Source organism: Pseudoliparis swirei, chromosome 20 (assembly GCF_029220125.1).
Source record: "Pseudoliparis swirei isolate HS2019 ecotype Mariana Trench chromosome 20, NWPU_hadal_v1, whole genome shotgun sequence".
Classification (NCBI taxonomy): domain Eukaryota; kingdom Metazoa; phylum Chordata; class Actinopteri; order Perciformes; family Liparidae; genus Pseudoliparis; species Pseudoliparis swirei.
Window position 1 is genome coordinate 8097084 of NC_079407.1, and position 144179 is coordinate 8241262.

The 144179-nt window shown below is 42.4% G+C and overlaps 4 protein-coding genes across 20 annotated transcripts; 3 read left to right on the forward strand and 1 right to left on the reverse strand.

Moving 5' to 3' along the window:
* Nucleotides 1-224: 224 nt before the first annotated feature.
* serpini1 (serpin peptidase inhibitor, clade I (neuroserpin), member 1) lies at nucleotides 225-21419 on the reverse strand. Of its 3 annotated transcripts, none has more exons than XM_056441398.1 (10): nucleotides 20395-20479; nucleotides 19603-19712; nucleotides 8378-8666; nucleotides 7105-7335; nucleotides 6566-6760; nucleotides 4561-4765; nucleotides 3350-3447; nucleotides 2020-2106; nucleotides 1627-1716; nucleotides 225-1513 (listed from the first exon to the last, which is right to left on the reverse strand). In XM_056441398.1, exons 3-10 carry the CDS (start codon nucleotides 8643-8645, stop codon nucleotides 1437-1439), a joined length of 1251 nt encoding a protein of 416 aa, XP_056297373.1. In that variant the 5' UTR covers nucleotides 8646-8666; nucleotides 19603-19712; nucleotides 20395-20479; the 3' UTR covers nucleotides 225-1436. The 3 variants fall into 3 exon arrangements, with proteins under 3 accessions (XP_056297373.1, XP_056297374.1, XP_056297375.1); XM_056441399.1 differs by having other exon boundaries at nucleotides 8378-8779; XM_056441400.1 differs by lacking the exons at nucleotides 19603-19712; nucleotides 20395-20479 and adding an exon at nucleotides 20955-21419.
* pdcd10a (programmed cell death 10a) lies at nucleotides 20442-30967 on the forward strand. 2 transcript variants are annotated; one of them, XM_056441402.1, is made up of 8 exons: nucleotides 20442-20742; nucleotides 23357-23551; nucleotides 26886-26939; nucleotides 27128-27245; nucleotides 27797-27923; nucleotides 29046-29124; nucleotides 29217-29299; nucleotides 29426-30967. In XM_056441402.1, the coding sequence occupies exons 2-8, from the start codon at nucleotides 23462-23464 to the stop codon at nucleotides 29457-29459; spliced, it is 585 nt and encodes a 194-aa protein (XP_056297377.1). In that variant the 5' UTR covers nucleotides 20442-20742; nucleotides 23357-23461; the 3' UTR covers nucleotides 29460-30967. The 2 variants fall into 2 exon arrangements, with proteins under 2 accessions (XP_056297377.1, XP_056297376.1); XM_056441401.1 differs by having other exon boundaries at nucleotides 20446-20742; nucleotides 29634-30967.
* An 888-nt stretch (nucleotides 30968-31855) lies between these two features.
* On the forward strand, nucleotides 31856-56256 carry LOC130210887 (WD repeat-containing protein 49-like). Of its 7 annotated transcripts, none has more exons than XM_056441390.1 (19): nucleotides 31856-32027; nucleotides 33404-33499; nucleotides 33735-34043; nucleotides 36316-36489; nucleotides 37009-37092; nucleotides 37165-37257; nucleotides 37378-37549; nucleotides 39873-40040; nucleotides 40806-40954; nucleotides 41530-41763; nucleotides 42463-42627; nucleotides 44766-44881; nucleotides 46623-46753; nucleotides 51785-51871; nucleotides 52027-52140; nucleotides 52580-52773; nucleotides 54452-54649; nucleotides 55588-55750; nucleotides 55874-56256. In XM_056441390.1, the coding sequence occupies exons 2-19, from the start codon at nucleotides 33419-33421 to the stop codon at nucleotides 55990-55992; spliced, it is 2751 nt and encodes a 916-aa protein (XP_056297365.1). In that variant the 5' UTR covers nucleotides 31856-32027; nucleotides 33404-33418; the 3' UTR covers nucleotides 55993-56256. The 7 variants fall into 7 exon arrangements, with proteins under 7 accessions (XP_056297365.1, XP_056297366.1, XP_056297367.1 ...); XM_056441391.1 differs by having other exon boundaries at nucleotides 52583-52773; XM_056441392.1 differs by lacking the exons at nucleotides 55588-55750; nucleotides 55874-56256 and having other exon boundaries at nucleotides 52580-52892; nucleotides 54452-54570.
* An 18799-nt stretch (nucleotides 56257-75055) lies between these two features.
* On the forward strand, nucleotides 75056-125504 carry zbbx (zinc finger, B-box domain containing). Of its 8 annotated transcripts, none has more exons than XM_056441381.1 (21): nucleotides 75057-75188; nucleotides 76247-76382; nucleotides 76834-76947; nucleotides 85310-85412; nucleotides 86263-86314; nucleotides 86963-87054; nucleotides 90513-90608; nucleotides 95546-95683; nucleotides 97870-98071; nucleotides 99449-99602; nucleotides 103223-103323; nucleotides 107443-107564; nucleotides 107827-107882; nucleotides 108285-108487; nucleotides 108865-109713; nucleotides 113486-113706; nucleotides 115921-116089; nucleotides 119541-119699; nucleotides 122591-122734; nucleotides 122897-122963; nucleotides 125199-125504. In XM_056441381.1, exons 2-21 carry the CDS (start codon nucleotides 76318-76320, stop codon nucleotides 125275-125277), a joined length of 3186 nt encoding a protein of 1061 aa, XP_056297356.1. In that variant the 5' UTR covers nucleotides 75057-75188; nucleotides 76247-76317; the 3' UTR covers nucleotides 125278-125504. The 8 variants fall into 8 exon arrangements, with proteins under 8 accessions (XP_056297362.1, XP_056297356.1, XP_056297360.1 ...); XM_056441385.1 differs by having other exon boundaries at nucleotides 99452-99602; XM_056441383.1 differs by having other exon boundaries at nucleotides 75058-75188; nucleotides 122594-122734.
* The last annotated feature ends 18675 nt before the right edge of the window (nucleotides 125505-144179 follow it).

Below are 144179 nucleotides of genomic sequence, written 5' to 3' on the forward strand. Positions count from 1 at the left end.
GTCTCATTGGTCACTGTTCATCCTTGCTTGGGCTCGCGATATCATCCGTTTCCTTGTGTGTGTGTGTGCGTGTGTGTGTACCTGAAAATCTGTATCAGCTGTAAACATTCAGATTAAAAGCATCCTAAATGCTGTGAAATGCTTGAGCTGCACTGCCCTTTAACATGCAGCTCGCCTTCAGAAATACTTTGACCACATAAAAAAAACATAAACCTCCATGCAAAGAGAGAAGGACACCGTCTTTGTTTAATGGGAACACATTCATGTTTTTATTGAGAAAAAGACTGAAGACAGCTGGTGTTACGGTTTCTCCCTGTATGCACATCCAAAACAGTGCCGCAGATCTTTTTCAATGCGCCTTCATGCTCCAGGCCGTCTCTATAGCAACCCCGCTTAGTCACGCAGTCTCCTCTGCTCACCTGTGAGATGCCCGGCTGCACCTTAATCAACCACTCGGATAGGATAGGGCACATTAATTCATCAGCAGTTAAGCCATCTGGTGTCAACAAAATTACTAGAATACTGTCTGGAACAGATACATTACTAAGATTCATTTAGTATTGGGACAACATGTTTGCACATGTTTATTCTGCAATAAATACGGAGTATATATAAGTATATTTTATAGAACACAATGTGAAGTGTACAGGGATATAATTAAAGTGTGAAAACAACAGTGTGCACATACTGTATCTGGAGTATGAAAGAGTAAATATTGTAGAAGTAGAGTGCAGCGCGTGGTTGTGTGTCTGCGTAAGTGAGCGCGAAGCGGCTGAACTTAACCCTTGTGTTGCCTTAGGGTCAATTTGACCCGAATCAATATTACACCCTCGTGTCGCCTTAGGATTCATTTGACCCCATTCAATGTTTAATGTCGGTGTTCTTTCGGTAGTCAACAAACAAACATAAAGTGCCTCACACTTAAACTTGGAAAACAATATTAATTCTAATAATTTTCTGGAGGTTTTAATTGCTGGCGTCAAATTGAACCCAAAGGGTAAAATATGTTAGTAAATATAAAGGTAACAGGAGGGTGAAACATTGAATCGGGTCAAAATGACCCTAAGGCGACAGGAGGGTGTAATATTGATTCGGGTCAAAATGACCCTAAGGCGACAGGAGGGTTAAAGGGGTCGTGCGTGAATTACATATCATGTGTTCTTCTTCTTCACGTCTCTTCTCATATACAAACCATACACCAGAGAATATTGACAGCCTCCTTGTCCTGCACGTCTGTATCCAGGAGTTTAAAGCTTCCAGTATCAAAACACATCATATGTTGTATGTCTTATTTCAATATATAATATATCGTATAATATTCAGCTTGTATATCTTTTTTCTTCTTTTCAAGAGTATAAAACACAGCTGAAGATGGCGATAGAGAGGAAAGGTAGCGTTTATGACGTCGGGATCTCGAGGGGATCTCATGGCGGTGGTTACATGGAGTCAAAGTCATGGTCGTTGGGCTCGATGACCTCAGGGGTCATGACCCTGCCCATGAAGAGGATTGACCCTGAGGAAGAGGAGGGAGCGGATAGAAAGTCAGGCCAAGGCACACACACACACACACACACACACACACACACACAGTGTATCGGAGGCACATTTACATGCACGGAGACATACCTGTCCTCCGGTTTCTGATGACAAAGAAGAATGGGTGATCAGCCATGACCTGAGGATACAGCACCAGAGTCCTGGTCAGAGCGATCATACCTGAGAGAGAGAGAGAGAGAGAGAGAGAGAGAGAGAGAGAAACAACACAGTTATTTTCTGACAGATGGGGGCAGTGTTTAGTGATCCTGAAGTTAGATATATAGATATAGATAGATAGATAGATATATACTTTATTAATCCCCAAGGGGAAATTTGTCGAGCCAGTAGCAGCAACACACAAGAATAAAAATAAAAATAAAAAAACACAAATATAAGATAGCGAGATACTTTATTCATCCCCATGGTTACAATATATGATGAAGGATCATGATGAAGAATAAGAAGATAGAAGATGAAATCTACCTGACCCGACGGATCCTTCTGCCCCCTCCTCTGTCACATCCAGGTAAGCCTTCTGCAAAGCCTTCCCAATGTACATGTCTTTACCATCTGTTACATACACACAAAGCATCACTTTAGATTAAGACCAGTCAGTGTGAGATGCTATAATGGTGTAATGATGATTCAAATTTGGGAATTACACTCTCTTAGTATTACACCTTTAAAGCTCAGGGTGCAGAATAGCACACACCCACATATTAGTAAACACAACAATATATATATTTTTATATATATATATGTTCGCTCGAACAGAAAATCCTTCCGAGTTGGTAAAGAACATTTTAAAATATGCTCTCTTATCTATGGAGGACTCAAAATGACTTAAGTATAAATAAATAAATGATTGAATAAATACAAGAATAAATATATAAATGCTTAAATAAATGTATAAATATTATCTACCGACCTTCCAGATATATAAACCATGTCCTCTGGGTACATGTTGAACTTGTACAAGATGTTCTGGAGTCCAGGATAGCTTGGAGATTGTGTTTCACAATATAATTATACCTCCACCTGACCCGTTTGCTTATGAAGAGGTATATTGCTTTCGTCCAGTTGTTTTCTAGACGGCTAGAGTTGAAGCTACTCACATCCTCCTCACTGACCTTCATCATTACTTTAGTTAATGTTTTAACTCCAGATAATAGATGTATGTCTCTCTGCCTCTACCGCATGTATTCGTCTGTTTCTCTCTTTTGATCTATTTTTAACAGGATGATGTGACAGCTCTGACCTGCCCACTCGGTGCCAGTTACCTTGGTTACCTGAGAAAGCACCTGAGGCAACTTCACTGCAGCCGAGAAGCAGAAATTGAATCAACTTCTCATGCTCAACCCTTCGAGGAGTTTATTTCTCCTTCTATTTGTATCTCTATGTGTTTTATATAATAATCTATGGGTATGTGTCACATATTTCGTTGCGGTGGTACTGATTCTCCAGATTTAGCCTGAGAACCAGTTCCCAACCATATAATACAGAAATAATTACTGGGAGAAGGAAATCTCTTGTGTTTTCAAATAAATGCCTCATCTAAAAGAAGGAACTGTGTAAAAAGGTTTAAATGTAACTAAACAAAAAAAAAATCCTGGAGGCATTATCGTTGCACAAACTCTAGCGACGATCCGTCCTGATGAGAGTAACCCAGAGGGAATGTGTTTTTAAAATGCTCAAAATCACCCTAAATCTGAAAATTTTAAAGGTCAGAATGCGTCGAGAATATAGGGAAATAACAAGTACAAGTAGCAAAGAAAGAAGGACTGCAGTGTGGTTTTCCACACAGGAGCGTTACCTGTCATGGCCGAGAGATCAGCATCACTGGTGAAGATGTTCTTTATTCCTAGCTCCTGCAGAGTGCTCCTCAGGTCGATCTTCTGCTCCACTTTGAACCTGAACACAGGTTTAAAGAATCAGAATCGGATTATTTTAAGAGTCAGGTATAGATTAATAAGTAGGCAGACAACAAGCCATATTGTGCATTTTCTTATATATTGCCACGGTGGCATTAGCAAGTTGTCATCACATTGCATGCATGAATACAGTGTGTCACTGCTTTTTAAAAAGGAAAAAGTGGTTGTGGAAGATTTCAGGGTCCATAAATGTGTGTTGGTTATTAAATATAATTTCTACATGCATACTGGAACTAGCCAAATTTTAAATACATGATGTCTTCCTCACATATTTGCAGTGCAGGTGCATGTGAGTTTAATAGCCTGAAACAGTAACTTCATTTTAAATGTTTGTAGCATAATCTTGGACAAAAAAAATCTTTTTTAAAAACTGCCATTTTACATCAACATCAATAAAGCAATCTTAGAGTCCAGATGATGGAGGATGCAATATAATAGGAAAAGATAATATTGCGAGTGTTATTGTGGCTCCTTCCTTTGACAAAATTGAAAACAGCAATTACATTCTTTAGGAGCTGTGTATTCTGGGAAATGTAATACATCAACAACAAGATGTTGTCGGTAATTGATGCAAACGTAAACAAGGCATGCTGAGGGAAATTGAGTTTTAAAAAACAACGACACACGTATCGAGCCCAGTGTTTTCACAAACAGCAGATACCAACTACGCCACTGCCCTGTTGAGACTCCGCCCACTCCTCCTCTCTACCTCCATCTGCCTGATGGATCGTGGAGGTCTCCATCGTGGAATATGCCGACTACCAACTATTCATACACTGTCATATTCATTGAATGTATTTTAACACTAAATCTGTCCTTCTGTACACATGACATCTATTGCATCTGTCCATCCTGGAGAGGGATCCTCCTCTGTTGCTCTCCTGCAGGTTTCTTCCCTTTTTTCCCCCTGAAGGGTTATTTGAGAGTTTTTCCTGATCCGATGTGAGGTTTTGGGGCAGGGATGTCTATGTGTACAGATTGTAAAGCACTCCGAGACAAATTTGTAATTTGTGAAATTGGGCTATACAAATAAACTGAATTGAATTGAATATTGCACAGCGGCGAGTGAGTGTTTGAATGCGTCATCTCACACCTGGGGAGGTAGACTTCCACCTTCTGCCGTTTGACATTGTTCGCCCACTCCTCCAGCAGCGGTGCTTTGATGATGAGCTCCAGGGAAGCCAGTGGCACCTCCTGCCGAGGCAGAACGATCATCATGGACATGTCCTCGCCCTCATAGGGCATCTCCAACACCTGGTACACGCCGCCGGCTTCCTGTGTGCCGTCGCTGAACTCGCCTGGTGAGGAGGAAACATGAGCAAATGCAAGCGTTTGAAAGACACCACGGACCCATGTGATGGTGCCTGGTGCACTGGGTTTGTGACGCTTGATGAAGAGGAGCATGGAGCACATCGATCCACTGTATTGATCACATCTCTTGTGGTCATTTTCCCTGATGCACTAATTAAAAACCACTGATGCTTAAATTAAAAGGCTTTACTTACACTTGGAGTGAAAATGTATTATCCGCTTACGCTGTGTAGAACGCATGCAGGAAGAGGATCTTGCAGTTTTTTTGTGTGCAATGCCCTTTTTACACAAGAATGCACATAACCGTCTTCAGGCAGGAAATAAAAACCTGGTAAACCAATCTGGGATCTCTGGGGGGACGCATCCTTGCATATGCTGGATATACACACATACAAATACACGTTTACACACAAGAAACAAGTGTGATTATGCACATGAACATCTGTAAGTGCTGATATCGTCATACAGATATGCTACAGAGGCTGAGAAAGTGATATCTTTAGTCTTGAGGCGGATTATTAGGAGACATGTCCCTTGTATCTAATCAAACAAATCATCAAAAAAAGAAATCTCATCAAGATAAACTCATAAACATTTACTTTAATTAAGCGAGCCTAGTCAAGTTGAGATAATCCTTTAACACAAATTCCAAATAGATCTTAACTCTAAATATGAGATTATCTCACTAATTTAGATATTTACAGTGCAAGATGGAGATTATAGAGCAATTAAAACTGCCAGGTTTTATGATCACTTTTGGCACATTATTTCTCCTTTGGTAGTGCTTTAAAAAAGGGGAAATTACAACAAAAAGAATTGTCATCTTTCATCATCCATGTGAAGCGGCTGCTGATGCAGAGCGAGGCATTGTTGCAGCAGAGAGCAGGGTGTGGCTGCCCAAAACATTTGACTTCACCAACGTGATTGTGCTTCAAAAGGAGAATGCAAAATCAGACTTCTCCCCGAGGACCTGTCTTTGTTCTGCAGCGCACACACACGCACACACACACACACGCACACACACGCAGATGTATGCAATCTCACTACACACATACAGACTGCACCAACTTAACTCAAATACACCAACTTCAGTAGCAGTGCAGTAAAAAGCTGATGTAATCATCTTTGGCAGCACGTCAAACAAACAAATTGACTCGATGCAGAAAAGACGGACTGGAATCGTTCAGATGTAACAGCATTATTTATAGCCAACCTGCAGGACTCCAGTACGAACAGTCTTACACCTCACAGCAAATACACCGACGTCTGCCAAGTACAAAAGTGCATGCTCCCAACTCAAAGCAGCTAGATTAGAACTTTTTTTCAGAAAGATTTGGAAATTTACAGTCTAAATTACTCCAAACGATTAAAAATCAGCACAACGTCGGTCAAAAAAGATGTCCTGTAATTGGAAGCAGATATCACGAAACATAACACAGGTGTGTGTGAAGGGGCAGCGAAACAAAATGAAACAGCGTGGTTTGTTCTACAGATTTAGCAAATGATGAGGCCACAGACTGTCAAATAGCTTTACAAATGTTGGACTAAATCAAACAGATGTACCAGGGGGAGTTTGCGCCAGTGAAGATTTTAGCAGCAGAGCTCACGGAGCAGAAAAGAGGAGTCTTTCCCAGGAATAATGCTCGAAATATGAATATTTCAGATCCAAGATGAATATTTGAAATAACCTCAGGGCATCTGAGCTGAAATTCAAAGGGCTTCAGAAAAAGAGCCCCAAGTGAAGTCCTAAAGACGGACACGCAGAGAAACACCCGGCTCCCCCCTACCGTAGTAGAAGTCTCCCTGTTGGTACATCATGAGCGTCTGGACCTCAGAGCCATCGTCTCTGCTGAAGGAGAAGGTTCTGGTGTTCTCGGGCCTGAACTGGCTCTTCCAGGAGCCTCGGAAGTAGACGGCGTTCACCAGGGCCAGGCGGGTCACGCTGCTGAAGTCCTCGGCTGATAGCAGCTCGCGGATCTTACCTGGGAGGAGGGATGATTTGCACAGATTTGTACATTTGTTCAGGGTCTATATTAGTGATTATTTGCCTAAAAACAGGGCCCTGCTGGGATGCAGCTCATGAAGCCACACACCAGGGTCCAACCAGAGATCTGTGCAACTGACGATTGGAAATGTATTCACTTCGTTTGTATTTTGTATTCAATGATGTGATCAAACAGGCAATGGTGTAACTCCATGTCACTTAATAGTAATGCAGGGCTTATAGGTGTTACTACATATCCACATTATCGCCTCCTTTCCTTCTCTCCTTTCATCTGCCTCCCTCCCTTTTCTTCCTCCCTCCCTCCCTCCGCCTCCAACTCACTCTCAGTATGATTTTCCACCCAGTTGTTGATCTGCTCGGCCACGGCTGCCGACTCGCTGAAGTCTACCGTTTCCACATCGGCCCGGAAGTATTTCCGCATCAGATGCATAAACTCGGGGTTAAAGGTGATGCCTTCCTGCCGGTAAAGGCTGTTGGCAAATCGGATGACGTAGTGGGTGTCGTCCTCCGACAGCGCCGCTGTCAGGTTCTGAAGCAAAGGGAACTCCCCGCCTGCAGAACAAAGTGAGGCACACATTCATGATGTAGCTGTGGGAAAGAGCCGGGCAGTATTTGTGTTAACCCCCTAACCATGCCTAAACCCTAACCCTAACCTCTAACCACCCCTAACCAGTCGCTAACTACTCCTAACCCGAATCAATAGAAACAAAAATCTTATCTCATGAATTGGAAACACAAATAAATGAGAACTGAGGCACAGGCTCCATTTTATATCAGAGTGTAATATTGTTCACAATTATTTGATGCACATATCTTGCTACTAAGATCTCAAGAGAATTCATTCGTAGTGGAATCAATTCATAATTTTATTCAGGTTTTGTCTTACTATTTATTCCCAGAGCACCTCTTTCGTGGCATTCACCTCTCTGTTTCTATTTTTAAGGGGGAAGGGAACTCAATCATTAAAAACAACATATACATTTTTTCAATGTTTAAGAAACTTTAGAAAATAGTAATAGAATAGACATAACAACAACAAAAATCCCTAAAGATGGAAATGAGAACTGGCTGTTGACTGACCACTTACATTACTGAGTGCTATTATATCTGCCGCTGGTTTTGTTTTCTTCTAAAAATGAAACTTGCCTGGCATACAACAGTGTCTCTTAATGTAAGTGTGGAGGCATGCACATGTTGAGATATATATATATAATGTTATATAATAATATTATATTGACGGGATACGCTAGTTATTTAGTATTGTACTTCTTAAGAGTGGGTGGGAGATATTATCTTTAGGATGGGTCAAGCCCCAAAAAAACTGGATCCTTCATTTACCATAAAGCAACTAATAGCATCTTTTATTGATGAGACCCCCCCCCCTCCCCAACCCGAGTAACACAAGTGAGTAAACTGAACTCATGTGACTTTAATCAAATATGCAACATCATATATGATTGAGTAAAAAGGCACTTGTATCCAAATTAAGTGAAAAGTCTTTGATGCAAGTTCCTTCACCCACCACATATCCTGATTCTGTTGGACCTAACCCGAACAGAACCCGACCCCTAACCCTATGCATGAGTGGTCTCACCTGGCTGCAGGTGGCTGAATCCTACAGCCTGCCGTATCTCCTCCAGTGAAGCCCCCCTGGCCCCCAGCTCCACCATCCCCAGGGCCACAGCCACGCTCAGCGGGGAGAAAATGATGTTATCCTGATTCCCCGCCGCCTGCAGCCGGTGGTACAGTCTGACCGCGAACTCTGATGTTGTGTCCTCCGGAATGTCCGCCGCCCGGCAACCGCAGCGCGGCAACAGGATGGAGAGGAGGAGGAGCGGCGAGAAAACTTCCAGTGTCAACATCGCAGCGCAGACCTCAGATCGCTGAGTCAGGAGGGATGAATGGAGCAGAAGGAGTTGGAAGGAAAGAAACCGGTGATGAATTGAATGTGACGATGGAGAGAGGGAGCGATAGACACGGGAGAAAAAAAATTAATCTAAATGAGTAATTCGGGAGATGGATGGGCAGCCCAAGAGGTGATAGAAGGATGGGAAACAGATGGAAGACAAGATGAAAGAGAGAAAATGATTTGGGCAGGGACAGAGACAAATGTGGGGAGAGGAGGAGCGTAGAGAGGAGAGAGAGGGGAAGGAGGAAAAAGAGGATTTCAGAAAGGAGGCAGGGGGGGTGGAAGGGGTGTGGGTAGAGCGAGAAAGAGAGACAGGGAGAGAGAGAGAGAGATACACGTAGAGAAGATTATTGTGTGAGGGAGAACAGGAGATGAAGGGCAAGAGGATTTTAGAAGGGAGGGACAGAGATGAAAGTAGAGAGAGCAGGGATGTGGTGGGGACAAAATGAGAGTGAGAGAGAGAGAGAGAACATCTGTCAGTCAAACATTCTGCCAATTTAAATAGGGAGCTCCACAGAGGAAAGCATTCATGAAAACAGGCCTGGAACAGTTTCTACTTGTTGGCACAGGTGTACTCACAAGTACAGAGAGGACTCTATTTGTCATAAAGGCCGTGTCAAATACTGGGACACTGCTATGACAGTGCTAAAGAAATTAAAGAGTGGAGTAAAACGGGAGAGATTAGATAGAAAAAGAAAAACCGTTATGGATTAAAAATGTATTCTAGATGAAAGGGCATTGGGTCAAAGGAAGAGATGGAGAGAAGGACGAAGGAAAGGACAGAGGGGGGCGGGGAGGGGAAAATCAGAAGCAGTTGTGCACAGAAATAACAGAGAGAGAGAGAGAGAGTTTATTAACAACACAAATGAGCGGTAACTACAAGTGTGTCAGCATCGCTGCTCGGACTACATCTGCTAAATGAGGTCATATATATTTTATGGCCATTCTAATCTTCAGGAGTTAAATAAGCTTCTTCCCTTCAAAATCTGCTCTCGCTCTTTGTGTGCGTTTGAGCCTCTGAATGTGAATGGATGAGTTTCCGTCTGCACAGAATGACTGATGAGGCCTTTACCTCCCTCCTTTCCTCCTTCCATTAATTCCTCTCCTCTTTCCATGCCGTCGCACCCCTCGCCTTCTACTTCCCGTCCCTTTCATAACGCATGTTATCTACCATCAGCAACTTCCTCCCACCTCTTGTTGCTCTACTTTCTTACCACACACACACACACATACACACACACGATCGATATACACTTTTGAAATTAGTCTCCAACAAATCCACTATTTAAGCTTGTTTAGTAACGTTTGCTGAAAAACAGCAGCAATTGGTTTGTGAGCCGTTACAATATTACAGCTCCAGTCGGCTGAAATGGGCTCGGCCCTGAGAGCTAGAGACCGAGTCAAAAAGTGCTGAGAGATGGACTGATGCTTTATAGATTAAAGTTCCTTTCATGGGATGTGTTGACAGAAACAAAAACATATAGATTAGCACCTGCCTAATTGTCCAATGTGTCCCTTTATTGTGCAAAAAAAGAGAATTAGAGTCGGTCAACTTGGATGAAGACCGTTGATAGAAACACTGCATGACATTTAATTTGATCGTACAGTGGGTCCGGAAAGTATTCAGACCGCTTTAAATGTTTCACTCTTTGTTTTAATTGCAGCCATTTGCTAAAATCAATACGTATGACCATGTGACATTTCAGTTTTTCCTTTTTAATAAATTTGCAAAAAATTCGACAATTCAGTTTTTTTCTGTCAAGATGGGGTGCCGAGTGAACACTAATAAGAAATAAAATGAACTTTTTTAGATTTTAGCAAATGGCTGCAATGAAACAAAGAGTAAACATTTTAAAGGGGTCTGAGTACTTTCCGTACCCACTGTATATCAAGATATATATATATATAGAGAGAGAGAGAGAGAGCGAGAGAGAGAGAGAGAAGGGGGAGGCTGGCACAGATGTAAATGGAGGTAATGTTCCTGACCTTCCGAGCTGTGGGAGCTGAACTTCTCTGAGACAGACAGCCTGTAAGGAAAGACCCAGCCATGAAGGTAAGCCAGGAAAAGTAGTGTGGAGCGTCATTGTGTGTGCAACTGTGTGTGTGTGTGTGTGCATAATAACTATTACTTGTAACGGTGACACCGTTCTGACCTTCTGAGTTGTGGCACGTCGTCTGCAAGAGGAGCCCACACTGTCAGTTTGGCTATTGATGACTAAGAGTCCTACTTAGGAGTCTGCTCAGGTGGGGTTCCCAGCAGGCCTCCCAGGTAAGCGGGGAAACCCAACGCTCCGTCCTGACTGAAAGAACCGAATATGTCGGAAAATCTTTCATGGTTTTAAATTGCAAGAGATTAATCCGGGACAATTTGATTAATTCCGTGCAATTAAACTCGCTGGCCTTTGAAAAACAGCCTCTAATCTCTCCGTGTAATCCTAATTCTCGGACAGAATAGATCGGCAGTTGACATTTGCACAATTAAAATGCGACGTCAGCCAAATCCACTACATGTATGTTGATCCTTACTGCCATTTAAACCCAACACCTTGAGACGGCGTGCTTCGGAGGCCAGGGGGATTTATTAAACACGGACATCCTCGTTCACGGTTCAAATCCACAGACACACACGCCCGAAGTACACATTTTCACACACACTTCCAAGCCAAGGTTACCAAAGCAACTGCAAGTGATGGACATTTTTTTCGTTTTGCCAAGCTGACAGAGAGAATGTCTACCCCTTAAAAGATATCTTCCTCCTTCCATATAGGCCGATACACTATCTTTCCCTTCTCACACACACTCAGCCATTCCTGTCTAACCCCTCTCTTTGCGAGAACTCTTCACTCCAGTTCTGTCACTCAGTTACACACACATACACAAAATTCTAGCATCCAATTTCATGAAGGCCAACAATCTGCAGAGAAAGACGTCGGTGATTTGTCGGAGGAAAATCCTAAATCATTGTTCTCTTATGTTATAATAGATTGTGCGACTCTTTAGACATACCACTTGTGTACATGTGGCGGAAGAACCGGGACAGGTTAAAAGTTGAGGTGACAAGACACCGATGATGACCAGACATATCCTTGGGTTATCTTTAAGGACTCAAGGTAAGCATAATCAATTCAAGACTGCCTTGTCCCATCACCGCGCTGTGCTTGAGCAGCTCAACCGAGTGGGTCGAACGCAGATATTCTACTTTATTATTATATTCTACTGGGCTCCTGTGAACGTATAAAAGACAGGAACGACAGCAGTAATTTCTGACATTCTTACTTGAAGGCTCGGAGATTCCCGTTCCATTGAGCTGGATGTTTCATGACTTGTTTGACTTTCGCGCACGGTTGATTACATGTGTAACAGTTTAGCTCCACGCCTTCCTTGTTGTGGTAGTTGTTTTGATCCTGTCACTAACTATCATGTCATTCCAGATCCTGCTTCCAATCTCGTCAATCCAACTCCCCTCACCTGCCTCTGATCACTCCCTCGTTAGTCCCTCATTCCCTTCACCTGGTCCTCACGCCCTTCTCACCTGCAGCCCATCCCCTCATTAGTCCCTCACTATTTAGCTCCCTCACTTCCACTTGTCCTCTGCCAGATTGTCTTGTGTTTTCGTGCCAAGTTCTCCAGTGTTATTAGAGTATATTTCTGACCCTGCCTGCCTGCCCTGACCTCTGATTCTCTGCCCTGCCACTTTTTGGACGTGTTTGCTTCTTCAACTGATCTCCCGGTTTTGACCCAGCCTGTTTTCAACCAAAGACAGTCATCTTTGTTACTCCTGTCTGAGTCGTGCTTTTGGGTCCACGCTAATAGCACCGTGACAACATGTGAACTTGTTACTATAATAATGCTTAAACTACTTTTAAGGTAAAGGAACACTAATTTCCACCACATGTTTATCTCTGTCCAGGAAGAAAAACTTGAATTCCTGCGAATGGAAGAATTGGCAAAGTAGTCTGGTACAACCTCACCGTGAAGATGTCTAACTTATAAAAGGGCTTTGTAGTTCGGAGAGAATGGAGTCTGATCATCGTTCACGAGTTTCGAGTTTCCCTTAGAGGCGCCGCAGCGGCCGTGTTCTGCGTATTATTCTGGTTTTTAACAGAGATGAGTGCCAGAAGACTTATGAACACTCGCACTGAAAAGGATTAAACCGACATCAGTAATCTCAGATCACACATGTCGCCAGATGTCTCACTCTTCCCCCAGTTGGATGAGACACCAGTCTCCCACTTATTTGCTCACCCGCTGACGTGAAGACTTCCAATAAGGCGGGGCACAAGATTTGCACAGCAAAGCTGAAATCAAACCCACGACGAGAATAGAAAATAGTGCAACAGTTTTGCTTGTAATAACCTTGTCATGTAGCGGTAATGGATGAGATTATCTATTACAGTACACATGCCCACACTGGTAGAACCTCAAAATCCTAAAGAGTGATCAGGATTTCAATTTCAATGTTCATCTATTTATATGCAAAGTGTCCTTATTAATGGTGTTGATCAAAACAAATGTAATCCACCACTGTGCCATTTTAAAAAGGTACGTTAACAACCACTTACACTGTGCATGTTCATCATCTAAAACAAACCCCTCTCAGGTTCAACTTCTTCAAAAGCAGTTTGCAGCCACTCACCCCAAAACAACAACTACGATCTGCACACTCAGTTTCATGTTTTTGATATACACACCATTCAAATATAAAATGTAATGTGCCAGGGGTATACACTTCATTGAATTTATTTTTTATGAAACCATACATCTTAAAATAAAATGCAACAGCAGTTTAATGACCAAAGAAGCCTAAAGAGCAAAACAACATTAAACGAGAACGGGCACTCGGTAGAGCGCATACCTTCGCATATCACAAGATTGGGCATTGAATTATGAACATGTTGGCATTAGTTGCATGCCAATTGGATAGAAATTGACCGTGCTATGGTAAAAAGAAGATGTTGACCTTTTCATGACCTTGACCTTTGACCCGATCGATCCCAAAATCGAATCAAATGGTCCCCGGATAATAACCAGTCATCCCACCAAATTTCATGCGATTCGGATTAATACTTTTTGAGTTATGCGAGTAACACGCATACAAATAAATAAATAAATGAATACACGGCGATCAAAACATAACCTTCCGCATTTTCAATGCCAAGGTAACTAGACCATCTATGCGTGTGCAGACCCTCGGTGACTGTAATTTAAAAATTGCCGACTATAATCATTTTTTTCATACCGCGAAAGGTGAAGCATCATTTTGCCATGTTGCAATAATAAGGCTCTAATTTAACCAATGATTTGCTTTATTATTTGCACTCAGGCTTTTATTCTACTGTGACACTTCTGTGAAAAGGGACTGAGTCGGGACCAGTTGTCAACAGTGCAACTTTGACAATGGCGGAGGTGGCACATGAAGAACTAGAACGGGCACTCGGTAGAGTGCATACCTTCGCATATCACAAGATTGGGCATTGAATTATGAACATTTTGGCATTAGTTGCATGCCAATTGGATACAAATTGACCGTGCTATGGTAAAAAGAAGATTTTGACCTATCCATGACCTTGACCTTGACCTTGGACCCGATTGATCCCAAAATCTAATCAAATGGTCCCCGGATAATAACCAATCATCCCACCAAATTTCATGCGATTCGGTTTAAAACTTTTTGCTTATACAAATAAATAAATAAATAAATAAACTATAACAGGCACTCGGTAGAGCGCATACCTTCGCATATCACAAGATTGGGCATTGAATTATGAACATTTTGGCATTAGTTGCATGCCAATTGGATACAAATTATGGTAAAAATAAGATTTTGACCTTTCCATGACCTTGACCTTTGACCCGATCAATCCCAAAATCTAAGCCAATGGTCCCCGGATAATAACCAATCATCCCACCAAATTTCATGCGATTCGGTTTAATACTTTTTGACTTATGCGAATAACACGCATACAAATAAATACACGGCGATCAAAACATAACCTTCCGCATTTTCAATGCGAAGGTAATTAAAAGGTGAGGCTACATAAGATGACGGTAGTAATCCCGATACCAGCTACTGTAAATAATTCATATCACAGCTCAAATGAGTTCAGATTTGTTAAATTGTCGTTCCAATACCAGCCGGTTCCAGACAGATTGGAAGAGGGAACACTGCATCATCTTATCAAGTAGACATCGACAACAACTTCATTGACAGCGTTTCATTTGTTCAGATTCCAATTCAAGGATTTCAATTTCCTTATGCATTTAAAATTATTATCGAGTGACAAATGTGTTATAGATTACTATATATTCTGTAATTGAGAAGAAGGCAACAGGAGATGTCTGCCATAATATACAGGGCCAGTGGTGGAAACAGAAACGCTGATTGATTCAATAATTGAATAGCAAAGATTCTACAGTACCTCACACACAGACAGGACCTCACACCATTGACCATAACAATGGCCCAGCACATTGGGTTTCTGCTGCTTGCTCTGGGTGTAGCAATTGTTGTTTTTAGCACCTGTTAAACTTACAGAAACAGCCCATTAAACAAAGAAATGTGACCCTTGCAGCTTAGACCCATCTCAGTGGCAGAGCACATTACCTCGGGCCCCTCAGCTCGGTACCGCTGCTTAATAAGCCTCTCGTTAGAAAATGACATACCGTGCTATGGAACCAGCCCGAAGTCCCAGGATGCTCACTGTACACTCCACAGAGGGCACACAGAGGTTAACCACCCGTTATTAATCCCCGCTAACAAAGACACCCAAAGGGATGGCGAGACACACGGAGATAAAGAGGCATGAAGACAGTTAAATAGACTGAGCGAGAGAGAGAAGGAAAAAAGGACACGCAGAGATAGAAACCAACAAAAACTAGTTCGACATGTGTGGAGGACATTTGAAAAAAAGAGATGAAGACGCAAGAAAAAAGAAAAAGAGACAGATAGACACACACACACACACACACACACAGTGGGAGTGCTGTTAGGAGGTTTGAGCTGTAATTGGATCGGCCTCTATTTGAGGTCAATGGTAAAAGTGAAAAAACTGGACTTTTTCAACTGGACTAAAGACCAGAGAGACACAGGAGCACAGGAAGGTTACTAGTCCTATGGGGGAAATGTGTGTGTGTGTGTGTGTGTGTGTGTGTGTCTGTGTGCGTGTGTGTGTTTGTGGGGCTGACAGAAGTGGAGACAACAGCGATTGACGCTGAATAAGAAGTGCTAGCAGAAAGACGGCGGGGTGATGATGTGGGTGTTTGAGTCGCCCACAAACTGAACTGTGATCCTGTGCCTCACATCAGCAGGTGGAGGGTTTGGACATTGAGAAGAGATTGAGAGAGACAAGAGGGACAATTAGGAGAATAATTCAACGTGATGTGGTATTTGAGCCACAGAGTTTGAGCGAGGGCGATATATGGGTATTACGACATCACTTCAACAGTTTACATGCCCTCCTCGGAGAGATCTGTCTCTAGTCCGTCATCGTCCCTCTTCTACACTCAGCGCACTCCTCGGTGCACCAATCAATCGGCGGGATCGATCATTCCGGGTCCGTGTGTGAACCATGAGTTAATGTAAGCTGGGAACACTGGAAAAGGCTGAAAAGCCATAAAGATTTTCCTTAAATTAGTAATATTTGTAGAGAAATCAAATATCCACCATTTGAAGAAAAAAAGGCACATTCAAAATAAGTGTTTTGATTGTTAAAAAGGTAATATAGTACATTTTCTTTTTTTTAACATATTCTCTTCAAAATTCTAGAGGTCTCTTTTCTGATGATATGCATACGTCCAATCTGTGTTTTTTTAAATTTATGTTGCTCTATTTCAAGATATTAACCACTCGCAGTTTGTTGCATTCATTCAAATGAACGCATCATCCTTCTTTCGATGTCCTCTCTCCATAACTCCCTGATATAACTCCTGCCCTTGTTCTCACTGCTCACGTCCAAACTGGTATGAATGAACTGATCTGTGGGTCTTTGCTGCAGCAGAATGTTTGGGGCACAAACCGGCAGGTGGTGCGACTGTGTGTGTGTTTATTTACAAATGCTGATATATAGTTTACCCACCTTTATGTTTGTGTATCATATATATGGCAAATGTGATGTATATTAATTACATTATTGGATATAGCAGTTTCCATGATCATTGCCCACTTTTTGCTTTCCTGCATTTTCATTAAATATAAAATTCAGCTTGGCCATGAATGTATTTCAGGACAGAATGTATTTCTCACTTCATTTCCACCAGATCCTGATCTCTTCTCTTCAGGATCTGGGGATCTCAGGCACTGCACTCGCACTTTTCTCTTCCTACCTTAACGACCGCACTTACCGGGTAACGTGGAGAGGATCTGTGTCTGATCCTTGTCCTCTCACTACTGGGGTTCCTCAAGGCTCCGTCCTGGGTCCCCTGCTCTTCTCTCTGTACACAAACTCTCTCGGCTCTGTCATTCGTTCGCATGGCTTCTCCTACCATAGCTATGCTGACGACACCCAACTGATCTTCTCGTTTCCATCGTCCGAAACACGGGTGGCGGCACGAATCTCTGCCTGTCTGACCGACATCTCTCAGTGTATGGTGGATGTCTGCTCACCACCTGAAAATCAACCCTGACAAGACCCAGCTACTATTCCTTCCAGGGAAAGGCTCCCCCAGCCATGACCTGACTACCACCTTCAACAGCACTGTGTTGGCCCCTACCCTGACTGCCAGGAACCTCGGGGTAACACTAGACAGTCAACTCTCCCTGACAGCCAACATCGCTGCGACGACGCGTTCCTGTAGGTACATGCTGCACAACATCAGGAGAATACGGCCTCTTCTTACTCAGAAGGCGGCGCAGGTTCTGATCCAGGCTCTGGTCATCTCACGCCTTGACTACTGCAACTCCCTCCTGGCTGGTCTACCTGCTAAGGCCATCCGACCCCTGCAGCTCATCCAGAATGCAGCCGCTCGACTGGTCTTCAGCCTCCCGAAGTTCACCCACACCACTCCGCTCCTCCGCGCTCTCCACTGGTTACCGGTGGCTGCCCGCATCCGCTTCAAAACACTGGTTCTGGCGTACCGTGCTCTGAACGGATCGGGCCCCGTCTACATCCGGGATATGGTCACACCGTACACCCCGGCACGTTCGCTCCGCTCGGCAACAGCCAATCGACTTGTGACTCCTGCACCTCGAGCTAATCACTCTACATCCAGACTGTTTGCTGTCCTGGCTCCTGATTGGTGGAACGAGCTCCCCACTGACATCAGGACAGCAGAAAGTCTCTACATCTTCCGTCGGAGACTGAAAACACACCTTTCCCGACTATATCTGGAGTAAAACACAGATTTGCACTTCAGTGGCACTTAAATAGCTCTTACTTATGGTACTTTTGTAGTTCGACTATGTTGAGGAAATGTTACTTCCTGTATTCTTGTTGTTCTTAGTTTGTACTCTTGGTTGAAATGCACTTATTGTAAGTCGCTTTGGATAAAGGCGTCTGCTAAATGACATGTAATGTAATGTAATACTGCAGCAAATAGCAGGTTTAATTCTCGCCCAAAAGGATGCATCTTTTTGAAACCACAGTATTTATTACAAATTAACTATTATATTTACAGTAGAATATAACTGACAGAAAAACATCAACACTTCTGCGCGCACACAGACGCATAAACAAACACACACACTAAACAAGGTGCATGCTTGGAAGTGTTCAGACACAGCCAGTTGCTTCTCCCTTCCCTCATTTTGTTTCGCTTGGCTGATTTGAAAGACATTTAATTATTGAAATGCAATTAATGCAGCACTCGCTGGGAATAGCCAGGAAACACACACACACACACACACACACACACACACACACACATACACAAGCACTAACGCCATAGCAGGGCATTAGGAGGAAACAGCAGGCTTTATAACAGGCAGAGATTTAGTGATCCAGCTGCATATGGAATTAATACATTGAGAGTATGACTGAAAGGGATGCTGCTTTTCTGAATATGGAGCTGATGGAACGATGGGCCTAAATGAGGATTAAGAAGGTCATTATCTTCGTTGCAGAGATAAAGAGATCGTAGGTGGATTGAGAGAATGGGACACGAGAGGAAGCACCACTGAATTGATTCAGCTAGGATTGATGCCCACCCACCACATGGTATCCCTTTGAAATTAATATATGATTTAATCAGAAGGTGCAATAGCATCAAAATAAGATACATCATAATATTCTAGCTTGGAATTACAAAGGATGCATTTTGTTTATCAGAATACGTATTTTAACTAAAAAGCACGATGAACACAAACATACACAGACCTGTCTGCATGCAGGAATAACAAGTGGGGTGTGTGCGTGTGCGCGCGCCTGTGTGTGTGTGGGGGGGCGGGGCATAAAGGGTAGGACCACTAGGCTACTACAATCTGCCTCGTTAATTCACACACATTCACTCACTGCGCCTTTGTCTGTATTTCAATGACAAGAACAACACTGCAATGCCAGATCTTGTTTTCGGTGAGAAAAACAACAACAACTAAAACAAGCATTGCAATCCTAGACCACCGAGAGAAAATGAATAGCATTGGGTGGTGGACACACGGGCTTTAATCAATAGGCTTGAAGAAAAATGTTTGCCTCCAATGTGCGTTTCAACCCGCCCCCTGATTAAAAGCCTACACATGTTGATTATATCATCATAATCCCTTTATACCATAACAATCCTTATTACACAAACACATTCCAACAGCTTTAAAAATACAGCAACACACAATTAATTCAATGGACTAACTCCTAAATCTTTGTTTTATCTTACAGAAGCTGAGCAGGTATACGGTTTGTTGTCCTATAATATCATTCAGATAAATCAGTGCAGTTGTGGGACTGAACCAGTTGTAGGTTATTGCATAAAACGGCTCTTACCGATAAACGGTGTTAGGTATGATGGATGGATGGCTGTGTGCGGTCTCTCTCTGCTGCTCTCCTCCAGCGCCGCAGCTTGCTGCTTGTTCATTTGCCGCAGACTCCGCCCCCTCCACGCCGATTGGTCCAATAAACGTCGAACAAAGAGTATCGATTTGAAACGAAATGAGCAATTTTTCGGCTTCCGTCTTTGCTTGAGCGATCAGTACATATACTTGACCGTTATAGTATGTTTAAAAATGGTTTCAACCCTACTCACACGGCTTTGTGTTTGAAATATTATGCGTCACATATTCGTAATAATTGTATTTAACTGTGTGCTTGTTGTATTTCATCCGTTTCAATGTATATGCCCTCCAGTTCTTCATTAACACTGACACTGGCCGCATACGAACGCTCGTGCAATTATTGTTATGCACATTGTGCGTTATCGGCTAGTAACGCACATTTAACTCTAATGGCAATTTTAAAACCTTTGCAATTAAATTACATTTTCTTGTGACTGCCGAGTAATGTCATCGACAACAGTTGACATCGACAGATAACTATCTTGTCCTACGTTTCAAAAGTTAATTCCGTGCCGCGTTAACCTACATTATTTTGCTCTGAATCAACTTTAAATACGTTTTATATACACTTGTGTTTTCTATTTACGAATAAGCGCAAAAAAAATGCCCGTGCGTAGCTCTGTCAACGCAAGCGTCACAAAATACACCACCTGTCCTGTATCTCTTTGGGATTTGAAGTCTATTCCGGTGGCCACTGCAGTCGCGAAGCAGGAAGGAGACTTACCGAAAGAACTACAAGCAGCCTCTCCTGCGACACCGCCCACCCCGGCTCTCGTCTGCAGCTTTTGTCGGGCAGAAAACTTCCTGAATAAGACACCAACGCCACAACAAGAAGCGGCTGTAGTAGCAAACACCCGTAACGCCCGTCTGACGTTGTGTAACGATTCGCGGTTCCGCCGTTTAACCACCAGGCACCCGCGACGAGAGTTGATCACCTGCTCGAAACTGCTAACCTCGCGTTAGCGCTACACACTACCTGTGGGTATTGCTCCCTGTATCATAACATCAGCCACCCCCGGGCCATCTGCACGCCGCTCACCCCGCTCTTCATTGGGGAACAAGCTGCCCGCCGGTGAGTGAACCCTCTCCAGCACCCGGCGGTGTGTGTGCTTGTGTGTTTTTGTTCTTCTTTTTTCCAGTTGTGACAAACTTCTTGTGGTAATGTTGCAGTCGTTATGTCGCTGGATAGCATCAACTCCGTTGACTTCTGCCCACACACAGCTGGTGTCATTAACGAAGGTGTAGGGGCGGGGGTCTGTGTCAGTTGCAGCATGAAGAACTTACCCGCGTAGTGATTTACCGAAAACATTTGAGGAAGAATGAACGCTAGCTAGTTCGGTTCAAAACTACTAGCCCCAGTGAAAACGAAGATGGTGCTCCACCTGGAAACGTCACAATGGGTTGTAGATCCATGGTCACGTTGGAGAGCTCAGCCCTGGTGGCTTCAAACACAGGTAGCGATGCAACATTGTGGTTGTAAACTTTGTCTTCTGTGATTTTTACGTTTTTCTTCAATGTCTAATTGTAATGTTTTGCACAAATGACTCCTAAATGTGTCTAACAGACGTCTGTCCTGACTGGCATTCGGCTTGCCATGGCAGGTGAAGGGAAGCACAGGTCCAACTGATGACATTAATTCATATTTCTGTTTCACGAAGGTGAGCCAGAATACCAGAAGACTGTCGAAGGCACATCTAAATATAATATATGATCATTTGTTACACCTGTGGTTGATGAGTTGAAACGTCCCCCTGGGTAAAGTTGTATCAGATGCCTGTGGGCATGCATCTGATACAACTTTTATACAGAGTTGGAGTATGGTATACACTTTCATATAGAGATGCTACCGTTACCCCTCCTTTACAGGCCTCACAGTTTACTCCATCCACGGGAGAAATATTGGGCTAAGACGGACCGTTACACATTAATTTAGGATTCATTGTGTTTTGGGAGTTACCGAACAGTGCACTCATGTCCTTAACACACCCATAACCTGTCATACTTCATTTAACATCTGTCCAAGAAGGACAATGTAGTTTCCCTCTACAAAGGAAATACGCATGGCAAAGGTTATTCCTACTTTTTCCAGTTAACCCTCCTGTTACCTTCAAATGTAATAAACATCTTTTACCAGCAATTAAAACCTCCAGAAAATTATTAGAATTCATATTGTTTCCCAAGTTTAGGTGTTCGGTACTTTATGTTTGTTTGTTGACTGCCCATTAAATAAAAAGCCCCCCCTCCACCCGATACATCCAGAATACTTGTTCACGACTATGGAGAAATATGCAGATCACCATTAAAATCTCACTGATTGACCTCACATTATTATATTATATTACTTCTAAGTACATATTTCTTATATCAAATTGACCCCAAAGAACACCGATGCGTACAAGTTGTGTACAGGACGTTGAAAACATATCATGTGAATTTTATGTTTACCCAGTTGTCCCCAATAAATTAGGACAAGTCATGGAATGTGAAGCAAAAAAATCCTGATGTTAGTAATTTGTTTAGAGATGTTAAACACCCAATGGGGTCAAATTGACCCAAAAGGTCACAGGAGGGTTTAAAAAAATGTGTATTCATTTAGTTCATGTCAAAGTTACACATGTAGTTAGATGTAAACTCCCATTCGCAAGCGTTGTGGGTAGCGGTGCCAAGAGAACCATTCCATTCCTGGAGCCCCCTCAGTCAAGGTCCAAAGCGAGCTGAGCCGATACTAGAAGGGTTAACGCTGCAGACCACTGATTGGTCAGAGCCAACCATCACTAGCACAAAGCTGCTGTTTTTAAATAGCCCAAGCTACCATTATTAGCAACTGCAATTTCTAATAAACTCACTTGGTTAACTGCAATTTTTTTTTAAAAAGGAAAGAAAGTCAGCGTACAAATTACAATTCCATTTTTTGATGAGTGTGTCATAGTGCATAAAGCATCTAATAAACTTAAGAGCCGTCTTAGTTGCGGTGAGAAAGGACTACAAAGTCACCGTCAGCTTCTCACGTGGCGACGCACTGGATTCATGAAGACGAGGACAGACGCACATGAAGACGGAGTCCTGAAGTCAGTGTCCCTGCCCTGCGTGCCAAAAGGATGTCCTGTGAGAAATAGAATGAAGAATGGCGCCACGTTAGACAATGTACCAGTGTCTCGCAAGAAACGAAGGCGGACGCAACACGGGCCAATAACATGTCCCGCTTATTTTCACCGGCGCGGCGGAGCAAAAAAAAAAAAAATCCCTGAACATGTTTGCCAAGGTTCTATATTTATCACAGTGATATTTATATTGCAGCAATACTACTGGAGAGGGTGTTCCTTTTTGAGGGATGACTCATGGCAGGTTTATCACCAGTCAGGACAGTGAAGCGCACACACACCTCTCAGTCATGTGGCGATCACGTCTGTGACTGAAAGACTTTCTGGGAAGTGGCAGATGGCTTATATGGCATCGAATGGGGAAATAATAAAGCTGCTAAATTGCTGGAAATGTTGTAATGTGTTTTAATAGTTTTTTCCATCTTCCGACGAACCAAACTTTCTCTCTTTTCAATGCATTCACATTTAAACACACGTAGTTGAAGTGGTTAAATCGGTTAACATTTTTTTGGACGCCTTTCTTTTCATCCCTTACTCTCGTCCTTTCCATCCATCCATCACCGGCCGTCTCTTCGACTTCTCCAGGTCCGGGTCTGCTCCCATTCTGTCAGGCGCCCGCGAGTGATTGAATGAGTTGAAACTGGCAACGGGGGACAAGCGCGCAGACAAAGAGCCATCGATTGGTCAAGGATGACCATGGAGGACACGAAGAATGAAGCCGACGCTGCCGCAATCGTCTCCATGGCTCTCTACACCGTGATGTATCCCGTCTTCAACCAGGTGAGGAGTGCGGGCTGTCCGTTTACGTGACACGAAACAAAAGAAATGTGGATGTGTGTTAAATATTCAGGTGAAGTCGACGGGGTCTTAAAGTGTGTCTCGTGAAAAGCCTGGTGCACTTCGACTGTTTGATTTAGTTCTGTGTGAGGTTCAAATGTTCATGCTGTGGCCATTTTTTGGTTTTGATGAGTCGTAACAACTATTGGATGAATTGCTGTGAAATGTGGCGCAGGGACTCGTGTTCACCAAAGGATGGAAGGAACAAACGTTGCCCACCGGACTTTTCATCCGGCGCCATAACAAGGTCAAAATGTAGACAAACAAAGATGGTCCACATTCAACCTGCTCAACCTCAGCATCTCAGCGCTGTTAATTTGCATTTAGCTAAAAGGCCCCCCCCCCCTTGTGGGTCGACCCCCACAGAGCCGCCGAGCAAGCTTGTTTTCAATTCTCCGGCTGAGCATTCTGAAAGAGGAACAAATTAGGGCTGCAACAACGAATCGATAAAAATCGATTATTAAAATAGTTGGCAACGAATTTCATTATCGATTCGTTGTGTCGCGCGATTATTACGGTGCTCAATAAGTCACGGAGTATAAAAAAAGTTGAGTTGAGCGCAGAGCGGCGCAGGGGAAACAAGAGCGCAGCGGAGGGTGAGCAGAGAGCATAATGCTGCGTTGTTAGAGCCAATCAGCGCTGAGCTGCTCCTCTGTTGATGAATCTAATTGGCTGCTGCTGCTCACGTGGCGCTAGATGCGGAAGTCATTCACGCAGTCGGAGACATTCACGGAGCTGAGTGCGCCTCCGGGTGACGTCATGAACCCAGACACCAGGGCGCTACATGTCACGACGTGTGTGGCATTTCCACAAGAGTATAACGTAGAAAACATGGTTATTTATTCCGTGGTGGATAGCGGAAAATATTTTTCCATGGAGAAAGGCAACGGAGATAAGCCACGACTCGCTGTGAGCGCTGCGCTGCGCGTGCAGACAACATTTAACGGAGCGGAGCAGCGCGTGCGCTCTGATCGCTCTTTTAATGAAGTATCGAGACAAAAAATATGCTAAATCACATCGTTTTTAACGTACGGGTACTTTGTTAGTATCGCTGCACCGTGCAGCGTGACAGCAGCAGATGTAGCGGACTAACATTCAAGCTAACCTAACTTCCCAAACGCTGTGGACATCTGAACGCTGATTGGCCGAGACGCGACACGTCCATCAAAGATGTTTTATTGCGAAGAGCACCACTTCACATTTTTTCCGCGTCTCACTGAAATCCAGGTGAAAATATCCAGGTGAAAAAAATAATAAATCGGAACGCGTCTCTGATATTGTTCAGGGGGCGGGGCCACATGGGGACCACTGCTCAGGAGAGGAAAGCTGTCAGTCTGTTTGTGACGGTTCATCACCATGGTGACCAGTGAACAGGTTCATCACATGCTGACCAGTGGGTCTCCAGGACCTTTCCATGACTTTAAACCAAATTTCCATGATTAAACATTTTGTGAAAACTCTGTCTACGTGACAAAATGTAGTATTTAAACTAACAATGAGAGTATATATACCGTGTAAATTAAAATTGGAATAAAACACATTTGCATTACTTTTCCAAATATTTTGGGATTTTATTATTTTCAATTACTTTTCTAGGCCTGCTAATAGCCATTTAAAAATTCCATGACTTTTCCAGGTTTTCCATGACCGTACGGACCCTGTTTTGAATAAAGGGTTGAAAATTAAAGTTTTTTTGTTTTTTTATCCGATTAATCGATTAATCGATAGAATAATCAACCGATTAATCGATTATCAAAATAATCGTTAGTTGCAGCCCTAGAACAAATATTAACTATTCACGATACAAATCCAAAATTGAAATTCCATCAAATACCCAGGAGTGTAAAGAGGTGCGTGTGATGCATCAAAGGACGAAGAGAAACATCCGGCCTTCCTAAAAAAATGACTTCCCTGATTTGGCTGAAAACAAATGAAAACCTTCCTAATGTCAACGAACGGCACACATTGAGATGCATAGGGCGACGTCATACTGTACCACGGAGGATAAGAGTGCTGCGTTGGAAAGCTCGGTAATCAGTTCAACTTTTTATTCAAATTGGGAATAAATTGGGGGCATGCCCTCGTTCTCAGAGGGCTTGCGAGAACAATTAAAACTTAACAAATGAACACGAGTGAACGAGAAACAAACATCCAGACGACAATAGCACACGGTGGCCTTCGAGTGCGGAGTAATTTGTTTTTCGTGGTTTTTAATTGGCCTGTGTTTGTGCAATTGTGTTACATTTTTAAATTGTTCCATGTTTGTGCAGCACGACGCACGAAAAAAAACAAAAACTCTAACTTTAGCTTTGAAAAGTAGATTTCCGGGGCCCTGGTGGCCTCTGGGTTTGTGATGCTGACATGCAATCCTCGCACGACATGATTCCATGTTTTTGTTGTTGTTGAAGCTTGATTGAAAATGGATTGATTTTTATTTTAAATACATGCGAGCACGTGATGTGCGACCTGACAGACATGAATTACAGTCTGACGAAGTGAGAGATTCTGTAATACCAAAATATTGAGCTCAGAAGCAATGGAACAAACTTAATGTTTCGAGGGTGACAAACGTGTTTGTCAGTGTCTTTCGGCACACACACACACACACGCATTAGAGAATCGGTGATACCAGGCGTTGTAATTTATATGAAAGGCATTTCATTATAATTTGAATTAAAGACATTTCATTATTTTTGGGCTGTATAATTTCTAATTCTGTGGCTTTGAGGGAGAGCAGGTAGTTTGATGTTCAAAGCAAATCAGTTTGACGGTAACTTTTTTTTATTCGCGCTTTTATGTTGTTCTTTTATCACGTTCTCAAATCGATATTTCTTCGCTTCCTTCATATAACCCCCCCCCCCCCTCTCAGTTCAGCGCTGTGGCTCAAAAAAAGGTTTACGGAAAATGTAATTATTTCCCACGTCCTTAAAAGTTTGGCGATTTGCGCAAGTGCAACAAAGTAGTCCACAGTGTGCACATTGACAGACAGGAGTTATAGTTTGAAGTATTGACGGGCTCTGCGATAACAGAATGTCAGCTCAGAGGGATGGAATCGACAGATAGATGGACTGAGGCAGCTTTTCACAGGACAATAACATGGTGCCCTCCATGGAGACGGCAGGATTCACGGCTTCGATGTGCTTCCTGCAGAATCACATTTCAGGACAGAAGAGGCCATGATAAGAGGGAGTCTGTCTGTGTGTGTGTGTGTGTGTGTGTGTGTCTTTGTGCGCGCGCTGTGGCTTATGTTTGTGTATTTGTGCATTATGACTTGCAGTTGGAGAAAGTGAACTTATCGGCAGCACAGACCTTGAGAGCAGCCATTATAAAGGTAACACACTGAGTTTTATTCGATTTTGTTTTTGTTTTTGTGGATGAACTGCCATCTTTGTTGTAATACCTGGCCTCATAACTATCACAAATCACAGATATGGACTGACGATCTGTGGAGTTGATACATTCAACGCCACGGAGATGATGAGGGTTGACTGATGTGTGTGTGTGTGTGTGTGTTTCAAGGCAGAGAAGGAGAACCCCGGCCTGACCCAGGACATCGTTATGAAAATACTGGAGAAGAAGAACTTAAAAATCAACTACAACGAGTGTCTACTTCGCATGGCTGCAGACGATGTGAAAGGTGAGATGCTCTCTGAACGGCGCATGCAAGGAGGGGGAGGGGGGGGGGGGCATCAGCGTGTTCCACAGCAGGTCAATCATTATCAGGGCGTATTAAACTGGCCAACACTAACTTTCTGGCAGCACGACCAGCGACTTGGCTTCACTTTGGGTTTCTGTCGAGCTCCTGCTCGTCTTCCATTTGACCAGTCCGCCACCAGGGGGAGCTGTTTCTCCACAAATCAACCGCCCTGCCCGTTCTCCAGCGGTCCTTCGTTTCCATCTGTAATTGAATTCCTTGCGCGGTGTACAGTGATTGATGGTAGTAATGAATACACACACTTTAGATGAATTTTAAATGTACCTCCTGCATGGTACCGCGTTTTTTCCCTCAATCCTGCACACATTCACACTTGATCCCGTATTCATCGTATACATTTGCAGTGCAGACCGCCCTTATGAATTGCTTAATTTCGGCGTCCCCCGAAGCTGATTGCGTGTGTGTGTGTGTGTGTGTGTGTGTGTGTTAGTTTTGTGATGCGTACTTTTTCCCTTTCTTCCCGATGTTTTCAGAGTTCACGATTGACAGGCGAGAGCCCGAGTTCCAGGAGCTGAACGAGAGAGCCCGAGCTTTGAAACACATCCTCAGCACCATACCAGATGAGATCCATGACAGAGGAGGCTTCCTCCAGAGTATCAAGTAAGGCAGCTCTGTGCGTGTGAGCGTACACCAGTTTTAATAATGTATGAAAGTTTCACTTTGAACTCCCTTTGTTAATCCTAAACATTGCCAGGAAATGTCTCCAGAGGACATTTTTTTCCCCCCAAACATTCCAATGCGATTGAAATCTTTTTGCTTCATTGTTAATCGTTTGGTGCCAAGACCAAAGATGTGATGCATTGTGTGTGTGTGTGTGTGTGTGTGTGTGTGTCTTTGTGAGGAACTCCCTCATTGCATAAACACCCAAAGGCACATTTTAGACGAGGCACAACTGAATACAAAGTCAAAGAGAAGACACCAGTGGGTGCAAATAGATTCAAATTCACACTCTGCAGCTAAATGGGACGAAGGCGAGTTAAACATCTTTCCGGAGTTCCTTTGGGGAGTTTTGCGATCAGAGTCCACACAAACAAACGATTTCATGCACACTCCGCCCTCTTGGCGTCGGTGCATGCGCTGCATGCTGCGTACGCACATTTAGCCGTTGTTTTGGGGGCGAATAAAATACGCAATGACATCACATGTCCATTTGCGACCTTGGGAACAGCTGCCCTTCAAAATAATGTCAACTCAACGGTGTCATCCTGTGACCCAAATTGTAAAAAAAAAATCTATGAAATATATCTTAATATTCAACATTTCGTCGTATGTTATGGATTAGTGAAGACTAAGCCGTAAGGTCCCCGTATGCCATTTTATTTAGTGGTCCACCACACTATACACGCACACACACACACACACGCACACACACGCACACTGAAGAGGCACGGTGAAAGACTTTTCATTTTCCTGGCCCACTTTGTCATTATTTTCGATCGAATTCAATACTCTTAGCGAGTCACTGCTTAAGTTACTTACTCAGCCGAGGGCTTAGAAATGAAGTCGATTCCAAAGGAATGCTGAAGAATGAAAGTTATGAAACCGCGGATTTCGGGTGCATACCGGGAGAACAAGTTGAAGGTGAAAGCCTGCTCGTGAGAAAAGGAAGAAAGGGAGACACTGCAGGATCAAGGAGCTGTATCACTGCCTCACAACAACAGACAGATTTTGAGATTTTCATGCACTTGTGTGTGTGTGTGTGTGTGTGTGTGTCATCCTCAGAGACATTGCCAGTGCCATCAAGGAGCTGCTCGACACAGTTAATACGGTCTTTAGGAAGTACCAGCATCACAATAGACGGGTAAGTAGACGCATGAAGAAAATGAAATGCATTCCCACAAATGTAGTATCTGTGAAATAAGTGCTGAACGGCTGTCCGTTCCTATTGGCTAGGCGCTGGAACAGCAGAAAAAAGAGTTTGTGAAAAACTCCAAGAGCTTCAGTGTCACTCTCAAAACCTACTTCAGAGACGGAAAGTAAGACAATGTTTCTCGTTTTTTCTCATTCGCTCATTTTCTCTTTAACAGTAATGTGTGTGTATACATATTAAATATCTGTACACACACAAACACACCATATAAATGGTTGTCGTTTGATCACAGCTCCGCTTCTATCAAATCCGCCATTGCTGAATAATTCCCGTGACCCATTTCCTGTGGCTTCATGCTGGCTCGTATCCTCTGAAGCCTCACATTCTCCATTCCGGCCTGATGAAAGTGTTTCTCGGATCAATCCTAATGTTGTTGCCATGGTTTCTTTGCTGTATGATTGACTCGTGTGTCCTTGTGTCTCTGTCACACTCGTTTCCAGAGTGATGAACGTGTTTGTCAGCGCCAACCGCCTCACCCACCAGACCAACATGATACTGCAGGCCTTCAAGACTGTGGTGTAGCAGCCCACGAGGACACGCACACACACACACACGCACACGCACACGCACACACACACGCGCACAGACGTTTTTATTAGAGAGTAGGTGATATGAGGCTTTGTAATTTGTAAAGACATTTTATTATTTTGGGCTGTATAATTTATAATTGTGTGGCTTAGACGGGAGAGCAGGTGGTTTGATGTTCAAAGCAAATCAGTTTGACAGTCAATTGCCAGGGATTTTTTTATTCTCTCTTTTATGTTCTTTTATCAGATTCTAAAGTAGATATTTCTCGGTTCCGTTATAGATTTTCCCGATCAGTTCAGAGCTCTGTGGTTGTGAAAAAGTTCAGTAAAATGTGATTATTTCCCATGGTGATTGCACAAGTCTAAAAAAAGTGGGAAATAAGTGGTATTCAGTTTCCATACATTTTCCCACATGTTTGCACCTTTCCTCGTTTTATTGTCATTTCTCTCGGGGATAATCTTGATCTATACGGTGTGATGTAAATTGAAGTTATGCCCTGCCTCCATCGGCTTACTTCATGATCGAGTTCCATCTGTCGGGAGCACGACCTGGAGAAACTGTTCAATATCTTCTTTCTTCTTCCTGCACGGTTCTGGTGGGCGCTGCTTCGGCCCGGGCGTGATGGACACGGCCGCCCCGGGCGAGCAGCTGTGCTGTCAGAAACATCTGTCACATCTTCACATTTACTGTCCGCTTACAATTTATCGTCCACGATATAAAAGACCGATAGAGGTTGAAAAATGACCCGATCCAAAACTTAGTAGGAAGAACTATACGATGTGTTGGGGAAGTGTTGTACCCAGTCAGTTTTGTCAGCTGTTTCTAACTTTTTTTTTCTTGGGATCCCTTAAAAAAAAATAGTTTTTCTTGTGACACAAGGTGAGCACTTCAATCACATGCATTTTTTTCCCTTCTGTGTTTAATTTAAAGGATTTTGAAAGAACTGAAGTGGTTGATGGTATTTTTTACTCGGGGGAGATAAATAGCTTAATAAATTTTTTGTGGATTCCCTTTTTGTCCTGTATTTATCCAACAATAATAAACATCGACTTGAAACAATCCTAAATTGATGGTTAGGGATGTTTTTTTTAATTTGAAGAATTGAATCTTGACTTTGTTTAAACGCATGTAATCGACAATGAATGTATCATTTCTGTTTCCGTCTGTCTCTGACTCTTGCCACGGCTACGGCAAAAATAACTTGAACCAAATGTAAATAAAATTTCTCAAGAACTTCTAAACAAGTCATTTTTGCTTTTCTGTCATTTGAGGAAAAACTTTAGAAAGTGGGTCTCTCTTTAGATTTGCATTGTTGTGTGAAAGTGCTTCGTTCCCGCTCGGTTGCCCTTCGCTTGCACCCCTTTCCTCCCAATACTAAGAGCTGCACCAATTCTTTTTCTCCCATTCCGACAATTTCATTCTTCTCCCTGTATAATAGTGGATTTTCCACGGTGGATTTGTGGAGGGCTATTTTGGGGCTCTGTACTGGCTCTTACATGCACCACTGTAATCCAATTGTGATAGTGTTAATTTTTAAAGCTTTATTATTGAAATTGCTGAGACCTAATTTTCTCAGCCTGTCACCGTTGACGACCGCTGTAATCAGCTAATTCAAGTTATTCCAGGCCATTAAATCACTGGCGGGCCTTGGTCGTGGTCACTGGCGCGGCAGAGAGAGAGGGAAACGATCCTATCTGTGCTGGATGTGTGGCTTTCGTGTGCACTCATGCTTTCAGTGGCAATCCATTTGTCTAACTTTTAAAAGAATCTTTGGGAGACTTCTCCCCGACCCTCTTTTGGTGTTTGTGTGTGTATCTAGGTTGGAGGGTTGATTGTACTTCACAAAGAGTATCTTCTCTCCAGTGCCTAATCTGTGAATAGAAGCCACACACACACACACACACATGCTGGCGAGAGGGCCTGGACCTACAAATGCAGCTCTTTTTGACGACTTGGTTGCCAGGGAACTTAGTCCGAGTCTTTGAGAGTGAGGGATAATAAAAGAAAAGAATTGTGAGCGTGTGTGTGGCCTCTGCCTGGGCTACTGGACGGGGGGTGGGGGAAGTTGGTTAACTCTCCCTGGGTGTGTGTCTGCTGCAGCCAGGGCTGTTAGCACTGATTGCTTCTCAGCAGTCGCTGGCTGAGACGAACCTCTGGACACAAAGAATCTCCTGCAGACGAGACCCAGCCTAGATCCAGATGAAGCGACCAGAGGCTGAGGATTTGTTTGAAATGTCACAGATTTTGTAAAGACGATTCAGCACCGGTTTTTATGGACCCCCATTAGGATGAAATTAGGCGCCTTGGTAAGTTTGAAGTAGTTAGCTTGCCTATGAACTGAGAAACGGTGCGTTCGGGGCTACTATGTGGACTTCATGTACACACTGGAGAGGTAACGGCTAACTTTGAGAGTGATGTTGCCAGGCCAAGAGCCGGTTATTATGCAGTTATAGCCGGCTGTCGAGATCTTTCTTTGGACCGTTTGACTGCGGTGTGTGATGCTCTGTACAACTTTAATAAACCCAAGATAGTCATCCAGCAGGGACGGACTGTTTCCAAAGAGTTTAGTGTACCTGAAGGGGCCATTTACGAAGAAGAGAGGCCTCTGGTAAGTGGGTTTTGTTTGACAATAGACATGATGGCACAATACTATATATTTTTATTATTTCCCCTTTGAGTTACCTTGTGAAATTCACACAATTGAAAGCGCCTCCGTAAATGACAGCGGGCGGCATTTATATGTTGGATGTGATTTGTCCAGACAGCAGTAAGATGTGGGTTTCTGTTTAGTTCATTTTAGAGACGTGTGTAAGGCTGCTGCCAGCTGCTTGCCACATAACAAGTCTTTGCTTTTGTTACATCTGTTGCAGTCTGATACTTGTCAGTGTGAATAAAGAGGTGAATCAGCTCATCGTTATTTTAAGATGCATGCTCTAGTTATTAATCAGCACTATGTAAACAAAACAAACAAAAAAACAGCGAGCGATTGCGTTGGTTTTTGATTTCATTACACACCCTGTCATCTAAATCTCAGCTCGGGCTCCATTTGATGCCATTTTAAATGAATTTGTCTCATAAACGTTTTTATGTCGGGCTGAAAATAAAGCGCAGAGCGTCGCCTGTCTTCTCCCAGCTGAAGTGTTTCATGAAACTTCTCACATCATCTTACATGTCTCACTATTACCTCCAAAATGCTTTCAATCACCACACAAGCTAATTTAACACATTCTAGCTGCCGCTGCCCACCGACCTGTCTCCAGTATTTTGTTACCTGACATAATAAAGGCTTGACATGCTGGGGCAACCTGCCGCCTCCTCCAACCGTTCCCCAGACGTCACAGGGGGATCTATTCACCCGCCTTTGAAGGCCACTGAGTGGAGGGAACGATTCTGTTGAAAAGACCTTTGCACGCCATTCAAGACAGACTTGTGGATAGAGCCGAGAAAAGAAATCTGCTGTCGCTGTGACCCTGCCGTATGATTCTGGTGACATGACAACCGGCTGTGAAACAGATATAGATGGTTACTAAGGGATTACTCAAGCTGGGAACATTTAGTTTTGTCGTGAAACACCTAGAAATGGGGGGGAATCTATTATTTGACAGCATGTCGTCAGCACAGACTCGCATGCGTGTGCTTCACCTTCCTGACCTTGCTTTGTACGTTGGCGAATGATTGACAGGTCTGAGCTGTAACCATGGGAACGAGGATGGAGGTGTCGCAACTTGAAAGCAGGATGGAGACTGAGGACTACAGAACGCTGCAGGGCCTCTTCCTGGTGAGTGTCACTTTATCAATATTACAACACAGTTAAATCTCACTGGAAACACTTAAAAAAGACTGTTAGAGTGTCTTCTGTATCTTTGTTTACCAGTAGTATCCCATCATACCACACCTCCAGATCTCATAAGAAATATGTTACCGGCCAGAGAAGAGTCTTTAGCACATTGTGTTTTGAATTCTGTTTATATGTGAGCTGACATTGCGCAATGTCTCCTGCATGTGTCCCACAGGACCCCTCGGGTGCACCTCGCTCCTTGTCCAGGGCTGAATTCATCAATCTGGCTTGGTCCTCAGTTGGCCGGGGTTCCGAAGAGGAATACGGGCTCCTGTTTGACAGCGTGGTTGTCACTCAGGAGCACCGCGGCCTGCTTCTGGCCGTCGCCGCCGTGAAGGAGGAGGAACGAGTCGAGTGGGGAGGCCTGTGCTCTTTTTTGCTCCTGGAGCTTTCAGATAAAGTAAAGGACACCAGGAGCAGCAGCGTGCCTCGCTGGAAGCCACCGCGCACTTTGGCCTGTCAACACCGAGACCCGGTCCAAAAGGTAAAAGATCACTGACCTCTTGGAGGCTGAAGAGAAGAAGAGTTTATTGTGCGGGTTTGTGTCGCCCATTTTAAACGTCTGCTCTATTGCAGCATTTAGAGATTGACTGACTGGAGAATCCATAACCGTGCTGACTCGGTGGAATTCCACATTATTAAACATTGCGCGGAGGAAACGTTTTAAAGTATTAGGGTCTTGCTCATCAAAATGGCTCACCTCTTTGGAGATAAATGGCCCTGGACTCTTTTTACATTTAACACCTATCAATTAATATGTAAATGAAGCGGCCGGCATAAAGTGCCTATACTGTCGTGGAGAAAGTGATGGCTCACCACTTTAATCTTTCAAACCTGTCAAAATGTCAGGATGTTGTGGAAGTTGTTTTCAAATTGGCTGGAAGGTGTTGATCCCTTTAGCTTTGATCAGTCTTAAAAAGCCAGGCGGACTAATGGGGCACAGAAGACTAATTGCAGTTTGAAATAATGTCAGTAAAGATTGGCGCTCAACTTAAGCAGAGTAGTAAAAAAAAAATACAAAAAGCTGAACTTGTCAGGTTTTTGTGACGGGGTGAGGCTCAGGCGCAGAGTGACAGGCTGGACGCAATATAAATAACAACAAAAAAGCACTCTTTAATGGGGCAAAACAGTTTACAAAAAAAACAAGGTCCAAAAGGGGCAGGCAGAGAATCCAGGTTCGGGGCAGGCAGGGTCAACAGGCAGAACCAGGAACGCGGACAGGACGACGGGAAAAGAACACGGAACTAGAGATGACAATCCGACAGCAGACAAGGGAAAGACTGACACAATATATAGGGGGGGAAACAGGTGTACGACATCAGACAGTAACGAGACAAGAGGGGCTGAGGGCAGGTGCAGGGAATTAAACAATTAAGACAGAGAAGACACAGAGGAGACATAGGAGACACGGAACACAGGAGAAACAGAACAGGGTGTTACAGAACTCCCCCAACAGACCTCTGAGTGCTTCCTTTCCATCACCAAACAGCAGATAACAGACTCGCCGGAAAGGAAAGACAAGCAGCTTAAAGGGAGCAAATATTGGACTCACGTTCGTTGGGGTACCAGAAGCACCTTCATGTCTGCTAATATTGTTAACAGAACCGTTTGCACACATAATAATGTTACTCTGTACCCATGTCGCCCAAAAAAATAATTAAATGCTGCTTTAACCCTGAAGTAATTAATTCACAATTATGTTCTGAAACTTCAGTTGTGTTTATGTTCTACAAGTATTTGGTACTCCACATATTTGTCCAGTTTCCCTGAATGGTCTGACTGAATAGCTGAAAAATACATAATGTCTAAATATGTAATCTAAATGGGAATCTCCCATTACCAGTAGAATAAAAAAAAAAATTCAAGATAAACCAATTTTTATTTTGTTACCATTTATTAATTACAGCTTCAGCGACAGACACGTAGGAGCAGATTTGTAAATCTCACTAAAACAATCTTTATCATGGGACAGGCAGCTTAAAATGTGGGCATGACTTACATCCAGTCACATACATCCACAAACGTCAGTTTTAGGAAAAATGAAACAAATAAAGATGTAAGCAATATGCAGCAGGTGAAATGCCAGTGCTTCATGCGAAAAGAAGTCGCAAGATACTCATCGTACCAGGGACTTACCAGCTGTTAATAAATAGGTAATTAGAATAATTAGAGATAAATGCATGACACGCCAGTCTGGGAGGTTCTATAAAGACGGCAGTTGGCTGTGAGGAAGTGAGACAGTCTGCAGTAATTACATTGATACTAAATCTAAGCCCTGACCTCTCTTCGATTCGTGTTAATAAACCTTGTCTTTCATTAACGATATTCAATGTGTCTTTCACATCATACGCAGTCAGCTCAAGCCTTTTTTTCTTTTCTGCCGCTCTGTTTTTTTCTTCTTCTTCTCCTTGTAGCCTCGCCAAATCATTCATTAATCCTTTTTGGTTTTATTAATTTCTGCACGGAAGAACGTGCCCAACTCACGTGCTTCCAATAAGAGGAAGATGTAGGGTGTTTGATGAAGCTATTCGAGTGCAGTTTTATGGCTGAAGATCCTCAAGAAAGGAAAGTACATACTTTCAACAGAGATGTTTTAATCTTAAAGGCTGTATCCTCCATTTGACTAATTAATGTCACATTCAAATAAGAGCATTAAAGCTGTCCTGAAGGTCAGATTTATAAAAAGGGGTGCGCTTCGCCCCAAGCCAATTCATCCAGGTTAAATGTTGTTCTGTGACGTCCTCGGCTCTCCCCAGGTGTTGCACCTGCAGAGTTCAGGTCAGTATCTGACCGTGAGCAAAGGAGGAACTGTGGGCCTGCGGGACAGGGAAGACATGTCCCTCCTGCACACACATCGACTGCAGAACAGCACGGTCTCACCCAAAGACCTCTGGGTCACCGACGTGGTGCTGCTGCACAACGTCCACAAGGTGACTTTCCCTTCAAAGTAAAGTCACATCAGGTGACGTGTGTCGGTCAAATCGCTGTGAGGGGTTCGTGTTGCCACATTCTGGATCTAGTTTACACACAACTGACGAAATGTTATCGTACAAATCCTTGACATGAATTATTGACACATCGTCTGAGTTATTACTGCATATATTGTGCTGCACAGAGGTAAACAAGCATTTCAGTTCATCAATTAATTATTGATCAGTGGTTTTGGTTGATGGCATTGCAGACATGAAGCTGTTGCGTAATGTTCAGAAAGTAAATATTTCATTTCTAAGTGCATAAAACCATCAATTATTGATCAGCACACTTTCTTTAAGCAATTCAACCAAGAGATTTGTGGGTGACACGCATGAGAATGCTCCAGTTATGCATCAGTTATCAATCAGGAAAGTTGTTCTGTTGTTATTATATCACACTGATAAAATGAATTGCTTTCCACCTGTATGTGTCTCTGTTTCTAATTATCATAATCATGTCCACTCCCTTTCCCTCAGATAGCTGTGTCTTTCACAAGTAAGGAGGTGGTTTTTTATGACATTCTGTCAAGGCAGGACTTTAAGTGCAAGTATAAACTACAGGTAACCGATTCACACTATAAATATCTATATGTCGTATATTGATATATACTGTCAACATCACTTCTTTTCTAGGGGTTGAAGTTTACTCCCTGGTGTCTAGACTATTGGGTGGATCCCTCTAACCCGGACGTGGCCATCCTCACCATCGGAGACATTGGAGGACAGGTAATCCAAAGAAAGAGGAAGGCAGAACATTGTCAGGAGTCTTACTTTTCTGCATCATCTGTTTGTGTTCATCGGGCAATTGATCCATAACTGTGTGTGTGTGTGTGTGTGTTATCCCAGGTCAGTGCTTTATATTTTACCTCAGCTCAGATCTCTCTGTTTGAGAGTCTCGGTCTGAGGACGGACTCCGATTCAGCAGACATCGTCCTCTGGGACGAGCTGGTCAAAGGAAAGCATCGCTCCTGTTACACTGTGACACACCGAGGGCACACACCTGCATGGGTTAGAAAAGGTAGCAATTCCAAACACTCACATAAATAAAAAAAATGTATGCATGCTTTTATGAGGCAAAAACATCTCTTTGATGAAAGCCCAATCAATTTGTACAAATGCATACAAGTATGACTATTGTAGCGTTGTCATTGTTTCTCTGTCTTCTCCTTGTCCTGGCTCAACCTAAATTGCTTTCTCCTTTTTCATATTGCATGCATATGAAGGGGCCAACAGAAAGAGCCTGCAATCGTAGATAAGATACCATCGCGCTGGTATTTCAGATGAGTTTTTTGTTGGCTTCATGGGACTCCGGATCCTGCTGTTTTTCACTCCTATAGTTAACTGCATTCATCTGGGGCCTTGGGTCAAACGAGTGTTGTTAGTCAGACAGCATGGAAGCAAGGACACAGAAACAGGGGCTCAGATGACAGAGAGAGAGAAAACAAAGAACACACTCCGGGTGTCCGGGATACCTGATGCTCACAAACACACACTTTCACCTTGACGCCCGGGAGGAGAACCACCGTCTGTGCTCGCTTGCTCACTTTTTTAGTAACAGCACAATAACGGCTTAAGCAATACAATGGAAACACACAAACACACACACACACACACACACACAAACACACGTATCGCGATTGCATCATACATAGAGTCCCTCTGAAGTGTCATTGGGCTGTTTGCTAATGACTCATCCGGGGCAGCGCTCTATAGCCCTTAGGAAAGGGGAGATCCTGATAAAGGAGGAAAACAAGAATGGAGGACAAATAAATAAAGCACGACAAATGGGAAAACAAAGGCGAACAAATGAAGAGGGAAACAGGAGTCAGTGTCGCTGCTTAATCTAAATTAAGCATGCGTGTCAACAAGAGAGGGAACATGCGAATGTCTGCTGGGTGTGTTTATGAGTGTGTGGTGTTTTGAGAGTGTGGGAAAGGACCTCTGGGGTGCTGGTTCCTGTCTTTTGAAGTATGAGAGAGCTGTGTACTATTAGACATGGCTTCATCCAGACCTCCAAACCTTCGGGCTCTTGGGCCACCAGAGGGAGGAGGGAGGAGTGTGTGTGTGTGTGTGGGGGGGGGGGGGGGGGAGGAGTGAGAGGAAATTGGGAGGGAAATCGAGAAGGACACAGATCAGGAAGGACAATGAGGAAGGGCTGTAGGAAGTGTGTGTCCGAAAAGGAAAGAAGCATTCAGATACCCACTTAACACTGTGATCAGAGAAATGGGAAAGGACATCAAGGATAAATGTCATTGTGTCACTTGCTTTGATTTAGATATACAGTGACTCCTGCTGTTCCCTTTTCAATCCTAAACTCACAGCAATACAAATGTGACATTGCGTACGACACCGGCTGAAGCCGATGTTCTGTGTGTGCGTCTGCATCACAACTAGCTTGATTTATGGTCCGTCTGTGTCTGTGAGAGAAATGGCCTCATTAATCAATGCTGAGTCACGGAACGCCGTCGGAAAATCCACTGATCTTTTAATGGAGAAAAGACGTGGCGTATGAAAATGTAATCTAACGTAATTATTTGCCCCAGCAATGTGGCCGATCTTTGACCTGCGACTGTCGCATGCCGTCTCACAGCCCCGACATATTTGTGCAGAATTTGAAAGCCGAGAAGCCCCAAATGGAGACGTGCGGCATCCAATTTAGCTGTTCTCAATCAAAAGTGTGAATTCAGACGGATGATGATGCAAGATCCATGACATTTTCTGTAATGCCTATGAGCAAATCTAACCGGCCCGATTCTATGCCGCGATGAGCGCCTGTGGATTGGTTGGTTTACGACACAGAAGGGTTGCAGTCAATGCACGTTTAGCGCAGCCTTTTCAGTGAGTGGATAGCCTTCGGATTTCTGTTAGCGAGAGTGTTTTTGACATCAGAAGGATGAAGTAACTAATGAACAGTGTGTCATCACCTTTTTTGCAATGTTTATATATATATATTTTTTTACGTTGAATTAGCTAGAGAGCTCGATTATTCCCATCAGAGGAAGCTTTGAAGCCTGCAGTCTTTATTTAGTTTGCACAGAGAAAGTTATGATCAAATGTGTTCGGATAATTGTTTTGATGAATTAACCCTTTTGCTCTCTGTCTGACTCTCGGCACGGGCACACACTCCCCCATAGTCAGGGGATGTGGACCCATCTCACAAATACAAGTTAACCAGGTGATCTCCACTTTCAGTGGATAAAGAAGTAAAAATCATGCCGATGCATTATGAACAGTATATTTCTTTCTAACGCTGACGACCAGAATGAACAGCAACCACAGAAAGACAAAGGACACACACTGATTGATTTGTCTTTCATCATTTCCTTCCACCTATCCTGCAGTTCGTTACCTGGACTCGCTGGACGCCTTTGCGTCCTGCAGCACCAGAGCGCAGAGCAGCGTGGTGATTGGCTGGAGGGGAACGGACAGCGGGGCTCTACGAGTCTCTTCTTTCTCCACAAAGAGGGGTGTGTGGGACGTGGACCACCACCGTGGGCTCAATCTGATAGGTGGGAACCAACGTGTAGTCCGAATTATAACACCTCTCAATGTTGTGAGAGTATTGTTCATAATATCAGATCTCATCCTCAACTTGGTTTGATTTACACAGCCGGAAATTTGTTTCAGAGGGTGAAGAAAGCGCATCAAAATCATTTTTCGGCAGAACAAAAGATTCACGTGTGGTTATGAATGAACACATTTGCCTCAGAGGGTCTTTACAACCCCCCCCCCCCCCCAACAGATCAACAGAGGAGGATGCCTCTCCCCGGATGGACAGATAGATCTTGTGTGTACAGAATGAACAACTGTAACAGTTTAGCGCCACGCCTTCCTTTTTGTAATAGTTGTTTTCATCCGGTCACACCGTCTCATCAATCCAACTCCCCTCACCTGCCTCTGATCACTCCCTCGTTAGTCCCTCATTCCCTTCACCTGGTCCTCACGCCCTTCTCACCTGCAGCCCATCCCCTCATTAGTCCCTCACTTCCACTTGTCCTCTGCCAGATTGTCTTGTGTTTTCGTGCCAAGTTCTCCAGCGTTATTAGAGTATATTCCTGACCTGCCTGTTCTGACCTCTGATTCTCTGCCCTGCCCCTTTTTGGACTTGTTTGCTGCTTCGACTGATCTCCCGGTTTTGACCCAGCCTGTTTCCAACCAAAGACAGTCATCTTTGTGACTCCTGTCTGAGTAGTGCTTTTGGGTCCACTCTAATAGCGTTGTGACAACAACATAACAGAGTTTCCTTTAATTTGAGACATTCTGCTTGGCTGCAGCCACAGCAGGTGTGGATCATCAGGTCTTGTTGTGGAACCCGTTTGTGACCTCGAAGCCGGTGTGTCGGCTCATCGGGCACGCAGGCCCCGTCACCGCAGTTCACTTCATGCAGACCCGGCAACAGCTGCTCAGCTTCTCCAAAGATAAGGTGTGCATGCGCGTCTCTGTGTGCAGCGCTCTGCCAGAAGAGATAATGTAAAGATAAAGAGCCCTATTATTGTTATAATAATTGTGTAACCTTGCAGAGGAAGGAGGCTGTGGTGCAGATGATTCACAGCGTTGCCATTATGAAGACCACATCTCCTTTCAGCCTCTAATTTCCTTTTTTTCAAAGGCAATTAGGATGTCGGGGCTTTTACTGCATTTCCTCTCCGCTGAGCATGTTTTCCTACTCTTTTTCTGGAGATGATGAATATTTTAGGAACTGATTTATGTTCCATCTGCCTTTTTTCCGGTCAAACACCATCTGCCATTGCAAGAAGCTTTAGCTCGGATTCCTCTGGAAGAGTTCCACGGAATGGCGACAGTCCTCTTGTCCTCATGTGTGCTGTCAAAGCAATACGTGTAACATAGATAGAAAACAGGCAGTAGTCATATTTATTTTGCAATTATTATATTTGCTCTGTATTCATGATCCTGTTTTAGTTATTGTAGGAGTCCTGAAGTTGATTTTGTTCCAGTGTGTGTGGTGATTGATATAACTTCACCTGCTCCTCTTTCCAGGTCCTGTGTCTATGGGATGTATCTCGTCAGCTGTGTGTTCACCGTCTGGCCGGTGTCTTCCCAGAGACGCAGGAGGACACGCAGACGCTCCTGTTTGTCCACGAGGAGCGTCAGTTCCTCGTGCTTTCCTTCAACAGCCTGCTCTTCCTGCTGGAGACCACAGAGGAAGAGGAGAGGACCAGCAGCCACGAGCACCCCGTGACCTGTGTGCTGTATAACAGTCTGTTCCGACAGGTGTGCAGTAGATGAAATGGACCCCCGAGACTTTGTTTCTTTGGTTTTGGTCTCTTTCACTGTTTCTGGTGATCTTTATCCAAGAGACATACGGCAAACAGACGGCAGGCTGTATCGATGTTCTGAAGAGGATGTTTGAAAGTTCTTTTTTGACCTCAAAAACAGCAGTTTTAAAATCTGAACTCATTTTCCAATTAGCCGATGTTCTGAGGCTTTCAATCATATCACAAGCTCTTAATTTAAAAACATTTGGTTAGAGGGTGAGCAGAGGTTTCCCAGAGGAATAATGCTTGTCATTCTCATGATATATTGTCTGTTTGTTTCCCCGTCACCCCTCTCCATGACGTCCACAGCTGACATTAGTTTCCCCACACAGAAATAACTAATGTAACCAATAAGAACGTCTCTCATCTTAAAGAGTGCAGTCGCTCTTGCTTTTATTCCCACTTGACAGCAACATTAGTCACATGTTTTCCTCAGTTGTGGCTTAGCTCTAAAATAAAGGGTAACGAAGCGCGGAAAATTGTTTGGCTTTGTGAGAGCCATCAAAGAATCCATCATCGGAACCGACCTTTTTCACACCATGAAAAGGATCAAACTCTTTCTGATGATTGATATCCTCTCTCTCTCTCTCTCTCTCTCTCTCTCTCTCTCTCTCTCTCTCTCTCTCTCTCTCTCTCTCTCTATCTATCTCTGCAGGTAATCAGTAGCGACTCTGCCTCCTCTGTGATCTGCTGGCTGGCTCGCACCGGCCAAAAGGTCAAGCAATTCCACCGTTGTCACGGAAACAATGAGATCTCCACCATGGCCCTGGATGGTACGCAGACCAGGCTGTTTACTGCAGGCCTTGATGGAGAGATCAAGGTAGGTGGACAAACAAACACACAAACACACACACACACGCACACACACACTCAGTCTTGAAGAATGCAAACTCTGAAAGGTAAAAATGGCAAAGATTTAATTTTGATGACACAATGTGAAGAGCAAGGTGAAGTAGCTGTTAGAAGACACAATAATTTCAAATTTGTAACTAAATAAATCTATTTATAAAAACTTACCGCAGCCCTTCTAGAATTAAAAAGTATGTTATAAAACTCAATTTGTAAGGAGAGGGGGAGGGGGGGGAGCTTTCCAGAGTAACAGTGATTGTTTTCATCAACACTGTTTAAAAAAATAAATAGTGTCTGGCCCTTTTCCCCATTTTATCTACCACAGGGCATACGCCACTGGACATTATATTACCACGATCGTTGATGTAGCATCACTGTGGTGATTTGTTTGACAAAATCCCCCAGGAATAAATATGTTAGGATAATGTTATGTTTCTTGTTAGCTTATGTACAATGTTTTTCTAACGCTGATTGTAGAATATATCCTTCATGATGTAGCTAATACTGTGTCGAGCCTTAGCTAACATGCTTTAAGCTAGCCAGAGGAGTCGCCCCCTGCTGGCCATTAAAAAAATGTACACGTATAAGGCACTTGCTGAAATACAGAGACTCCCTCTTGATTCGTACATACCACTGGTGAACAGTATATGTCTCTTTTTTTTTACCGGCATGCAACGACTATTTTTTATCGTCATCATGGCCTTTTTTACATTGTTGGCAACCTTCATATCGTCTGTGATGACAATGTTCGTATGTTTGCATTGATCACACCAGATGTAGTTCTCCAATAAATTCCAACGTTGGCATGTCTGAGTGAGGGCAGGCTGCTACATCTGCCAGGAGGGGGCACTGTTAGACCTTTGGAAACTTATTTTTGCAATTTGCCACTTGCCACCCTTCTAATTTTTCATTTCTATTTTTCAACCATAAGAAAAAACAAACACAACATTTACTGTAGCACGTATAGTAAAATGAGAATATTTGCACCACTTCTGCATATGTATCAGAGGGCTGCACTGGTGTTTTATTTCGGTAACTGTAAAGCCACAAGAGCGGCATACCACCCCCTTCTATTAGGAAATGGTATGAGTCAGTGGAACATGAGGGGTGTACTGCTTGTGAGAACAGTGGCATTCCAATAAAGTATCATTATGTGCCTCTCAAAGAGTAGCAAGATACTTTGTGTTTAGTTATGCATGTTGACACCTTGCATCATGAATATTTGTTCACATTTTTGCGATTTAGAAAAAAGTTACGGCCCTCTGAGTCTGTGCCTTCTCTAATTATGTGTCTGCACATGCAAGCATGTGTCTATTAATATGCATTTCAAATGAGTGGCGCTCTGTGGTTGTATTTGCACTCCACATTTAAGCACTGCATAATGACTCCACGCTCAGTGCGGTTGTTCTCGACAGATTAGGAAAATAATTATGCACATTATAATCAACCACATCAGCTCTCTGACCCCATGAGCCGTGGTGAGGATGCAGCTATGTGCATCCCGTGCATGTGCAAGCAGCATACACTCACAGTGCCGTGTGAAACAACGACACAAGTCGTCCTCGGCAGAAGAGGCAGGCACCCCTTGGGCCAATTAACAACGAGCTGCATCATCGCTCCAATTTTCATCAACGCCGAAACCCGTGGCGTAGCAGTTAGGGCCATTCAGAAATTTTAATTTTGACCTTTTAATTAAAACGTTTCCCATCGGGCCAATCAGTGTCTCTTTGTTAAATGCCACAACACAGATCCAAACTGCGTCATCATGCAAAATTGTGTGAAACAGTGTGAAATGTTACCTGAGCTGTCATGTTTGATGAAAGTACAAACAATAGGTGGGTGCCCTGCTAGTTTGCATCCCCACGTGGGGCATTTAACAACATCTTGACTTAATTACAATTTGACAAAAGTGAATAGAACTACTATTTCTGCTCTTTTCTTTCTTTTCCAGACACGAACATATTGAGAATGTCAGGTTCTACAAAAGGGTGTAAAATGTATAGTTGTGTCTTCGTATATTTCTGTTTAAAGAAGGTGACATATTGACTAGGGGTACCTGTTTGCATTTCGGTGTGTCATAGGGCTTTGAGTGTTGTTTTTGTGCTGCAGGTGTGGGACTTCGACGGCCGCTGCCTCCACAGAATGAACGCCGGCCTGGGTCGGGCTGTGGAGATCTCACAGGTTCTGGTGCTGAAGAGGAGTATACTGGTGATGGGCTGGGAAAGGTGCGTGTATTCAAGTGGGATTATTATGGAAAACTAAATCTGTGTGCAAATTTAAGCCCCGGAGGTGAGTCTCATGAATTTTGAGGCAGTAATTTAATCGACTGTGTATGTTTGCACCTTGAAAGAGACTGCAAATGAGTGTGTGTGTGTGTGTGTGTTTCTGTCTCTCCTGCAACCTCTGTCTGCCAAAGACTCAGAGCCAACCAGACATCTGGACTCTTAATGAGTATCGCTGGCCCATCTCATAGTTGTGTGTGACAGCGTTTGTGTGTTTCTCTTTTTATACCCACATCTGCTCTTCATCTTCATCATCATCATTTCACACCCAGAGAGCTGAACTTGTCAGAAGAGCTAACATCTCTGTCTTTCTCTTTCTTTTCTGCACGTGCACACGTACACACACACACATATGCACACACACGTACACACGCTGTCTTGCTCTCTGGGGTGTCACAGCGGTAACGAGAACATAGACGACAGATAGGCAGCAGTAAAAGAAACTACTGCCATTAACTTCCTGTTTCTTCTCAGCCGCCTAGACCACTGTTTAACCCTCCTGTCGCCTTCGGGTCAATTTGACCCGATTCAATGTTTAATGTCGGTGTTCTTTCGGGAGTCAACAAACAAACATAAAGTACCTCACACTTAAACTTGGAAAACAATATTAATTCGAATAATTTTCTGGAGATTTTAATAGCTGGGGTCATATTGACCTCAAGGGTAAAATATGTTAGTAAATATAAAGGTAACAGGAGGGTGAAACATTGAATCGGGTCAAATTGACCCGAAGGCAACACAAGGGTTAAGGCACACAGTCTTGTGTTGTCTGGCATCTAATTCAAAGTACGCCGCTCATACCAGCTTATGCAGGTTGAAATATGCAAATCCCACAGGTACACAGATTCCTCAGTTTGAAACGACTGTATCATTTTTTTTTCTTCAAAAGTCAATAAAAGTGCACTAAAAGTCATGACTTTTAACAACATGTTAAAGAAGTTAAACTCATCGCAGGTGTGCTAATATATCCACCAGTTGCTTCAGCACAGTGTCCGCTGTAGCAATGTTGGTGTACAGAAGCATCTTCCGTTTTCATAACAAGCACTGGCCTTATGCATAGCATATGCTCATTGAAGGTTATATGTTAAGCAAAGATGGAATGAGTTATAGGGAAAATAGGATACATTTAGCATTATCCTTACAAATGATCCGAAGCATGACTAAATAAAACGTATTAGTGAAACGTCTGAATATTTAAACTAATTTAGCTATTTGTCTGTGTCTAAAAGACTCATGGGAGAAAGCAATTTTTGAAATTGGTCCAGTGTTGAGGGATGTTTCTGGAAGCAGCAGCCGCGAAACGAGCTGCGAGGGCAAGTGAGCGTTACGTTTGCTGGAAGTGCTGTTTTTCCCGCCGCGGACAGCATCAGATTGATATTATAAGTGTCCGACTGCATTGTGGAAAGGATCCGACCTGTGCTTTGTTACTGTGTTCGAGGAGAAGTCTCTTTCTGGAGTCTGACTATAAGTTAGACTGAGGGCGGCCATTTCCTTCAAAGACCTCATCCATATTGTTAAAGTCATCTATATACAACCATCTCATTGAAAATCCTTTCGATAACACTGTGTTGATGAACTGGGTCAGCATGTCCTGTTGTAAAAGTCTGTGATGTTTGTGTAGCGCAGCTTTACACCGTTACCCTTCCTCACTTCTTCCCATCGCCTCCTCCCTGTCTCTCTGTAGGATGTTAACAGTTTTCCGTCTGCAGTCCTTCTCGCAGTCTTTTGTTGAACCGTCGGAGTGGAAAGGAGGTGTTCGGCATCGCAGTGATGTGCTGTGTGCCGCATTCCAGCCTCCACAGACTCTGGTCACAGGTGCGTGTGTGTGTGTGTGTGTGTGTGTGTGTACACACAGGATGTTTGATAATTCCCTGTGTTGTCTTTCCAAAAAAAAAACTTACAAAAAACACATGTTATCGCCCATAAAAGGAGCAGTAGAAAGTGAGGTGAGAGTAGAGGCGCCGTCGTGCGGTCTGCTGTGATGAAATAAAGAATGTTACCAGACCTCGGTCGTTGCTGATCCTTGGTTCTTTTGGGGGAAACCCACGGGTGACGGCCCGGAAGCTCTCACAATGACTTTTGGGGACAACTGGGTAAACATGAAATGAACATGATGATATGTTTTCCCTGTCCTGTACGCAACTTGCATCGGTGTTCTTCCGGGTCAATTTGACCCCAGGCTGTTTTTCACTCTGTAAAACATATAAGAAATATCAATATTTTACACACATTGGTTTGGGTTGTTTTGGATGATATTGAGGTCACTATTACTAACAATTGTATAATCTTTAGAACGTTTTAGGGCCCTAACCTCACATACACCTTGTGTGGTGTTCGGGTCTGTTGGACCCGTTTTCATTTATCAAAACAAAAATGATACGATTCATTATTTTTTCGAACTCGGACTCATTAGCCTTGGCTCGTTGTCTGTGAAGAACATACATCAGAAGATATTTTCAATAACCACACACTGTACCCCCCCCCCCCCCACACACACACACACACACATTTATGCTGCAAATGGTGGGGGCGGGACCTTATATTTCCCGTGAAGATGTTGATAGTTCACACATCAAGGGGGGCGGCTGTAGCTCAGTGGGGTAAGGGGGTCGTCCTGCAACCCCAAGGTCGTCGGTTCGATCCCCGCTCTTCCCATTAGTTGCAAGTTGAAGTGTCCATGAGCAAGGCACTGAACCCCCGGGCGCATCACTGCAGCCCACTGCTCCTTAATAACTAAGGATGGGTTAAATGCAGAGAATACATTTCATTGCCTGTGTACCAGTGCAATGACAATAGATCGCGAACAGGTATTCTGGATGTATCAGCGAGGGGGTAAAACACTTTTTTACATTTAAAAGGCTATTCAGGGAGTCAACAAACAAACATACAGTACCTGACACTTTAATTTGGGAAACAATATCAATTCTAATAATTTTCTGGAGGTTTAAATTGGGGTCAAATTGACCTCAAGGGTAAAAGATGTTAGTAAATTTGAAGGTAATAGGAGGGTTAAAAAAAAATCATATTTTAGATTAGTTTTTATTATGAGTGGATTGAAAATGTTCTCGAGACTTCCTGTCTGTTTTTTTTTACAGATCTGCCTGAACCTTTGAAGTCAGAGTTTTTCTCTGATGTCCTTTGTTAGCCACGCTGCTGAAAGATACAGTATTTCATTTCAAAGATCAATATTTATTCCTCAGGGGAGCAACAGCTTCCTTTTTCTCTATCCTGAGCTGACATTTGCCTTCACCACAGGCCAACACCTTTACATGTCAGAGCCCATTAATTGGCAAGTTCCGTCCTAATTATATTTTTAACGAGAGCTGTATTATAGGCAGAAGTGTAAAGATCAAGCAGTATATATGATTTAAAAAGAAAATCCTCACCGTTTTATAAGAGAGATTAAGATATATTTCCAATAAAAAGTTATACACTTCTCATTTCACTTATTGATTGGTTTCTAATCTGTTTCTCTCTCTGCGGGAGAGATATCTTGTCATTCTTAGTAGATTTGATCAGCAGGCGGTTGTTTTTGTGTCTATTTAATACCTCACTGAAGATATTCCTTGTTGGGATCATACAAAATCAACCATGGCAGAACATTATGCCAAATTACCATCAAATTGATTAGGCAACTGTTCAGTTGAACCAAATGCAAATGACTCGCATGTGAAATCGGGAGGAGTCTTAACATCACACCAGTGCTTATTGAAATGCGAAAAACACTCGGCCCCTCTGGCTAATCCCTGTTTCCAATCACTCAATATACAGTATATATAACTACACTTCTGTGAGATCACACAAACTTTTGGAATGATTGTTTTTGTACGTTTTGTGGATCGTGGAATTCAACCCTGTGGCATTACATTCCGTTTGCCAAGGTGTTTCATTGAGCAACTCGAGACCTTCATTAACCGAAGAAAACAAAAAAACCTGACATGAAAACACACAAAAGACCCGGTCGAAAAATAAAAAAAACAGCAAGGCGCCTCAGCACGCAACACTTTCTCAGATGTTTCTGTCTGAAGGATTGCACTGGCAATCCTCCATTTACTGGTCCACTTCTATAATCATCAATCTGAAAAGACTCTGCTCCCAATGTGCTATGCTCTTCAGTCTGTGAAGTTGTATCACTTTGACTGTTCAGCTTCAGTCTGCTAGTCTGCATGAGTCGAGTGCAGAACGCCTCCGTCCCTCTGGGACGCGTCGACCCCGGAGATATAGCGATAAAGTCAGGGATGGAGGTAGATAAGAGTGGAGGGAGAAACGCTTTGGAAGGCAATCAATAGGAGCCGTAACAAAACCGCAATTAAGGAGCTGCTTTGTGAACTTGGGAACTTCGTCCAAGTTCACTCCCCAATTTCTTTGTTGGTGTGTTCTTCACCTCTCTCTGCCTGCTCACTCTTTTCATCCCAGTCTCCAACTGACACTCCCTGTTGCCCTCTGTTTATTTATCATTTGTTTACCTCATCTTCCTAGTTTGCCTGATGCATTTCAGCCTCCTCTACAAACACACACACGGCCCCTCGCTCTACATTCCACATCCAATATAATCCATTTAAATTATGTTTATTAAAGCTCTCTCAGTGGGAGTGTGGAGAAATGAGATGCAGTACTTTGTGTGTGTGTGTGTGGTAAAGCTCCAGGGGTGGGGAGAGAGAGTCTAAAATATTGTATGAAGTTGTGTTTTTTTTTTCATATGTCTCTGAAATGTGACAGTGTGGTTGTATTTTAAGCCGAATCACTGAATCTTTTTGTTGATAGTTGACACAAGAAATTGACAAAACAGAAGCTGTGATTTAATATTTTGAACACATATCTGAGATTCATTTCTGTATATATGTATGACATTAATATATGATGATTAATGCCATTAATATGACATTCATATATGTATTATGATATATATAGAGAGAGAGATTATATATGTTTTACAAGTAGCAGTCACTTTGGCTGACAGTTGATTGTTGCCTAACGTAAGACAAAAGATTGACCTGTATATGCTGCGTGAGTTTTTGTCATTAAGCAGTTCATCCAGATCAACTAATCTCTTATCCCAAAACAATACAATTATGTAACATTAGTCACATTCACATCCCGATTTCATTGTTGTTTCCATATTCATGTACTAGCACACTAAAGTGAAAGGTAGATGTGAACTATCATCGTGTTATTTTCTGCTTTAACTATCTCCGGTAATTCTTTCTTTCCCAAATCCATCGAGCACAAAGACGGCGTCTAAAAGCGATGACGCATGAGTTTCACTTGCCAGTGCTTTTCTTCAGGGTTACAGTGACAAATTATATGTTAGTTATGTGCTAGGTGAAAGCAATGGTGGCATCAAGACCGCCAATGGCAAAAGTACATTTAAAGTTTTGTTGGACACACATGCTTTGGATTATCAGGTTCAAGTGTGTGTATGTGTGTTTGTACATGTACAGGAATCTGTTTGCTTGTGTCTTAAGTTGAATCAAGTTACAGCATGAGCATTTGGCTGATGTTGGACAAAAAGTGCATTTTTCAAAAGTCTCCATAATGTGCATCTTTAAAAAAGTGAATTTTTCAAAAGTCCCCATAAAATGCATTTTTCAAAGTGCATTGTTCAAAAGTTCCCATAAAATAATTTTTCAAAAGTCCCCATAAAATACATTTTTCCAAAAGTGCATTTTTCAAGTGCCCATGAAAAGCATTTTTCAAAAGTTGCATTTTTCAAAAGTCTCCATAATAAAATAATTTAAAGTGCATTTTTCAAAAGTGCATTTAAAAAAAATCATTATTCAAAAGTCTCCATAATGTGCATCTTTAAAAAAGTGCATTTTTCAAAAGTCCCCATAAAGTGAATTTTTCAAAAAGTGAATTTTTCAAGTCACCATAAAATGCATTTTTCAAAAGGTGCATTTTTCAAAAGTCCCCATAAAGTGAAATTTTTCAAAAAGTGAAATTTTCAAAAGTCCCCATAAAATGCATTTTTCAAAAAGTGAATTTTTCAAGTCCCCATGAAAAGCATTTTTCAAAAGGTGCATTTTTCAAAAGTCTCCATAAAAGAAAACATTTTAAAGTGCATTTTTCAAAAAGTGCATTTTTTAAAATGTGCATTTTTCAAGTCTCCAGAAAAGTGCATTTTTGAAAGTGCATTTTTCATGCACATACACACAAAAACACACATAAGCAAGTATGCGAAATATCATTCTTTTCAAAATATAAAAAATAGCATTTTAAAAAGATTTAATTTGTGTTCCCCACGGTGACAAGAGTGTGTGCACTCAGGTGGAAGTCCCCATCGGGATAGAAGTACAAGAACACATACACACATAAAAGTCCCTTGAAATACAGCCTTTGGCTGCGTGAATAATGCAGGCGACCCACGCTCTCATAAAGTTTATTCCCCCCATATCCCGCACACTCTTCACACATCTCATTAACTCCCGCTGTTCAACTGTCGAACCACCTGATGAGATTCCTGCCTCATTTTATAAACCCACGCATCCTTTTCTAATACAAATGTACTGTCGATTATTTGAAAAGCACTTTCTCTTTAGGTGAATGTTGAGTGGTGAAACAGATGGTACCTAGGGACAGATGTTGAGCTTCATCATCTTTAAAGTGTTTTCTAGTGGCTGGCTTGCAATGATTCAGCAGCATGGGGAAAGTAAGGGGGGGGAGGGTTACAGAGAGTTTGTGCTAATTGTTCATATTGTTTTGAGAATGTGCAATTTTCTTTGTGTCAATTAACTTGAACATGAAAGCCTTGCAGTTTAAGCAGCGTTTTGGGAATACAAAAAAGCAATGTGGGAGTTTATCATCAGCCCTTTGCTATTTGTTTCGTCTCGTTTCTCATGTGTGCAGGAAGCTATGATGGAGAGATTATAGTGTGGAACAACAGCACAGAAAACGCTTTGAGGATACTGCGACCACTTGCTGAACTCGGAGAAGGCGAGAAGTCTCACTTTCACACACAGATGCAACTAAATTCAACAAACATTTCGTTTTACAATTGTAAAGTTAACGTTTCTTGCTTTTCTGCCTGTGATATGTCTTTCTTAGTTATTCTATATTTTTCATTACTTTGCTCAACTCTGATATTCTAGATCATGTTTCCGATTCCCATCTCGGTGTGAATGGCGAAGAAGACATCGATAACTCCACTGCAATAACTAGATTGTTATACATACCAGGACGCACATCTGGAGATATAGCAACATGTAAAGTATTGAACGCTAACTGGCAACTGTCTTATCTTTATTGTCCTTAGAATCTGAATATTTTGTTAAAATAGGTTATATAAGATGTGGGACATGGCATAATGTTTGAGTAACAATGTTAGGACATTGCCCGACAAAAGAAAGCAGGGAAGACCTTTCTACCCTTTGCTATTACATTATATGACATTTAGCAGACGCTTTTATTCAAAGCGACTTACAATAAGTGCATTCAACCACGAGCACAAACTCAGAACAACAAGAATCACGAAAGTAACGTTTCTTCAAGAAAGCCAAACTACAAAAATACTATAAGTAATTGCCATTCAACTGCCACTGAAGTGCTAACCTGTTTTTATTCAAGGTATAGTCGGAAAATATGTGTTCTTAGTTTCTCTTAATATTTTTTATCCCACAGTATTTTGTATTCCCACTTTTCCAGCAGATGGTGCAGACTTAGTGTCCTGTGGAGGTTCAGGGGTGGTGCGACTCTGGAACACCATCCACAGCCTTCTGGTGGGACAGTTCACAGCTCACAACAAGGACTTGGGGTCAATCGTTATGGCTGTCAGCCCCTGTGGAAAATATTTAGTCACAGCTGATAGGGAGGGAACGCTCAAGACATGGGACATACAGGTCGGTGTATGTCGCACAAATATGCATAATATATATCGTATATCGGCTGCATTAACCACACTGAAAGCACATGCCACCCTGAGGAAGAAGATGGAGGCTGGTGAACACAGAGCCAGACGGTGGGTCAGAGATCAAGAGACAGATTGACGTACACTATGGAGAAAGAGTGATTCTCCAGATTTCTGTTAGATCAGGCATATTGTTCACTCTTCAAAATGACAGACAGTGCTGTCAGAGTCATTTTGAAGCCTCAGTATCTTGCCCGAGTGCAAGCAGACCACTCAATCATTTAGAAAACCTCCACTGATACAGCAGAAGGGGGTAATGTCCCCGTCCTCTTTGATATTCTGTTTTCAACTTGAGAAGCAGTTTGAATGAATGGGAGGAGTGTTGTTTGCAATTTGTTTGCTATATTTATTAGACTTCAAATGTGTGTAAAAATGTGACTGGCAAATCCCCATCCACGAGAAGACATTTCTAAATTCAGCCTAGTTAGCTGATTAGAAATCCACCTCAGCTCACACTTTACATACAAAACCCATGATGGCGTTGAAGAGTTTCTGATGCCTCAGAAATTGCCGTTTGACTCTCGATTACGAAGACTTGGCTCGCACCAACGGTACGAGGCGTAGCTGCATCACTGTCATGCTCATAATCGCAGTAAAAGAATACCCTCTCGGGTATTATTGCCACAATATTCAGAGCTCAAATCTCTGTCACAGTTTATAAGAGGGGATTTATTCAGATGGGTGAGTCTCATTTGGCTTCATGTTTAATTTATGCAGATGTATGCATATATATGTAGCAGAGTTGAAGAAGTTGGACAGGCTCAGTGCTCTGGTAGAAATCCTGTCCTTTGGCAAGTTTGGAGAATGTTGCGCACTCAGCTGGATGACGGACAGACGCAGGACTTCACAGTTTGGTTTCAGCTTCTATCTGAAATCATCCACCTATTTGTTTCAAAGATCATACAGAATGTAGGAACCGGTACGTACCGGGAGAGAAGGGAAAGCTGGCATAGCAACAGCATTTGAGGGGGTTAGCGTTTCATTTCCACCACATTCAGCAGCCGTACAGTTACACTACCGTTCAAAAGTTTGGGGTCATCCAGACAATTTTGTGTCTTCCATGAAAACTCACTTTTATTTATCAAATGAATTGAAAATTGAATAGAAAATAGTCAAGACATTGACAAGGTTAGAAATAATGATTAATATTTGAAGTATTAATTTTGCTCTTCACACTTCAAGCTCAAAGGAAGGCCAGTTGTATAGCTTATATCACCAGCATAACTGTTTTCAGCTGTGCTAACATAATTGCACAAGGGTTTTCTAATCAGACATTAGTCTTCTAAGGCGATTAGCAAACACAATGTACCATTAGAACACTGGAGTGATCGTTGATGGAAATGGGCCTCTATACACCTCTGCAGATATTTCATTAGAAACCAGACGTTTCCACCTAGAATAGTCATTTACCACATTAACAATGTATAGTGTGTGTTTTTGATTAATGTTATCTTTATTGAAAAAACAGTGCTTTTCTTAGAAAAATAAAGACATTTCTAAGTGACCCCAAACATTTGAACGGTAGTGTATATAAATGTAATGCATGTTTTTGTACATCCAGCCAAAGCATAGCTTCAGTAACCCACTTCTGTGTCCCTCTGTCCCTGCAGCGTTATTGTCTTGAGCCACATGACGGAATAACCACAGAACCTCCAAAACTGCTGCGTAGTTTCCGCCCACACCTTGACCGTGTGACTCACCTGGAGATGTGTCTCCATGGCGACAGGCTCCTCGTTCTCTCAGCATCATCCGACTGCAGCGTGGCCCTCGGTTACCTGCCTGGAGAAATCATCGGCCTGTTCGGACAGGTAGACAGACAGAGACACGCGGACACACACAGGTCATTTCAGTGCACTGCAGCGGCTTGAAACGCACAACCCAGCCTGCATGTGAGCAATCCATCGTTTAGGATGGCAGAGATATTGTTCAACTCCACCCTGTCAAAGTAGCCGCCTTTAGATCCTCTCCATTTCAAATGCACGGCGGCGCAGGCTGGCTCTGATAAGGACTTTACCTCCCACTCTGCAGCCTCCTGGTGGGCGGTAGCATCCAGTTGACGAAATGGATGTGAAACCCAGCATCAAGCCATGGTTAGGCATGTGTGTGTGTGTGTGCGCGCGCGTGTGTGCGCCCGGGGCCGTGTCTGCTTGGTGTTGCTTCATTTCAGTTTGCCTCAGCAGACACACACACGCACACACACACACACACTCACACACACAAATACAGCTCAACATAAAGGAGAATATACATAAAAGATGGATAGAAGCATACTGTACATTCATGCGCGTCTGCAGATGTAAACTTTTTTGCAATACAAAGGAATAAGCATGTGATGATAACTGTGGAGCAACACATATTTTAAATATAATTTGTGTTAACTTTGAGTGTTTTATGTCACATTTCCTTCAGATAGTGTCTTTAGATCCATACTATGTCCGTGTAATATTTATCAGATGAATAATTACTCCATCCATATTCAGCATATCGGGTTATCAAAGGACACACTGTCAATTATGAATATGTTTTGGAGCAGAGCGAACATCCAGAGAGTCTCATTGAAAGGCTTCCCACTCCAGTTTGATGAGCGTTCCTCTGGCAGACTGGGCTGCAGTTTAATCCTGAAATCCACATGACCCCAGCTAATCTGCGCATTCAAAGTGTCCCTCTTGCGGTCACAAGGTCATTCCGCCCCGTAACCAAATGTTCTGGCTGTTTTGCTTTCTTCACTGCTGTCCATCATTCGTAGGAGGAGCAGTGGTGCTTGGAGGGACCCGGACATCTGCAGCCACAGCAGGAACCAGAGCGAGACCAGGGAGGGAAGAGGTCACCTCCAGCTCCAAGGGAGACGCTCCCCGACCCGAAACCCGACACCTGTGCAGAGGGTGAAGAGGTCAGAGTAAAAGACGAGGGTGAGGACTTTGGGGCGGCGGCAGGAGTGGACGGAAGAAAAGACTTATCCGAGTCACGGGTTGAGTCTGTCTAGACGAGAGTGCATTGTGTCGAGTTGAACACCGTCAACTTCATTTTTACAGCTCATGTCCATTGTCTGGTAAAGATGCACCGAGCTATTGAAGCGTTGAAGATCCATGCCGAGTGGGATTCCAGAGGAACAACCGGAACATTTTATTCTTTTATGTTTGTCTTGATGTAATTTGCTTCAAGTCGATACAAAATGAGTGATACAAGTTAAACGAAAGAGAACTTAAGCCATTGTCTACCATGTATTCAGTCAGAAAAACGTCACTAAATTTCTGCTTTTTTCCCATTTTATGTCGATGCCTCAGGACAGTGTGGTGGGTAACAGTGAATAGTCACGGCTGCCTTTCACAACCACAAAGGATGAAATAACATTTGTGATGCTACCCATTTTATGTTGTGTATGCTTAGAAAAATAAAGAGCACGCATTCAACATTATTTTTTGTTGGGGAAGTTAGAGAGTGCCTTATTTCTTGAAAGTGGTTGCGTTGGGACCTCCATCCAACTGAAAAAGACAATACTTTTTACTCGGCGCCCCATGCAGTTTTCTCAAGAATAGACTATATTGTTATGATTCAGAATGACAGACATAGGATCCGGAGCATATAGGAACTAGAGATATCTCTGACCACTCACCGATATATTTAATACTATATTATAACACTAAAAGAATTGGAAAAACAACACGCCGAGACTCAGGACACTCAAATGTGGACCAATGTTAAGGCAATTAAAAATCGGATCTTGGACATTTATAAAGAAGAAACAGAGAAAAAATACAAGTTGTTAAAACAATATTATGAAATAGGTCAGAAAACTACAAAATTACAAAAAAAACAGATCTCGCACTCAATAAATAATACACTTAACCCTGAATCTGGACAAAAAAGTACCAACTACTGCATTCCAAACATATTACAAAACACTGTACTCTCAACCCAAACTGGACTCAAAGGAGAACATAGAATCATTGCTGAAGTCTATAGACTTGCCCTTAATTGGAAAACACCAGAATGACAATTTGAATTTAAAGATTCCCAAAGAAGAATTGGAGAATGCAGTGAATAAATTAAAAAACAATAAGACAACAGGAAGTGATGGTTTTCCTCGCTGAATGGAATACGATTTTTAAGGAAGAGCTGACTTTTAACTGGACACTTGAAAAAATGTCAATTCCACCTTCTTGGAGTGAAGCTATAATTTCTGTCATTCCAAAAGAGGGCAAGAATAAAATGTTATGCAGTTCATACGGACCAATTTTAAATCAGGATTACAAACTGTATGCATCCATCATACTAAGAGATTGCAAACATTCATCCCTGATCTAATTGACAGCGATCAAACTGGTTTTGTGCAGGGAGGGAAAACCCACGATAATATTAGATAGAAAATATTGAGAAATCAAAAGTTGTGTTAGTCAGCTTAGATGCTGAAAAAGCTTTTGACTGTGTGAGCTGTGAATATTTGTTTTTAGTTTTGGAGCGATTTGGTTTTGCAGAAAAGATCATTAACAGCCCTATATTCTGCCCCGACAGCAACAATAAAAACAAATGAACTTCTTACAGACCAAATACAACTGGAAAGATCCACCCGTCAGGGGCCCCCTCTTCCAATCTTTTTTGCACTTAACATGGAGCCCCTGGCACAAGTAATATGAAAGGAATTCTGATAAATAATAAGGAACATAAAATAGCATTATATTCCGATGAAGTGCTTTTATATATCTGTGACCATATTCAGCATACAAGCTAAATATGCAAAAAACACATTACCATTTAACTACAATCCACCGCCCTGTATAAAGCAAAGGATACACATTAACTGGTCCCAGAAGGCAATCAAATACCTTTGAATCTGGTTAACTCGCAATACTAGTGACCTGTATAAAAAAAAATGGTGACACTTTAAACATAAACATTAAAGAAGATCTAAGTAACTGGTCGACACCCCTATTTAATTTAAGTGTGAGATATATTGATATTATAAAGATGTCCATTTTACCTAGATTATTGTATTTATTTATGTCGCGAGCAATTAAAGACAATCCCAGCCAGACAATTCCAGGATTGGGACAGACCTCCAGATTTATTCGGAACGGAAGGAAGCCACAGGTTAAATATAGCACGTTAAGCATCAGTAAGGAGAGAGGTGGAAACCTACCTAACCGTAAAGACTATTATTACTCTGCCCTATTAAAAACAATAGTTCTTTGATGTGATGGTGACTATGAGGCTCAGTGGATGGAATATGAATGCAAAGGTATCCCAGCACAAGCAATGATCGCAGATCGAACATTTTTAACAATGTTCTGGAGCTGCCCCAAAGTAAAAATATTGTGGGAGAGCACTTGGATAATTATGCAACACATTCTGGGGCAACAGATTCAATTTACATGCAAATCACTCTATTTGGGTGATCTACCAGAAGGAATAACAGGAAATGAAAGGTAGCTCCTAAAAATACGAACAGTAGCAGCAAAAAAAGCAATAACTTGTGAATGGTTACAAACTGACGACCCCCTCAACAGAAAACTGGACTGAAATAATGCAGTCTAGATGCAGCCTATATATACGTTTAAAACTAAGTTAAAGATACCATGTGAATAGAACTCTTTGAATATATATATTTTTTCTAGAGATCTGTTTGTTGGACTGATTTTATTATTCACTGACAACATTGGCGAAGTGTTGCATAGTTGTTTTAATTGTTTTGTTTCCTTATTTACAATTATCCTCCTTCTTAAACACTTTTATTTTTGTGTTCTTGGCCAGATGCATGGTTAATTTTTTTTTTGCAGGTTGTTTTTCTTGTTAAACTGTTAAAAAAAAATACAAACAAATATTAAGTTTAAAAAAAAAGAAAGACAGTGGTTGTGCTGTTGTCATATAAATGTCATAAAAGTTGTTAGTCCTCGTCAGAGTTTTCAAGGTCAGTCCTCCCATTCATTGCCAATGGAGTGACCTCCAGCTGGTTCATACACTCGACAGTGGGCATTAGAGGTTTTTATGTTCTGGCTTTCTACATTTCAGAGATATATTTTCATGCCCTAAATACTGATGGTGTTAATGTGAAGTTAGAAACGTCTGATTATAATCATTAAACCCCCCACCCCCCCACACATTGCTGTCATTTATTTTCCGGAAGTGAAAGGATCGTTAAGTGTTTTAAAGTGTCTTTGTGCTTCTCAAAAGGAATACAAGTATATAGATTATCTGATGAAATATCTTCGGCGCTTTGAACTTAGAATTGATTTCCCGTATATTGAGAAACTGCACTTTATGTCTTCACATATTGTGCGTTAGGGGCGACGGCTCAGTGCTCGGTTGTGTCCGTCCGGAGGTTTTTTATGAGGCTCCCGCTGTGTCCACGACGGCACGAATACTGATAAAAGCAAACTATTTGTAATAGGAACTAATAGAATAATTACGTTTTTACTACTGATACTTCTTTTACGAATATCATCACTACGTCTTGAAATATTCTAAGCAAGGACTTCTTAGAAAGAGACACTAATATAATATTTTGCCAGTTGAATCCAGTTATTTTCTGGATTTGAACCCATAACACCTTTGTTCCTTTGTAATATATGTATTGCACCAAATATCATTTCCCTACAGGGAGTATATAAAGGTGATCAAGTATGTGCTTGAGTATTTGAGTTTACAGTTAATTAAATTCCCCCCATGCATTGAGAAAATGCATATTTGGTCTGGCATTCTTTAGGTAACACTCGTGGACTTCTTGCTTCTTCACAGGATATTGTGGTTTTTTTGCGGATACTGCAACGAACAACGCTTTGAGCATACACATTTTCACATGTTCACACTTTGCTAATAAGAACAAAGTACAACTGTGGCTAATGGGAATGTCATTAGCTTTGCAGGTAAAAGGTCCTAAAGCAAAGTATTAAGCCAAATTACAATTTTGACCTGATGATTGCGCTGGATAAAAAAAGTAAATCATCAACATTATTACAATTGATCCTGAGGGGGACATAAATGTCTCTCGTTGTAATTCTCCATCTTTGCAATCTCACTTAAAATATCAAATGTGGTGGTGGTGGGAGAAGACATGTCAATAAATCACTGAAATCATGAGTATAAATCCTTGGAAGGCCATGAATATCTGGACTCAAACGTATGCCAATCCCTTGTGGCAGATGTTTGATCCAGTCAGGGAAAGGAATCACCATATTTGACTATATGTGTTGAGATACTTCCGTCTGGACCAAAGTGATGGACAGACAGTCGTATAGAGCCACACCAAGAATCTGTCCAAGACAAAAATAAACGGCAGGTGTAATATTGAACTGTAATGAGGCAAGGAGAAAACAAGTGATCATGATTATAACCTAAGCCACACATATTCATTACATGACGATAAAAACGTCAGCAATCAAAGGAACAGTGTGATTTTAATCTACAGTGGAATAGTTTTCTTCGGAATAATGAAAGTGGTAGATGTGGAGAAAAGAATAACTGTCTAAGTAAGCTTTAGGGGAGGTTAAATAAAAAATGGCCTTAACTTGTCAAATGCCGGAAAAGGAGGGATGGTCCCCACCAGGACTCTACAGGGAGAGAGAGTGAGTGCAGTGGACTGAGCTCATCAGAAAAGTGTGTTTGGTTGATGTGGTGGAAGGACTAGTTGGCAAGTGTACAGTGGGCTGCCAGCCAGCTACTAGGCATGAGGTGAGGAGAGGGAATGGCCTCGCTCCATCACCAGCCGAGTTTGTGAGAGAGTGTGTGTATGTGAGTGCGTGAATAGCCTCCGTCCATCAGTGCAGCCATTTACCGGTGAGTGAGAGCGGCAGGTCTGTTCCGCTCTCTCCATCACTCTGTGTGTGTGTGTGTGTGTGTGTGTGTGTGTGTGTGTGTGTGTGTGTGTGTGTGTGTGTTTGTTTGCTTGTGAGCAATAGAGGAGTCCTGGATATTGATGGGTCTGGGCGCTCAGTCTAATCTCTGCGGCAACACAAACTACTCTGGTATCCACAGGAGAAACAAGACGCACTGCCCTCTGCCACACACACACATACACACACTGACAGAGCAAAGTGCAGGATTTAATCTTTGCATTTTGACACAGCCATAAAGATCACTCGAAATGATAAGAAACAAGAGTAAAAGAGTGAATATTAGGAAGAAGTCTTATAACCAATCAAGATTCTAAACTGTAGAAGTCTTTAAATTAAGCAGCAACTTCACACACACACACTCAATGTGGAGGCGGAGAAGCAATTACGAGCAGGCAGGTTGATTTTGATTTTAATTGGAGCTCATGCTGTGAGCTCCACCTGTTATCGTCAACAGCCAACACACATCAATGTGGAGTCGTCAGTTCTGCAAAACTTGTTTCGCTTTTTTATAGAAATTCTTGCTGCCCAAAAACAAGTTCCTCCTCAAAGTTCTTGTAATTAATTGGCTGAACAGTTTTAGTGCGAGGAGCTGATTGGCAGTAGTTAGTCAAATGTGTTTTATTATGATTATTATTTTTTTTGCTGAAGTTTTCACCAACGCTTTGAAGAAACTTCACATGGAATCAGATTTCCACTCACATCCAGCACTTTCGTTTTGATTTCACCGCACGGTGTCTTGCTTTCCACCATATTCACGTCTACTTCCTTTTCATAGTGACAGTTACAGGCTTATCCTAATTTCTAATCAGAATCGTCTCATATACTTGAGCTTCATGCACGAACAAATGGAAGCATTTTTCAGCACAGTTCTATTTCTAAGATATTCAGATTCACACTTACTTAAAGGTTTAATGAAAATCCTGTAACATGATCCTGAAGACATTTTAATGGTTTCTGGCTGCGAAAGGACCGGTTATGTAAAGATGTATTAATTCTGCCAAGGTGTCATTCATTTGGTAAGGTTATGAAAATGTCATCATAGTAGGGTTATTCGAATTCATTGTTTGGATAGAGGAGCAAATTATCTTTTGGTAACTTTATCGTGTTTCAACTCACTACCGTCAAAGTCGAGCCTGCCTGCATCATATGTGATGTGCAAATGTACATGCATGATAAATTGTGTCATTATTTCTTCTCCCTCCTCCTTGTTATTATCCTCCCTCGAAGCCCAACATATCTCAGACTGATGATAGATTCTAATGGCTGATCTCAAAGTCGTTATCATTTATGTAAGCTCTACAGAACACCCCCACACACACACACCTCAAATAGTCCGAAATTGAAACAACACAAAACAAAGTCGGGCATTTAAATATGATGGGGTACATTACATCCAGCTCCTCTCCTCTCCTCTTCATCTACAATCGTAGGTCCGGCGAGCAATGCGTGCCCACAAATGCCCAATCGATCTAACTCACTGTGTATAAAATATGGAACCAGAGCACAACTATTCTGTGTTGAACGAGGGGAATTAAATTGCTTGGAAGTGGGGTGATAATGCTAGCCTGCATGCCCCTGAGCTTGTGGCAGTGTTAGCATTTCAAATTGAGTTACACGCTAAACAAGCGAAGCGGTGCGCGAGTGCTCACTCATCTGTTTATAGCCGGGTTTGTTCTCTCTAGGAGCGTCTGTGTGTTTACCTGCCTCTGTTTCTTTGTTTTAGTGATATGAAAACAAATTACATTCCTCTGAATGTTTGTGTTTGGATGTACCAGGGAGAGGGCGCGAAGGTGTCTGCGTGTATTCTTATTTCCTCCCTTGCCCAGGAAACGCTCATCATGTAAATCAGTGAGCTATTAGGAGCTGGCTCCTCTTCCTTTGCTTTCTGATGAAGATGAATACGACGAACCGAGCCGCTGATGAAGGAGAGAGGAGAAGAAATGAGATGAACTGAATGTAATTAAAGTGCACTTCTGCTCTTAGTGCAGGTGTGTGTGTGTGTCTCACATAATTTGCATGCTCAGCTCAGTAGTGTCAGTCAGCTTCGTTTTTGAGGCGATGGGATTCAAGTTGTGGGAATCGCATCACACATGCGCACACACTGTACATATCGCAGTCCTGTGTGCATGAATCTTCATGATCATTTGTGTGAGTCGATAAAAAAAACATTCATATAATTTATGATACCATTAAGTTGCAATCCCACAGCTCACGTACATATTGCCGCAAGAGAATTGGGTTCATTTATTGGCGATTATAACTTCTAATTGAGATTGTGGTTCTTGCGACTATCCAGTATATTGTGTGTGCATGCAGCGTGTATATGTTCATGCATGTTCCACATATTAATTGTCCTGAAGCATCCGGGCTTGTAATATTGTCTTATTGAATGGTGCATAAATCTCTCCCCATATGCTGTGTTTTTTTTTAGCATAGCTTCATTTGTATGTATGAGTTTGGTGGCAGGTGAATTAGTCCAAGTCTACGTGCACATTGCAGCTCAGGCTGCCTTATTGCAGCACAATTAGCATAAATCAAATTTACATTTGTCATGTAATTTAGTACTCATCTTGGTATTGCCTGGTTAATTTTAGCACCCACCGCAAATAAGATTTATTGTCATACAGATTAATAATTGGAACACACACATACACACACAGACACACACACATGTACCTCCCACACATGTCTCAAGGGATCTATCATAATGCCACGACAGTGTGTGAACATTTAACACTTTGGATTCCGTATTTTGCCCCTCAGCATTCGCTCCGGCAACCCTGCACTCTTTTACTCGTTGTCTCTTGCGTACATGCCAGCCAATTTACTAACAGCGAGTGTTATGACTCAGATACGTCGATTGTTGGGATGCACTGTGAGAACTCGTCCACAGGATGGATGTTACCACAACACCCCCACATTGACTTCAGGCATCTGTCTCGAATTTATAAAAAATTCGAGTTTTTACACATCTAGAGACTCTAATTACCTCTAAATGCAGCGTGCACTGACTATTTTAGTTTAACCTACACCATGAGGCAGGGGAAATAAGCGTATGTCACAGTAAAACAAGCCATACAGTGTCTTTAAATAACTGCAGCCTTTGTCAAGTGCAAATTAAAGAAAGACTTTCTGGTCATTGTTTGCGCAGATTGTCTGGTGTTTGGTGTGGCTTGTCAGTGGTAGATTACACACACACACACACACACACACACGCACACACACACACACACACACACACACACACACACACACACACACACACACACACACACACACACACACACACACACACACGCACACACACACACACACACACACACACACACACTCATTGGTTGGATCAAAACAGTATTTCTCCAGCCAAAACTTCCATTTACCAAGTATTAGCAAAGGTCATGTCCGCTATGTTTCGGAGCTCTTTCCTTTTATTGTTGTGACTCTTTTCCTCTAATTCCGTCCATATTCATAAAGCTAGTCCATGTTGTGATAATGGAAAACCAAGATACAGTGATACTTATTTAATAAGTTCAATTGTTCCTTATTATCTGGGAAGACGGGGAAACCATTCCAGACTTTTAAAAATATTATTGGAATTAATCGGTATATACTTTACACATGAAGTTAAAAGAAATATTTATTATTTAAATAATAAGAAAATAGAATGATAGCAATATTGTTAGGTAATATGTGAAGCATTTATTTTTCTATGTTTCCTACCTCACAAAATTGACAGCTGAACTGCATTTACCTTATCTGTCTTCAAAATATTACCTGTCCCATAACAGTAGAGATGTTTTGTTGTTTTCACTGATTTAAATTGGCTCCAGAACTTGAGGAAACTATATTCTTTAATCAAAGAAAGTGTATCCAAGAGGTGTTGATAGAAAAAAGAATCCAACAACAGATGCAAACTGTGAACATATACAGTAAAACAAAGCACATCGAATTTAAATACATCTGTTGGGGAAAGATAAATAACACAGAAGAGCTGAATCTCAATCTGCCAATGGATACGTAGACGAGTGCAGGAGTAGTGGCAGCTGACCGCGACATAACCCCAGATATAATGTCATATTTAAATGCAAAAGCATATACTGCTGGCTAATTCAAAGTAGTTTTGGGTGCAGTGTAAGTATATTAACCTTTTATTGCATTTTAATTTAACTCATATTTCATCACATTTCTTAATTATTACATCTATATATTTTGTACTTTCCCACAGTGGCTGCCATTTTGGCAATGCACACTGCCACTGTGCTGGCCCTGAGGTGACGCACACAGCAACATTGAACAAAGAACATCTGCAAAATACAATAAAACAACGTTTGTCAACTGTTTTTGCTCCATTGCTGACACCATGTGATTTCAGTAATAACCTCGGGCTTGGGGGCTGGTATTGTGGGATCTATAATTGATTCAAATCAACTGCATTGTTTTCTTTCTTTGTGGGTTTTCTGTAACTTTCTGTTTGTTTACATCGATCAGTTGCTCTCCTGAAGGTGTCTTCCCTTTTTTCCCGATGAAAGTTTTTCCTGATCCGATTTGAGGTTCTGGGACAGGGATGTCTTATGCATTCAGATAGAAAAGCCATCCGAGGCAGTTTAATAATTTGTTATTTTGGGCGATACAAAATAAACTGAATTGAATTGACTCAGTAAACCTGTGCGTCTGCCTGCTCACTATTCTACTTCCTAACTGTCTTCGTTTTTGTTTGTTTAAAAAAAACGGGATTTCACACAAATGTTGCTTGAATGAGTTTTTAATTGCATTATGGCCACAGCCACACTTGGAAAAATGGAAATGACCAGATATTATATTTGTTATATAGGTAGAGAGAGGGGGACATGGTGGGGAGAGGCTATTCAACCCATTCTAGCATTTCATATACAGGAACTACAGCATTATGAAAGCCGATCACTCAAATCAGGCTTATGTGCTGTGTTATTGTCACACTGGGAAGAAGGAGTGTGCGGTTGAGTGTGTCCATTCATGTACCTTGTCTGAACAGTAAATCAATGCATGACAGCATCTATAAGAAAGGAACCCGAACAAAATTTGCTATGAAACTGTATATCATATCGAGTGTGTGTGTGTGTGCATATACGTTTATATACCCACCTGAGTGTTTTATGTGCGTGTGTGTGTCTGCGTATCTGGATTGAATCAGTGCAGGAGGGTCATTTGACTTACAGCGGGAAGATGCATGCGATCAGAATTCTAAGCAGCAGTTTTTAACCGTTTTAATATTGAAAAGGGTGTAAGGCAATAAATCCACTTTGACACTGTGTGCTGCTTCCCTGGGGTAGAAAGCTACTGATCAGCAGGTGCACACACTCTACGGTTGTAAATACTGATGCCCTCACGAGTCAAAACAGGTTTCTTTTACACTTTATACCCACGTCTGCCAAAGGTAGGGCAGAAGAAGAGGATGTATGCAAAGCGAGGGGAAGCGTGGTGCGGACTGAGAAAAAGGACCCTGGGTAATGGAAAAAAACAAACATAGTAATGGATAGAAACAAGTAAAGGAATAGTCGATGAGAGGAAAAAAGAGGGCGGAGATGAGAGGAGAAGAGAGAAGATGAGAAGAAGAGAGGACAGAATCAGTGGATGGAGAAAGAAGGAGGATGAAAGGTTGACTGGCGGATAGAAGTGGGGGAAATGGAGAGGTAAAGGAGATGCGTGAGTGTCGAGAGGTTAGTCAGAAATGGGCCCAAGAGAAATCGTAGAAAAACAGCAAAAGAGAGGATAGAAGTGAGCTGAGGAAAGGATGGAAAGACATGCAGTGAGATGAGTAGAACACACACTTTTACTCTATGTGTGTGTGTGTGTTTTACCAGCTAATAACCACCACACTAATCTGCACATGACCGTTGTTTCTTTACCCTTCTCCATCATCCATGTGGTATTTTTGTTTTGCTTTTAGACTTTATTGGGTTGTTTAAAAAGATTTTCAAACATTTCATTTGATATTTGAAAGCCTGACAGCTATGAGTTTGATGTAGATGTCTATCTTCACATCTGGTGTGAAGGTAAATTGTCGCCCACACGAAAATAAACTACAGAATATGTATCCATATTCTGTGCACGGTCCCGCTTAGAGCACAAGTAGTCGGGACCTAAACATCCGGCGGTAAATATCCCGTGCCATCTATATGCAGTTCAGAATAGAGAATGGCATTAATATTGATATATTATTGCTATTCTGGTACCATATGTCTCGGTTCTCCTTAAGGCCACAGTGAGCCCTTCAAAGCAAATGGATTTCCGAGTACTTTAACATATATTATAAAGCCCTGCATGAAAAAAAAAAGCCTGTATTGTGCGTAAGCATGTGTGTGTGTGTGTGTGTGTGTGTGTGTGTGTACCTGCATAGTCCACAGTGTCTTTGAATGCTGAAAGCCCTTTGACTAAACTACTTCAGTGTGTAAATCTATGGAATATTGCATCTGAAATGAGAGAAATGGGCGGCTCCGGGCTGGTGGCTTAACTCCTTTCATTTGCTACAGGCTCTCCCAGCCGCTCACTGGCGTGTTGCCTCAGTTTGGCCCCGTGGTCACATTCCCATAACTGATATCCCCAAATAATCTCCATCCTCTTTCCATTCAGTCGCTAACTGGCAGCATGTGTGTGTAATGAAAGTATTATAGGTTGCGGGTGTGTGAGATAAGAAGGGAAAGCATGTTATGTGACAGAACATAAAACAATTCCCAATTACGGGAATTACATATTTTCCGATTTTAGTCGAGTCAAATTTGTTTTTAATGTGACTGAAATATTGTAGCCCTACACCTGCCTGCAGCGTTTATCTTTTTCCAACTTCTCCTCACCCCTTGTTCGAGGTTTTTATAAATTCTGGACAAGCTCTCAGATCTCTCCGTTCACTTTCTTTCTTTCTTCTCTCCTTCCTCCTGTGCCCTTACACCCCTCCACGTCCTGTTTCTCTCCCCCATATCCTGTCTATCATTTCTGCCTTCCTCGGCCCGGGTAATCTCCCTCTATACTGCGTCTCACTCGTTCTCTTTCATCTTCCATCCGTCCTTTTAATCCACTCTCTGGCTGCAGCTTGTCTTATTCTCTCTCTTCGTCCCTCTCCCTTCTCCTCTTCCTGTGTCCGTGCATCTGTAGCTCCCCCTCTCTCTCTCCCTCCCTTGCTCTGTGTGTGTGTGTGTGTGTGTGTGTGTGTGTGTGTTTGTGTGTGAGTGTGTGTGTGTGTGTCTCTCTCTCCAATGGTCCCTCTCTCGCTGTCTGTTCTTCCATGAAATTAAAGCGCTCTAAGCTGCTGTTTAATCAGAGCCTGTTTGGGAAAGTGCTGCGATGACAGAAACTGTCCATCCCGAGTCTATGTATTCATGTATGTCAAACTGTGTGTGTGTGTGTGTGTTTGTCCATGACTTTAATTATAAATGATGAAGAGAAGATAAAGCTTCATGTTGCCACATTTCTCCATGTGTTTTTGCCAGTGCGTATGTGTGGTGATAGATGTGATAAGATGGCCATTAATCCATAGATAATCAGTATCAGCAGGTGGTGTGGCCTGATACAGTGACTGTCAACACAACATCTGAATTGTTTACTGGTGGGGGATGGATAAATGAACACAGGTCAGCACTAATTAAATACCATTTCCCACCACTAAACAGTGTTGGTTTTGGTGGAATTGGGGAAGGGAAGGCAGGATTGGCACCTGAGAGCTGGTGAAAGAGATGACTTAACACACTGTTGTGGACGATTTCTCCATTTCTTTTCCCCAGGACACTAATCTGTTTTTGGGGCCAAAGGGAATAGTTTGACATTTGACACTTTCTTCCAGAGAGTTGGACGAGGAGATTGATACCCCTCTCTTTGTTTGTGCATTCGGTACAGAGCAGGGACCAGGAGGTGATTTGCTTAGCTAACTGTTTTGTTTGTGTTCATATTAAATATGATACAATGTGTTAATGAGTGAACTTTAAAGGCACTGGCGATTGGATTTTGGGACTTTTGACACAACCGGACCAATTCCCCCCGATTCCTATATTTATGATAAGCTAAGCGATATAACCATGGCATTGGTCTGCTCCTCTAACCTAGGCTAGAAGGCAAATAAACTATTTTTCCAACAGAATTTAGACAGATTTGACGGAGGTGACTAATGTTAATGTTAGTGCCCTTTTAAAATGGAAGGTGTTGTGGTTAGCTATGGTGCTCTTAATTAAGGTTTGACTTATAAGCTGCATGCTTTCTCCAAATGAGGGTCATTTTGTTCTAGGTTTTTGTGTATATGTAAATTGCTCTCTCTGTCTCACATTATAAATTGTAGTTTATACAAGATATCATATTTACAAAACCATCACACATTCCAGCTCTTATCATTGGTACAATACATAGGTGCAAACTTCATCCACACCAAACACAAACTGACAGGAACACACCGTCATATCAGATATAATGAAACAAAGGCAGGCATTAGTCAGAAGCTGTTGCTGTGTACATGGAGCACACAGGGAAGGTACACACCGGTGAACACGCAAACACGATCATTGAAGCAGAGGCGTCGACACCAAAGAAGAAACAGACGTGATTGATTTCAACTGGTTACTTGCTCCTCATGCACGCATGTTAAGATCTTTTATAATAACTGCCATGCTCACCACGCGGCTGCCCTTTCGGGATTGTACATTATTAATGTGTTTGCGACCAACACGCGGGAAACAAATGACATGTCACTTGTGACGTATTGTGCGGTTCACATACGTCGGTATCCCAGCACGGAACATGGTGACCACTCCCCTCCCCCGACCTGGAAAGAGAGAATGACAGCTCCCCCAGAGGCAAAAGTCATTCTTCAGGCCAAATAGCTGTCATCAATCCACGACATGTACCACACATAAGCTCTAGATGGCAGTAGAGGTGCAGCCCTCTGACAGACGTCTGTGACCTGTGAGCGTGTGCCTGTGTGTAGGTGTGTGCGTGTACCTGCAACAATCTGTTTCCGTGAGAGAGAGAGAGTGTGAGGGAGGGAGGAAGGCGAGAGTGATCAAGCGATCAAGCGATCAAGCGATCAAGCATAAAAAAAAAAAATTCCAGCACTGAAAAGTATCAGAGTTTTATTTTACCTGTGCTCACATGCACCGTGTTTTACAGACATTTAAGGGGAAATGGTCTATTCTAAATCGTGTTCGTGCCACCATGTGTCTCTATAATCCATGGCAGAACAATAGGCTGATGTGATCAAACAGTATCAGCTTGTTCCCTGGTTATTAAATGTCATGTCTGACCCAGATTCCTTTGCAGCAGTTACTCTCACACTCACTACCTTTCCTCGAGTGGGATATAATAGAATAGGGTGAAATAAAAAAAAAAGCAATGTCACCATTTTGAGTGCAGCTGTCAAACCTTCCACCCGAGTCAAAATTAGCAATTCATCATCGTCGAGTGGAGGCATGTGTAGTTTACTGTATCCTCCTTCCCCTTCCAGTCTTTCTACACACCTCCCTTTCTCTGTTTGTCATCAAATGTTTTGTCACAAGAATCACTAACATGCTATCCTCCCATCCCCCCCCCCCGCACACACATTTCCTCACTCATTTCATTCATCAATCCATCTTTCGCTCCCATACTCAACCTCTCAATGTATCACTTGGCCTTTGTGTCCAGTCCTCTGGCCTCTCCCCTCATCCAGAGCTCTCATTACCTCTCTTTCTCAATGTCTGGCTGACCGTTGGTGCCAGACACTTCGATGTTCTCATCTCTGCGCCGCCATCTCTCTTTTTTCTTTCTTCAACTCATTCTGCGACTCTCTTTATTGCTTACTCCCTCTACCTCCACTTTTGTTCTTCCTCTCTAATTTCCTTCATTCCATACAGTCACCTCCTCACTATCTGTTGGTCAAGATCTGTGTTGCAGGTACTCTTTTTCTCCCCTCTATCCCTGCTGCTGTCTCTATAGTCCGTGGAATGTGCTTTTTGTTGTATTCCTTCATTCATTGGCACTAATATAGTGTCAATGTTAATCAAATTATAATTTTTAAAGGTCTACATTAGTCTGCCGCAAGCGTCATGTATCGGTGTCAATAATTTCCACATGCACACACACACGTACAGTATATCAGCCTCGAGTTTACACAGCAGCTAATCACCCACCCGGTGGGACCTTTTGCTGGAAGTCAGAGGAGAATGAAGACATCATTAGGAGAGACATCATACTGGACTCTTTTCATGATGTCAAGGATATGGAGAAGTATTCCTGTCTATGTTCTCATTCCACTGTGGCCCAAAGATAATGGCACAGAAACTCATTCTCTGCTCTGGTCTCTGTACCCCCTCATCACATTGCTCAGATCCGTCCGCTGAGTACCTCTCTTCCCCGTCGTGGCCTGAGTTTCTTTCTTTTCTCAGTGATGAGGACCTCAGTGAAAAGGAATCTCATTATTTTCAGTGCACACGCTGTTGGATGTTCCACACAGCAGTGGGAGTACATTGTGGTCGTGGCCTTTGAAATAACGATTGCCAGAAGTTAACAAGTATTTGTGTGTTTTTAACAAAAGCTCAGCAACAATATCTGCCATAAGCAGAGTTGTATCATACATTTATTATCAAGGCATGTTGAACATTGGCTTACAATATCAGAATTAAAACTTACATTTGACCATTTGATATTATTTGAAATTACTTAGAAATAATTGATTTACCTAGAAAGCTGTTGTGTTTTCGAATTTGCTGTAAAATGAAACTCCTAAAACGGCTTCTGTTATGGACATGGTTCATCCTTGTATTCGTATTTGTTTACTTTGGTGAAGAAAAAAAAGAAGGGAAGGGACAGTGTTATTTACCAGAATAAATGAACACAACTGTCATTTTTTAGATATCAGTACTGTCCCAAAGACAACTCATCAGCACCATGTTTTTCATTTGATTACAGAATCATTCTCCATATTCCTTTCGACAAAACAGTCGCTGATGTCTTTCGGAGAAAGTAGCTGCAATTTAATTTTTCTCTGATGTAAACATTTTTTAAATGTAATTCTTCAATCCTGTTAGCCCCGCAAATACAATTATATTCACATTCATATTGGCCACTCTCACGGCAGTTATCCTGACTTATAGAATGAAAAGCACTGGTGGAAGAATGCACAATACTTGGAACCTGGTACTGACATATATCATAATGAAATTCATCAATCATTAATGAAGAAATGTGTACTGTGACAAAGGATTACTGAACTGGGGTCCAGGCAGACATCTCTGATTATCTTCTTTTACATTTGGATATCATTGCATCATTGGGAATGTATTATGACTTAAATAGGTGCATTAGTGTTGATTGCTAAATCTATTTAAGCAGTGATCTTTATTTTCTTTGGGCTGTACTGCAACGTGTGAGCTGTGAATGTTGAGAGATTCTTCATATTAGGCTGCCGATGAAGCAGTTGTAGTGGTAGCATGAGACTAGATTGGTTCTATTCTTTGTTTTGATGACATCAAGTCGTCCTTCTCCTCTTAGTTTTTTTCCTGTTGTTTTGGTTGGAGTAATGGTTTGACTTGCCAGTATCATCATGCTGCATCACTTCACTCTCGGTTAGTTCGGTTGACTTCAATTACTACATTGTGCGATAAGTCCAGGTCAGGATCCAAATAGTATAAGGCTAAACGATTTCCTAACCTTTAATTTTCACTGAGGGGCAGCTAATGGGCTCATTGGTTAAAGCTGGTACCCGACATTCAAAGCAAGAAGGTCATAAATCAATGGCCAGCTATTTATCTTTCAAAATCCCCACCCTCACTTCTTCTTGCTTGCTCTGGTTTCCCCCCCAAAGACAGGCAGATCAGATGAGTTAGAAGTTTACAATTGGCTGTATAAATGTGCTTTGGTGTTAATCCTATGATGGACAGGTGACCTGCTTCCCTACCATTTGTGCATGCAGGGATAGTCTTCAGCCCCCTGAGAGTCGGAATAAGAGAGGATGAATGTGTAAAAGCGCCTAATCACCCTTTTTCAAGGTTATTTTACAATTTCGCCATCATTTGGTCAATATACTCCCAGGTTTACCCACAACCCACTTGTACATATCCCAGGAGTCACAGACATGCTGTTGACTGGCAGGTTGACGACTTTCTCCCTCCTTCCTGTCTCTGTCCCTGTTGCGACCACTTCGTCATTCCTAAAAGGTTTTACAACCGTTGCCAAACAGTCAATATATATCCAGCATTAGGCCACGGAGGAAGGTTTAACCCAGCAGATGACATTCAGTATGGCGCCATAATCATTGCCTCCTGATGAATTAAAAAACAAAATGTCATGCATTCTGGATTCATTACAAATCAACTGAAATATTGCAAGCCTTTTATTCTTTTAATATTGCTGATTATGGCTTACAGCTTAAGAAAACTCAAATATCCTATCTCTAAATATTAGAATATCATGAAAAAGTATACTAGTAGGGTATTAAACAAATCACTTGAATTGTCTAATTAACTCGAAACACCTGCAAGGGTTTCCTGAGCCTTGACAAACACTCAGCTGTTATAAATCTTTTTTTTTACTTGGTCTGAGGAAATATTAAAATTTTATGAGATAGGATTTTAGAGTTTTCTTAAGCTGTAAAAAATAATCAGCAATATTAAAAGAATAAAAGGCTTGCAATATTTCAGTTGATTTGTAATGAATCCAGAATGCATGACATTTTTTATTTATTTATTGCATTACAGAAAATAAAGAACTTTATCACAATATTCTAATTTTCTGAGACAGTCCTGTATATCCAGCATCAGGCCACGGAGGAAGGTTTAACCCAGCAGATGACATTCAGTATGGCGCCATAATCATTGCCTCCTGATGAATTAAATAGCCCTGACATTTCACAGCACGCTTGTCCTTTTCCCGCAACTGCTCTGCTTTTGTACCCCTCCTTTCATGCATTCTGTCGCTCTCTTGCTCGTGTTCTTTCCATTGCATTACTTTTTCATGTGCCTTCTGGCCTCTTGCTATGCCCCCCTCACTCTCCATCTCTCCCCTTCCCCACTATTTTTTTCTATACCTCTCACTCCTTTTCTTACTCTCTTCTTCTTACTCCGTCCCTCTCTTCTTCTTACTCGTATACGCTCATCGATATGCGACAGCACGCCCAGCTGTCTACGAGGGCAGAGCTGAGAGAAAACGAGAGAGAGAGAGAGAGAGAGAGAGAGAGAGAGAGAGAGAGAGAGAGAGAGAGAGAGTCGCTGTTTAGCCGCACAGAGAGAATCTAGCTGGAGGGTCATGAGTCATGACCCTAAATGACCATCCACGCTCACACACGCGCAGGCACGCTCAATAAGTCATACACTCACACTTCCCTGATGGCAGGAGCAATAGGTAATATGCCAAAAACGGAGAGAGAGAGAGAGAGAGAGATTTAACGGTGGAGGTGTGTTCGCTGCTTGCTGAGCCTTAATTGTCCTGTGGTGTGGAGGGGATGACAGCAAAGAAGAATAGGTACAGACTGGATGACTGGCTTGCTGCACTGTTTTGGGACAGACAGAGATATATTCATAGAAGCACAAACAGAGCTATCCCTGGGTTATGCAAGGTCATACCTAAGAAATGTGATTGTAAATATTGGAACCATTATTCACGACAACATTTTTTTATTCAATGTAGTCCAAAAAGAGTACTTGAGGAGTTGTACTTTTACGAAATGATGTCGGTATAGATATTTGTATTAACTCAAAGGAATTTATATCCATATGGGAAATTCATATGATTTAATAATAGCACACCCTTTTATATAATCAAAGAGTTGCTATAGCTATGCACTGCAGGTGCGTTGTTGTGAGCTGATGCAGGAATTCTGTTTATACTGGAATATTTTAATATTCTGACAGGGACACTCGATAATGCTGAAGTGGAACATTTTCTATGGTTTGTTTTATGCACATTAGGCTACATATGTGCAACCTATATATATATTCATGTTTACACAAACTAAACTATTGACACGTAGTCAATGTTTTCTCTCTTATATAACCTTCTTACTGTTGCACAAATAAGATTGATCTGCAATTGTGTGTCATCATGAAAGACGACTCTTGAAAAAACAACGAGGAGTTCAGAGCTTTAATCAGAACCATAACATGATGCTGTGAGGATTCTAATCAGAAGGGAATTCCAGCTGCCCGTGATTACTGAGGCAAAAAGGGACTTGATGACTTTGAATTCAATTTTTTTTTAATGTAAGATAAATCAACACAAACATCCACGGAAATTTCACAACAACAAACCAACAGATGTAGGAATAAAAACGAGCTCTGCTAAACTCATAGACTGTAGTTTAAACGCAGTTTATGTATGAGGGAGATGAAAGCAGAATCAGCTGCGGAACTATCGCGAGTGCACCAGTTTGGATGCCAGCCGCCTAAAAACAAAAAGAAGAAGAAGAAAAAGAACTATCGCGAGACCGGAGTCAGTTGCCGTAGTTACGACAGCCCAACACAGACCTTTCCGAGTGGTGGAGACTAGAGCGGACCGCCGGCGAAAACTTTTAAATATTGAAATAGAAACCGTAAGTTAATACAATTCATTTGTAAATTTCATTACAATAAAGCCTGCCAATTAAAAGTTTAAGCTGAATTGCGCTATGACACGCAGGTAAACTGAGGAGAGCGCGAGAGCGTGAGGTAAGTTAGCGTTGTGTTATTTAACGCTAGCTCCTTTAGCAAAGCTACTTTTAGTTTGGAGCAAGACAACAGTGCCACAAGAGAGACCTTGAAACCAGATGACGTATTCTCAGATATTCTTTCGTCGAAGAAAACCCCATCCGTTGTCCACTGTCCGTCGTTGACAAGGGAATTTGAAGCGAGTGTGTCTTTCACCTGGATGTCAACAACATACCGACAATTTCACGTCATGGCAGGAAAAGCACAGGACAGGTGTGATCAATAATATCAATCAAAGCTGCGTCCTTTTGTCCTATTGCGTCCCTGGTGTTGTGTGTATTACTGGTGCAGCTTCAAAAAGGCTCCTACATGTAACTGAGCTCAAAGTAAATGCACCTTTATGTCAAGTAAAAAACGCCCCCTCTGAAAAACGTCTGGAGCTATCTTATGCAAGCTGAGTTCAATACAAGTTCAGATTTTCCACTGGAGGCTACTGCACTTCTTCACAGTCTTGTGAGCGATGCTTTTTTATTATATAGGGTACTAGCAGGTGAGATGTCAGGGTCTCATTTCATGAGGTTACCCACCTTTAGCGAAACTTATAGTAGCTAATCACTTCCACTTACTCTCACTTTGCAATCTGCTCAGTTTATTACATGTTTTGATGGTGTGCCATTATCGTATGACAATATATTATATCTCCCTTTCCTGGCTAATTTCATTTAATTGATTTTTACTATCTAACAGAGTTGACAGCCATTTGTCAAGCATATACGTCTGCCGGATCAATTAAAACACACATGATTGCTTGTTTTAACTGCCTCTTGTACATTTGAGCAAATCTGTCCTTGCTATTTTGCTGATTTCATTGCAGCAATATTCATGTCTGGCAGTGTGTGAATTAGAGTAGGCCCAGTGTCACAGCTGGTTTTCTACCATTACTGTTGTGTTTTTTTTATTGCAGAAGAGACTCTTTGTAAAAAAAGCACAACGCAAAACGGAGGAGGAATACCTGAGGCCCCGGCCAGAAGAGACATGAATTTAAATGACTTTGTCGTGCTTCCTAACAACAAGGCCAAATCCGTCAAGCTTTCTGCCAGGTGAGATGAGATAAGATCAATGATGTGATTTAAGGCATTTGGTCGAAGTCCATTAGGGTTACTTTGCTGCCATACTGTTTCCATCTGTTTGCATTTAAATTCTGCCGACAGAATGAGCATTTCACAAAATGAAGTTTCAGGCAAGATAAACCGTGTGACCGGGATTTTGATCTGATTCATATTCAACGCAGTGTATTTGTTTTCTTCATAATGCCCAATGCAAAATAAAGTTTTCCAACAGGTAATTGATATCTGGCTTTTTTGGGACGCTGATCCTGTGTCTACTCGATCAAAACATCGATCAGTCCTGGCAACACAGATCTACTACTGCAGTAGATGAATTGAACATATCGATGAAAGCCAGGCTGTCCAATCTGATGGAGGTCATTTAGATGATTGATTGTTGTTGATTGATTGCATATTATGTGAGTGTCTATGTGTGTTGCCATAGAAACCTGCAAGAACTGCGGATGGAGACAGTGACTCTGGCCCAGGAGAGCAATGAGATTGAGGAGAAACTGCAACAGCTGAAAGAGAGCATGAGTAAAGAGAAGGAGGAGAGAGGGTGAGTATCACTGTTACAGTTGGTGTATTAGAAAAGGAGAAGAGAGGTGACGAGGAGGAGCAGCCTGAAGTGGGAAGGTGAGAATGGAAGTAAGATGGTAGATCACAGCAGGCAGAAGAAGGCGAGTGAGAGAGAAAGCGAGGGATAGCGAGAGAGGCGCTGACTGTACAGATCATTTTAGTGCTCTTTGTGTTGTGGCACTCCTTCACATGGAATATCTGTATTATTAGTTTGTTGCGGTTCGTCTTGTGGAGGATTTCATGTTGTGAACCGCCCTAGCAACAGGGCTTTAAGGAAGAGGCTGTCCATCTGTCAGTCTGTCTTTCACACACTAGAGTTCTCTCAACAACTACATGCCGGATTCACATCAATCCGAACACAATATTTGATTTTGCATGTACTTATCTTAGAATTATAGCATTATCTTGGTAATGGTGTTATCTGATCCTCCGTCCTCACAAAGCATTCGTTTTACTTAAATTATGTGCAAGAATCTCCATTCAAAACAAACAACGGTGCTTATAACAAGAGTTGTGCAACTAAGTCGAGAATGACTTCAGTTGGTTTCTCTTACGAATTAACATTACCATGTCGGCGCATGCCTAATGTCGGCGGAATCTGCACACTATTTAAAAAAGCATGCTACCTCGACCACATGGCTGACACAAACATATTTAAGTGTATTGCGATTACATTCCTAGCCCTAAATAGCAAAGTAAAATACATTGTGCTTTTACAACTGAATGTGCAAATGCCGTAAAATGTACTTAACATACAGAAGAGCAGTCAGAAGGATATCACTGGCATCATTTATTCTCGGGGACATCGTTATCTCATCAGCCACTAATGGCACAATAAACCTCGATCGCTCCGTTTGAGGGGAATTCTCCTCCTCCCATGCTCCTCCCTCACCACTCGTCGTCGGTTCTCGCCGGATTGTGTCCCGACTGTTGGAAAAAGAGCGCAGCCACTGAGTAATAGAGATAGATGGAGGAGGGGACTAAATGAGAAAGAAGGGGACGTCGATGACTTCTCTCCCTATAAAGGTCAAGAAAAGGTTGCTGTGGAAGTACAAAGGGAGCAGTCAGAGAGTTGAAAAATAGATGGAGTAGACTCATTGCCATAATGTGGACTGTTTCAAAGGTCAGTGGAGCATACATAAATTGGTCCTAACACCTTATATGCAGCGTTGCTCATAAAAGAATGAGTGATGTAAAAATGTGCATCTGTTGATAAAACTAAGCTTTCAAATAAAGGTAATACAATTACTTGTATTGACCCAAATATCCCATTTGTTATTCGTTTTTCTACCCACATTTTTTACAATTATAACCTAAATTGTACTTGTCTGCAATGTATTTGTCTTGATACGTCTTTGCTTGGTCCCTGTAATTGCTTCTATATATTAAATAAAGCTTACATGTGTTTGCATTGCACCATACATTAACCGTTACAACTCTTTTGAGTACATGCAGAGGATTTACAGAACCTCATTAATGCGATGTTGCCCTCCAAGAAATATCAAATTATTTAAATGCCTTAAATATACTTAATTCATTTTGAGAGGCTAATGAATAAAATAAAGGCAAAAGAAAGTGAGAAGTGACTTTCAGTGTCATACAGCTGTGTGTGCTGTTGTTGCACTTCAAAACAGATGGACTGTCTGCTATTCCCATGATACTGACCAGTAAGCAATCCTATCACAAGCAGCTGCCTTTCAGTTATATCTGGAGCTTTTAGTCTGTCATCTGAAAACAGGAAAATAAAACATAACAACACAACAAAAAGTGCTCTTGTGAAATAGAATACAATATTAACTTCAAGAAATGTAACACAAGTTCAACTAGAGAGTCCGAAGCAGTACAATCAATTTGCAAATGTTTGGGACAGCAGCGTTCTTTATAACTGTGCTTTACACGTGTATGTGTATATATATATATATATATATATACAGCCCATAAAAAGATCACACAGAGGCAGCGCTGTTACCTTCCAATAAAAACATGAACCTTTATCTTCAGATGAACTGGTACGGCAGCAACAGATATTATGTTTCATCCCAGGAACTAAAATGTATCAACCAAAAGGGGTTACATCGTATATCAAAATGTCACGGAGACATCAGGGCCAGGGGTAAATTACTAAAGGATGATGACAGACATTGTCCGCCCAGTCAACTCGGGGGTTGGGCTGCTAGCTGCCGAGATGACTGGCTGACCTCGCCGCCTTGCAGGTCCGAGCATCTAAAATATGTCAGAGCAGATTTCCAGAAGGGAAAATATGGATATATTATCCACATATTTAAAATCTCAATGGTTTTTCTTCCATCTGAAAAGTAAACACAATTAATAAAGTGACATAATGGCTGTCCTAGAAAGAAAATTACAATATCTCTTAAACTATCTGATGTGCAATTGATGACGTTTCACATGATGACCACATCACACCTTCTCACAGAAGCACTCAGCGAAAGGCCTTCTGCATTCACTGCACAGACTGATCATACGCATTTCATTCATATTTCCAAGTTCTCAGTGTCATCACGACAAAAGAGATTATGTTTTGTCAGTTATTCTAACAGTTGGCAGAATACAAAAGTGGGGCTGTTAGTGTTTTAGCTGTCAACGCATCATTTCTACTATTTACTGAAGCATTGGGTATATAAAATACACTGAATTGAATTGAAACCTGAATGAATGATTTAGAAAGGCTGTGCACTGAGATGACGTCATCACAATCGGAGGACACAGGTGCGCATCAACGGACACTTCAGGCCTCAGTATGCTTCACACTAAGAGCTTGTTATATTATCCATTGGTGCCGGAAACCACCGTAACAACTTTTTGTGTGTGCAACCAATTGCAACACAAAGATTGCCTTCCAGGAGACACATTTACAAACGTCTGAAAAACTGGCATTTCACAATTGCAATCCGTCTGTGTTATAAAACAGTGGATTGGGTTTTTCTGTTTTTAGAGCCAGAATATAAGAGGCGGGTTACGGTCCCACTGACAATGACCCACTTGGCCATTAGCTCAGATCCATACAGTAGTTTGAAGCATCAGGGGTTCACATTCATTGGAATAAGCATTGTTTGGTGGCCCTCAGGCCACATTATTGTATCTGGTATTGTGGACAAATACCCATTCAAATGGTTGGATAAATTATAGACCTCAGACTGGATATAGTCCACACACACACACATACACACACACACACACGCGTCTATTGCGAACACGCACATGCACAAAGAGGCAAACAAACACAGGCTGCCGAGAAATTATACTCAACCTATTGTGTGTGGGGGTGTATGTGATTGTTTTTGAGTATAAGACTATTACAAATGCATGCACATCTTCAAATATATATTTTTATTGGATTGGATAACACACAAAATAGCATTAATTTTCTCACCCCATTTTTATGACAGAATAGGTACCTGGCCCATTACTATGACTATTATCCAACACATTTACATTGAGGGCCATCCCCGCCACGCGTAATCAGGAAATGAATATGCTGAATGCAAACACACACTGGTTATTAATGTGATTGTTTATTTTCCATCCCCTGTTTACCTCACTTCTTCTCATTTCATTAACAACTCAGAGATGTGTTTTCCAACGTGTACTTACGGAGAACAGCATAATAGGGCTGTATATCACAATATATGAGCACATAACTCAGGAACAGCTTTAGGGAGATGCAGAGTACGTTTATTACCCATGGACCCCTTCAAATAGTAACGGGCGGAAAAAAGGTTCGACACACACACATTTCCAGTCAGCACCGCTAATAACAATATCAGTGATTTAGAGCTGAGGTATGATGAGAGCTCCACATGATTTACTTCTATAGGCTGAAATATATACATAACCACAAACAAGGAAATGCATATTGTAGATTATAAATGAAGGTTAATGTTTTTTTGTTTCTTTTAGGGGATGAGTTGTGTGTCTGTGTTTGTCCTTGTATATGAGTGCTGCCTATGGCTCTTATTAAGAAGCCATACATCAGAATGGGGAGAGGGCCGTCCCGTCCAGGTTGCACAAACGATCAGCACATAAACACAGTGTTTCCTGTCACACTGAAGTATTGCAACATTTACCGCTCCACCAGCCCCAAGATACGACAAGGTGTGTGCGCGGCAGCCTGTGTGTATTTTTAATAGCAGTCCTCCATAAATAATGCCACTTGTGTGTGTTTTTTTCTCACATTTTGCAGGTTCCAGAAAGAGCTATACTTTGTCGGTTGTGTTTGCCTTGTGTTCCCTATTCAGAAAAGACACACGCAACGGTGCTTACGCCCTGTGTCTTTGAAGTATTAGCAGTTTGGAAAATGTGTGTGTGTGTGTGTGTGTGTGTGTGGGGACTCAGCTGGCTTAGCTACAAAGTGTAGATGGATGAAATAATGTACTCTGCATATGTCGTGGCTGAGAGGTCAGGGAAAAAGTGATAAGATATTCAGAATTATTCCCTTCTTTCCCAATATTTTTTTTATTTTCCTGTCAAATATCCCTGGTTTCGGCAGCTTCAAGCTGTGTTTTGTGGGCGGCTGTAGCTCAGTGGGGTAAGGGGGTCGTCCTGCAACCCCAAGGTCGTCTGTTCGATCCCCGCTCTCCCCATTAGTTGCAAGTCGAAGTGTCCTTGAGCAAGTCACTGAATAACTAAGGATGGGTGAAATGCAGAGGACACATTTCGTTGCACGTGTACCTGTACTCTGTGCAATGACAATAGATTGAATCCAATCCAAATATAACTTTTTTTTTCACACAGGCCATTGTTGAAGATACATTTTTTGCTGATTCGTTTTGTTTTTGGTTTCACTTATAAGTGTTGTTGTCAAGGAGAGCAAAGTAATACCTTTAATACCTTTTTAATGTTTAGCGTTACTGCCGTGCAGAGGAAGAGGGGAAGCAGATGGGTGGGAAAATCCACTTTTCGACCTTTTTATATATATTACTACTGCCCGCTTCAAACATTCTTCCACTCCTTTATTAGTTTTTCTAAACCCAGCTTGTTTGTATATTTGCTGTCTGTTGGTTGACATGACAACGGGCAGAAGATTGTAGAAGAAAAGTTTGTCGGAGACGTGATGAAGGTGAAAACGCATTAACTGGGATCGAGGAGAAGCCGCCATGGAGTTAGGAAATAAAATAAACCCGTTGGGCTTTTACAATTGAACCCCACATGAACGTAGCTGCAGTTCCCTCCTGCCTTTGTATCTGAAGGCTGCTCAGCCAAGCAGCAGTTTGTTCGATGTGAATTCCAGGAACAGCTAATTGAAACACCTCTAATGAAAAAGTTGCAAACGGTTTCTCATCACTTCCTCCTCTGACTGACGTGGGAGAAAGCAGGCAAAAGTGCCGGTGTGGCGGCTCATCAGGTGCTGTGATGTATGATGTGAAGGTGATCTGGATTTCCTCTAAGCTTCCTTCCCCGACTCGCTCTCCCTCTCAGAACATGCCGGTGTCTTTGACGAGCCTTTAATGTCGATCTTCAAGCTGCAATTCCTGCTCAGGCTGTGCTGTGTGTGTCTTTACACACACACACACACACACACACACACACACAAAGAATAGGCAAACAAATTTGGTTTGCTGAGAAGAGGTCCGGTATAATCAGTTTGGGAAAAGTACACAGGCGATAATAAAGCCAGCTGGGGACTCGGGGGGCAAACGCAGTACATCATTCATTGTCTTGGTACGCCCGACTGACCGATTGAATGTAGCTTTGTCTTAACGCCGACATATCTTACAAACAATAGCTCTCGGCTTATCTAAAAGTACAGTTGAGGTTCCCCGTTTTCCACCTCCTTTGCTCCCTCTTTCACTCTTTCCCTCGTCTTTTTGTTTACTCCCGTCCCGTGTTCTTTTGTTCTCCACTGCTCATGTTTGTCTTCTGCGTTTGTTTTGCGTGCCTCCTCCTGTCCCCTGCTTCAGGCCGTGTGCATTCAGCACACACGTGCGCGTCGACTCTGTGACCCGACACCGCTCACGCCGGAGTCAAATGTGTTAAAGTTTGTGTTTGGATCCTGTGTCTCTCTCTCGTTCTTGCCTTTGGTAAGTTTCTGTCCTGCTTCAACCCTCGAGGTGTTTGCCCTTTCCTCTCGTCTCACAGCGGGTGGACGGGGGGTAAAGAGAGAAGACTGGATTACTTTGGTATTAGACTTCAGAGGTTGTGTGCATTTGCATGCGTGTGTGTGTGTGTGTGTGTGTGTGCGTGTGCACGAGGCAGATGGTGTCAGCTCTCCCTTTGGGTGAGGTGGGTCAGATAAAGGTGAGAGCCGCGTGTCAGACATGAGTGTTCCAAGGTACGACGGGCGTCGCGCGCCTTGCTCTCCTTCTGTCGTCGCAATATATCTCTGTTTATCATTTAGAAATGTGAGCTCGCTCTAAGCTAATGTGAAGCTGTCCTCCTCTGTGTTTCCTCCGCTTTGACTTTGATGAAGAAATGTTCTTTGACGAGGTGGCATTTGGCGTCGCGTTTGATGTTTGTTTTCAACACGCAAGTTGTGATTTCCCGTCCACTTGGCCTCACAGCGATGTGCGATGTAGGAATGTGTGAGTGTGAACGTGTCTATTTATGTGGCTTTCTCCGTGTAACAGGTGTTGTTAGGTCACTTCAAGTCTCTTGCCCTCTCCCCCCCCCCCCCCCCCCCCCGAGGGAAGTCTGTGTACGTATTTGTGTGTTTGTGGATAGAAGAGAGGAACATTAACTTTGGGAATGTGTCAGTACTTCTAAGTTTCTACGGGCAAGTTTAAGCTTTTCTTGTTTTGAAGTTTGTGTTTACTCACACGGATTTATGCGGGTGTAATTGTGTGTATTGGATAATGAGATCTTTTGCAAATGCAAAGTCCATAGAGATGCACCAACACACACTTCATCTCTCCAGGTCGCCTGTCCTAAGGGGACACCCTGTCATCCTGCACCCACAGGGGTGTGCCTCAACTGTCTCCCCTAGCGACAGTCCAGTTGCCAAGGTAATGTCGCTAGGGTGATTACCTGACGCCTAACATCAGTGTCAGCCCGGCACGTCGATGGAATCAGGGGTGGTGGCGAGTCTTGCCATGAGACACACACACACACACACACGGATGCAGATAGACACACACTCTCACACACAAATAGATGCCGACTTCCTGTGCCCTGACGGGCTGCCAGCTCAATCCAAAATAAACTTCTCTCAAAGACAGCCAGACATCACAATAGCATAAATAGCATAAATAATTCAACAACATGAGCATGAATAACTCTCATGTAAATGAGGATCCCCCTCCATCTCTTCACGATCCAAAACTGACAGGAGCGTCCTTCGTGTGTGTGAGAGTATGCAAGTGCACATTTGCCTTCACGCTCTTGTATTTGCGTCTGCATCGATATCGAGGCCTCGCTCATAGATAATTGTCTACATCATAAAAGAAAACATCCTTTTGGTCAGAGACTGATGTGAAAGTTTCGACCCATAATGACGTATAATTTATGTTGGTATCAATACGTTCTTGTGTGTGTGTGTGTACCGGCGTGGGGCAAAGTGCTTCCCCTTGCTGCACTAATTCCTCTCATCAACACAGAGACAATGGTGTGATGCATGAACAACTATTTTTCTATTTAATGGAACAAAGTGCTTTTCTAATTGTAGTTATTTATCTATTGTTCACGGATTTAGGGATTTAGTTATATGGTGATGCCGCACCTTTTTCATGTTTGTATATATATTTTTTCTTCCTGACATCAATGCCTTCCCCTCTACTTAAAGCCTGTTATTAAAATGCTTCTGTCGTTTTCGGTACTTCACTGGATTAAAGAAACATTAATCCTACATTTGAAAGGCGAGGTGTTTGCACTGCAGCGCTGTGCTAATTCTCATATAGATTGCGGGGAGCTTTCTCATTTTTTTCGATATTTTTTTTCTTTTACAGTTCATTCAAGAGAAAAATCAATCTTTATTCACTATGTTTTCTTTGAATAAACTGCCTTGTTGATAGTTATACCAAAGCCCTCAAATATTATGAGATCTTTCTCCTCGGAAAAATTATTAATAAACGGTGTAATTTTGACGTTAATCAAGGATTCTTCTGATTATGCTGCCATACCCAGATCTTCTCATGCAGAATGAATATTAAAGTGACTGTGACATTTCTTCAATATGGCAAAAAATTCTTCATGACCAAAAAGAAGCATAAACAAATCAAAACCAGGACACAAACAGATGTAAACACTGTCTCTGAAATGTGATAGCTATTAATACTGGAAGCTTTGCTCCTGTAATTGAGCTACACGTATCACATTGTATTTCCAGATTGTTTGTTTACAATTGCCAAAGAGAAACTCTCTCTCCCTTTGTCTTTCTGTCTGCTTAGGCACTCGGGAGGGTTTAGATGGAAGTCTGGACAGTTTGGTTCTTTAAACAGCAACGCTGTCACAAACAGCGTGAAGAAGAACAAGGAGAACACGCTCCAAAAGGTACAAGAGAAGATCCTACTTCTGTGGATGTGTCTGGCGTGTTAGTTTGTTTTAAGCCCTTGCATTAAAAAATGTAATTCATGTAAGATTATTATGATATTTAGTCATTTCTTTCCAACAAATTTCTTGACAACTTCACCTAAACTAACATACTTAACAACATACTTGTTCTCAAGCCGGATTCTTTACATTCTGAGAAGCTTCTTCTTGTGGTTTGTGACCTTAAGGGTTACCTGCATGGTATATCACTACCTTGTATATATATATATTTTGTATTCATCTGTACATTTAATATTGTTATTGTATTTTGTTTATTAATGCTCTAATGTGCACCCGCTGCTGTGATCCTGAAATTTCCCCATTGTGGGACTAATAAAGGATTATCTAATCTAATCTAATCTAATCTATAATATGTATTCTCATTCCTGTTTCCACATTTGCTGTGGGTGCACCATGTGCCTGCATCCATGAAAATATGTCCAGCCACTCCTTATCCTTAAGTGCACTTAAGTGACTTGAGATTTCCCTTAATTAGTTTTTTTATTTAATCTTGTCCCCCATGTCTCAGGGGAGAACACTTATGCCTTTGGGTATCTCCTTTGCTAAACTTTAGGCTTCTTGGGAGTAAAAGAATGAAGAACAATAATCATTTAATTGAAAAACTGGTTAACACGTGATATGTTACTTATATTATGTAAAACCCTCATGGGGAGCACGTTTCGGACCATGCAGTGATGTGAAAGGGCAAGCGATAGAACAGGAACACAGAGGAGTTCACATCGATGTATAGAAACATACTTGCACATAAACGGTGTCGCCACAGATGTGTTACTCCCCGTCTCCTCAACAGCTGTCAGCAGGCAAGGTGAAGATCCGAGTGCTGAAGGATGAACCACTGACGGGTGAGTCATTTACAGCCACAACATCGGCTTTCAACTGTGCGTTACATGCACCAGGGAGACAACAACTGTGGGTCCTTGGATACACTTGCCTGTGCTGGAATTCTTTCGACTCTCCACGTGGAGATTGTCATTCAGGAGCAGCTACAGATCAGAGCCCTGGGAACGGGTGGAGGTTCTGTGTCTTGCTCCCAGTTACTTCAGTGAGGTGGATACCTGGCATCACAGGGCCAGCCGCTGGAGTTCTCTTGTTCAAGATTGATCTGTGTAACCAGTGACCAACCTGGGCAGAATTATTAATGTGTTGGACATGCCTGAGGGACCAAATCACACCGGGAACCGGAATGTTTAAAAATGAGCCGAGTAAGCTTTTTATGGACGGTCTAAAATGCTGCATTAAAAAAAAAAGAAAAAAAGGAGCTGACAATTCCAACTTGTTGTATAAGCATGATCATTTGTAATAATCTTTGCATATAAAACCATAAGCAGTGATTCTATTGAAATATTGCTGTATGTACCGTACTGTATATTTGACGCTGAATATGTCTCTATATGTCTCGACAAGAAAGTCAGTTCAGTACATATAATATTAAAGATGTCAAATTAGATCCCATTGCTGAGGGTTAACAACAGTATTCGTGCTCTTTTTAGCCCCACCTCGGCCTCCACCCCCGAGAGATAGAAGAAAACACCGTCTGAGGGGAACACGCTGTGGACAATGTGAAATCAAGACTGCAGGAGTCGTAAGCATAAACACACGGATATTTTCCGTGATGGCATTTTCTCGTGTCTCAGGCAGTTGAATAATTGTGTCTCTGGATAGAAAGCTCAGTATTTAATCTACAGATGAATATTCACCTGGCAAGTTTTTCAACCAACAAAAAAAGGCAAACACCACACACACGAATTCACACACTTAAATAACAACAGGATCCAGATGTATACATTAAACGTTTGCACAAAACCCCCTGCATTTCCTAAACATATCGTGGTATTTGAAAAAGCGGTTTGTGTGGTGAGAATGTGGCATAAGCTATTCATTTGCCAATTTACTATTCTCGCAATCCACACAACGTTCTGTAAAATGTCAATCAACGGCACGTCTATTTTTAAAGTATTTAAGAGTGAAGGATTTGTATCATTCTTTTTATTTACATCCCAGCCATTCTTTACCCGTGGATGATATAATGTTATCGTCAATTGCGAAACACTTTAAGTTTCAATACGAGCTCTATGAATTAACCATTTCACATTATTCTGCGGTTTAATAATGATGATGGAGTAATCACCAAGATGATGGATACCTGTGATGAATGAGCCATAAAAAGAGGCAGAAGTGCATAATGCACCAGCTATTTAGGTGCTATGGAGAACCTCGCCAGTGTGACACGCACAGGGACGTCGCCCTTCTTTTCCGTTGTTCTTATTGAGAAGCCTAAAGAGTCGCGGAGCTGGCAAAAGTATTGATACACAAACAGATGTCTAAGGGCATTTCTACATCATGTGTTTAATTTTTCTGTGGGTTTGGAAATTCCACGATGATTGACATTTATAAAAAAGATTTATGAAGCTATATAATTCCGACCACTTAATCTAAATGCATATTTCTGAATTTTTCCGTACAGTCATGAATCTACAGAGTTTGATATGTCTGGCCCGACAGTAGGAGTCACAGAACTTAACTTACACTTATAGTTACAATTCAGAAACTCTCTCTCTCTCTCTCACACACACACACTGCCCGTCTCTCTCTTTTTCCTACCTGTCCATCACTCTCCATCAATTCATCTGTTTCTGGTGCTTTGCTGTCTCTTCTGCCCTCTGTGTCTTTCTATATATTTCTGTTCCCCCCCGACCTACATCATATGTTTTCTTCTCTGCTATCTCCCATCCTGCTGCCCTCTTTTTCTTTGCATCACGTGCACATTTAACAGTCTTTCTTTCCTTCTCTCACACACAACACATTTCCCCCCCATCCTTCTAAATTTTTCTCGCTTCCACATCCCCGCCCCTCTCTCTCTCTCTCTCTCTCTCTCTCTCTCTCGCTGAGCCTCTGCTGTCCTATCTGTTTGTCTATATGTGTGTTTGCACTGATAACAATTAAGTTGGATCCACGCATCAATACCCGAGACCTCCGAGGGCACCATTGTTTATTCTTTTCACTCTTCATCCACTGTTGTGACCCTGGCCTCCAACTATATGTGTGATCAAGAGAGAGAAAAGCCATTCTGTATGTACGTTTGTATATCTACGTCTGTGTATAATGGACAGCGGCAAACTGAGCCGAGTAATACGTGATTGAACACCAGTCCCTCCCACATCGCTATATTCTAGATCCTCAGCGACTCGCTCGAGCAATTCCGAGCCCATTTTCCGACCTGGAAGTCAGCAGAGTTTACTGTTGAATAACTGATGCATCTAAAAGACAGGGAGAGAGAGAGAGAGAGAGAACCAGAGCAATGAGGGAGAGAAAAGGAGATTGATAGAGGGCTTGAGGGAGAGGGAGGGGCTGAATAGATTGAACTGGCAGCCAACTTATGTCTGACCCTCTTGTTGTGTAATACGTTATTTTAAGTACACCACACACATGTGGTCAAATGTAATGCGCTAAGGCTTAACAGTCAATTTGATAATGATGCCACTGAATTGTCCAACAAAAGGCTCAATTGCCCCAAATGCCCCACAGTGATGGGCTTAATGGCGATGCTTACTGTCGTCTGGGCAAGCGCATAGGCACACATAAATCCACGGTCCACTCACACACACTCACAGGTTTTGTCCTATAATGATGGTAATAATGGAAAGCGTTATGACTCTGTCCCCGTCACTCTGAATGAAAATGCACACACACACATGCACGCATACACAATCATAAACACATCTGGGCTTATTTTGAATTATGACTCGCATATGGCACAGCCTTTACTGAAATCACCCGTACACACTCGCACACACTGCACGCCGAGTCATCCATAAAAAAAAAAAGGGGGGGACTTCATTTCCCTCTGTGTAGCACAGGAGAGCGCAGTGATATGATGCTTGCAGCCTGATAGGGATGCCATAGTCCCTGGGGAGTGGCTGTAATTTATCCTCAGGCATGAAAAGGGAAATGAGGCCCTGCTTTATGGGACCAGTAAAGGGCAATGTCACAGCTGTACGCTTGCATGTGAATGCATACATGCCCACACACGGCCACACACTCGGACCAAAAGAGGGACAAGATGAGTAAAAATATAGCAGCAGGATTACATTGTTAATCTGCAGGTAGAAAAACAGCACTGTCAGACCTGTTTATCCACAATGACTATGTATGGAACAAATTAACTTTGTTTTTGCTCAAATTATCATTTGCTATGCCCCGCCCCTTGTTGCTACTCCGTCAACGTGCCAGAGTAAAGCAGAGAGAAAGGTCTACGATATGCGCTTGAAGAACATATCAAGGATGTCAAACTTTGCCGTCTAACAAGCTGGAGAAAAGCTTGTCGCACCTTGGTCAGAGCTGGCCGACGCCATGCTGTGATTGGCCGGTCTGCCTCTGAGGGTGGGACTTGGTAAAAGGTCAACTATCTATTACAAAGAACAAATGAAGAAGGTTCTAAGTCATTAGATCCAGAAAGAAATCACACAGTTGTGAAAAAACAGTGATAGTCCCACTGTGGATGAGTAGAATGTGTTTCCTGTTCCCTCAGAGAGTGCCCTCAATAGTAAACGGAAGACATTCAGAATTTGACATGGTATTGATGAGAAAACCATAACAAGAAAATACACCTCGACCTTAAATGAAGAGAAACTAACACATTTCTTACTGCTTGTTTTACTTGTTTATGTATTTGAAGAAGCCTTCATCCTTTTCTCCCTCCCTTGCACACATCCTCCATTCTCATTTGCTGTCTCCTCTTGGCCTTGCCCACATGCTCCGTCTACCTGGTCTCGACCTTTCTCCCCAACCTGCTGACACAATGACTTTTCCCCACTAATAAGACCGGATTCTCATCGAAGAAAATGATAATGACCTCCCTTAAGATGCATTCACTCACGTGCACTCACATGCACGCCATCCACAGACGCTTGGCACAAACGCCTACATGCACACATCCTGATAGTCCCTACAATCCTCTCTTTAACACACACACAAGCACACGCACACACACACACACACACACGCACACATGCACACACTGACTGCACTGTGTATCTGTAGGTGTGTGCTGAATGCACAGAAGACTACTGTATTGGCTGTTTTACCAGATTCCACCAGAAGGGGGCACTGAAGCTCCACAGAATGATACCTATTCAGGTGAGCATGGTCCCACGGGCATGGAGTCCACCTCCTCTTCGTTTCTCTCTGTCTCTCTCTCTCTTAAATAGATACATTGAATAATATCCCTCCTGATTCCATTCTCCTCATGCTTCTTTTGCATTGCTTGCGTCCATGACACGTACGATGACGCACGCACTTAGACTTAAGCAGGCAGGCACGCATGCACACACACTCTCTCTAACAATGAGTTGTATTAATTAGACAATATCCTATTGAACCATATTCGTATTGAAAGCAATTAAATATAGTGCAATTTTTCTCAAAAATAATACCGAATACTTAATAATTAGATACAGTATGCTGATACATTTAATTAATCATGTCAAATTTAAACTAGATGATATTAAGTGTTGAGCAGTAATTGCTCTTTTTTTTATTGCATATTTTTCTCTGCAGTAGTTGGCTGTCGCTTAAGTTTTTTAACCAACTAGCAAACATGCTGTTGCCCAGTTTAACTTTAAACACCCCAATCTTCTCCTTTTAAGCAGGCTTTGCTTAAAACAACTGCTTCTCAAATGAACTAATTCTTAAATCAATTGCTCTAGCCCCGTCTCGATTCTTATCGTGTTATCAGATTCACTGCTGCATTTAACTGCCGTGATCCAATTAGTTATGAAACCAAGGTCTCCTTAATGTACCCCGCTAAGCTGATAATGCAGGTGACTAGAGGGAAAGCACCTTTTTGAAAAGCCTCTCCATATTTAGCTCGGGTATGGATTTACTTTCACTCCTTTGGTTTTGCACTCGGTTCTTATTGCGTTCGAGGGTCATTTGTATGTACATAATCTGCGTTTGATGGTTACTCAATCAATGTACTCTTTTGGATCTTGTGCGTCTTGTTTTCTGCTCGCTGCGCTGCTTCTTCCCCAGAATGTGTGCGGTTTTTCTAGCTTCTTGTCATATGATTGGGCGCTCTTATTCTAGCTTCTTGTCATATGATTGGGCGCTCTTATTCTAGCTTCTTGTCATATGATTGGGCGCTCTTATTCTAGCTTCTTGTCATATGATTGGGCGCTCTTATTCTAGCTTCTTGTCATGTGATTGGGCGCTCTTATTCTAGCTTCTTGTCATATGATTGGGTGCTCTTATTCTAGCTTCTTGTCATATGATTGGGTGCTCTTATTCTAGCTTCTTGTCATATGATTGGGCGCTCTTATTCTAGCTTCTTGTCATATGATTGGGTGCTCTTGTTCTAGCTTCTTGTCATATGATTGGGCACTCTTATTCTAGCTTCTTGTCATATGATTGGGCGCTCTTATTCTAGCTTCTTGTCATATTGTTGGGCGCTCTTATTCTAGCTTCTTGTCATATGATTGGGTGCTCTTATTCTAGCTTCTTGTCATATGATTGGGCGCTCTTATTCTAGCTTCTTGTCATATGATTGGGTGCTCTTATTCTAGCTTCTTGTCATATGATTGGGCGCTCTTATTCTAGCTTCTTGTCATATGATTGGGCGCTCTTATTCTAGCTTCTTGTCATATGATTGGGCGCTCTTATTTTCATCTCGTAGGACTCACAAAGAGATGTAATATTCTATAACGTGGGCGTTGTTATTGTGCATGGATAAGCCTTTAAATTTCTACGTGTGATGGTGTGAGTATTGGCGTACAATGATGTTTACCTGTTCTGCACATTTTTTTGTGTAGCTACTGAGGCCTTTTGTCTGATGATGCACAAAACAGCTCACCAGCCTCTCTGTCGTGTAGCTCTGCTCATCCACACAGGTCCCTGTTCAGTGCTGATGTCTCCACGCTAACTGACTGCTGGTTGGGTCACAGTATGTTGCTGGAAAGCCAGCATGGTGGAACCAAGTCGTACACACTGATAGAAAGTGAAAACACACAGTGAAACGGCTCAGTGAAAACCAATCTCTCTATATCTCTGTATGTGTCCTCAGAGTTCATCTGTTTCTCTCCTAACGTCACACTCAGTGATGCTGGGAGAAAGCTCATAGCTCATAGTTTCAAACACATACACATGCAAACTCTTTTTCAATCACACATGCAAAACTGTGTTTTGGCAGGACAGAAAGAGATTATACACATGCAGCTGACGCAGGCTTCTTTCTCTCTCTCTCTCTCTATTTCTCTATTTCTCTCTCCTCTGTTAATCCTGTTTTATTCAGAGGGAGGGACAGCGAACGAGAGTCAGAAAGACCAAATATAATATTAATTTCATCAGTCTGCTGTGCTGGGTTGTTTGTCACTGCCTCATCAGCTAATGTTTCCAGGCTCACACACATACACATGCACGCACGCACAAATGCGTACACACACTCACACATGTTGGTTCAATTAATGTTGGCAGAGCCTTTCTTGGTATTTGATTGAGCCGAACCTGTGCGGAGTACTAAATGGGTGTGCTGTATGAAAACATTCTGATGTCATAGGATTTTCCATTATATAGAAATATTTGAAAATCACATAATCTATGTGATTTCAATGTTTGATTATTTTATATTGTTTAATGGCGTTGTTTCTTGTTGCCAACACAACCCATCTCTCTCTCTCTTTATTTTTCTCTTTCTCTGTGATGATCAAAAGAGAGGTATAAAGCATGCAATGTTATTTCCCTTTGGGAACATTTGATTTCCCTTTGTCTCCCGTAAAAAGACAAGAGAGCGCTGCTGCTTCAACTGCTGCGCAGCATCCTGGAGCTGCTCTATGATTTAATATGAATGCAGGGAGTTCATTAGTATGATTATGGTAGCCTTTGTGTGAGTGTGAGTGTGTGAGGGGGGGTGTATGTGTGTGTATGTGTGCGTGTGTGTGTGTGTGGCCAAATCCAACCATTCGAATGGGTATTTGTCCACAATACCAGATACAATAATGTGGCCTGAGGGCCACCAAACAATGCTTATTCCAATGAATGTGAACCCCTGATGCTTCAAACTACTGTATGGATCTGAGCTAATGGCCAAGTGGGTCATTGTCAGTGGGACCGTAACTCGCCTCTTCTATTCTGGCTCTAAAAACAGAAAAACCCAATCCACTGTTTTATAAGAAACACAGATTACAATTGTGAAATGCCAGTTTTTCAGACGTTTGTAACAGTGTCTCCTGAAAGGCAATCTTTGTGTTGCAATTGGTTGCACACACAAAAAGTTGTTACGGTGGTTTCCGGCACCGATGGATAATATAACAAGCTCTTAGTGTGAAGCATACTGAGGCCTGAAGTGTCCGTTGATGTGCACCTGTCGGCACAGTTGGCTGAATAGCAAAAAGACTGCAAAGTGAGAGAAAGCCAGAGGAAAGGCTTCAGCTGTGACATGGTTTGAAACCTCTTGCGACGCAAATATTTTCCATCGAAATTTATTCAGATGAGGAAAGTAATGTCCACAGACTTGAAGGGTTGTTTGGAGACATCTTTGATTGTTAAATATTTCATGGCCATGGGCAAGTTCTCTCCCCGGAGGTGCTGAATACACTAGTTCAGCACATGGAGGATTATCAAATGAGCTACACTCGGCTTTCATCACAAAAGAAACCAGAGAGTTTAAAAACCAATCACGAGTGTCTGACTTAGCCAGATTGGGCGTACACAGATTCATGGATCCACACTGACGTTATTACTGTGCTTCTGTCCTGCAGGAAAGGAGTGTCGGTAGCAACATTATCTTACGCTGCAAGAAGCCTCCTTTTAATGAGTTACAGTAGCGCACACTCATTAGACGGTTATTTCACCCACGGGTGAAAATGCCAAGGTCACGATAAAGGTCCCTGGGCCAAAGGGGCTCATAAGACCAATTGTGGTGTTCCGAGGATTAAAGTGATCCGATAAAGTTTCTCTGTGCTGAATAGGCTGCTTGTGTCCTCCAGAAACCGGCTTTTGGCAGACAATGTAAATCTCCGTGAAGGTGCTACAGGGCCAGCAATAAAATCAGGAAATGAGCAAAATTATACGATAAAGCTTCCTTGCCCAGTCTGAATTTAGTGTTTCTCAAGCTCGCCGTTTCTCCGGTTCCTCCACAATTACATGACACGTTTGTTCGTGCATCCCCGTTGGACACCTTCAAGGACAAACTGGTTTACCTCAGCAGCCCTACTGGTCCCTGGTGATTAATAGAGCGGCATAATGAATTCAGCCTGTGGAATGGAGAAAATCAATCAACACTTATTTGGTGGGCTTTCCATTTTCTCTTGTCCAAAAGTATGGAGATGTGCGATCACGTTCCGTAATTGGTTTTTATTTATTTTGCAGAGGAGGAAAAAAAACAAGCCCTGGTGTATTTGTGACGTGCTCCTGGACGAAGTTTATCAATAGATACATATTGCTTCGTGGTTAAATTTATGCATAAAGTGTGAGACCAGCTTGGTTATTTTGTGACGGACATTACCAGTGTCTTTGTGGTTTCATTAACATAGAATAAAGATGCATACATTAACTCTGTAACATTGATTTCATCATTGTGACTTTCAAGGTTAGACTCTTGATGAAGGTATGAGCACTTACAGTAATTAGGTTGCACCCTCCAAATGGGGTTCATGGCAGCTGCCTATAGTATCTTCTCATGTCCTTTTTATCGTTAGTGTGAATGCAGTGGAACTTTCTTAATGGTATGAAAAGGTCTTCATTTATTGTCTACTGTGTGATGTTTCTGATGCGTGATCAGCATTAGAGGCAGCAGCACAGTTGATTCTCTACCGCCTCTCTCTTGTTGCTCTATTTTCCTCTAACTCAATGCACAGCTTTGATAAATCACGACTACATTCTTATTTTATGCAGCGATCGCAAATTATTATTATCATAGTTGCATCACCTGTGATTCAGTTCCTTTCCCCGCTATTATGTTTTATGTATTTCATTTGAAATGTATCATATCTCTGTCACAAAGTGCCAGCTGCTGCCTTTTTGTTCAGTGACAACAATGTTGATTTGAAACTCATATACAGTACTTTGGTCTTCTTTTACAGACAGATTTACAGACTCACGTGAGTACGAGAGATGTTGTCAGCTGCTTCCAGGAGCAGATTAACCCGAGCTCCGATGCCGCTACCTTCACAAGTCACGCTGTGGCAAAAGCTATGCAACTGCCCCCTGATCCCAGCCAGGTAGGTGGTGATCTTTTTTTTAGTCATACACACTTCTACAAGATCAAGTGTGGCGTTAGGATGACAAAATACATTTTTGTTGAGATACATTAACTCACATCATTTAGCATATAGTACAGTCAATTGTTTTGACTTTTTGGTGAAACGGAAAAAGAAAAAAACAAACGAATCTTAAAAAGATACACTACCGTTCAAAAGTTTGGGGTCATCCAGACAATTTTGTATCTTTCATGAAAACTCACTTTTATTTATCAAATGAATTGAAAATTGAATAGAAAATATAGTCAAGACATTGACAAGGTTAGAAATAATGATTAATATTTGAAGTATTAATTTTGTACTTCAAGCTCAAAGGAAGGCCAGTTGTATAGCTTATATCACCAGCATAACTGTTTTCAGCTGTGCTAACATAATTGCACAAGGGTTTTCTAATCAGATATTGGTCTTCTACGGTGATTAGCAAACACAATGTACCATTAGAACACTGGAGTGATAGTTGATGGAAATGGGCCTCTATACACCTATGGAGATATTTCATTAGAAACCAGACGTTTCCACCTTGAATAGTCATTTACCACATTAACAATGTATAGTGTGTATTTTTGATTAATGTTATCTTTATTGAAAAAACAGTGCTTTTCTTTGAAAAATAAAGACATTTCTAAGTGACCCCAAACTTTTGAACGGTAGTGTCTATTGATAAGATGAGTCATTACTGTTCCTGAAAGTGTATTCATACCTATTTGGTGAACAGAATCATCGGGTCAAAGCTTTACACGTAAAAGGCCGTGGGTTAAATCATACAGCAAACCACAAGTCATGAATATGAATATAGGCAGTCCAGTATTTATTTCTTTAGCTTAACTTCTGGTCCTTGAAGCCAAAGCTTCTATCTTCTAGATCTGCTGTTTGTGCTACTGCTAAATTTATTTTGCAAATGATTTTTGACTTGATATTAGAGAACAGTGCGGAATCTTAAATTACAAATAATAGTGGAGGGCCATATCATATAAGATACTTCTCCACACAGTTTATTTTTCAAAACCTTTTCAGACAATCCATAAAAATATTTTTTCGTTCAAATGGTTATTGATCCATGAAGGAAATTTCTCTCAATTTATAGTTCACTTTCTGTGACACCACAGCAGAAATATGTCAAACAAGCCTTTGCTCCATGTGAGTTTGAACTCAACTCCCTGTGAGTCATTTGAAAGCCTTAAAAAAAAAACTAATTGACGCTCCATCCACAGGCTGTATCTACAGGAATGGACCTTTGGACTAAAATCTGCCCCCAACACTCCGGGTCTGGCACAGTTAGATTGACATTTCAGTCTCTTTACACCACATAGTGCTGTTGATCTCATTCTCACAGCAGTCACTTTGAACGGTTTGGATCAAAAGATATTGAGAAGATCGATATGTTGTATGTATATACAGTATATCAAGCTAGATGTCAACTGACATATTCACGGTAGACTTCACTCAGCGATCAAGAGAGACCAACAAGCCACAAACCTGAAAAAAGCAACAACTGGCTGACTTAAAGGGGAAAGTAATATGTTTAGCTACTGAAGATATAGTGTGAACAGGCTGGATTAAGCACAAGTATGAATATATATAGAGTGTGTGTGTGTGTGTGCGTGTGTTTGTGTGACCCCAAGTCTCTGAGCTGAGTCACACCATCTGAAATGTTTTCTTGAGTATGTGAGGAGGAACTGCATTTAGAAACATTAATAAACATAAATGTGTGTTTATTCCAACCAAGCAACGTTTCAGAGGTCAGATATGTTTTGAAAATATCTCCCTCACTTTTTAATGGTGTCTCAACAAAGGTATAGCCAAGGTCACTGCCAAGCTTGCATGTTTGTACACTTTAAAGTCACGCGTTTCCTTTGCCAGCAGCTACATCAGGCAATATTGCCCTGCAGCACACAAAATCTCAATAGCTGTCCCTTTCCGGTTTTTTTTGCACTCATCAACGAATGAATATTTAGTGGTGCGAAAGGGAAAGTACACAGGCAATATAATATATCGGAAAACAAGATTTGTTTGACCGGTGTTCGATTCCTGCTAGCAATGACCTTTACTAATGATATGCATACACAGGAGAGAAGCTTCTTAACCTTATCATACTTCGGCCTTCCATTCCGAACTGAACTCGAGGGATATTTTTTTCTTTCCCGCAGGTGTTGACTGAAGAACATGGAGAGGAGACAAAGGTGGACATGATTGAACACGGGCAGAACATGTCCTTTCTTAAAGGGGAGTACAATGAGGCGGAATCTGCCAGATCTTTCCAGGAAGCCCTCCGACGGTGGAGAGGAGAGAAGAGTGATGGATCCGGAGAATCCATGAGCGAGGATGCAATGTGGACACCCATCCAACCAGGTGAACTGCAGCGACGTGGTCGAAGGCATACAGACGTACACACAGGGCGAGGGATCGGGGCTACGGCGGAACCAGGCAACAGCTGTCATATTACACATTGTCATTTTATTAATTAGGTGCATGAAATATAGATTAATGGACCTTTAAGTCATCGTAGCAAACCCTAGTTTATTAGATTTATTTTTCTGATAAGTGGTCCCATTAAGATGTTTGACATGCCTGGTATGTGTATGTTGCGGTGGTCCAAGTCGTGCTTATTCATATTCTCTGTGTCGTGGCGTATACAGAGTATCATATTTATTAAGTGTTAATAAGCTAATTCTGATCAGATGAGAATATAAAAGTATACTACAGTGTGCCCCTCACAGAAATGCAAGACTTAAGTTAAGTGCAGGTGCCTCAAAATTGTATGTGAAGATACAGAAATACTCGAGTTTCTGTATATTTCTTTCCACCTTCCGCCTGTACATCCCTCTCTTCTTGGCTCTTCCTCCTGCATCTCCCTGATTCCCCCCCACTCTTCGGCTCCCCCGCTCCCCCCTTCCGTGCTCAAGGCCTCATAGAAAAGTGCTTACCGCTGCAGTAGGAGGGGTAATCCATGACTGTTGCATATTGAGATAATGAGAGAAGTGTTGGGGGTGGCCCCACTCCAAACCACAGCACTAACCTCCTCGGCTGTGTGGATGCATACGTGTACAAGGTCCACTGGGTCAGGCAGTTTGTATGCCTTTCCACACAAACTGTGTTTTCTTTACATGTGTGCATGTGTAGCATTGCGTGCAGTTTGACGTGGGTGTGTATAATTAGTGCCATTATTCGAGTTTCTGTGTGTATGTGGCTCGGTGTTTGTGCTTTTCATTAGGCCTCCTATTTTCTCTGCTTTACTGCTTGGACATACCCTGCTCCTCTCTGCCTTCGCTCCGCTCTGCAAATTACTGCTCGCCCCTCCAGCCATAATTATTTCTGTCAAGCCAATGGCGCCCGGGCCCAATTTAAAGGCGCCACTGTGGACTGTCGAAGTGTCTGGAGTAGAATCATACATTTCTCTTTCTTACCTTTATCTTTCCATTTCTCTTGTGTACTTAATATATTCTTTTTGTATTGTGTACATCTTGTTTTGTATTCCCAGGGGGCTGTCTCTTGTCTGTTTGTGTATTGGCACTCTTGGCGTGGTGACAAGGTGTTTTCTCACTTTATGAGGTGAGGTGTTTTGAGAAAAAGGTGTTGAGAAGCTGGCGAGGGATGTTTTCCTGCTCTTTTTTCTACCTGTCTGGCTCCTTCTCTCTGTTTAGCTTTATTTTCCGACTCTCTCTTTCTTAACTCACCCTTCCCTTAACTCTATGTTTGTGTGATCTTCCTTTCCCCATATTCCTCCAGTAGCGGTGTCAGTTATGGCGACCCAGGCCGACCTCTCTCCAGACAGGGGAGCTGTAGGACGCGGAGGAGGAGAAGAGAGGGTCCCTGTCAGGGTGGAGTTTACAGAAAACAGCCTTACCTACATGGACCGATTGCTTCTCAAGAAGCACCGCAGGTACACAGACCGAGAGAAAATATGCATGCACCTCAAATACATGATTCTAAAGCATGCAAAGGCTTCCCTCATTGGGTCCTGGCACTGCCCCATGAGAAGCTGTGCTTCTCATAGTCATTATCCCTGACAACCTATCTTTTTTGTACAGAATAATTATTTCCTTCACAAAAAACAAAGTAACTTAAAGTTGTATCGTTACATAATTGTGTTTTTTCACGATTTATTTTATTTGAGCGGTTAGTGGTAATATACGTACCGTTTTCATGATTAGTGATGCTCAAGGCTACTAGACGATGGCAAGTGTAGACGGTAATGTCCTGTGATAAATTGGATATTTTTAGTGCCAAAAGCGGACTCATTGTTGACAGGTTGTAGAACGTAAATCAATAGTGAATTGTGAGTAATACTGTATTTGTTTAATTTCATATTTACAACTATGACACCACACATACAGTATGTTACTGTGAAGCTTTGAGTGGACTTACATAATGCAAGATTGTGATTTCAATTCAATCGTTCTGTGACATTTATCATATTTTAAGACAACAGCAATGCTAAGATATATAAGATTTGCATTGTTTTACTCTTTTCATTTCCATATATTTCTTTTTCTAATTTTTTTTCAGTCATGTCTCCATGTGCCCATGAACATCAGACCATTTTAGTATATAGTATAGCAGGCCAAACACTTTAACAGGCGCATACAGAGGTCACTTTGTGAAAACCTATTGAGGTGGCTCTTATTACAGCTGAGAACATGCACACACAGCTTCCACACGTCTCCTTATCACTTCACACAAATCTACTCCTATGTTTATACTCCATTTTCTGGGGGACACATCCAGATGTGCACACACACACACACACACACACACACACACACACACACACACACACAGACCATCTCTTGCCACCTCATATTTCCTCTTCTGACGCTGTACAAAGCAGTTTCTCAGCACTTATTGTGCCTTAGACTGCCTGTGGGCCTGGATTCAGCAGGTCCCATTATTACAGCCCTTTATTTAAGCGGCTCCTTCTGGGCTGAGTTGCCCACTGGAGAGCAGGCCAGAGGAGGGGAGAGCAGAGTGCAGTTTTTGGCCCGTTGACTGGCTGAGCTGGAATACTCCAAGTCCCCTGCTGTAGCAGCCTTTAACTGTGGAATAGACTAGAGAGCCAATCGAGAGTGCAATAAGCCTGCAGCGGTGATGGGGCAGAGCTTAATGAAGAGACAGAGAGACTGGCGGCTGGCACGAAGAAGTGGGAGCCTGAATTTTAACAAGCCTCTATAATAATGGGGGGAGGGAGGGAGGCAAAGTGAGGGAAGGAGGGAGCGTGGAGGAGGAAGGATTCTTTTCAGAGAACTTGAGGAATCTGCTAAACGTACTCAGTGATATTAGAGTCATAAACTCTCTCAGCTGGTTGGGTTTATTGGGTGGCCTCCGTGTTCCAGACAGCAGAGCTGTGGCCAGGGGGGCATTAATCTGATTTCCTGAGCTGGCTGCGCAGTGTGGGTTGGCTCTTCCATCAAGGCACCGAACCCTGAAATAAAGGTCTGCATGGGCATAGAACTGGCCCCGATCCACGTCTGTAAGAAAAGGCCTGACTGCACCCGGCTGGCACGGCCAAATTTACAACACAAACCTAGTCCAATGAGACTGGAGTAAGGTTACAGCCATTGCGTTATTAGTTTGAAAAAGAGAACATCTTTGTTATGTTTGAGCATACATAGATGTCAGAGTAACTCTTATCAACAGAAAAGTCCAGTGGATTGTTTTCTTATTGTTTGTATGTCAAACCCAGTTCTTTTCCATCTTTTTTCTGTGGATACTTTATTTCTGGGCTGTTTATGTTCTCTGTCCATAAACTGCCGATAGGGATCTAAAGTAAACAACAGGTCTGACTGATCTGAAGCAGCGAATGTGAGCTGTGCCAAATGGTTACTTGGAGCCAATGTGTTGAGCTTTAAGGACAGAAATAGAAGCTTAGCTGGTTGGAGAAATGGCCAACCTATCACCTCTGATAGATGCGGGGACTTCCATGAAGCACATTTGGAACATACGTCAAATTTGATTGAGCTAATCGGCTGTCCGCTGTGCAAAGATAGCACCAGTAATGGTCCTCTTAAAGAGCTCATTGCTATCAAATCTCTCTGACTCTAATTTCACTTTATTGCAGAGGGCTTCACACAAGGGTATTCCCATTAGTCCAAGGGACATTTAGATAAGGCTTTAACCAAAATGAAGTCCTGTTTCTGATGAAGTATCATAAATAAAATGGTCCCACTGAGAAAGTATGTCCTATACATCACTTAGCGGAGTCTCAACTCCCAGTCACTCAATTCTACAGTTCCATAATTTGTCTCTGGAAATCATTGTAGATATACCGCTCCTTTTTAGAGAGACATAAAAATAATTTCACACTGTATTTATTACTTAAGGGAAACTCTCCTCTCGCTCTTCCTGACAGGGTGCAGGCTAATTTGGTAGGGATTCAAAATCCTTTCTCAAGAACACTTCCCCAGGGTTAGTTTTGCTCGGTGGATGTGTAAACCTGGCTGAATTGGTTGAAGGTCACTTAATCAAACATGTACCTCCAAAGGGGGGTGAAAATGCAAAACACAAGAGGAACCCAGAGGAGCAACATGTTTCTATCGTAGGCTCGGGCAAAAGTCTAAATGCAAACAGCCTGAGGCTCGTGGGGCTACTTCATGTAAAGTACTGTATGCACGGAGAAAAGGGACGGACAGTGTAAAGCAGGGGTCAGGAACCTTTTTGACTGGGAGAGCCATAAAAGCCAAATATTTCTAAATATATTTCATTGAGAGCCATACATTATTTTTAACGTATAATTTTAATGCGACTTCTGGTGCTGCATGATGCTACGGGGGGGGCTGCCGCCCCGCGAGACGGCGAGCCGAGAAGTGTTAACGCGACACGTAGAGACAGAAGTGACATGCTGCTGGTTAGATACGATCAATAACAGACGGCTGTTTCGTTTAATAAAAGAACAAAGTCGTCTTTAAGAAAAGGGACCTTACATTATTCTGCTGTAATCTGGCGCGAGAGAGAATTATTTATTTTTTCAACTAAAAATTGTCTGGGAGCCACATGCCGTCACCGGAAGAGCCATATATGGCTCGCGAGCCATAGGTTCCCGACCCCTGGTGTAAAGGGATGTGAGGGACAGGATTACATATTACTGTCCGAGTACATTAAAAAGGCCGAGAAAGGATAAACATTGCCAAGTTTGAGGATATGGACGAAGTAAGAAGAAAATATATCAACTTTCCCAATCTCACCTTTTCATACAGCGAGAACTTCTCATAAAGTCTCTCCCGCTAGCCTTGAACTTTGGCTATATTAATCCAGGAAGGAGGGAGTAAAAGTAAGAGGGGAATAAAGAGTGACTGTGAAGGACGGTTTAGGTCGGGCTCCGGCAGAATGATTTGACTAGAGAACCTGAGACTGTGCATAAATCCATTTGAAAAGAGGAAAATAAGACAATTGTTTCTCAGCCAATTCCTTTGTGCCTTGGGTCTGGCCCAGAGCGTACGGGTTTCATGTTTTATTTGTGTTCATTTTGAATTTATTCATCCATTTCTATCTATTTTTGTTTTCTAGAACACCAGTCGAAACTTATCATCCACTGTTGGCCTTTGGTAAAGATTTAAAATCACTGCCTCAAGCAAACACTGAGGAGGAGACTGCAAGCAGCCTAACAGGTAATACACAAGGACACACACACACACACCTACACACACACCTCCTTTCTGGAATACATACCTAAACAGGCTGTTGGACCAAACAAAGAAACCGCTACGGACAGAGTAGTTTGACAGATGACCTGCAAACTCAGACACACTCGGACACACATATACAAACACACGATAGCAAAAAGTAAAAAAAACTTTCCCTCTCAGCGGGTCAGACGTATCACTGCCTGCCCATCCAGCCGTGGCGGTGTGATGGGTAATCACTGGCTGTGATTGTGTGGGCAGAGGGCCGTTAGAGGCGGCTCATGCCTGACAGGTTGCACTCTGACTGGGAAAGGAATGGGGCAGTGAGAGGCCGTGGGGGGTTTGACTGTTGTCTGAAGCTCGGGGCCAGGAGCTCACCAGTCAGGGGATGGTCCTGGCTTTCTGAGCCCCAGCTGAGGCTGTAGGGTAGACCACGGTTATCTCTCCCCTTCAAAACCTGTGAACCCTGTGGCTGTCAACTGCCTCTCATCACATCAATCAAGATTCACCTTGTTAGGATCTGCTAGTCCTGGCGTGCCCCCCTCCACATAGCTGTTGAATAGTTGTGTTATCTATTCTAAAAATCTTGTCGGTTAAAAATGGTTTCCTGTGCTCCACATAAAAATGTTTATGTGACAAGGCAACCAGCTAAATGTACTAATATGTCCTAGAAACTGGTCTACATGAAGTGCATCTAATTAAAATAGAAGGATTCTTTTTGTACGTCTGTCCTTTGATTTTCTCCACTCTATCAACTTCACACTAGGTGCTTAGGACCAGTGAGAAGTGCGAGCTCTTGACATCTGTCGGACATATTTCTTTTTAGAGCGATATTGGTAGTTTATCTCGAGGTGATTAGCTGTTACACAACCGAACAGCCTCCTGGGTACAGCTCGCTGTCTGCTGCTAGTTTCAGGATTAGCTGTAAACCTGCAAACGTAATTCTGGTTCGAGCGCTCTCTCCGTTGTTCGTTACATTATTAACTTTTACAACGACAAACGGCTCACTGGGTACAGATGTCAAGCTGACGATGTTCGCTCAAGCTTTTGGCCCCAAATGACACGTATACTCCAACGTTGCTCTGGGATGCAACCCTGTCATGTAAAGTCGTTTGGATGAGCGGTTCTCGAGAAAGCTGCAAGCAGCTATACTGGAGGCCAAACTATCGACCCGTTACCAACAGGCAGCTTTTGAACCGGCGGTGCACCGGTATTATGAATTAGTAATTTCCACTCTGCCAAATCGAGTAAATCAGAAATGCAGTTTTAGAAGTAACATGATACATCTTTAAAAGAGCTCCTGTCTCACAGGTGTTACAACTTTTAGAGATGGGCAGCTTTGTACTTTTCTCCCTTCTTGTACTCCATGTGGCCAGCATCTGTGATAATGCCAACCATTCAATCGTAGGTTGCCCTTTTATAAATCCCATTCCAGACATAGAAATCACTCTTTCGCTCTTCTCGCATTCTGGTTCATGCTTTGAACTAGTTTTCAGCTCTCATAACGACCCAGAACAAAACATTGATTATTCAACAATGACTACGTTGGCATGGACACTTATATTCCACTGCTATTCTGATTATGACGATATTCTGAATTTCGATACACATTGTGTAAACAGTATATTATTGGATACAAAAATCTGAGTATGCACAGCTGAATGTAAACTGGAATGTTAGTATATTCATTTGCATTAGCCATGCAAACAGCTTAGTATATTATTCGTGTCTTTTTCGGGTTAAGGGTAAAACAAATTATATTTTGTTCAAGTTAATGTAGACAAGTCAGTTGACACACACATGCAATTCAAGAATAACCTCTAGATAATTTATCATGATTAAAAAAAGCAGCTTAGGGGACCAGACTGTTTCTGTCAGGTCTTGGAGTCTGAAGGCTGAAGTTCAGTCAAAGTAATTCACGCCAGCGGATTTGACCAATTGTTGCGGTGGTTTTATGGTTATATTTCACAGAAAATGCTCCTCAAAGGAGGGTTTCTAAACCTTCTCCATCCCACGACCCCGTTTTCCTAGTTGCAAAATCCGTATTCACCCCAAATTAACCCATAAAGTTGACAATTTGTGATGTACACTTTTTTCATTTTCTTGGAAATCTTCCTGCAGCAAAGGTTTGGTTATTTTTCCGTAAAGAAACATTTTAAACACCCTTAAAGTGATACCAATACCAATATACTGCTTCATTAAATACCCATCATACTAGCAGCTAGTGGAAGCTGTGTGTGTCCCACTAGCCAATCACAACGCTCATACAGGGATTACCGCTGCGGACGCTGCCCCCATAACCCGCGGTGGAGAGACTGTGTTGTCGTCATGGCATTTCATATCTCTGCTCACAGTGCAATAATTAATATTCCATTGTTACAGCAATATGCAGATGTGAGGAAGACATCAGTCTCTTTGGGAAATGTAGAGCTGTTCAGTGGCTGATAAACTATTCCTTCCACCTGCTTCAAACTTTTCTCACGCATGTCAATTACAACAGGTTGCGGAGTTTCTCCTCCTCTCCTCTCTTTGAATATGAAAGGGTGGGCTGTGTTTTTACATGAATTATTAAAGGCATCATGTGGGACCTCTCCCTTGCTTTATATTCTCATTTTCCCAAGCTGTCAGACCCATGTGGGGATGTTATAGAAGGATTATTAGCATGAGAGAGCGAGATGGGGAGGTGGCACAGACAGGAAACTTGCAGCGGTAAAACAACGATTGAAAGTCACAGACTAAAACAACTTTAGAGGGCAAAGAAACGAGGATTTCAACATCCAGTGTGTTATTGGCAAGAATAAATTGCCGTAATATATCTTAAATCAGATTGTAAAGCCCTCTGAGGCAAATTTGTAATTTGTGAGAATGGGCTATAAAAAACAAACTGAATTGAATTAAATAACATGTTTTTATATCCAATGTCTCATGTTCAGGTAAGAGGAAGCATCATTATGAAGCAAATTCAAGAAATGAACCACAGGAATGTATAACCTTTTTTGTTTTGTTTGTCAAGTGTTTGTTGTGTTTCAAATGGGCTACAAATGAAACCCTTTGTGCATATTTGTGTTGCATAATGACAATAAACGATCATTGAATCCTTGAAATACCTACATTCAGTATGTATTGATGCTTAAACAACCATACGAGCTGAAATGATCTGTTGATATTTGCTCAACATCAATACATCCACTTGTGATGACACATCCCTGCTGCTCAAAAGACAGCAAGGTTGACATCACAAGGTTGTGTACACAATCGTTCAACTGGAACTGATGATACATTATTACAAACCCAAGTGTGCTGCTCTGACCCCGACCTGTGATTCCTAGAGGAGGAAGATCAAGAAGCAAATGTCCCTATTGGTATCAATAGTCCAGACCTCCTCACAGGTAGACATGAGGAGACAAGCGCCAAAAGTCAACACTCAGATGAACCTGTTTTTCTTTGTATGTTGTTACGATTTTCGACTTGGTTTAACCCTCTTGTCGCCTTCGGGTCAATTTGACCCGATTCAATGTTTAATGTCGGTGTTCTTTCGGGAGTCAACAAACAAACATAAAGTACCTCACACTTAAACTTGGAAAACAATATTAATTCTAATAATTTTCTGGAGATTTTAATAGCTGGGGTCATATTGACCTCAAGGGTAAAATATGTTAGTAAATATAAAGGTAACAGGAGGGTTAAACATTGAATCGGGTCATATTGACCCGAAGGCGACAGGAGGGTGAAACATTGAATCGGGTCAAATTGACCCGAAGGCAACACAAGGGTTAAACCATAGTAAATAATGCCATTAATCGGCTGTAATTGCGTCGCAATTTTTTGTAATCAAAAGGGACAGTGGAATGCTTCTCGGAAAGTTGAGGTGATTTTAACCCTCAGTGCTGCCAATGCAAAAGCTTGACAAACAGAATTCGGAGGGGTTAAATTTGACCTATGATCGACACATTGGCCAGTATTCATGTTTAATGAAGACATGAATGTGTGTTTTGTATAATTATTTTGTTCCAGCCACGAAAAAAACAAACACAAAAATACTCAGGTTGAAGCACATAACACAACCCTCTTTCCCTCTTATCCTGTGTTTGTGTGCGTTTGTAGCTCAGGAGGAGGATTTCCGTCGCTACTGTGCATCACTGTTTGCTGTGCCGGTCAGCAGCGGCAGACCTGAGCCTTGGATTACTGCACCTGAATCGTGCCTTGTCATAGAAGTCATGGATGAGGTGAGAGTGACTGAAATGTTTTATTTTAACAAACGTGTCCTAACACACAAAGTGAATTTAGACGGGGCCAATGGGGGAGTAGAAACACACCTGCATACAATTCAATTCAATTCAGTTTATTTGTATAGCCCAATTTCACAAATTACAAATTTGTCAAATTTGTCATACAGTGCTTAACATACTCCAGTATGTTATTACTTTCCATTTCTCCCTCTTTGTCTAATTCATGTGTGACAACACTGTTCTCCTTGGTTTTCTACAGAGAGACAAAGACATACATGGAGTTGTTGCTGACTGGAGGACGGATAACAACAGAAAGTGAGCCTAATTAAAAAAAATAATAATAATCTGCTAAACACATTCACAGTGGCTTGTGAGAAAAAGCTTAACTGGCTACGTCTGTCAAATATGGAGACTATCAGAAAGCTTTTCATCTCGAGACAAGGAAATTGATAAAAAATCCGTTAAACAGCTGATTTAATTTACTTTTTGTATCCTTTTGGAAAAGAAGATAATTATAATCACATCCAGTCGCCTCATAATATATGATGCATTACCAGCATGTATTAAAATATAGTTCCTATTTAATAAGCAATTTGTATTATTGAAATGAAATCTCTTTAATCTTTTACAAGGTTGCCAATCATCTTCATGATAACAATGTGCCATCAATTTATGCATGGCCCTGGACTCTCTCACATCGCTTTCTGTTTCCCGCAGTCTTCCCTCTGTTCAGCCGGTCCTCATTAAGGGAGCACTGGTGCCCCACACAGCTTTAACCACTGGTTCCTCAAGAGTTAGCTGCTCCTCTTCTAGTCCGGCTAAACCATCCAGGCAGTCTGGAGCACCAGCACAACCGAAAGCAGCTCAGAAGCTCCATTTGTCTAAGCCTCAGACTTCACAAGCAGAACACTCAATGAAATGTGAGCTTTGTGGGGGTTTTATGCATCGTCTCCAGTGTTCTCCTCAGAAAGCAGATGTAATGTTGGATATTAACTTACGACATACGTTCTCAGAACCAGTGGTGGTGTGTAATAACACCATGACGATATGGTTTCTAGAACATTCTTGTCTTTAACACACACAATCAGTTCCAAAAGGTAATTTGATCATATGTATTGAATGTTGGCCACACTAAATCAGTGGTAAATCAGTATTGTGCATTTGAGGCTTGTAGCAAAGCATTAGTCAAGGGCAAACTTAATAATTCCTTTTCCAGTAAAAAAACTCCCCCGTGTTTTATGTTAATGAATCTTCTTTTTCTAAATTTGTATTATTGTTTGTCTTTTCGTTTGCACAGCATCGTCCTCCAAAAGTAAACTGTCATCATGCCTCACTGCTGAGACTCCAGGGACTTCAAAGACATCAATCAAGACACTAAAGCCCAATTTCCCGCCAAATGTGCATAAATCAAATTCTGACCGTGGATCAAGACAAGTTTTGTCCACTCCGTTATTGGTACATTCCCAAACTGAGACCCCTACATGTTCTCACTCCCCAGACTCATTCCCACCTGATGTTTCTCCTTTGGCAAGTACCAGACCGACACTCCCAGAAGACCATCTCTCTCCTTCCTCCACATCCCTCTCCCTTAGGTCGACATTCACAGTCTCACCATTAAGCTCCACTGAGTCAACCTTATTGCCCAAAGTTTACCAATCAACCCCAATCCAAAGAAGCTCAGACTCCTCTCTCTTACGAGAACAATCCCAATCTTCCAAGTTATTCCACGAATCAATCTCACTGAAGCTCTCTCAATTGCCCCCAAACCATCTGGAGTCCCCAAGGCAATACCAGCATTCCTGCTGTGTCCCAGAGTCTCCCCTATCAGACACTCGACTACAGCTGCCTCTGTCACCTGTGTGTTCCAGTCCAAACCCACCACCAACATCTCTGGGACCAAATCCAGCAGTAATAAATATCGCCAATTTATCTCTATTTAATGCGTCCCCTCCAGATGCATGTTTTGGTCATAGGTCAACTGCAATAAATAGGGATTCTTCAGATTTTATGTGCTCTACCCCCATCTCTGGTGAACATGAATTAACTCTGGTTTTGCAGTGTATCCCATCATTTCCATCGCAGTTCGATGTCATCAAGAATTTGCCTTTGGCTATGAAAATGGAGGAGGAAAGGGAGCTATCCGTAGGTGAGTGAATTGTAATATGTATGTGTCTGTGCACTGATGGTGTTGAGATAGTGACAAGAACACCAATCACACAATGTTCACTTGTTTTGATTATGAAACGGCTGCCAATGGCTAATATTGCATTCAGTGAGTTGACTGATCACAGCAGATGATTTAGAACCATTTTTTGTCGTAGAGGATGAAATTCGTAGAGGATTTCTTAGAAGCATTGGGTAAAGGCAGGGACATATTTTATGACTCTTCCGATATAGACACTACCATTCAAAAGTTTGGGGTCATCCAGACAATTTCGTGTCTTCCATGAAAACTCACTTTTATTCATCAAATGAATTGAAAATTGAATAGAAAATATAGTCAAGACATTGACAAGGTTAGAAATAATGATTAATATTTGAAGTATTAATTTTGTTCTTCAAACTTCAAGCTCAAAGGAAGGCCAGTTGTATAGCTTATATCACCAGCATAACTGTTTTCAGCTGTGCTAACATAATTGCACAAGGGTTTTCTAATCAGACATTAGTCTTCTAAGGCGATGAGCAAACACAATGTACCATTAGAACACTGGAGTGATAGTTGATGGAAATGGGCCTCTATACACCTATGGAGATATTTCATTAGAAACCAGACGTTTCCACCTAGAATAGTCATTTACCACATTAACAATGTATAGTGTGTATTTTTGATTAATGTTATCTTTATTGAAAAAACAGTGCTTTTCTTTGAAAAATAAAGACATTTCTAAGTGACCCCAAACTTTTGAATGGTAGTGTATATACAGGACTGTCTCAGAAAATTAGAATATTGTGATAAAGTTCTTTATTTTTGTAAATAATAAAAAAAAAAAAAAATAAATGCATTCTGGATTCATTTACAATCAACTGAAATATTGCCTTCTTTTTATTTTTTTAATATAGCTGACCTATCTCATAAAATTTGAATATTTCCGCAGACCAAGTAAGAAAGAAGTTTTACAACAGCAAATCATAATCAAACATTTGAAAATGTGTTTCCAGGTGTTTCGAGTAATTTAGGCGATTCAAGTGATTTGTTTAATACCCTACTAGTATACTTTTCATGATATTCTAATATTTAGAGATAGGATATTTGAGTTTTCTTAAGCTGTAAGCCATAATCAGCAATATTAAAAGAATAAAAGGCTTGCAATATTTCAGTTGATTTGTAATGAATCCAGAATGCATGACATTTTTTTTTTTTTATTGAAAAAAAAAAAAAAGAAACTATATCAATATATTCTTTTTTTTCTGAGACAGTCCTGTATATAAATGGCGGTCGACTCGCGAGGTTTTTGGTGGCGTTTGGTCCGACTTGTTGGCCATGGTGGTCGGAAGATGCCCTGGGCAATGAATGTCTCAAGCTCTGCTGCACTTTATCCATTTCCCACACTTTTGTCCCCATTGTTGAGCAGTGTATCTTCGTCATATGCCATAAGTGCTCCTGTTTCACTGTACTTTATCACTTAAATCATTATGAAAACAAAACTAGTCGATATAAGGATGAACACGACTGGGACCTAAAGGCATACAAGCAGCATAATAATAGACTTGATTGCGTTGGATTTCACAATGGAATTGCTCCTCTATTGCTGCCAGAATTGTGACCATTATTGCTCTTTTATTGCCACATCTTACAAAAATCTTTCAGCCACCCACATTATGCTCAAAAGTTTCCATATGTGTCTTTTTTTAAAGCGGCATGCATGACATTTTTAGTAGCCAGGTTAAATAAGGGTATAAAACAGTTTAAGTTAGTACATTATGATCGAGTTAGATGTATGCTATAGCTATACACTACCGTTCAAAAGTTTGGGATCACTTAGAAATGACTTTTTTATTAAAAGAAAAGCACTGTTTTTTCAATAAAGATAACATTAAATTAATCAGAAATACACTCTCTACATTGTTAATGTGGTAAATGACTATTCTAGGTGGAAGTGTCTGGTTTCTAATGAAATATCTCCAGAGGTGTATAGAGGCCCTTTTACAGCAACTATCACTCCAGTGTTCTAATGGTACATTGTGTTTGCTAATCGGCTTAGAAGACGAATGTCTGATTAGAAAACCCGTGCAATTATGTTAGCACAGCTGAAAACAGTTATGCTGGTGATATAAGCTATACAACTGGCCTTCCTTTGAGGTTGAAGTTTGTAGAACAAAATTAATATTTCAAATATTAATCATTATTTCTAACCTTGTCAATGTCTTGACTATATTTTATATTCATTTGATAAATTAAAGTGTGATTTTTCATGGAAGACACGAAATTGTCTGGGTGATCCCAAACTTTTGAACGGTAGTGTATCTTGTAGGCACATCTAAACATCCTTACTTTCCTCTGCACTACTACTATGTGTACATCGTGAATGATTCCATTATATCGTCTCCGTGGTTGAATCGCATACATCGATGTAATACATTTCAAAGCACTATTATATGTTTTCCAGAGACCGAACATTATTTTTTGGGGACCAAGATTTTGGTGAAGAAAAAGAGAGATATATTCATATTTATGGATATGCAGTAAAGTGATTCCTGATAGAACACTTTGTCATGCAACATGATGCCTGACAAGCAATTCTCAATGGACGAGCAGTTTGTATGAATAAAATGCCTGTGGATCTCCACAATAATGGCTTCCTCTTATCCCACTGGGCTGTCAGAGCCAATTTAGATCCAACCATAAAAAGTGTTTTTTATTTATTTGTTATATCGATTAGGGTTTTAAGTATGTGACGTAATGCTACAACAGACAGGAAGGTAATTACACTGGAAATAATGACACTGGATTCTCCTTTGGTATAGCGCACACATTGGGACCCACTGAAGCAGATACACACTTCTTTCTCATGCATACGCACGCTAGAGTAGTAGATACACATTTGGGAGCAATTTATTTGAAGTGTGTTTTGATGAATTGCTGAAATGCGTTGTGTGTGTGTTTGTGCAAACATCCAGAACTTTTGACTGTATAGGGTAAGGTTTGGTTAGGGTATTTTATTAAAAACTTCCTATTTACTGTCTTTTGAAAATGATAAACTCTGATAAAATATGGGCTTTAAAAAGATAACTGAGTGTAACGCCCGGTTCTGTTTCTCCTCTGTGTCTTGATTGCTAATTCCCTTCACCTGCCCTCAGCCACTCCTCTGTCTCCCTGATTGTCTCATGCCGTACACCTGTGTTTTCCTCCCTATATATTGTGCCAGGCTTTCCCTTGTCTCCCGTCGGCTTGTTGTCTTTATTTCCGTCTCTAGTATTGTCTCTGTTTCAATGATCTTTGTCCGCATTGTTGATTCCTAGTGTTTTTTCGTAGTTGCTTTCGAGCCAGAGTTTTTATGTTGTACCTTTTCCTAAAGTAAAATGTGTTTTTGTTTCGCTTTAAACCTGGAGTATTGCCTGTTTCTCTGAAGCCTGAGTCTCACCCCGTGACAACCCGTGACACTAAGGACTGTAAATTGTGATGACTTTTTAAAATGGACCCATTCCTTTACTTTACCTCCTCGTATGTCTCTTAGTCACGATTCACACCCTAGCTCTCTTGTCATCTTTGTGTCTTCTTTCATCCTTTGCGTCCTTCTCATCCTTCTCATCCTTCTCATCCTTTCCTTCTTACAGCTCTGTGAGCAGTCCCAAACTCAACAAGTCTGCTTTATTACCTTATTAGAGCTTGATGCATGTGTGGCAATTTCAAGGACATTAACAATGGCCAATGTGTCCATACTAAATTATAAAAAACCTGTCCTCTATTTTTCATGAAGACAGTGGAGATGAAATGTCCACTGATAGTCTGGGTCTGGCGTCGTATGAAGAAGACTCCTCAGACGAAGAAGCCCAGATGCATGGACGTTTAACGAGAGGAAGATCAAGAGACGAGCAAGGGAATCCTGCCATATCTCATTCAGAAGATCCCTTTGTTCCCGCAGAAAGAGAAAAACATTTGCAGGGCGATGAGCAAGAGCAACTTTCAGAACCTTCCATGGTAACATGTTTTCATATTCCCACGTTTTTTTTTCTTCTTGGACAAAAAACCTTGTGCTAGAGAGCTGTAAAAGCACTATTTTCTGAATTTATAGGGCAACATTTTATAAGTGGTTGCCCAGCTGACAATCCGGCAAAGATCCAAAAGAGATTTCGCTTCAGACCACTGTTGCTAAAATAAGCCGAGTATATTTAATCCATTACTTAGTCCATTAGCCCATTCTTTTTTCCTCAGGAGTGCATGTGTTCCTAAATTAAAAAAATAAGAGCATGCAAAGAAGTTTAGCAGCACAGGGAACAATGTGTAAGTAACATAGTTTATTAACAATGTATAACATACATATTTATACTGTGTGCCATGTGCATGCTCCTTCGTGTCCAATTATGATGTGAAAATCAGTGGAGGACTGTGTACAAGCAGCCATGCTCACCTCTCTCACCTCAATCAGTTCACTCAAAGTCGAAATCAATGCGCTTAATTTTTAACAATAGTAGTCCTTTTTTTCCGGTGTTGTTCACTTTTCTCTCAGTGGCCTCATTTGACACTGGCTGCGTCATCACTGAAAACTCTACTGTGAGGACGCATTGCAGCTTTTGAAGTTGTTAGACTTTTGTATATATATATATATATTTGCAGCAGAGACACACACAAACACACACATCACTAAAACCACAAAATGTATTGGCACACATTTTTGTATTGCATACAAAATGCCTTTTTTAATTAACTAGGGCTGCAGCAAACTCCTTCACTTGATACAAAGAGTATTGATATGACAGTGGGGAAATTATTTGTTTGCGAACAAAGGAATAAAAGAGTGACCAAGTAGGCTGTAATAGTCATATCCCAATATCTTGTGTCTTGAAAGTGTGTCTTTCATGCTGGCTCATAAAATTAATGAATGAATGAGCTAGTTTGACAAGTTTAAGAGAACCAGATCGTTACACTGATTAATATCACTCCATAGAATTAGAAGACTTTCAGGGAGAGTTTCTTATTGTAGCTGACCTGATCAATCTGATAACATTTGTATCGCACTAATTACTTTACATTATTCATCTATAGCTCAGAGGTGGTGGTGTTAAAGGTGCACACTGTTGTAGGAAGAAAGAAGGAACAGAGTGGATGAAAAAGACACTGCTTGAATGGTCCAGAATGACCTATCAGCCATTTAATGGTATGAATCCTTTATAATGTGACAAGAGAATGAAAAAAAGAAGGGGGGCTGGTGCTTTATTAAAAAGCTGGAGCAAAATGAGGTTCATGATAGTGAAGATGGTGGTTATCTGTGGCCTCTGGACCTGAATCAAACTGCTCCTAAAATTTGATAGTAATTTTTTACAATCTCTCTCTCTCTCTTGTCTTTTTTTGTGTGTGTGTAAACTTTCTTGCCTTTTCTTCTGCTGTACCCCCATTGTGTTGAACCGTTACGCCGTAGTTCAGGCAGTAAGTCAACTGCTGCATCCTTTCTTGTCACGAGGAGACATTGGCTAGCACAAACACAACTCCATTTTTATTTGTTTACTCCCTCTTGTCATTCTCCATCCCTGCTCCTTCCTATTTCTGAGCAAGAGCTTTCCCACATGCACTACTGGGTCTATCAGGGTCTTGCAAAGCGATGCCTAGCATGCCAATGCATCAGATCTAATCTTAACTAAACAGAGCTTCCTCATTTCAACCCCGCCTCACAGGAGGACATGTGCGCGGGAGGAACAGCTCATCAAACGTGCTGTTGTGAGATGCTTTTAACAGCTCCAAGGGTTAATTAAAAATCAATTCATCGAGTGGAAACAGGGGAAACGGCGAGAGAGGGAAATAATCTCCAGTGAAAGACACCGGCTTAGCCATCACACAGTAGAAAATGGAAAAAACTAAATTCCTAACACGATTACCTGTCTTCATAAAAGTTGAATTGCTATTGAATTTCAGTTTGTCCTTTGAACTGATTGTTTAGGATATAAATGGAACTAGAGAACAAACTATGCATTCCTGATTCCCCAATACACTTGTAACAATTACACAGTCTTCACTCTATTCTCGTGTCCCCCCCAATGCCCTCCCAAGCCCCCATCACAATCTGTTTCTTTGTGCATCATCTCACCACGTCCTCCTCTCATGATCTGTATGTGTGCTTCCTCCTTCCATTTATTCTCCTTTATACCACGTAACCCCCCCCTATTTCCCTCTTACCCATCTGTATCCATGTCCCCGTAGGCGATGCACAACCAAAGTGCTGGGTCTAGATCGGAGCAGTTCTGTGATCCGGATGGGTTTCGGCCTTTGGGTCTGGCCATGAAGTCTGGTCACTCCGACACACCAGAACACACACACTGTGACCCACTGCTCACTGGCCCAACTTCAACGCCCTATTCAGAGCCAACAGGTGGGTTGAAGTAGGGATGTCCTTTTAAGTTTACATGTGTGTGTGCATGCATTTTAATGCTCCTATTTTATAGATTTTTTGTCTTTGAAACTGGCTCGAGTTTTCCTATAAACTACATGAAAAAAGTGATATTTGCTGTGTTTTGTGCGTCAAGAGATAAGATTGTGAAGATTACCTCTGTGTCCAATTTTTGCCTGTAGATACTTTCCAATTTGGAAGCGTTATTCATATCACAAAGGCCTCATAATAGGATTTAGAACAAATATGTAAAAACGAAGAGCTTACAAGAGAGATGAAAATGAGTTTTAAACCCTGAGGAGCGCTGGCTGCTTGGTGGAAAACGAGAGATGGGGGACAACATCGATAATTTACTACTTGTGGGTCCAAGGGGAGCTTTCCCGAGATGCCTTTTTTGTTTTGTGTGTGTGCATGTGTGTGTGTCTTTGCCTGCACGTGCCTATGCTTCTTTTAAATGGCGTGCCTCCATTTTATTAAACTTGAGGCGAACAAAGTTCATCTGCAACTTGTGAAAGGCCCAACCTGTAACACCCGGTTCTGTTTCTCCTGTGTTCCGTGTCTCCTATGTCTCCTCTGTGTCTTCTCTGTCTTAATTGTTTAATTCCCTGCACCTGCCCTCAGCCACTCTTGTCTCGTTACTGTCTGATGTCGTACACCTGTGTTTCCCCCCCTATATATTGTGTCAGTCTTTCCCTTGTCTGCTGTTGGATTGTAGTCTCTAGTTCCGTGTCTTTTTCCCGTCGTCCTGTCTGTCGTATCTGATCCTGCCTGCTTCGACCCTGCCTGCCCTGACCGACGATCCCCTGCCTTTTGGACCTTGTTTTTTTTTGTAAACTGTTTTGCCTCATTAAAGAGTGCTTTTTTGTTATTTATATTGCATCCAGCCTGTCTCTCTGCACCTGAGCCTCACCCGTCACAAAGACCTGACACAACCTATTCTCACTCTTAGCTTCTCAAACTCCGAAGCCGGAGGGATGGGAGCAAATGCAGGACTTTTACCTACTGCTGTTTGTGTCCAGTGTGAAACCCAGCGAACATTGACTTATTTTACATCAGTTTTGTAACGTAATGTATACATATTCAATAATTACATTTAAATAATATAATTAAATGTATTTTAACCCTGTGGCCATTTCCTATGCACGTGGTTTTGTGTGTAAGTATACCTAAAACACAGTAAACCTACGTTGGAAGTTTATCTTGAAAAGAGACTCTTGCATGTGATGAGTGAACCTACAACGTCATAGTGTGAGGCAAAGCTGCGGCGTTTGAAGAGTGGAAAAGTGAGAATGTGTTGTTGCAACGTCCATGTTTCATCACAGAGAAATCCTCACAGATGAACACAGCTCGCTCTTCACGTTTCTTTCCCAGTGTAGATAACAAACAAGCCTGTGTTCCTTTGCATGCCACTTTATTTACTTTGACTTTGGCGAGCAGTTGAAAGGCACGGGCTGCCCGACTTCTCAACGCTTCTGAAAATACATTGTCCTTCCCGTGATTATGGCTGGAAAGTACTTTTATGTTATTACATTATACAACACTATTTATCACCACACGTTGTTTCCGAGAATAATTGCACAGTTTGGATTCATTTTTCTCCTTGTTTCTTTTATTGGCAACTTTCACCTTGAACTGCACCAGACAAATGCTGCTGAAACAAGCACTTTTTAGTAAAGCGTCTGACATTAACTGCTTGGTGGACCATGCGGTTCACATAAGTACCGGCATATTTCCTAATTGTAACCACAGCATGGTTTTTGAAACTCCTTTTTTAACACTGGCGATTTGTAAACTGACCACGTCTATGGGGTGCTCAGACTGTCTGACAAGGCTGATGGACGTCCGGCCTTCACCTCCAAATTGCATCAGCGTTAAAATAATAATACTTGGATCGAATCAAGAGCTATAATTTATCTTGGGGCTCATTACACCTTCAACTGCTGTCCAAGGCGGTTGAATACATGCATTTCAAACAGAGGCGGCTGTTTTGATTCAGTATGGATTTCAAATTCTGACTTTACTCAAAGCAATACGGCCTGCAAATGATCCCGCCAACCTTTTTTCTCTTCACCGAGTCCCGACGTCCAGCTTGCGTCAGATGGACGGGGTTGACAGAGAGAGACTCCCACAAGGGCACCACTACCCTCCTCACACCGTGCAGCCAGCCGCTCGTCAAACACGCACTGTCTCTACCACCATTGTTAAAACTTCAAAGTTAATGAGAGAGAAGGCTTACGGAGGAGGAATATCACCTTGACAACACTGCACACACGTCCCTCCATCTGTCTATTTCATGCAACAGGGTTTATATCTCCTGCTCTACCGTTCCACCTCTCTCTCCCTTTTTGTTCTTACTCCCCGTCGCCCGGCCAGTCAGAAAATGAGGTTGTTAGAGTGCAGTTTCTCTCTGAGAGAGAGAGAGAATTAAAAACTAGAAGATAAATGAACAAAGACAGAATTCCAGCGTTCCAGAATCTTTTTTTCAAACTCAGCCAACTTTTGAGTTTAGAAGGTGTCTGACTCCTCTCCTCCTTTCCTCTTTTCATTTGCAGCTGATTGAGAGTAGTTAGTAGATTCTCCATCCAGTCGATAGTATTAATTGATTGGCTAACCACTGGAGAGAAAGAAGAAAGCAGCAGTAATTGCATTGCAGCAGTCAGGATTGGCTGACAGGCTTGTTAAGCAATATTGGTTTGGTAGAGATGCTGCTGTTGCTGAATGGACAAATGGATTATCGCGTCACATGTAATTTACTAAATTTGCATGAATGCACTTAGTATTAATAAGCTAATAAATTCCTCCCAGTCGTGGTTATTTTTTTTTTATATTGCACGAATGAGTTGTGATTTTCTCTTTCATTTCTGACTCTCCGCACATCAAGTGGATGACTTCGAAAAGAGACGGAAAGCAGTGGCCGCTGTAAGAGTGATATGTTTAAATGATTACAACCATTTGTAACCATGACCTAGTTTGACTTTTCAAATTGATGAACAGCCATGAAAACGAATAGCTGTATATCCTATAACTCACACAGCCTCTTTATGTCCGGTGTGTTTTTGAGGCAACGTCGAAGACAAAAAGGTATTCCATGCATTGGAATCGATACAAAATCACAGTCTGTCGGAGTTAGATAGCAAAGCAGAAGTATTGCTATTTCCATTTGCTAGCCATACATCCAACTGGTAACAGCGTGACGTTGCGTGATCTTCGTCCTCGGATATTATTTATCTTGGATCCAAATATTGCCAATGTTTTTTAGAGCATGTAAAGGGCAACACAGGGATGTGTCTGGAGTAATGAGAAGGGATGCTTTTTATAAAAAGCCTCAGCTTTGGATAAATAAAATGGTATACTTTGCAAATATTGAGAAAATATTGAGACTATTCTGTTTATTTAACCTGTCTCAGTGCTTCTCTAATTATTTTTGTGTCAGAGGGTTATGGGCCAAGCAGCAGCTCTAGTACCTACACTGAGGAACAGCTGGGTCTTGGAACGAGGAGGAACAACCGCATGCAGCCCACTGAAATTCTAATTCACTCAACCAGACCCACCAGTAGAGTAGAAATATCCGTACATGAACGAGGAACATCTGGTAAGTGTAGATGTGTGTGTGTGTGTGTGTGTGTGAACGTGCGTGTTTGTGTGTGAGCATGATTCAACTGACTGAGTTATTTACTTTCACACAAACAAAACTCTATTTAATACACAATTAATACACCTACTTCTGCTTCTAGCAACACTTTCTTGGCAGGAGTATGCAGGTTTCCTAAAGAGATTATACTGCATCACTTGAGAACACAAACACGAGCAGGCGCACACGTCACACACGTCACACACACACACACACACACACTTACTGTACAAACACACGCAGGATTGGGAGTCGGTCCAGGAATGTGCTCTCGCATTCACTTCCCTCTTTCAGATCCTGGAAACACTGCAGTAATCTGTTTATACTTACACACACCACTCACACACACACGCACACACACACACCTTAGAGACCAGGCGATAATCTATTTCATGCAGTGGTATTAAATATCGCCCACTCCTCATTAATTCACTGTATTTCCTTCCTCTTTCCCTCTTCACCCATTTCACTGTGAACAACTGAGTTTATATTGAACACCACTTTTTACTTTCTAGACTTTCAAGCCCTCTGGCCCCCTGTTGTCTTTAGTTTTCTTCACACATCTAGCCACATTTCTTCCTGTTATTTCCCTTTTAACTTTTACTGTTAGCAACATTAGCTGCTAGCGGCCCGGTCAGCCGACGCCACGTTGAGACGCCGCGCGGACTCATTTTCTCAATCATGAATAAGTTCAGTACTTCGAAAGGAAGCTCACACCTCACAGATCTCTCAAGAGCTCAACACCTTTTCAACACATTGCATTCCAGATTCAAAAAGACTCTGGTGCGCGACATGTTTGCAATATTTCTAATTCCACAGGGGAACCTCAGCACAGATGTTTCGGCAAGTTGCTTCGCTCACTGTGCCTCATTGTGCTGTCTGCCGCTCCACTGTGCTGTCTGACAGCACACTGAGGAGGGCTTCTCGCCCACACATCTGTGCTTTGGCTTCAATCTGCCATTAATTAATATCTTGAAATGGCTTTGGTAAAAAGCATCTTTGTGAGTCGGGACCTCCTTTTCCTGTTTATAGTATTTTATTTCTGTTTTTTACCTTTTATTTTTTTAAATACACTTTATATGTGTTGCATAGACCCACCCAGTTCATTACATTATAATTTGTCATAAAGACACACATGTCAACTGAAGGCCTTGGAACGGAATATAACTATATATAGAAGTAAACAACACATGCAAAACAAGAAAGATTAAAGTCTGACCATCTCGAGGGATCAGATTTGAATCTCACCCCAATCTTTCCCTGAATATGTTTTAAATCAGACACAGAGCTTCATCAGTAACCACAATCTAGCTTGATGTCCCGTCTGCTTTGAAATGGGAGTAAATTGATATGGTTATGTGTACGTGTGATTACCTTCGCATTGAAAATGCGGAAGGTTATGTTTTGATCGCCGTGTATTTATTTATTTATTTGTATGCGTGTTACTCGCATAACACAAAAAGTATTAAACCGAATCGCATGAAATTTGGTGGGATGATTGATTATTATCCGGGGACCATTTGATTAGATTTTGGGATCGATCGGGTCAAAGGTCAAGGTCATGAAAAGGTCAAAATCTTCTTTTTACCATAGCACGGTCAATTTTTATCCAATTGGCATGCAACTAGTGACAAAATGTTCATAGTTCAATGCCCAATCTTGTGATATGCGAAGGTATGCGCTCTACTGAGTGCCCGTTCTAGTTGCACATGTGTTTGCGGCCCTCTGCTGTGAGTCATTCCTCCCATGCGGCTCAGTCTTGCCTGTGCAGGTGGTTATGAGGCAGTAAGTGAAGGTTCAGAAAAACAGAGCCAGTCTCTGAGAGTAAGGAGACAATGGAAGATTGAAAGAATGAAATACTTAACACTGGAGCTGAAACTGGTTAGACGGCACGCAGCATGAGGAGTCGGTGTGCCGCACATGCACACCCACGCCATCATCGCTTCTCAATGGGGGCCCCGATGTAATTTACAGTGAGCAGGTGGGGATGGATGTTCAATCTGATTCAATCTGATGTGGCTCGCGGAGGAGTGGGGATGAGACACCACTCATTCAACTGACTGTTGTGATAGTTTCTCTGTCTCTCACCTCCATTCACTGAATCCCCTCCCCCGCTGCTTCCTTTTCATTTTCTCCCGTCTTCCTCGACATCTCCACTTATCTCTGTCGTGCGTTTACACTTTCTGTTTGTGTTTTTGGAAGAAACTCCTTATGTCCTCACATCCATCCGTGCATTCACCCATCTATCCTTCCGTGCGTTGATTTATTTATCCTGTAGAGGAAAATAGAGGAAAAATATTTAAAATAAAATGTACATACATAATTTTATGTTCGTGATATTATTATTTTTTTCTAAGTTATCAGTAGTTCACATTTGTCTTTTATTATTATTTTTACTTTGTCTCTTTCTTTTTCTTTTGGTTTTCTTTTACTTTTTCTTGTTTTGGTTTTGTTGTTGTTGCTTGTACGACATTTTATGTTTTCATCCATATGTGTGTGTACTGTCTGTGTGCCTGTAGTAGTTGGGAGGGGGGGGGGGGTTAAATGGTTAGGGGAGGGGCCGTCCAACTCATCTCAGAGGAGCCTACAGACCTCGGTCTTTGGACGGTCCTCCATTCGTAAATTTTTTCTGTTAATGTTTGTCAGTATGTACACGTTATATATGTACTTATGGAAAATAAATTACTTACTTACTTACTGTCTTTATTATTCAGAGTCGGGGTCCAGCCTGCGTGGCAAGGTTGCGCCAACTCCGTGTCACAGTCCGATGACAAACCTTCTTCCCCTCTCTCCTTCCCGCTCCCATTCTCGGTACCTTCCATCCTCCCCATCCTGTCCTACATTGGGCTCAGAAGCGGGTCCGGGGTTTCGTCCGTTCTCCCGGGCAGCCCAGGAGATCATGGAAATCTGTAGTGTGGACCACACGGGCTGCGAGGACCCTGACCTGGAGTCTGACACGACGACACACATCCTGGAGCAGGAACTCATGGCAACGGGTACAGAAACACACAAGTCATGTGATCAACATATTACGATGATAATGATAATAACAACAACACATTGCTGTTTTGTTGTCAATAACAACAGTGTTTGATGGTTTATAAGACGGTTTTAAAAATAAAGTCATAAGCATTACCCTTCTTCAATATCCACTTCAGAAACATGGACGCAGGCTTCAGTATTTGGGACGGGAGTAGATCACCATGCAAAGGACCGGTTCACACGGTGGGTAACAAGCACACACAAACTCAAGGCTACCTCAAGCGTGAAGTCCAGTCCATGGGCTCTGTTTTGGAGTCTGCGAAGGGTGTAGAATGTCACTGCCGTTGTGGCATCCCACATTTTATCGTGAGGTTCCCAGATAAAGAATGTGTGAATTACTAGGGTCATGTTTATGGAGAAACTTTTTTACTTCCATAGTGTCAATTATACTTTTTGCATTTAAAACAGACACATTTGACTAAACGAGCGCATTTTTGCTGGGTTTACAAAAAGGACCATATGGTGTTGTTACCGAACCTGAGAAAGTTAATATATTGTGATCTGCCCTGATTGGATTAAAAAGTACTAGCTGTAGCATCGGTAGCTGTTGAAATGTTCCTGAAAGGTAAATGGTTGTTTTTTCTCTCTCTGCCTCCTCATGACTTCCTGTTTTCCTACTGTTGTCTGTGCCTTTTCACCATGTAATCCATTGCTCTCGCTCCCCGTACACTCCGCGACACTTCTCCTCTATTCCAGTGGTCGCAATGGGGGGTAATCCCTCTTTTTGTGTGCTCCGTCAATCCCTCTTCCTGTCGGCTATGTGGAGTGTGTAATGGATCGTTAGCCAGCAGAACGACTTCAGCTTTGACAGCATGTTGGTTATCAGGCCGTAATGTGCTGCTTAATGTGTGTGTGTGTGTGTGTGTGTGCACGTGTGTGATAGAGAAGGAGAGCATTATTGCATTTTTCTTGTATTTGGGGCGGCTTTAGCTCAGTGGGGTAAGAGGGCCGTCCTGCAACCGCAGGGTTGTGGGTTCTTTCGCGCTCCCCCCAGTTGTGCAAGTCGAAGTGTCCTTGAGCAAGGGAAACCCCCCAGATTCTTCAGGCGCTTCATGACCCATTGCTCCTTAATAAATAAGGATGGGTTAAAAGGAAAGAGAGGGTTAAATGCAGAATAAAAATTTAAAAAAGTGATTCTTATTCCCAAAGCTGAGTGTGTTGGTGTGTGTGTTGTTGATGTTTAATGGGGGTGTGTATGTGTGCGTAGTGGGCATAATCTGCGCTAGAGGCCTTGTGCTGAGCAGAGCACTGTGAATATCACATTCAGATGTGTAATAACCGGATTAACACAGACTACACGGAGGGCTCCCAAAACAGCTCCTTACATCCTTCAAGAACACACACACACACACACAAAGGACTGTTAAAATTGCCCAAACATGATGTTTTAATGTTTATTCTTAAACTAACACGTAGGATCAAGCTATTACAATATTTGATGTTTCCCCCCCCGCTGTATTTATATGAAAACATAAGCTGTAATGAGTTTTTCCATACACTATTTGGACCGACTTCCTAGCAAAGTCTGTGTGGCAGCTCCTGCTCTCTTCTTGATGCTTACACTCGGGGCCAGAAGTCGATACACAACTGTGAATGTATCAGCAGGTACACAATTGGCATGCTTGTGATTATTGACACATAGCCGTACTGAAGGTTACGATGCAAATGGTGAGTGGGAATTCTTAGTCAGTTGTGAAATCATAAAAAGATCCAGCTGTCAACAAGCTCCTGAAAGCAAAGCTTCCAAAAGAGATACTGATTAATAAACTAATGAATACTAACAAGCAAGCAACACATCTGAGAGAGAGATCCTGTTTGGAGAGCTGTTTTAATAACACTATTATGAATTGAACGTTGGAGACATCTGAGGTAGAAATGCAATGCTCGATTTTCCTGATGACATTAAAAGATTGACGAAAGGTTTGAGGATCAGTTGCAGGTTGAGTTGACACCAGTGTTAGATCAGGTGGGCACTGGGGATGGCATGGATATGCTGTCTTTATAGAATCTAAATGCAGTTGGGCCTTGTCATAGTCTGATGCAAATAGAATCCTAAATGTCTCAATAAAAAAATATGCAGGCTCCATTGGTGTAGTTAATTATACTAGGGTTTTATAATGGTCAGTGCACTCTTATTTAGAACAGTTCTACTTCCTGCTTCCTGTTCATTAGTGGCGGAGACATTTCACACACCCATCCTAATTTGTAGGTAAATTCAACCTTGGATTCAGTATGCTGTCAAACCACAGCCCTTTAAATGACCACCGCAGATGACACTAACTTCCCGGCTGAATATATCACAAAGGTTTCTGAAGCTAAATCTATGATCTGAAACTAGTTACGTCTGTCCTTCACCTTTTATTTCATAGCTGTGCATGTCAGATGTTCTGCCTTTGATTGGTTGATTTTGTCTTACAGGGGCAGAGCCAGAGACGAAGAAAACGAAGAGGAGGCTGCTACACAGAGAGACCGGCAGAGTGTTCTCTCACTGCCTTGAGATATTCACAAGCATGCACATAAACACACACACACTTGCTTATTAATGAATCAATTAAATTAATTAAACATACATGCACACAGAGATGAAAGTGAGAATGGTGGAATTTTAAACTGTTCACGTGGTGTACAGGATGGTGCGCATGACCCTAAAATACATCTGTGGAGAACTCTTGTGCAAATAGATGGCTACAAAAATGTAATTGATTAAATACAGTTTTGATTTGAGTCGTGTGTCCGTGTTTTCGATGCACAGCATATGTTACGCTCGTACATCAAACGTCGCCGCCAGATACATGCTTGCAGATGAATCGGCTGAAGGCATGAAGCACATGATGAGACGGGCAAAGGGCGTAGCCAGGGGGGAGATAAATGGTGACTTCCGTTTAATTCTCAGCACCTCGGATCCCCTTGTGTGTTTGTCGCTAAGTGTGCCTGTTTGTGTGTGTGTGTCAGGTGACAGACGTCGAGGGGCAGTGTGCTGCCCACGGCCCGACTACCTCCTTCAACAACTCCGAGTCAGGCCCTGTGTTACCCCGGCTGCCAGGAACCTCGGGGTGACACCCGACAGTCGACTCTCCCTGACTGCTGACATCACTGCGACAACACGTTCCTGTAGGTATACATGCTGCACAACATCAGGAGATTACGTCCTCTTTTTATCAGAAGGCGGCAGAGGTTCTGGTCCAGGGCCCCGTCTGCATCCAGGATATGGTCAAGCGGTACACACCCCAGGCCGTTCACTCTGCTTGGCAACAGCAAAGCTCCTTGTGACTCCGTCACTTTTAGCTAATCACTCGACAAAATGCAGCAGGGCTCTCACCCATTTTGGTCTTACGTCACGCACTCCCGCCACACATCGTATTTCTCACGCTGAAAAAAACTCTCGGCTATTTAATGTTTTAATGTGCCGCAGCGCGCCAACATGAGCTGGCCGTGCTGCCCTCACCGTGGAGGAATCAAGCGCTCCCCTGGAGTTCTGCTGTGAGGTGCCACTTGTTATCAGCCAATCAAAAAAAAGAAATGGGCTACACAATAGACAATCAGAAAAAATATCCGTAAATTTCGTTCTCGGGGGGGGGGGGGGGGGGAGGGGGGAGGGGTGCTGATGGAAATGTCACTCTTGCCTGTCTTCAAAACTTGAGAGCCCTGATGCAGACTGTTTGCTGTCCTGGCCCCTCAGTGGTGAAACAAGCTCCCCACTGACATCAGGAGAGCAGAAAGTCTCTCCATCTTCCGCCGGAAACTAAAAACATATCTTTTCTGACTATAACTTGAATAAAAACAGATTAGCACTTCAGTGGCACTTGATTAGAAACAAACTCGTGATATTTTTGTAGTTTGACTTTCTTGAAGAAATGTTACTTTCTTGATTCTTGTTGTTCTGAGTTTGTGCTCGTGGTTGAATGCACTTATTTTAAGTCACTTTGGATAAAAGTGTCTGCTAAATGACATGTGATGTAATGTAATGTAATGCTACAGTGCCAGTTTTACCCACTGGGACTGAACACGACCCATTCTTCTCTGTTGTCATCTGTTTTCTGAGTAATACGGTTAGGGTGCCACTGGATCAGGTCAGACTGTACACACACACACACACACACACACACACACACACACACACACACACACACACACACACACACACACACACACACACACACACACACACACACACACACACACACACACACACACACACACACACACACACACACTCTGTAAGGGACGTAAAACGATTATATTTCTGTATGTGTGTGCAGGAGCTGGGGAAGATAAACACAAACTGGTTTGTCGTCTCTGGTGTGTACATGTTGGTGTGGGATTTTTTATTTATTCTTTCTCAGCTCTGTTGGTTTGTATTACTCCCCAAAGCCAGTCCTGATCTATTATTGCTGCCACTGTCCTCAACTGAGTTCAAAACCCACCACCCAATGTTTTATCTCTCGCTGATGGGCATGTGAGGACACAACTATGTGTGACGCATACACAAACGTAGGTCGAATGGATGTCAAAAAGTGACAACTTTGCGCGTGAATATTAATGTGAGTGCATTTGGCCCGACTCTGCATCAGGCTCTGTGAAGGGGTAGACGGGAATTTGATTTTTCCCGGCGTTAATCGCTAGAAGCAGACAGGAAAAGCCTTGTAATCCAACAGCAATCATCACAAGTCTGATTGATAGCACGGCGACAGAGAGAGAAAGATAGAGAGACCAAGATACAGACAAGGAGAGAGGGAGGTTAAAAGGTAGATCTTTGTTATTGTGTCCTTCACTGAGTTTATCACATTATGTTTAGGAGAGAAAAATAACAGAGACATAAATCTGATGGATATTGAACCGCTGGGCTCGGTTTAAACAACTCCGAGATCTTAACTTGCTCAGTCTCTCATTCTTTCTCCCTCACCCCCACATTCACCTCCACATGCATACAAACGGGAAAGGGAGCGGCAAAATATGGCTGACCTTTTTTAGATTCAGAGATGTCTGTGATGTTGTGGATGCTGTCAGAAAGACAGTGAGACTGGAGGAGTTGGCATTTAACTGTGCTATATTAACTGACCCTTCTCTGGAACTGGAGTTCAGACTGGGGTGTTAGAAAAAAAAAACAGACAGACAAAAATAAGCTGCGTTATGAAACTAACTTTTTTATTTTTTGTCTATTCGGGTTGAATTTTGGATTTTTTTTCTAATAGAAGGCTCAATACTGATAGAAATGTTGTAGTTTTTTCATTTTTAAACAGAACACATATGAACATTAATGGTACGTCTGATAACAGAATGCAGTTATCTCCCTCTTTGTCTCTCTAAAACCGTATTAGTTATTTTGGTTTTCATGAAAAATCTTTACAGGGTATCTGTACGTTTAGGTGGAGGCCTATATTGGCCAATTATACATTGTGATATCTTAGACTAAATTCATTGCCTTAAGCTTAGGAAATATTTATTATTGTGACAAAAGTAATAAAACAAATATATATATGTATGTATATATATATATATTATATATATATATTTTACATATAAAAACATTTTCTTAAAGGAATAAAAAAGGTATTTGGACATGCTCCTTTTTCTTTGCAGCCTGAGTGTGGTAGGCCGACCTGTCTGAGTTTGATTGACAGATGGAAGGAGACCTAAGGACAAAGTAGACAAACTAACACTGACCAACATGGTGGCTACTGAAGATCAATGCCCGCACCCACGTCCAACCAGACGCAGGCGACATTTACAGATACGTTAACAAGCCGTTTAATGTGCTGCAGCTGAGCAGCTAATTAGTGCCCGTGCCCGCACACTGACCTCAGCGGTGCACTTCGTTTCCCCGGTGGCTTCACGAGGGTGAAGCGGATGTTTCGTAAATTTGACGCGCGGGATGTTATTTTTAAGAGGGTGGGTTGTTGGTTTCAAAGTCTGTGGCTCTTGTGTGTTGGCTGCCGTCTTGGCTCAGTGTGACCGTCTGCTGTGTGTCTATGATATACAACTGACCTCAGGGCTGTCCTTGTGAGAGAACTTTAATGCTTTTATCTCAGAGGACATGGGGGGTATAACGTGTTACAGCAGATAGCATATGTATTCTGTAGCAGACACAAATATAGGACATAGGCTTATCCGTACATTAAAAACAATACAATTTAACTCCGCTCTGTCATGCTGTCTGCACGGATTGAGTACAAGGGGGCGGGGCTGCCGAGCGCTCTCACAAGCAGCGCTCACACTGATTGGCGTCAAGTGCCCACCGTCTTCGGCTTTCGAAAAAAAAAAGATGCCAGAAGTGAAATGTACTTTTTCTACATTGCAGACTGTGAAGGAAAGCCCACTGACATACAGACATGAAGGAAAGCCCACTGACATGGAGACAATGAAGGAAAGCCCACTGACATACAGACATGAAAGAAAGACCACTGACATGGAGACAATGAAGGAAAGCCCACTGACATACAGACATGAAGGAAAGACCACTGACATACAGACATGAAGGAAAGACCACTGACTTACAAACAGTGAAGGAAAGCCCACTGACATACAGACATGAACGAAAGACCACTGACATACAGAGACACAACTACAACGCTTGTTTTAAAGCCACACAGACCAAACACACATCTGTAAAGTTATGTAACTCTACAAAAGGCTCCATATGCTATGTTAGCACATTAATATCTTGCTGTATTAATACTAATATTACTGCCATTTGTTAAGTGTTCAAAAAGCTGTTTAGGAAGAAGTTGTTCAAAAAACAGAAGTTTTATTTATTAATATTATAGATAAATATACCAGTATTGTATTTGTGGTATCATATCGATTTCTGGTATGGTATCAAAGATCGTGACAACCAGGTAGAGGCAAAACAGACTCAAGGAAAAGGCTCATGGCTAAGCAGAGCACACGAGTACTTAAGGACTTGTTCAGGCCCAAAAAAGGGAAGTTAGTTCATGAATGACTTTATATTACATATGACAATTTATATGTGTTATTATTAGGGTCCGAGCACTGACTTAGTCAGAGCGGAGAACCTATTGTTCTTAAAATGTTTATTATTTTTATTACCGTACCTGTTTTCGGCACAAGCTTTGTTCTTAATCAAATGAGTTTAGAATGGTGGTCAGAACAATCAAGACCGTAGTTATAACAACTTACGGTTTCATCAAACAACTTGGATGTGGTCAGCTGCTAATTGCATCAGATAAAGGACTCATCTCTGTCCTGGTCTTGTTAGACCTTAGTGCTGCATTCGACACTATTGACCATTGTAGCAGGTCTCATGTCGCTACCCGTGGGTTTCCCCCACCAGCACCAAGGATCAGCCAGGCACCAAGAGGTTTCTTTCGATGACATCTTTTATTTAACCAATCACACACCGAGCAGACCGCAACACTGTGCCTCTGCTCCCTTTTTCCGTCCCTCCAGCTCTGCTGCCCTTTTCTACAAGCAGCATCGGCTGCTGACTGATTGCCAATTAGTCAGAGCAGCTGACTGATTGTCAACCAGCCAGCAGCCGAGGCCAGATTGGGGACGGCTGCCACAACCATGATATCCTATTACAGAGACGGGGTCAGTCGATTGGCATTTCAGGCACCGCACTAAGTTGGTTTAAATCCTATTTATCAGATCGATCTCAATTTGTATTTGTAAACGATGACGCCTCGATAACCACCAACGTTAGTCACGGAGTTCCACAAGGTTCTGTGCTTGGACCAATTTTATTTACCTTATATATGTTTCCTTTGGGCAATATTATCAGGAAACACTCCATAAACTTTCATTGCTATGCAGATGATACTCAACTATATCTATCGATCAAACCAGAGGAGACCAACCAACTCAGTAAAATTCAAGCATGTCTTAAAGACATAAAAACATGGATGACCTGCAACTTCTTAATGTTAAACTCAGACAAAACTGAAGTTATTTTATTCGGCCCTGAACACCTCAGAGATCAATTATCTGGTGATGTGGTTTCTGTAGACGGCATTGCCCTAGCATCCAACACCACTACTTTGAACTATTCATACACTCTGTCAAATTCATTGAATGTGTTGTAACTCTGTAATGATTCCTTCTGTACACATGCCATCTATTGTTCTGTCCATCCTGGAGAGGGATCCTCCTCTGTTGCTCCCCTGAAGGTGTCTTCCCTTTTTTCCCCGTGAAAGTTTTTTTTCTATTCCTTGGAAGTTTTTCCTGATCCGATGTGAGGTCCTGGGCCCGGGATGTCATATGTGAACAGATTGTAAAGCCCTCTGAGGCAAATTTGTAATTTGTGATATTGGGCTATACAAAATAAACTGAATTTAATAGAATTATTGAGGTTATGAAATATCCAGGTCTGTATTTGTTTAGCTTTTAAGATAAAGGGAAAGTACAAGAACTACGTGCGTGTGTGTGTGTCCGTGTATTTATGGTGCTGAGAATGCACTTCCGCTGAACTGCCATACTTGTCTTAACTGCTCAACGACAAAAACAAGATTGCCATTGACCCTGACTTTGACCTCTTGGGCCTTTCCAAGTTGTGTGTGTGTGTGTATGTGTGTGTATGTGTATGTTCATGTGTGAGAGAGTTCGAGAATGACTGCCGTCGTTCCTGCTGCAGTTGTCAGGTTGGAGGCATATTTACCGTGAATGTGCCATCTAATCATGTCCCATGTTGCCTCCTGGAGCCCTGCTGCCTCATTACAGGTGAAGGAGAGTGTGTGTTGTGTCTGTCATCTGCAAAACATAAAAAGCCTCCTCGCTGCTTGGTTTGTGCGGGATGTCGCATGTGTCTCCCCTATTATTTCCCGGGCCGTGAATAGACGAAGCAGCAAAGTTTAACACAAGTATGAAATGACAAATGGCGAACGTCAATAAGGGATGTTTGCGCATGTGTGAGCATCACGCATGTGCTCATAGAAATACACTGGAGGCATATGTTCAGTAGATGGATGGGTAGATAAAAGATTCCTTCAGCCAGCCGTCTTCAAGCTTTATTGCACTAGAAGCCCAACGGATTCCATATTTCCTTTACTTTAATCACAAATCCCTGTTTTCGTGGAGATGAAGCGTTATTATTTGTCCATGTGGCGTTTTGCCGCCTGCACAGCTTTAACTTAGTTGTGGCTCAAAATTACCTTCAAGGTCATAGCTTGTACGTAAATACCCCCTCCCCAGGCCCCCTCATTCACTGGAGATGAAAGTACAGCGTGCCATGGACAGAGAGTTCAGGCTGAGAAAAGTTATAATGGAGGGGGGGGGGGGGGGGGGAGAGGGAGATGAAGTGAGGAAAATACAATGAACAGAGAGGTGGAGGAGGTGGAGGATGGAAATGAAAGAAATGGGGCGGCACTTGGAGGGAGACCGCTTAAGCTTGATAAGGAAATGCATTTTACCCCCCTTTTATATTTTATTTTACAGGTCTATATTTCTCTCTGCGTCTCCCTCTCTGTCTCTTATTTCCAGCCTTTTCTTCTTACACTTACTCTGCCATTCCCCCTTCAACATTTCCTCCTAACTTCACCACTTTAGTCCTCCACGCCCCTTCTTCGTCCTTTCCAATGTGCCCTTCCCGATTCCATCTCTGCTTTGCTCGTGTCTTCCTCTATTGCTCGACTCTTCTCATCTTCCCACCTCTTCATTCCTTCCTCCCTTTTAATCCTTCCATTTGTCCCCTCTCTCTCTTGTTCGGCGGCAGCTCCCAGTTCCCTGACTGAGCCACCGGGACCTGCTGACAAATCGATACATCACTGTAATTGATTCTGTCGGGGCTCAAAGTGTTTAATGAGAGCCCCTCCCCTTCATCCTCCTCATCTTCCTCCTCCACCACCCTGTTCCTTTTTTTTCTTCTGCACGTGGTCTCCGGCACAGTCCAGCTCAACGGCTAATGGAGCACATTGCATCCATGTGCAGCGAAGTGCTGCCGGTGGTGGGCGAGGGAAGGGTGCCGGGGGTCGAGGTAGGTGACGGGGGCCTGGGGGGAGGAAGGCAAGCTGGAGGGTTGAGGGTTCATCAGAGCCGTTCCTAAAGCAAAGGATTGAGCCAGCTAGTAATTAGGGCAGGTAGAGGGTTGATGTAGAATGTGTGGACATGGGTGTGTGCCAGGTGGGAGGAAAGAGTGTGTGTGAGTGTGAGTGTGTGCGAAGGCGGTTACGTGCTTTTAGTGGCTCACAGCTTCTCCGTGAAGACATCATGGTGAGAACCTGTTGTTTGCAGTTTCATCAATTACAGAATATTTTTTGTTTGACCAACACCTGCAGTGGATCAACAGATGCACACACACTCCCCCACAGATGGCAGGAATACACATTAGGTACGAGTGAGCCATTAAACAGCAGCAAATGAAAAAAGGAAAGAAAGGAAAATCAGGGAATATGAGGCCAAATAAGGTCAAAACAAAAAGCAGAAGCATACTAATCTTTTTATAAAAATAAAAGAAAGATTGTAGGAAGTCAGGAAAGATATAGAGTGCAGGGAGATACGTGTACAGGAGGGTGGGGAATCTTATGGACAGTGAATCATTATTTTTCAGCAGCCTGTAAGACACTAATGAATAACACAGGAATATATCAGCTCATCGTTTGCTTCTCTCCTCTGCTTCTCCTCCTAATTTCTTCCATCTTTAACGAGAAACACCTGTTAGCGCTCCTCGTTAGACTTCCCTTGTTTGGATCCCTTTAGACTTCTCGTCCCTCTTGTCTGTACTGTGTGTGGGAGAGAGACAAAAAGTGTGTTTGTGCGCACCTCCCTGCCTTTGATTCAATTATAAAAATATCCACTTTTATCCATTTTGTAATCTTCAGGATAGCAAAAGGGATGTTTGTGGTTTGCCAGATTGTACGAGTGAAAAATGTGTATACAGGTCGAAAGATATTGTTTTGTCAGTGCTGGAAAAGCATGAATATATTGCATTAGAATGTTAATGCAGTGCAGTAAGTTTTATGTGCATACTATGTTGACCATTTACATATGGTAAATCTAAGGGTGGAGGGGTTTGCTTCATGACCAACAACATGTGGTGCGACCCCAAGAACATTAAGACTCTTTCTCGTTCCTGCTCGCCGAATCTGGAACATCTGACGATCTCATGCCGTCCATTCTACCTTCCCCGGGAGTTCAGCTCGGTCATCACCACAGCCGTCTACATTCCACCACAAGCGGACACCGACGTAGCACTATCGGACCTACATGATGTGTTATGTCGGCATCAGAACAAGTATCCCGACGCGGCTGTGGTGGTGGCTGGGACTTTAACAGGGCAAACCTAAAAAGTCATGCCGAACTTTCACCAGCACATTACGTGTGCTACCAGAGGGAAAGAACGTTGGACCACTGCTATACGCCATTCAAGAGAGGCTACAAGGCTGTCTCTCTCCTCCGCTCGCAAATCAGACCATGCCGCCATTTTTCTGCTTCCGGAGTACCGACAAAAGATCGCGGGAAGCGGTAGTGACGAGGAACGGAATGCGGTGGTGAGACCAATCAGAGGCAGAGCTACAGGACGCGCTAGGTATCGTCGACTGGGACATGATGGAATCCAGTTCCAGTGACGCCAGCGAGTTTGGAAGTAGCAATGAGCCTCATAGCAACGCTTAGCGGACACCATCGTCCCCACGGTAAAAGTTAGGGTCTTTCCTAACCAAAAGCCGTGGGTTGATAGATCCATCCGTGAAGCTGTGAACGCCTGCATTGCTGCCTATAACTCCGGTCTTGTATCCGCAACATGGACGAGTACAAGGCAGCGGTCTATGGACTGAGGAGGCGGTGAAGGAAGCCAAAAGGAGGTACCGAGACAGAGTGGAATCACAGATGGAGCAGCGCGACACCAGGCGCCTATGGCAGGGGCTACGGACTATCACAGACTACCAGAGCAGACCCGCGCTATGGTGAGTGCCGACGCATCCCTAGCGGACGACCTGAACTCATTTTATGCACGGTTTGAGGCTAGCAACAACAGCGCTTAGCTCGCCGCTAACAACAACACCGTTAGCGTAGCCGAGGTGAGTTCTACCGCTGGGGATGAACACACACTCTCTGTGACCGAGCACAGTGTGAGGAGGGCTCTGCTGAGGGTGAACACCAGGAAAGCTGCAGGTCCAGATGGCATATCTGGGCGAGTACTGAAGACCTGTGCTAATCAGCTAGCTCCAGTGTTCACCACAATATCCAACCGCTCCTGGCTGAGTCCGTGGTCCCCGCCTGCTTCAAGAGATCCACTATTGTCCCTGTGCCCAAGAATGCTTCTCCAGCATGTATGAATGACTACCGACCGTGGCCCTCACCTCGGTGGTCATGAAATGCTTTGAGAGGCTGATAAAGGACTACATCTGCGCCTTCCTCCTTCCTCCATGGACCCGCTGCAGTTTGCTTATCGCCCAAACAGATCCACAGATGATGCTGTCTCCCAGGTACTGCACACCACACTCTCTCATCTGGACAGCCAGAGGGGGCCATGAGACTGCTGTTCATTGATTATAGTTCAGCTTTCAACACCATAGTCCCTCCAGACTGGCCGGCAAGCTGATTGAGCTGGGACTGAACACCCCTGTGTGCTTGGATCCTGGACTTCCTGACCGCCAGGCCACAGGTGGTCAGGTGGGCAGACACACCTCCAAATGCCTCACCCTGAACACAGGATCCCAGGGTTGCGTCCTCAGCCCCTACTGTACTCCCTGTACACACATGACTGTGTGGCCAGGTTCAGCTCCAACACCATCATCAAGTTTACGGATGACACAGTGGTGGTGGGCCTGATCTCCGACAACGACGAGAAGGCCTACCTGGAGGAAGTTGCTGATCTGTCACTCTGGTGCCAGGACAACAGCCTCATCATGAATGTCACCAAACTAAGGAGCTGATTGTGGACTTTAGGAGGGTACAACAACAGAGGACGACTCACCACTGGGGATTAACGGGACTACTGTGGAGAGGGTGAGCGGGTATAAATACCTGGGAGTCCACATCACCGAGGATCTGACATGGTCAACGAACACAGACACTCTGGTGAGAAAGGCAAGGCAGCGCCTCTACCACCTCAGGCAGCTGAGGAAATTTAAAGTTTCCCAGAGGATCCTTCAGTCCTTCTACTCTGGAGCTGTAGAGAGCGTCCTGACGGGAAGCATCACAGCCTGGTTTGGCAACTGCTCCGCTCAGGACAGGAAGGCTCTGCAGAGAGTAGTGCTGCTGAACGCACTATTGGAACTACACTCCCACCCTGCAGGACTTGTACACCAGGAGGTGCAGAACCAGAGCCGCAGGATCATGAAGGATCCTCACCACCCCAACAACAGACTGTTTCAGCTGCTGCGGTCAGGCAGGCGCCTCCGTAGTCACGCTGCAAGAACAGAGAGACTGAGACGGAGTTTCTTTCCTCAGGCCATCAGGATTGTGAACCCGACCTCACCAGGACCCCACATAGACCCACACAACTGCCCCTCTTAGGCACACACACACACACACACACACACACTTACTGTAAATATTGTGTTGTTTTTTATTGTAAATAGTGTGTACTTGTTGCCCTTGCACATTCCTGCTGAGCATTGCCACTTTCATTTCACTGCACACCCTGTGTGTGTATGTGACAAATAAAACATCTTGAATCTTGAATCTTGATTAATCAGATCTGGAGTGTGTGTGTGGGTAATATTTCACTCCCAATGCCATACGGTTGGTAATTAGCTTGTATCCTCGTTTCCTATGCCGATTTAAGTATTTTCTATTTGCAATGGACACAGTCGATAAACTTTTGATGCAACATTTTCAGTTTTAAATGGAAGATAGGGGCTCCTCATGCTTCTTATCGAGGGGTGTCTTCAGAATACACAACGTCCATGTCCATAATAAACAATATCCTGCGATTTGACGATGAATGAAATTACGAAAAAAGCACATTTAATTTCCCACCACTACCGTTTGATGTTAATCCTGTCCGAGTGGGGCTTTATTCACATGGGTCCTCTTAGCTGGCATGCTAATGGTAGAAAACAGTAATCCTGGTGCTTGTGGCGCTGTGCGCGGTCACTGAGGACAACATTAGACTAGCTGTTGATGGTCAGTAAATACCTCTAAAATGCTGGCTGGCTGCTTGTTAAACCATTAGGTATGAGCCCAATATGCACGGAAGTGTGTTTCACTATCAGACAGAAACAGAGGTGTGTGTGTGTGTGTGTGTGTGTGTGAGTGAGTGCTATATTGAGAGTAATGTTCAATCTGCACAGATAAGAGTACTGCTCCTAAACCACTGGGGTTCATTAACTTCCTCAAGATGATGATGATGATGATGAATGTTGGTCTATAAAACTAATTTCTCTGTTTTCCAGGCCTCCCCACTTTTGTTCATTATTTTACCCACCCTTCTTCTCACAAGCAAATGCATTTTCATGCACATTCTGAAGTATCACAAATCATAAAATCTGTATGGAAACAGTTCAGTGACACTTCCTCAATTGCGCGAAAGAAACTTTTGCTCTCGCTTTAGGTGTTTTTTTTTCTCTTGGTCAAAAAGAGTTTGCGTGCTTAATGGGATATGGAAACGTCTTTGCCAACTGCGTTGTGACGCAGTGAACATTGAACTCGCATGGCTGATCAGCTGCTTTGAACTGCCTGGAAGTACCTCGCTCTATTTTTCCCTCTTGCAGATGGGTTGGATGGCCATGCGACTTATTTTGCTCCCAGCTCACAACCTCTACTTCGTTGACTGAAGCGTAGCCTGTTCCGCCAACCTCTGACAAAGCGGCGTACTTTGCCTGACCTACTTTGTTTGTACCAGACAAGGTGATGGAAACACGCTTAATTCACCTTTTTTTCTTACTTTTCAACATTTTCGAAAGCGTGCTTAAAGTCCGCTCGACAGTTGAAGGGAAAACGCGACTGCTGCCTCTCTCCCTTCTTTGTCACAATCACACTTGAAGTGTTCACCGCGCTGCATATTATCCATCTCTTGTTGTCTCTTTTAATGTGTTCTCTTTCTATTATCCCCGTCTTCATCAAGGTTTCTCTCCGAATGCTCTTTTTTTAATCTTTCTTGGTTGCTCTCAGTTTCTTGTTTTTGTCCTCACACACATCCGCACACACCTGGCTGCTAGTTCATAGTTAAAATATGTGTGTATGAGATTGCCAAAGAGGTGATTAATTGGTTGTTTGTTTGACTGTGTGACTAAACCCATAGCCCTCATCCTAATTAAATATATTTCTGCTAATTTGGCTGGGCACCACCTGTGTATATCCAGCTGATTCTTACAATACAGTTCTGGCTTAGGGCTGTTAAGCCGATGCTATACAGTGGTTTGATGAATGTCTCTAAACTTACTTTTTGATGAGGATGGGATGATTATTTTTGTGAAGTTTCGACATGCCCAGAGTATTAACGAGCCTCTCTGTGAATGTGTTTGTGTGTGAGAAAATGCAAACGTTTGTATATAAATTCAGTTTGTTGTCCTAATTATCTTTCCCAGAAATGCTTACAGATTTATTTATTTATTCATCGTTGGATAGTTGGACAATAATTTTTCTCTTCTCGTCTCCCTAGCCTGGGGGAGCTTTCAGGAAACTCAACGGAAATTGTGACAGTTGACCAATGAGCCACACAGCAGCAACATGATGTACTCATTCATATGGATACATGTTGTTGATGCAGAATATTTGTCTCATTCCCAAGGCTGCTTTGAAACACTGCGCATGTGTGTTTGCGGTGCAGCGTTATATACAAAGCATTGAAAGCTTTTCTCTCCGTTTGAAATCCTCGACGAGTTGACTGAAATGTTATTTTTTTCGCAATCCTTAACCTTGTTAAACTTGGTCCACTCAGCCTGTGGTTTTGGCCTATCCCAGCATGTATTGGTTGCAGGGGGCACACTGGAGAGATTACAATTCCTAAGAATCCTACATGCGATTCATGTTGAGATGTGGCTGCGGCCTTTTTTTCTAGTACTTACCTTCATTGTAAAGAGCCTGTTAGACAGCGCGGAGAGTTTCTGTGGCTGGAGGAGAGACGGCGTGGCGTCGCCGGGCGATCTACTTCAGCTGAAAGACGATGTTTTTTGAAATGTTATTGACGTGGCATTGAAAGGCGGGGGTTAGATCAAAGAAGTTGGAATGGAGACCGTGGTGGTGTATGATGTTGCTATGGGAGAGAGGAGCCGCTGTTTGCTGTTCGTTCAAATGTAACACCCCATTCATGTCCAATATTCATGTTTCTGTTTGGCGTTGGAGTGGTAAGGCTGGGCCTTCTCACGGCGTTAACAACACACACGCAAAAGCTTCACATCTCTTGGTAGTTAATATTTTCCAATTTACTTAACGTCCTTGTGACAGGTTTCTAGCCTTCACCAGTAGGTTCCCCCTACAAGCACCAAAGAATGAGCAGCCAGAGTGATATTCCGTAATAACGTTTATTATTTTAGGCCCGCAGACTGTGTCTCTGCTCTCCACGCTCCTGGTCTTCCGTCTGCCCAGCTCCTTTATGGAGACAGACTCAGATACACAAACACAGATCGTCATCAGCTGCACTGATTACCAATCTGATTACCAATCAGTCCAGCTGATGACAATCAGACACCGTTCCCTGAACCACACCCCCTCTCCACCCACTCTGCAGCCGAGCCTAAACACCCCCCGCTGCCACAGTCCTCTTTAGAAAACGACAAAAACAAATGTATAAAATGCAAAATAGACACAAAAACCCCAGCCAACCGATTTGCTGGTTGGTAACCACGCTAACCACTTATCCACCGTACCGACAACTTGAAAACACAGTGAGAGCGCACCTGAAGGCAACAATGCAGCTGCATGGTGAACAGCACCGTGCAGCCCGCTGATTTAACTGTGCCTAAACATGACAAATATGTTCCTGGTGGAATACAGTGTGTGTGTGTGTGTGTGTCTGCGAGAGCGTGTGCATCACTATGTTCGGTGCAGCGTTGAGGCTCAACACACTTAAGGCTCAGCAATCAGCCAATAAAGTTTCCTCGCCGCTGTCATTAAAGCTCCACATAAAAGCGTAAGCTGCTTTTATCCTGCCAAGGAAGAAAGGGAGAGCACATAATTAAATTAGATGAAAGGAGGGGAATTAGAGGCTTCCTCCTCTTTAAACACAAATGACTTAATCAGAACCTTGGGCTAAATGAGAGACATGATCATGGGGAGGATAAACATCTCCCTCCTTGCCTCCATTCTTTTTGCCGCCTCACTTTGTGTCACGTCTTTTTTTACCTCCCTAAACTGCCGCGTACTGTTTCTCTCACCGTCTGTCTGTCTCTGGATCTTGCTTTCTCTCACGCCTTTTTCTACCCCCTGAATGTTAGCACACCCTGTGACCATCATTTGTTGTTCCCTCATAATTACACACAAGCATCCTGTTCACTTTCTTGTCTATATTTCCACATTTTCTCCCTTAAGGTGCGTTCACACCAAAAGCGGATTTTTTTTTTTGCGTGACCGAAACCCATGAAAAGTCAACGTACAGACGCGTGTGGCTGCGATAGACGCAATATTTTCTCGGGCGGCGCGTTTGGGGTGTTTGGGACGACGCGATGTGGGCGACGCGTTTACAGCGGCGGAATTTTCGCCCCGAGTTGAAATATTTCAACTTTGAGGCGGTCATCTCGCAACTCGGGCCAATCAGCTCTTGAGTTCCGCTCTCGTAGCGCTGGAAGCGGAAGTCTTTCAGACGTAACAGTAACTTCATCGGTGAAAGTGACCGAGCTGTGTGAGCCTACGGGTGATGTCATGAACCCAAACACGAGGGCGTTAAGGTGTGGGATGTCCACAACAAGTATAAAGCAGAACTAGTGGTTAGTTATTCCGTGGTGGATGAAGGAAATAATAACGGTCATTACGGAGACGAGACACGGAGACAAGCCCCGCCCCTCGCGGAGCGTCTCGACGCTTATGGTGAGAACACCTGCGTTTCCGGTGCGCCTGCAGAATGGTCGCACTGACGAGAGCTCCGTCAAAATTTGTCAAGTTTGCTTATGACACAACCATTGTGGGCCTCATCACTGGCAATGATGAGTCAGCCTACAGAGAGGAGGTTGCTACCCTGACTACATGGTGTCAGGATAATAGCCTCTCTCAACATCAGCAAGACAAAGGAGATGATTGTGGACTTTAGGAGACGGCAGGTGGAGGAGCACGCACCCCTGCATATCAACGGTTCAGCAGTGGAAATGGTCAGCTGCTTCAGGTTCCTCGGGGTCAACATCAGTAACAGCCTCACCTGGTCTGCTCACACAGACAAGGTGGTCAAAGCGGCCCGGAAGCGCCTCTTCTTCCTGAGGAGACTGAAGAAGTTTGGCATGGATTCAGTCATCCTCACCAATTTCTACAGATGCACAATAGAAAGCCTCCTGACTGGGTGCATCACAGTGTGGTCTGGGAGCTGCACAGCCAAGGACCGCAAGGCCCTACGTCGTGTGGTCAGGACTGCGGAGTTCATCATCGCCGGTAGGGAGCTCCCAGCCCTGCAGGACACATACCACACGATGCCTCAGGAAAACTGGCAGGATCCTAAAGGACTGCCATCATCCAGCCTTCAGACTGTTCACCCCGCTGCCTTCTGGAAGGCGGTACCGTAGTATCCGGTCTCGCACACACAGACTGGAGAACAGTTTCTTCCCGAGAGCCATCAGGCTGCTAAATGGACACTGACACACTATCGACACTTTTGCACTCGTCACTTTACATACACTGTCACTTTCAAATCACTGCTTGTACTTACACGCACATACTGTCTCTTACACGACAAATACATATTTATCAGAATTATTGCACTACCTGCTACTCCCATTTGTCTGTAGTTTAGTTTATTATATGTTACCATATGTGTAGTATATGTTATATGTATATATGTTAGTATTATATGTATAAGTTGGTATATGTTTGAGCATATTGTATTGTATATGTATCTTGGATATTTAGTAAGGCCAGGGATGTCTATGTGTACAGATTGTAAAGCACTCTGAGACTAATTTGTGACATTGGGCTATACAAATAAACTGAATTGAAATTGAATTGAATTATATGTTATGACATGTAAATTATGTTCAGAGTACTTGTACAGAGTCTATGTCATGTTATGTTATGTTATATTATGTTTGCTATGTTATGCTATGGTAGTTGTTGTGTGGTGACTTGTCCTAAGAATTTCAGTGCCCAGTCTGACCCTGTGTCATTCTGTGCATCTGACAATAAAAGACTTGTAACTTGTAACACGGTGAATGGTCGAGTGAGTAAACTCACGCGTTTTGGGCGACGCGAAAAATCGCTTCGCTTTTGGTGTGAACGCACCTTTACTCTTTAACTGCATTTCACCTCTCAATCGCACCATTAGGATTTTATTGACATTAGTACTCTTATCGGCTCTTTTTAAATTTTACTGTGAGGAAAAAAAAGACAACAATGTTAGAATAGTGTTTCGGGGGGCAGCCCGACCGCCAACACTTGACTTCCATGGCAAGTTTCAATCTCGTAGGGCGAGTACTGTGGCCACCAAAGTGTGGGGAAATGTCCGTGGAGCGGTCAGGAGCCTGAATACACCACCTGAGCGAGTAGATTTCTGAGTGTTTGGCGCTGCTGTGCCTTGATTCATAAGCCCTTATTGATTCAGACTCTCAATCATATCACACCTGACACAATGGTCTGTTTCATCATGAGCACGCCCTCAGAGAACGGCAGTTTATTTTTTGTATGATCTTCCTAAACATTGTGTTGAAGGAGGGCATGATGCAAGGGAGCACATCAAAGGAAAAACAATCATAAAACCTTCTGAGATCTTGTTTGTTGGATTGAGCTCTGTCGGGTAAGGGTTGGTTCTGAAATGAGATCCAGCACTGCATGAAACTGACACTAATAGATGGTAATGAGGTTATTAGTTCATCAGAAGAAGGTTATACATATTTTAGGATGTGACAGGCTGTAAATGCTAAGCTTTTAATAGACAAATAGATAGTAGAATAAGGTGTTTAATTCGTTCACAGGCTTTTTTAAGAAACAGTTGTATTTTATAGCTTGATGTTTTGGAAATATGCTTATTTGCTGTCTTACTAAGAGTTAGATGAGGACATTAGTACCTCTGTTATGTCTTTGCGGTAAATATGAAGCTTACCTGGCTCTGTCCCTGTAGAAAATGACCAGCTGAGGTTTTTTTACGAGGCGTTTTGCAGCATCACTTTCTTACAACAGACGGACGCAAGAAACTCTGACTGATAAAAAGATTTGTCTTTCCTTTCGATGTCTTTATGTCTATCTAAACGAATAAGAGGTTTTCTTCACGTCATATTTGTATTTATTTATTACCTTTCTTTTTAAAAGTTTTTTAAGCACATCTGTGTATTGGTTATACACTTTTGCCTCACTTAAATGTTAACTGCATCATAAATAATGAATCCTTCCACAATGTACGATGTCTCTGGAAACATCAATTGTGTTTTTAATTCATCCCACAGTGGCATGAGTAGCAAAAGGATTTAATAAAATCAGGGGGTTACTGCTGTTACAATGGAAAGAGGCGAATGAACAGGGAGTTGTCGAAAGACGGGCAGATGAAGGGAAGCAGCTGCATTCTAAGAGTGAAACAACAGGGCAAGGCTGTGAGAGGGAGAGTGCTTTTTCTATATTCAAGGTTTGTATTGGTTGTGACCTACAGCTTCCATACATTTGCAATTGGAGTTGACTGTTTTCCATGTTTTTACTCTTACAGAGTGGCAGGAGACATTTGTGTTTGATCTTTCAGTTGAACTTGCATGACGGTGAAGTTGTCCTGCAGCAACACACACATCCGCACCATACTTGAAAAGAATGTGTGAGAACATATTTGTGCGCGTAAGCTTTTTCTTCTTTGTGTGTGTGTGTGTGTTGTGCCATCAACTTCACTACAGACCTGAGGAGAGCCATGCGACTTCTAATTAGCAGCACAGTGGGAAGCAGTCTGAGCAACCAATCAAATCTGCTTTAGAAACCGGTTCCCCCTGAGACGCCATGGAAACAGGACAACTGAGTAACCAAGGCAATGGGATATTATGTCATCTATTTAGCGGCCTAACATTACTGTAATTTATATCTAAAATGAGATGAAAGAAATATTTGACTTTAGTTATGTGCGTGTGAACGTGTTCCACTCACTCTTCTTTTGCGACAACTTTTAGGTGTTCTTGTCCCTGCAGTCTTCTCATTTGCCCACCGAGTGTTTAAAAATAGAAGGAAATGTTGAGGAAGGAGAAAAACAGGGTTCATGCAGAGTGCATTCTTGTTGATGAATTGTTTTTCTCCACGGACATGTTTTGATTCAACCAGCATGGATGGCAACAGACACGTCTATGGGATGCTGCGTGCATCAGAAGTACACTCCAGTACTTGACTTGTGTTCTCGGAAATACAGACACTGTAAATGAAAGAGCGTGTAGCAGGTTAGACTTTGGTATCTAAATTTGC

What these genes read in the sequence shown, in the direction of transcription:
- LOC130210887 (XM_056441390.1), top strand. Translation starts at nt 33,419, where the DNA reads ATGGGAACGAGGATGGAGGTGTCGCAACTTGAAAGCAGGATGGAGACT. An exon ending in CTGGTGATGGGCTGGGAAAG is followed by an intron (nt 44,882 to 46,622) that starts GTGCGTGTATTC and finishes GTCTCTCTGTAG; the next exon opens with GATGTTAACAGTTTTCCGTC. An exon ending in ATCTGGAGATATAGCAACAT is followed by an intron (nt 52,141 to 52,579) that starts GTAAAGTATTGA and finishes CCACTTTTCCAG; the next exon opens with CAGATGGTGCAGACTTAGTG.
- serpini1 (XM_056441400.1), bottom strand. Translation starts at nt 8,645, where the DNA reads ATGTTGACACTGGAAGTTTTCTCGCCGCTCCTCCTCCTCTCCATCCTG. An exon ending in ATTCAGCCACCTGCAGCCAG is followed by an intron (nt 7,336 to 8,377) that starts GTGAGACCACTC and finishes TTTGTTCTGCAG; the next exon opens with GCGGGGAGTTCCCTTTGCTT. An exon ending in GGTGGAAAATCATACTGAGA is followed by an intron (nt 6,761 to 7,104) that starts GTGAGTTGGAGG and finishes CCCTCCTCCCAG; the next exon opens with GTAAGATCCGCGAGCTGCTA.
- zbbx (XM_056441381.1), top strand. Translation starts at nt 76,318, where the DNA reads ATGAATTTAAATGACTTTGTCGTGCTTCCTAACAACAAGGCCAAATCC. An exon ending in GCCCTATTCAGAGCCAACAG is followed by an intron (nt 116,090 to 119,540) that starts GTGGGTTGAAGT and finishes TTTTTGTGTCAG; the next exon opens with AGGGTTATGGGCCAAGCAGC. An exon ending in GCAGGAACTCATGGCAACGG is followed by an intron (nt 122,735 to 122,896) that starts GTACAGAAACAC and finishes TATCCACTTCAG; the next exon opens with AAACATGGACGCAGGCTTCA.
- pdcd10a (XM_056441401.1), top strand. Translation starts at nt 23,462, where the DNA reads ATGACCATGGAGGACACGAAGAATGAAGCCGACGCTGCCGCAATCGTC. An exon ending in ACCAGCATCACAATAGACGG is followed by an intron (nt 29,125 to 29,216) that starts GTAAGTAGACGC and finishes CCTATTGGCTAG; the next exon opens with GCGCTGGAACAGCAGAAAAA. An exon ending in ACCTACTTCAGAGACGGAAA is followed by an intron (nt 29,300 to 29,633) that starts GTAAGACAATGT and finishes ACTCGTTTCCAG; the next exon opens with AGTGATGAACGTGTTTGTCA.